This window comes from Papio anubis, chromosome 20 (genome assembly GCF_008728515.1).
Source record: "Papio anubis isolate 15944 chromosome 20, Panubis1.0, whole genome shotgun sequence".
In the NCBI taxonomy this organism is placed as follows: domain Eukaryota; kingdom Metazoa; phylum Chordata; class Mammalia; order Primates; family Cercopithecidae; genus Papio; species Papio anubis.
The window spans coordinates 1,351,533-1,492,897 of record NC_044995.1 but is presented as its reverse complement, the minus strand read 5'-3'; the positions used below and the strand labels follow the sequence as shown (position 1 = coordinate 1,492,897).

The 141,365-nt window shown below is 48.6% G+C and overlaps 3 protein-coding genes and 1 long non-coding RNA gene across 14 annotated transcripts in view; 2 read left to right on the top strand and 2 right to left on the bottom strand.

The window, feature by feature from the left end:
* The window catches only part of LOC103880136, a 6,410-nt gene extending 893 nt beyond the window's left edge, over positions 1-5,517 (top strand). The window contains exons 2-3 of the long non-coding RNA XR_001897770.3: positions 5,223-5,314; positions 5,429-5,517. This is a non-coding gene — a long non-coding RNA (uncharacterized LOC103880136). The remainder of the gene's footprint in view (positions 1-5,222; positions 5,315-5,428) is intronic.
* The window catches only part of ZC3H4 (zinc finger CCCH-type containing 4), a 53,762-nt gene extending 40,264 nt beyond the window's left edge, over positions 1-13,498 (bottom strand). For 2 of the 6 annotated variants that reach the window (XM_009194813.4, XM_031659124.1), the window contains exons 1-2: positions 12,422-12,539; positions 12,132-12,297 (exon numbers count right to left, since the gene is read on the bottom strand). In XM_009194813.4, coding sequence (XP_009193077.1) covers positions 12,132-12,292 — 161 coding nt within the window. In that variant the 5' untranslated portion in view covers positions 12,293-12,297; positions 12,422-12,539. Of the gene's footprint in view, positions 1-10,602; positions 10,665-10,875; positions 11,682-11,857; positions 12,011-12,131; positions 12,298-12,421; positions 12,540-13,446 lie in introns of those variants that run through there. The other 4 variants (XM_021931232.2, XM_009194814.4, XM_009194811.4 and 1 more) reach the window with 4 other exon arrangements.
* Positions 13,499-30,482: 16,984 nt separating this feature from the next.
* Positions 30,483-117,261, top strand: SAE1 (SUMO1 activating enzyme subunit 1). Of its 4 annotated transcripts, XM_031659122.1 has the most exons (10): positions 30,567-30,681; positions 42,786-42,909; positions 43,796-43,907; positions 51,348-51,521; positions 54,376-54,518; positions 57,821-57,920; positions 74,012-74,117; positions 107,034-107,178; positions 110,666-110,735; positions 116,226-117,261. In XM_031659122.1, the coding sequence occupies exons 3-10, from the start codon at positions 43,827-43,829 to the stop codon at positions 116,316-116,318; spliced, it is 912 nt and encodes a 303-aa protein (XP_031514982.1). In that variant the 5' UTR covers positions 30,567-30,681; positions 42,786-42,909; positions 43,796-43,826; the 3' UTR covers positions 116,319-117,261. The 4 variants fall into 4 exon arrangements, with proteins under 4 accessions (XP_031514980.1, XP_031514981.1, XP_031514983.1 ...); XM_031659120.1 differs by lacking the exon at positions 42,786-42,909 and having other exon boundaries at positions 30,483-30,681; XM_031659123.1 differs by lacking the exon at positions 42,786-42,909 and having other exon boundaries at positions 30,493-30,765.
* A 10,487-nt stretch (positions 117,262-127,748) lies between these two features.
* Positions 127,749-138,493, bottom strand: BBC3 (BCL2 binding component 3). 3 transcript variants are annotated; one of them, XM_031659118.1, is made up of 4 exons: positions 138,204-138,493; positions 135,376-135,664; positions 133,776-133,966; positions 127,749-128,839 (listed from the first exon to the last, which is right to left on the bottom strand). In XM_031659118.1, the coding sequence occupies exons 2-4, from the start codon at positions 135,647-135,649 to the stop codon at positions 128,723-128,725; spliced, it is 582 nt and encodes a 193-aa protein (XP_031514978.1). In that variant the 5' UTR covers positions 135,650-135,664; positions 138,204-138,493; the 3' UTR covers positions 127,749-128,722. The 3 variants fall into 3 exon arrangements, with proteins under 3 accessions (XP_031514978.1, XP_031514977.1, XP_031514979.1); XM_031659117.1 differs by lacking the exon at positions 138,204-138,493 and adding an exon at positions 137,495-137,663; XM_031659119.1 differs by lacking the exon at positions 138,204-138,493 and adding an exon at positions 137,597-137,657.
* Positions 138,494-141,365: the final 2,872 nt, after the last annotated feature.

The following is a 141,365-nucleotide window of genomic DNA, read 5'->3' as shown; positions in this document are numbered from 1 at the left end:
AGGCTGGAGGGTGGCAGTGGCAGTCTTAGCTCCCTGCACCCCACCTCCTGGCTCAATTCCACTTGACTAAAGCCTGCCTTGGCCTTCTCCTGCTTTGGCCTCCCAAAGTTCTGGGATTAGAGGCAGTGTCACTGCACCTCAGCCTCTATGACACACATGGCACTTTTTTTCTGGTCAAGGGCAGGGTTTCACGCCTGCAATCCCTGCACTTTAGGAGGCCCCAGGCAGGCGGATCAATGAGGTCAGAGGACGAGACCTTCCTGGTTAACACGGTGAAACCCCGCCCCTACTAAAATACAAAAAATTAGCCAGGCGGTGGCGGGATGCCTTGTGTCCCAGAAGCACTGGGAGGCTGAGGCAGGAGAATGGCGAACCCGGGAGGTGGAGCTTCTGTAGTGAGCTGACACTGCCACCACCCATAGCCTGGGCTGACAGAGTAAAAGACTTTGCCTCAAAAAAAAGTACTCACAATAAAGGTTAAGAAAGAAAAAAGAAGTTCCAGCCAGGCGCAGTGGCTCATGCATGTAATCCCAGCACTTTGGGAAGCCAAGGCAGGCAGATCACCTGAGGTCAGGAGTTTGAGACCAGCCTGACCAACATGGTGAAACCCCATCTTTACTAAAAATACAAAAATTAGCTGGGCATGGTGACACGTGCCTATAGTTCCAGCTACTAGGGAGGCTGAAGCAGGAGAATCACTTGATCCCGGGGAGGCAGAGGTTGCAATGAGCCGAGATCGCACCACTGCACCACAGCCCAGGCAACAGAGCGAGACTCCGTCTCAAAAAAAAAAAAAAAATTAGCCAGGCATGGTGGCACACACCTGTAGTCCCAGCTATTTGGGAGACTGAGGCAGGAGAATCACTTGAACCCGGGAGGTCAAGGTTGCAGTGAGCTGAGACTGCACCATTACACTCCAGCCTGGGTGACAGAGTGAGACTTCATCTCAAAAAAAAAAAAAAGGGAAAAGAAAACAAAAAAGAATTTCCAAGTGGGACAACTGAGCAACGTGGGGAGAGGCTGCAAGGTCCCCAAGCAGTCATTTAATAATTTCCCAGCAGAAAGCTGGAATCTAGGCTTGGGGGCCTCCACACTCCTCACCAAGGCCTAAACTGAGGCTCAGAGACAGGAAGGAATTTGCCCGTGGGGTCACAGCAAGAAGAAGCAGAACTAGAAACTAAGTCCAGTACCGTCGGATGCAAAGACCAGCTCTTAACTTCTACAAATTATCTGACAACTACAAATTATGTCAAAAAGAGTACTTTGCTAAACACATCAACTGACAAAACAATGCCCATCCTGAAATGTATAATCGAGTGGGGAAAAATAAGATATACATACATAAAACAGACTTCATGAATCAGTATTCCAAGAAATGCCAGAATGAGGCACCAAGACTTTGGGCAAATTCCTTAAACACTCTGTACCCCAGTCTCCTTAACTGTGCAGCACAGGCAACCATGGAGTCCCCAGGATGGTGTCATGCGAGAATCCCATGAGGCCATGTAACGCAAGCACTTAGCAGGAACCTCCCTCAGAATAAACACTTAGGAGTAAAATCGACCCAAACGCAAAGACACAAGGTCGACACAGTCCTTCCAATATCAAATGAAGGAAATGGTAGCATTTCAAAAACCTAACCAAAGACATCTAGATAGAGAATAAGGGCTCATGGAAAGACTGAAGGAATTCTGGCAAAAAAAAAAAAAAAAAAAAGGACTCATCCCAACACTAAGAGAAAACAATATAAATCCCAGGGAGTGAAATTCCAAAGTCCCCTAACATGAAAGGAATGCCTTCGCCCCCAAGTGTGCAGCATCCACTCTGGGGTTTGTACAAGCAGGCAAACCTCTCAGAACAGTTCTGCAAAGCTCCAAACAGGCTGACCACGAAAAAACCCAGCCTGCTAGAGGAAGCTTGTGGAGACAAAGATGCCATTTTCTTTGCCTTAGTATCTATTCTTCCACTCCCACAAGCTCTGAAAATTTGCATTCTTGAGCAAAGGTATCTATCCCTCAGAACCAAGTTACTCTTGGCGGAACCTCTGGAATTTGCTTCTCAGCAATGAAGAGTTTTCTAACCACCTTCTCATGCCAATGAAGCTTCAGATGGTTTAAAGCTGCAAAGATCATGGTTTTCATCGGAGGACCGATTTCTATTACTCCAGAGGAGAAAGTCTAACAATTTAACTTATGAACTAAGAGTTCTCCTTGTTTATAGCTTTTTATTTATTTACTTTTACACAGGGTCTTGCTCTGTCACTCAGGCTGGAGTGCAGTGGCGTGATCATGGCTCAATGCAGCCTTGACCTCCTGAGCTCAAGCAATCCTCCCACCTCAGCCTCCCAAGTAGATGGGACTACAAGAATGCACCACCATGCCCAGCTAATTTTTGTAGAGATGGGGTTTCATGCCGGGCACAGTGGCTCATGCCTATAATCTCAGCACTTCAGGAGGACAAGGCAGGCAGATCACTTGAGATCAGGAGTTCAAGACCATCCTGGCCAAAATGGTAAAAACACCATCTCCACTAAAAATACAAAAATTAGCCCAGTGTGATGGCATGCGCCTGTGGTCCCAGCTACTCAGGAGGCTGAGGTACGAGAATCACTTGAACCCAGGAGGCGGAGGCTGCAGTGGGCCAAGACTGTGCCACTGCACTCCAGCCTGGGCATCAGAGCAAGATTTCGTCTTAAAAAATACATAAAAATAAAAATAAACATGGCCAGGCGCGGTGGCTCAAGCCTGTAATCCCAGCACTTTTGGGAGGTCGAGCGGATCAATGAGGTCAGGAGATCGAGACTATCCTACAATAACATGGTGAAACCCCGCTCTACTAAAATACAAAAACCAGCCGGGCGCTGCGGCGGCGCCTGTAGTCCCAGCGCCACTCGGGAGGCTGAGGCAGGAGAATGGCCTGGAACCTGGGGAGGCGGAGGCCAGCAGTGAGTCGAGATCAAGGCCATACTGCACTCCAGCCTGGGTGAGACATTGAAGCAACAGATCTGGCCTCAAAAAAAAAATAAATAAATAAAATAAAAATAAAAATAAAAATAAAAATAAACAAATAAGAGATCTGGGCCTCAAGACCTTCAGGACTTGTTCATGCATCACCTAAAAGAGTTTTTGGCTTGGTGTGCAGTGGTCATAATCCTAGTGACTGGGAGGAGACGGTGGATCACCTGAGGTCAGAGTTCAAGACCAGCCTGGCCAACATGGTAAAATCCCATCTCTACTAAAAATACAAAATTAGCTGGGGTGGTGGCGACCACCCAAAGCATCCCAACTACACTCAGAGGCTGAGGCAGGAGAATCGCTGAACCCAGAGGCTGAGGCTGCAGTGAGCTGAGATCGGCTTGCACTCCACCTGGGTGATGGAGAAGACTCATTCAAAAATAATAATAATATTTTTTTTTTTTTTTTTTTTTGAGACGGAGTCTGGCTGTCGCCCAGGTTGGAGTGCAAGGGCTTCAGATCTCAGCTCACTGCAAGCTCCTCGGCCCCGGCTTGGCTACACCATATTCTCCTGCCTCAGCCTCTCCTGAGGTAGCTGGGACTACAGGCGCCAAATCTGCCCCGGGCTAGTTTTTGTATTTTAGTAGAGACAAGCCACCCCGGTTAGCTAGATGGCTACCTCCCACCTCGCGATCCTACCTGCCTCGCCTCCCAAAGTGCTGGGATTACAGGCTTGAGCCACCCCACCCGGCCAATAATAACAATTTCTTAACTACAATTATATACATACAACCTATTTGTTAATTTCTAGTCACCTGTGGGTTCCTTAAGGGCAGACAAGAATGAGGTTCACAGTAACCCCATGTTCCCAAGGGCCCAGCATAGGGCCAGGTACAGATTGGGTACATGCTCAGTGCATATTCTACATGATGTATCAATCTCAGCTTTCATACCCTTTTGGTCAATTTCATCAATAGAAACAGTAACAAATTTCCAAGAAACCTTTTTCAGCAACCTGTATCACTTAAAACTTTGACACAAACTCATTTGAGTGTTTATCAAGGGTTTCCAAATAAGCTTGAAAGTGATGGATGCACAGACGGAACAGAGGAGACAGGCCCTGCCTTGGATGCAGCCCACCTTGTGTGGCACACAGGCTTCAGTTACTGTGATTGCTCTCGTTCCCTGCGGAGTGGCAGGGCCTGCCTGGAATCCCAAGGAAACCTAAGCCCTGGTGTCTGTTAGGAAAATGAGGAGGGCAACAATCCAAGCCACCTGCAACAGACTTTTGGCCAAGTGACACTAGTGTCTGGGCCCAGCTCCCTCAGTTAGGCCATAGCAGGGATGTGATGGCCGTGATCCACTTCCACATGGGGACTCAAGAAGTCTCCAGTTACTTCTAATGAATGAAAATCCCTTCCATTTAAGAGGGTTTAAAAGCCTAGGCTTGGGCCTCTACATTCACTGGAAGGAGTGGAACGTAGGGAAGATGGAGCCACAGTAGACTGAGAAAGGAGTAACACCCCCACCCTCTCGAGGGCCAACTTTAATGGAATATCTATATTCCCTCCTCATTCCCTCCCACCACAAAAATAATGACAATGCCTGCCGTGCTGGCATACCAGACAGTGCATACCATACCGCTAGGTGGGCAGCAACTTTCTACTCTACTCTGCTGCTGTAGCGTAGAAGCAGCCACTGATGATATAAATGAATGAGTATGGCTGTGTGCCTATAAACTTTACCTACTGGCCAGGTGTGGTGGCTCACACCTGTAATCCCAGAAGTTTGGGAGGTCAAGGAGGGTGGATCACTTGAGGTCACGAGTTCAAGACCAGCCTGCCCAACATGGTGAAACCCCGTCTCTCCTAAAAACACAAAAATTAGCCAGGCGTGGTGGTGCGCACCTGTAATGCCAGCCTCAGGAGGCTGAAGCAGGAGAATCCCTTGAACCAAGAGGCAAAGGTTGCAGTGAGCCGAGATTGTGCCACCGCACTCCAGCCTGGGTGACAAAGCAAGACTCTTGTCTCAAAACAACACAAACAAACAAAAAAAAACTTTACCTACAAAAACAGGCTGGGTGGGCTGGCTTTGGCCCAAGAATCATAGTTTGCCGACCCCTAGCCTGGATGCAACGGCTTTCATACTTTTTGACACTTAACCACATCTGCTTCTTTGCATTTCTCCCAAACAAAAGTGTCCAGAAGCCACACTTAAATGCATTATGCTTTTCCTTTCCTCTTCCATTTCCTTGCTTTTCCAACGCAGGAGAAAAAAATCAATAATTGGACTTCATACCCCACTAGTGGCTATACCCTGCAGTCTGAAGAATACCACACCAGATCCACCACAGTATAATGGTATGTATAGTATAGAGATGGGGTTTGAGTACCAGCCGCCCAGGGTTCTAACTCTGCCTGCAGCACGCACTTGCTTCGTGACCTGGGACAACTGACTTCGCCTCTCTGTTTCAGTTTCTCCTCAAAGGGCAGGGGTAAAGGTTAAATGAGCTAACGCATGAGAAGCACTCAGAAGGGCCCTGGCAGGTAATCTTTGACCTTCAGGTCAATTGCGCACAAATGGTACTGTCACCCCTTTGGAAAGACAAAGACACTGACTTAGGAGATGAACTCAAGAATCACATCCAGGCCGGGCGCGGTGGCTCAAGCCTGTAATCCCAGCACTTTGGGAGGCCGAGGCGGGTGGATCACGAGGTCAGGAGATCGAGACCATCCTGGCTAACACGGTGAAACCCCGTCTCTACTAAAAATACAAAAAACTAGCCGGGCGAGGTGGCGGGCGCCTGTAGTCTCAGCTACTCGGAGGCTGAGGCGGGAGAATGGCGTGAACCCGGGAGGCGGAGCTTGCAGTGACCCGAGATCGCGCCACCGCACTCCAGCCTGGGCGACACAGCGAGACTCCGTCTCAAAAAAAAAAAAAAAAAAAAAAGAAGAATCACATCCAGTTTGCCTGACTTCCCCAACCATAGCTGTCCATCACCCATCACTGTCAGCAGATGGCCAATCCCGTGTGGAGAGAACACAGCAGCACCCAGGCAGACATGGTGGCTTATACCTGTAATCCCAGCACTCTGGGAGGCTGAGGTGGAAGGATCATTGAAGCTAACAGTTCCAGGCTGCAGTGAGCTATTAATACTATGAGGTGCCACTGCATTTCATTTCAGCCTGGGTGACAGCAAAACCCTGTCTCAATAAAAGTGAAAAAACAAAGCTTTTGGCTCTGGACTTCACTCTATCCTTTCTGGGACGACTGACAGGCATGACCGGGAACCTGATGGGCCTGCCTGTGATCTAGCCACTGAGCCTAACCTGCAAATTAATTGTTAAGGCATCTGCTTTGCAAGTGGGTATTAGTGAGCTGCAACAGCAGCAGCAACCCTTTATTGTGGTCAGAAGCTGTAGAAGGTAGGCCAGACACACGAGAAGGGAATACGAGGTCTGGTAAAGGCAGTAACAACCCTTGCCTGACTTTAAACAAAGTCTTCAGGATAGAAGGGTTCTTTGCACAGTCAGAAAACTTTTCTGCTCCAAGAAAAGCCGGGGAGGAGCTTAGTTACTGAATGAACAAAACTTTATCTGACTCAGCCAGATCCCAAAGGAGTGAAAAATCCTGGAGCTAGATGAGACCTTGTTCATTCCTCTCTGGAGAAAGTAAAGGACTTGCGTGGGGAAACTGACTAGTTTGCAGTGGTGTGAGATTCTAGATCCCTGGCTTCCCAGTTCTCAGAAGCCCTACCAAGACTGCAGCACTAACTCGGATTCTAATTAATTGCAAAAGGATGAACACAGGAGGTACAGTCAGCATAAGCTCCAGACAGTATGACCATTTGAGCATCTATAAAAAGACACTGAGCAAGCAAGCAATGTCTTAAGATGGCTTCCACTTAGTGTCAACCCCAATCGGCTCCCTGTGATTAAACAAGCTGACCAGAACCCTAAGAGGTGAAAGATAAATGCACTTCCTTCAAAAACAGATGCTCTTACTTCTGTTTACACACTGACTGTAACAGTTCTGTTTCAAATTCTTCTCTAGTAGGGAAAGCAGAAAGATTCACTAAATGCTGGCATTGTGTGGGTGTCCCCAAATGCACCCATTCGACCACAAAGACCCTGAGAAGTGGGCATTTTATCCTTGATGCCTACTGCACACTGCCGGGGAGGAGCCAGGCCTGAACAGTTTTATCTGGCTCCAAAGTCCACAGTCTTCCTCCACATCCTGTTGCCACCTCCGACATTCAAAAAGATGTTACCACTTGCCTGACAAACAGGGCACTGAGTCACCTATTCACACAGATGCGAAATGGCAAAAAAATACACATGAGAAAGATTCTTTATACAGACCAGTTTGGTCAGAAGCAGCAAACTATGCTCTCAGCAAATAATCCTGTGTTCTGTTAAGAAAAACAACAGAAAAAGTGACAGGACACAACTAAATCTAGCACCAACCAAGAGACCATATCGTAATTTTTGTCAACAACTACTAAGAGTCAACCCAACGGATGATGTGCCAGAAATCTATTTAAAAACTGTCCATCTCACCTCATTACATCACCAGCGAAACCACACACAACGTCTTCAAAACTGCATCTGCATTAACTCCTAAAATCAAAAGTGTCCACGCAGCAAAGACTAGGCCAAGAAACTGGGAAAGTCAAACCCATGAAGTTTGGCTCCCCCTAAACGATTTTTACCTTAACTTATCCCCATGAACTTGACATGCAACCCAGACAAACTGGCAGCTTTTCCATCCTATTAGGTTTTAATTATGAAACTGGCTTCAAACCATGTATTCGGAAAGGAGTCCCTCCACCAATGAGGCTGCTCCTACAGTCCCTGATCTGCTGAATAAATACCAATTGCCAGAAATCTCAGGAGTCATCCTTTTTTCTCAGCTGTGCTGCCAAAGTACAGGTTAAGCGCCTTGCTCAATTCAGCTACTTTGCTTGCTATTCGCTCTGTCACTCAACCTCCTGGCGTGAATCAGACTCAGTTGCTCTGGCACTAGAATTACTGTTTGTGGGGACCAAAATTAGGTTCTCTAGAATCTGGTTTGACTTGATAGCTATCCACGGAGACTTGGAAATAGTTCCATTAGCAATTTTCACCACAGAATATTTACTGTAACTGGATCTGACCTCTATGGAGAGATGTTTCTAGAGGCCTGATAGTCATAAGCCATAAAAATATAACAAAAGGAAGTGGACCCTCAGACAGCCATTTGTCTCCCATCATGGAAGAAGGTAAAAGATCTAAGAGCAAGAAGCAGAGGTGGAAGCACCGTTAAATAAATTACTAAGCAAGTCCAACATGCAACAGCTCTACATTCAACTATATAGAAACACAAGAGTCAAAACCGTTCATCTTAAATTTGCCAGGCAGTTGAACAGCCAGGTCCACAGGTACAAAACAATTTTCCCTTGGGATCAGCCTTCCTGGCTGTGGAAAAACCACAGTAGTGGCTAAAATAGCTGCCTCTACTTAGAGAAAACTATGGCTTAAAAAGAAATCAAAAATTTAAACCTTCAGAGCACAACAAAATTGTACCGGGGGGAGAGGACAGGCTGTGAATTACTCCTTTTGGGGAATCACATTATTTTTTTTCTTTTAAAGAGCAAATTTGAGAGGAATTAAAAAAATAAAGGGGCTTTATGACCAGAACATCCATATTTCCATGGTCAAAATCGACTTTTTTTCTACTAGGAGACTTTGATTTGCTTTTAAGTTAAATCTCTCACCCAGAGAAAATAAAAATGTAAAAGGTTGTAAGGGTATAATAAGTTTGGTTGTTAAATCAGGGATTCTGAGTAACACCCTTTTCTTTCTTTTTTTTTTTGCAACATCCATTAATTTGATTTTTAACTAATACTGGTACATCAGTTTGGGGGGAAAAAAAGGCAGTACTGTGACATTTCAAAAACAAAGATTAACCAAATAGTTTTTGACTTAATTACTGGGGCTTCTCGGGATGAGATTCCTTTGAGAACAGAAAACAATAAACCCTTGTGTTGATATGCCTGTGAGTTTTTTAAATGCTTGGGGAAATAGTTTCAAATTCACTGAATGATTGCTAAAAATTTCACTTACAAAAAAAAATCTCATTTCCTTAACGTTTCTTTTTAAAAGTCAATTTAAATAAGCAACTTAGTAGCCTTTGGAACTTGGGTTCATCAGTCATCCAATTTCTGTTCTCAGCTCCTGGAGAAGGAATTTTATAAAGGATGGGAAACTTCAAATAAATGCAATTCATTTCGGGCTGACCCAGTGCCCTGGATAATGTGTTTGTTCGGTTTGTGCTTCAGACATTTTTTGCAGGATACTGTAGAGTTTGGAGATTTCTTCCTCCCATAACTGCTTTTACATACTAAGGATCACCACTCCATGGCAGTTGTGAACATATTAAGAGGAAGAAAACAAGTGGCCTACTGAATTGCAGTTTCCTCATCTACATGTGCGTGACCTTTTTTCCTTTTAAGAAGGAAAAAAAGGAAACGGTTCTTTTGGAGAGGGCCAGAGTTCTCTCTCAAAGTATGTCAGGGATCAAAAGTGGGAAAGAGGGAAAATGCAACTTCAACGTGTTTTGTCTTTTAACGGAACTTATGCTTGTAAAACACATCAGAAGTACGGTGTTTGGTTCTGCAAGTCATTTCTGTTTGTTTTTTCCTTGTTACGTGTAGGCCGGGGGGACTGGGGGCTGGAGGAGGTGTTCCCTCCAACATGACTGGGCGTGTAACACGTTTGCATCAACTTTTCACAGTCAGACATGTGCTTTCGAACAAAGGAGCAGTGGAGACGGGCAGAGATGGGGGCTTGACACAGTTTACAGATTTTGTGCTTCAACAGTACTTTACAAATGACTTGCTCAATTTTAACGTCCATCACCACAAGAGACATTGGAGTAAAATGAGAAAATTGGAGCTACTTGAACCAATCTTTTCTGGGGGGCAGGGAGGGAGGGAAACCATTAACTTGAATACATGTATCATAAATCAAATTCAGTAAGCTTGTCTCCTACAAATGGACTTGAAGTATCCACTCTTTTCAGAGATGAAGGCTGGAGACAAAGCAATGGATTGAAATGGAAAGAGGGATGCCAAGAGTCCGAAAACATACAGGCCTTTTATATCGATTTTTGTCATGTTACAGTAACACACTTTTTTTTTTTTTTTTGGCGAAAACTGTGTACGTAAAATTTTAAAAATTAAACATCGAAAGGATGTGCAAGTCTAAAAGGGCTCAACAGGGTTAGAATCCTGATTCGAACATATCAACTCACTCTCTCAAGCATCACTTTGGTCTAAAGGCGAGGAGGAAGGCAGGCAGGAAAGGGAGAAAAAGAGGGAGATCATTGAATTACTCAATAAAAGAGGCTACTTACCATCCCAACCCATTGTAAGACATACACTTCTGACATAAGAGAACTCCTTAGAGGTCGAATAAAGCGTGTAAGCACCTTTGAGTAATGCACCTGCCCCCGGAGAGGGGGCCCGGAAGCCCAACGAGGGCTTTGCGAACAGACCTTTGCTAATCTGTTTATTTTCTTGGAGTCGGGCTGCGATGGGCTGCGATTCCCAGGACGATACATTTAATTAGAACAAAACAGAAAAAAACAAATGTTGTAAAAAGCTCACCAAACTGCTGCACTTGTGTCTCTGAATGTGGGTGGCATTTCTTTTAAAAGGCAAAGTATGGTCTGTGAAGGAGAAAGGGGAAAGGGGAGGTGGGAGTAGGGAGAAGGGGCCGTAGACCCTGGCAGGGGAAGCCCTGGCTGAGACCCCCGGCTAAGGGAGGGTCCTTAGCGGCTCCCCAGCCAGGGCTGCGGCGGGGTAGCCATCTGTCCAGCGCGTTCTTTTCCCCTCTCCACCCCCACTCCAAGACTCGCTTTCCTGCCGGCTGAAACCCACCGTCCGTGTCCAAATCTACTCTCCAGCCGCCTCTTCTGCCCCACCAGGAAACAGTGGGCGAACCCTGCACCCCAACTCCTTCTGCTCCAGCAGGGGAAGGAAACGGGGCCCCAACCTCGCCCTGAAACGCGCCGGGCTGACCCCATTATCACCCGCCAGCCAGAGAAGGGCGTGGGGGGGGGGGGGCGCCGCGTTTCGCACTTAATAAAGGGAAGGGGGCGCTTCCTTTAACGCCCTGCCAAAGCACAAGGAAATCTCCTTTTCTCTCTCCCGGAAGAGACGGTGCCCCATTTTACCCCGACAGAGGGGGGAACCCCACGAGAAAGCGCGGGACCAACTTCCTCTCCCTACAAGGCAGGGAAACCAAACCTTACCCCCACAAAACAAGGCTGCTAGTCCTCCCTCACGTCACCTACCTACGAAAAGCGAGAGAACCCCTGCCCTTTAACAAAAACACGGGTAAAAATCTTCTCTAAATAAATAGGCAGGGGTTTTCATCAAAAGGGCTGGAGATGCATCTCCCCCACTCCCCAATTCGGCCTTCTAGAGAATAGCTACAAAACACCTCCCGCCAAAAAATAAAAGTGCTATAAAGCACCCACCCAAATGACCCCCCATTACAAGGATGGAGAACGGACTTGAATGAACCCCCACTTTCTGCCTCCTAAGCTAAGGTACCTATCATCCAAGTAGGGTAGGGTGTGCCTCCCCCAGGAGAAAGGATACTGCCAGGGGCTGGGAGACCCCCAACCCCAAACCCCTAAGAGCGGGGCAGTTGCTCGAGATCCCCCCAAAAAGGGTCCGGAGCCCCTCCCCCATCCCCTTCCCCGAAGCCAGGCGACGAGCAGGCGGGCCCGTGGCTGCCAGCTCCGGGCGTAGGGGCAGCCAAGGACCCCCGTGGGCCTCCGCAGCACCCCCCCCCCGGCGCCCCCTCCCCAGGGCGGGCGGGCGGGCGCGGGGGGTCCGAGGGGCGCCTCCTCACCTTCCCCTCAGCATGGCGCCCAAAAAAGACAGAGCGAGAGCGAGGGAGAGCGGGCGAACGCCGCGAGGGGGGGGGAAACGCATGAGGCCAGGAGAGAAAGCAAGCGAGAAAGAGCGAGCGAGCAAGCGATCGAGAGACACCCACCGACCCCGCCCTTCCTCCTCCTCCTCCTCCTCCTCCTCCGCGGCCCGGCCCAACATGGCGGCCGCCCCCCTTCCTCCTCCTCCTCTTCCTCCCCCCGGGGACGCAGCCCCGGCCCGGCCGGGGGCCTGACCTGTCGTCAGGGAGCGGGAGGCGGTGGTGGAGGAGGTGCGGGGTGGCCGGGCGGGCGTCGGGGGAACACGGAGGAGGCGAAGGCGTTGATGGCGGCGGCGGCGATGGCGACGGCGGCGACTCTGATGGCGGCGGCGGGGGGGTCCCGGGCGCGGCCTCCATAGTTCCTTTGGGGGGGAGGGGATGTTAATGCACGAAAAAGGACTGCTTGGGCGTGGCGGGAGGGGCACACTTAAGCTCGGAGGGCTCCTGATGGGAATGGGGTATATATTTTTTCGGTTTCGGAATCACCTCTGCGCTGACCTCCGCGTAGGCCGCGCGGCCTAGGCCTCGGAGGGCCGCTCGCCGCCTGCTTTCTCCGCAGCCCACCCCTGCGGTCACTCGCTTACTGGCGCGGGGCCCTCATAGGGGCGAGAGCCCCCCCCCACGCACCCCCGCGGGCCCGGGGGCGGGAGACCCGGGAGACTCGGACACTGGTGGGTGGTTGGGTGTAATTAGCGCGGGCCGCGCGCGATGGAGCAAGCGAAGGGTAAGGGGAGAAGAGGAGAGCCAGCGAAGGGGGTGGAAGGGTTAAAAAGAAAAAAAGGATTGAAGGGAGAGAGGGAACGGGCCGCGGAGACGGGCCGACTGTCTCCCTTGTCTGCCCGCCACTGGTCTCCCGGCTGCCCGGCCCCCGCCGCAATCAGGAATTGACACAAAATGGCGGCTCGGCCCGGACCAGCCTAGAGGCTGAGGCGGGAGGAAGGGTGAGGTGGGAGGGGGAACTGAGAGGCGGAGGCGGAGGCCGCGTCACGTGCGGGAGAGGGGTAGAGACCGCTTGCCTGAGGGCCGGCGGAAAGAACCGAAGGCAAAGAGTGAGTCCGAGGGGAGGCGGAAATAGCCGAAAAGAGCTGAGCAGGAGACAGGAGGCGACGGGGGAGAGCCGAAAAGACCCGAAGGTGGTGATGGGGTGGGGCTAGAGAGAGCATGAGAAACCTAGGGGAGCCAGAAATAGCCTAAGCCGATTGGGACCGGGGAAGGAGGAGAAATTGAGATGGTCCGGAAAGAGCCGAAGGCGGTGTCTGGGTGGGTGGCAGGAGGTGGAAACAGCCGAAAGAAAAGCAGCCAGGGTAATGCGATTAAGAGAATGAGCTGAACGGGCGGGGCTGGAGCGGCGATTAATTAAGAGAATAAACGACTTTCAGGAATTCGCCCGAGAGCAAGAGGGAAGAACCGAAAATTGCTAGTTTGAAGGAAGGCGGGAAGAGCCGATAGTTTTAGGTGGGAGGATGGGAGGGAAGGAATTCAAGCTACAGAGAGAAAAAAAAAAAAATAACCGAAAGCTGGAGGCCAGGTGCCGAGAGTCGGAGGTTTCCGGAGAAGCGATGAAGCCCAGCCAGCCCGGAGGTGACGTCACTCGACAACTCAGTCGATGACGTCATCCTTGCAGGAGAGAGGGGCGGGGCTTGGTAGTCCATCAGGGGAGTTTAAGGACCTGGGGTGTAGGAGGACCCAGAGAAGGCTCACAAATAGCGGAGATAGAAACACTGGCCGGTGTTGGCCGGACACGGTGGCTCAAGCCTGTAATCCCAGCACTTTGGAAGGCCGAGACGGGCGGATCACAAGGTCAGGAGATCGAGACCATCCTGGCTAACATGGTGAAACCCCGTCTCTACTAAAAAATACAAAAAAATAGCCGGGCGTGGCCGGGCGCGGTGGCTCAACCTGAATTCCAGCACTTTGGGGAGGCGAGCCGGTGGATCCGCGAGGTTAAGTCGAGACCATCTGGCGAACACGGTGAAACCCGTCTCACTAAAATACAAAAACTGCCGGGCGAGATGGCGAGCCTGTAGTCAGTTACTTGGGAGGCTGAGGCAGGAGAATGGCGGCGTAAACCCGGAGGCCCGGGCTTGCAGTGAGCTGAGATCCGGCCACTGCACTCCCAGCAGGCTGACAGAAAGCGGGGAACTCCGTCTCAAAAAAAAATAGCCCGAGAGGCGTGGCGAGAGCCTGTAGTCCCAGCTACTTTCGGGAGGCTGAGGCAGGAGAATGGGGCATTAAGCCGGGAGGGTGAGGCTTGCAGTGAGCTGAGATCGGCCACTGCACTCCAGCCTGGGCGACAGAAGCGAGACTCCGTCTCAAAAAAAGAAAAAAGCACTGGCGGTGTCATGGGCTGTGCCACAAACAAAATCTTTTGACTCTCATAACCGTCCTAAGATAGGCTGCTGCAATTCCCATTTGCAGACTGAAGTTCGGTGTTTTAAGTAATTGGTTCAACGTCATAGGATTGAGTGCTGAAACTTTTAGCAAGACTTTTTGTTGTTTTGTTGTTTTAAGGTCCGGCTTTATGCTTCTAAGAGAATATTAATTAACGCGATCTGGCTCACTGCTCCTCTCAATTCGCAGCCATTCTCCCCTACCTCCTTCCGAGAGATGAGACCACAGGCTCCCTCCCCAAACTAATTTTATTGATATTGATGATGATATTGTGTGTGTGTTTTAGTAGAACGGGGTTTCACCGTGTTAGCCAGGATGGTTCTCGATTTCTTGACCTCATGACCTTCCCTCCTCGGCGTCCCAAAGTGCTGGGATTACAGTAGCCACGCACCCGGCCTTTTTTAAGAGACAGAGTCTTGCTCTGTCGCCCAGACTGCAGTGCTGTGACACGATCATACGTCCCTGTAACCTCGAATCCAGGGATCTTCCTTAAATACTTTTGTTAGCTCTTTCTACAGTGCCAGTCCCTGTGATGGACTATGGGAACAGTTTCTGTCTTCATGGAACTTAACCGACAATGCCCGAGAGAGAAACAGTTAAAGAATAAAGGGGGTAGGTGGAGTGTTAGAGGAGAGTCTTGAAATTGCTCTTTAGGCTGGTATATGAAAAAGAAGAGCTGGTTCCAAGCAGAAGAAATACCTTATTTCAGGCGGGGCGATGTTGCTCACGCCTGTACTCCTAGCATTTTGGGAGGCCGAGGCGGGCGGATCGCTCGCTTGAGCTCGGGAGTTGGAGGCTAGCCTGACCAACATAGTAAAATCCCTTCTCTCCTAAAAATACAAAAATTAGCAATACATGATGGCTCACACCTGTAGTCCCAGCTACTCGGGATGTTGAAAAGGGAGAATCACCCGAGCCGGGGAGGTCGTGAGGCTGCAGTGAGCTGAGATTATACCACTGCACTCCAGCCGGGACGACAGAGTGAGACTCTCGTTTCAAAAAACAAAAAAAAGAAAAGAAAAAGAAAAAAATACCTTATTTCAGGCCCTGACAAAGCAAAGACCACTTAGATTCCAGGAAGAGAGAAAAACCCCATCAAGATTGATAAAGCTGGAGACAGAGGCACCATGTGACTTCCTGGTATATTGATCCTACTATTTTTTTTTTTTTTTTTTTTTTTTGAGACGGAGTCTCGCTCTGTCGCCCAGGCTGGAGTGCAGTGGCCGGATCTCAGCTCACTGCAAGCTCCGCCTCCCGGGTTCCCGCCATTCTCCTGCCTCAGCCTCCCGAGTAGCTGGGACTACAGGCGCCCACAACCGCGCCCGGCTAATTTTTTGTATTTTTAGTAGAGACGAGGTTTCACCGTGGTCTCGATCTCCTGACCTTGTGATCCGCCCGCCTCGGCCTCCCAAAGTGCTGGGATTACAGGCGTGAGCCACCGCGCCCGGCCGATCCTACTATTTTTTAAATGTCCCAGCTGGCAGCAGGGCGTGGTGGCACATACCCATAATCCCAACACTTTGGGAGGCCGAGGCTGGCAGATCACTTGAGGTCAGGAGTTTGAGACAGCCTGGCCAACGGGACGAAACCCATACAAAAAATTAGCCAGGCATGGTGTGGCGCGCCTGTAATCCCAGCTACTCGGGAGACTGAGGCAGGAGAATTGCTTGAACCTAGGGGGTAAAGGCTGCAGTGAGCCAAGATGGCACCACTCTGCACTCCAACCTGTGTGACAGAGCGACACTCCATATCAATAAAAAAATAAATAAATAGAGCCAGGCATGGCGGCTCACGCCTGTAATCCCAGCACTTTGGGAGGCCAAGGTGGGTGCATCACCTGGGGTTGGGAGTTCAAGACCAGCCTGACCAAACCCAGTTTCTACTAAAAAATACAAAATTAGCCCAGCGTGGTGGCGGACGCCTGTAATCCCAGCTAATTGGGAGGCTGAGGCAGGAGAATCGCTTGAACCTGGGAGGCAGAGGTTGCGGTGAGCAGAGATCTCACCATTGCACTCCAGCCTGGGCAACAAAGAGCGAAACTCCATCTCAAAAAAAATAATAGGCCGGGCACGGTGGCTTATGCCTGTAATCCCAGCACTTTGGGGGACCGAGGCGGGCAGATCACAAAGTCAGGAGATCAAGACCATTCTGGCTAACACGGTGAAACTCCGTCTCTACTTAAAATACAAAAAATTAGCCAGGCGTGGTGGCGGGTGCCTGTAGTCCCAGCTACTCAGGAGGCTGAGGCAGGAGAATGGTGTGAACCCAGGAGGCGGAGCTTGCCGTGAGCTGAGCTGGCACTACTGCACTCCAGCCTGGGCGACAGAGCAAGACTCCGTCTCAATAATAATAATAATAATAATATTAATAAAGTAGGCTCACAACCGTAATCTCAGTACTTTGGGAGGCAGAGGCGGGTGGATCATGAGGTCAGGAGATCAAGACCTTCCTGGCTAACACAGTGAAACCCTGTCTCTACTAAAAATACAAAAAATTAGCCGAGTGTGGTGGCAGTTACCTGCAGTCGCAGCTACTCAGGAGGCTGAGGCAAGAGAATCGCTTGAACCCAGGAAACAGACATTGCAGTGAGCCAAGATCGTGGTGCCACTACACTAGAGCCTGGGTGACAGAGTGAGACTCCGTCTCAAAAAAAAAAAAAAAGAAAAGAAAAGAAAATTCCTGATAAAATGCTTAAAATAAATTATCAGTGGATGAAACTTGTTTTGAGAAGCTGGTGCTCCCCCTACCATCCCACCTGGTACCCCAGTTGATAGTCAGCTGACTGCCAGCCAAGAACTGTGTTACCTTTACCCTGACTATCATCTTTCTGGATCCAGTCTCAGATCTAATGGTTAGATAATGATTCTCTTCTCCTATAAAATGTCCCTACTAGAGTGAATCTTAATTGGCCTACAAGGGACCTTTTTTCCTTGCATGTAAGATTGTAATAAAGTGTTCACTCATGCTCATAGCTATGTTGTCCAAAAAAGTTTTCTTTAATACACCAAGAACTAATACTGCAGGTTTGTAGGAATGGAAAGGAAGGACACCAAAGTAGCTCACTGTGCGATTGTGGATGGTGCCATTCCTTCCTTTACACCTTGATATTTGGACTTCATGTATTGTGTTATGGACAAAAACCACTGATAGAGAACATAGACCACATCTAAGAGGACCGCTATTGTCTTTTCAAGGTACGGTCCTGAAGGGGCCCCATCTCTGAAGTTTCAACAGGGCCATTCTACCATTCTAGATGGCCATCTGCTTTTAAGTAATGGGGAAAACGAAAATTCCACCAAGCAGGAATTCCCTGTACTTCTTCAGTTTTATACTGGAACATTGTGGAACATTGTCTACCAAGCCCTTCTGACACTTCATCTGATTTTTTTATTTTTATTTTTATTTTTATTTATTTTTTTGAGACAGAGTCTCATACTGTCACCCGGGCTGGAGTGCAGTGGTACAATCTCGGCTCACTGCAACCTCTGCCTCCCGGGTTCAAGTGATTCTCCTGCCTCAGCCTCCCGAGTAGCTGGGATTACAGGCGTGTGCCACCATGCCCAACTAATTTTTTATGTTTTTAGTAGAGACAGGGTTTCACCATGTTGGCCAGGCTGGTCTAACACTCATGACCTCATGATTCGCTTGCCTCGGCCTCCCAAAGTGCTGGGATTACAGGTGTGAGCCACCATGCCCTACCTATTTATTTAGTTTTTGAGATAGAGTCTCACTTGTCTCCCGGGCTGGAGTGCAGTGGCGCAATCTCGGCTCACTGTAACCTCTGCCTTCCAGGTTCAAGCGATTCTGCTGCCTCAGCCTCCCGAGTAGCTGGGACCACAGGCACGCACAACACCTGGCTAATTTTTTTTTTTTTTTTTTTTTGAGACTGAGTTTTGCTGTTGTTTTCCAGGCTGGGAGTGCAATGGCTCAATCTCAGCTCACTGCAACCTCCGCCTCCCCCGCCCAGGTTCAAGTGATTTTCCTGCCTCAGCCTCCCCAGTAACTGGGATTACAGGTGCCCGCCACCAAACCCAGCTAATTTTTTTTTAAATTATTTTTAGTACAGATGAGGTTTCACCATGTTGGCCAGGCTAATTTTGAACTCCTGACCTCAGGTGATCCAACCACCTCGGCCTCCCAAAGTGCCAGGATTACAGGTATGAGCCACAATGCCCGGCCTATTTATTTATTTATTTATTTTGAGACGGAGTCTTGCTGTGTCTCCCAGGCTGGAGTGCAATGGTGCAATCTCGGCTCACTGCCACCTCTGCCTCCCTGGTTCCAGCGATTCTCCTGCTTCAGCCTCCCATGACTTTTTTTTTGGTTTTTTAATTTTATTTATTTATTTTTGAGACAGAGCCTCGCTCTGTCATCCAGGCTGGAGTGCAGTGGTGCAATCGTGGCTCACTACAGCCTCGACCTCCCTGGCTCAAGTGATCCTCCTACCTCAGTCCCCTGAGTAGCTGAGACTACATATGTGGGCAACCAGATCCAGCTAATTTGTGTGTGTGTGTGTTGTCTGTTTTTCTGTTTTTTAAACAGGGTCTCACCATGTTGCCCAGACTGGTCTTGAACTACTCCTGAGCTCAAGTGATCCTCCCACTTGACCCTCACAAAGTCTTAGGATTACCAGTGTGAGCCACTGTGCCTGGCCCATTGTTTTGACTTTAGCTACTTTCTTTTTTTTTTTTTTTTTCCTTTTGACACAGAGTCTTGCTCTTGTTGCCCAGGCTAAAATGCAATGGCACGGTCTTGGCTCACTGCAACTTCTGCCTCCCAGATTCAAGCGATTTTCCTGCCTCAGCCTCCTTAGTAGCTAGGATTACAGGCACTTGCCACCACATCCGGCTAATTTTTATACTTTTAGTAGAGACAGAGTTTCACCATGTTGGCCAGGCTGGTCTCGAACTCCTGACCTCAGGTGATCCACCCACCTTGGCCTCCCAAAGTGCTGGGATTATAGGTGTTAGCCACTGCGCCTGGCAACTTTCGCTACTTTCTGTCAATTTCCTGTTCCTTTCCCTGTCTCCTACTTTTTGGATGCTCTTGTAACTGTTTATTTTCTTTCTTTTTTTTTCCAAGACTGAGTCTTGCTCTGTGGCCCAGGCTGGAGTGCAGTGGCCCGATCTCACCTCACTGCAAGCTCCGCCTCCTGGGTTTACGCCATTCTCCTGCCTCAGCCTCCCGAGTAGCTGGGACTACAGACGCCCACTACCACACCCGGCTATTTTTTTTTATTTTTAGTAGAGACGGGGTTTCACCATGTTAGCCAGGATGGTCTCCATCTCCTGACCTCGTGATCCACCCGCCTCGGCCTCCCAAAGTGCTGGGATTACAGGTGTGAGCCACCGTGCCCAGCCAACTATTTATTTTCAAGTAGAGTCTTGCTCTGTGCCTCAGGCTATCATGCAGTGGCACTATCATAGCTCACTGCAACCTTGACCTCCTGGGCTCAAACAGTCCTCCTGCCTCAGCTGCCTGAGTAGCTGGGACTACAGGTGTGCACCACCATGCTAATTTTTTTTGCGTTGTAGTAGAGGTGAGATCTCCCTATATTGCCCAGGTTGGTCTCAAACATCTGACCTCAAGTGATCCTCCCACTTCAGTCTCCCAAAATGTTGGGATTACAAGTGTCAGCCACTGCACCCAGCTAACTTACTATTTAGCTGTTGATTAGTGTCTAGACTCAGTAAAGTTAGATAGTAATTTGCATAAGATTCTCCTTTGGAATAACTGCTCTGGCATAACAGACAAGCCTGAAAGAAGTTTACCAGTTTTGTATCCAATTTCCCAACATAATTGCAACATCCTTACTGCCCCCAACACGCTCTAGAATATCCATTGCTCCTTCTTTCGACCGTCTCTATTTTTCTGCTGCTTTCATCATTAATGAGTTCAATAACATCTTTGACATCTGCTCACCCTGTTTTTTTTTTTTTTGAGACGGAGTCTTTGCTCTGTAGCCCGGGCTGGAGTGCAGTGGCCGGATCTCAGCTCACTGCAAGCTCCGCCTCCCGGGTTTGTGCCATTCTCCCGCCTCAGCCTCCCGAGTAGCTGGGACTACAAGCGCCCGCCACCTCGCCCGGCTAGTTTTTTGTATTTTTAGTAGAGACGGGGTTTCACCGTGTTAGCCAGGATGGTCTCGATCTCCTGACCTCGTGATCCGCCCGTCTCGGCCTCCCAAAGTGCTGGGATTACAGGCTTGAGCCACCGCGCCCGGCCTGCTCACCCTGTTTTTGTATGAGAGTCATGTGTGTGTGTTTGTTCTTTGAGACAGGGTCTCATTCTGTCACCCAGGCTGGAGGACAGTGGCACTATCATGGCTCACTACATCATGGACCTCCTAGGCTCAAGCAGGCCTCCTGCCTCAGCGTCCTGAGTAGCTGAGACCACAGGTCGTGCCACCACGTCCAGCTAATTTTTTGAATTTTTGGTAGAGATGGGGTTTCACTATATTGCCCAGGCTGGTCTTGGGCAATATCACTGAGCTCAAGTGATCTGCCTTCATCAGCCTCTAAAGTGCTGGGATTGCTGGCATGAGCCACCATGCCCAGCCTGGGGACATTTTTTTTTTTTTTTTTTGAGACAGAGTCTTGTTCTGTCGCCCAGGCTGGAGTGCAGTGGTGGGATCTCGGCTCACTGCAACCTCCGCCTCCCAGGTCCAAGCGATTCTCCTGCCTCAGCCTCCTGAGTAGCTGGGATTACAGGCGCCCATCACCCGCCTGACTAACTTTTGTAATTTAAGTAGAGACGGGGTTTCACCATATTGGCCAGGATGGTCTCAATTTCCTGACCTCGTGATCTGCCTGCCTCGGCCTCCCAAAGTGTTGGGATTATAGGCATGAGCCACTGTGACCGACCAGGGACACATTTTAAAAGTTAAAAACATGACTCTTAGCCAGGTGCGGTGGCTTATGCTTGTAATCCCAGCTATTTGGGAGGCTGAGGCACAAGAATCACTTGAACCCTGGAAGTAGAGGTTTCAATGAGCCGAGATGGTACCACTGCACTCCACGCCTGAGTGACAGAGCAAGACTCTGTATCAAAAAACAGAAAATGTATATATATGTAGATAGATAGATACACATACACACATATATATCCCTATTTTATTTCATTTTTATTGTGGATTTTTTTTTTTTTTTGAGACAGTCTTGCTCTGTGGCCCAGGCTGGAGTGCAGTGACACATCTCGGCTCACTGCAACCTCCACCTCCCAAGTTCAAGTGATTCTCCTACCTCAACCTCCTGAGTAGCTGGGACTATAGGCGCCCGCTGCCACACCCGGCTAATTTTTGTATTTCTAGTAGAGATAGGGTTTCAACATGTTGGCCGGGCTGGTCTTGAACTCCTGACCTCAGGTGATCCGCCCGCATCAGCCTTGGGCTATTTTTTATTGAAGAATAACATATGTACAGAAAAAGTATATAATCACAGGTATGCAGCTTGACACATTTACGCAAAGTGAATGTTCTATATAACCAGCAGCTAAATCAAGAAACAGAAAATTAGAAGGCGAGCAGAGTCCCCATCCTGTTCCCATATAGTCACTGCTCCTTCTAAAGCAATCACCATTCTAACTTCTAGCCACATACATAAATATTCTCTTAATTTGTCTTAATTTTCTCATAAAAATTGAATGTATAATATGTACTCTTTTGTATCTGGCTTTTCATTCCACATTATATTTATAGCATATAGTTATAGTTCATTCATTCTCATTTCTGGATAGTATTCCACGGTGTGACTAAAGCAAGTATTACATGATTATGTGGAATGATTGGAACGCTCTTACACTGCTGTGACTTGAAATAACCATTTTGGGGCCAGGCGCAGTGGCTCACGCCTGTAATCCCAGCACTTTGGGAGGCCGAGGCAAGCGGATCACGAGGTCAGGAGATCGAGACCATCCTGGCTAACACGGTGAAACCCCATCTCTACTAAAAATGCAAAAAATTAGCCAGGCGTGGCGGCGGGTGCCTGTAGTCCCAGCTACTCGGGAGGCTGAGGCAGGAGAATGGTGTGAACCCAGGAGGCGGAGCTTGCAGTGAGGTGCGATCCGGCCACTGCACTCCAGCCTGGGCGACAGAGTAAGACTCCGTCTAATAAAAAAATAAATAAATAAATAAAACAACTAACCACTTTGGGCTGGGTACAGTGGCTCATGCTTGTAACCCCAGCACTTTGGGAGGCCGAGGCAGAAAGATTGCTTGAGCCTAGAGGTTTGAGACCAGTAGGGCAACATACCGAGTCCCTGTCTCTACAAAAAATACAAAAATTAACAAAGCATGGTGGTTTATGCCTGCAGTCATAGCTACTTGGGAGGTTGAAGGAGAAGGATCACTTGAGTCCAGGAGACGGAGGTTGCAGTGAGCCAGAAAACAAAACAAAACAAAACAAAAAACAGAAAAGAAAAGAAATAGTCCCTAAATGGCCAGGCATGGTGGCTCTCACCTGTAATCCCAGCACTTTGGGAGGCCTAGGAGGGCAGATCATTTGAGTTCAGGAGTTCGAGACCAGCTTGACCTACATGTGAAACCTTGTCTCTACTAAAATACAAAAATTAGCTGGACATGGTGGTGGGCACCTATAACCCCAGCTCCTCGGGAGGCTGAGCCAGGAGAATCGCTTGAATCCAGGAGGCAGAGGTTGCAGTGAGCCAAGATCATGCCACTGCATTCCTGCCTGGGTGACAGAGCAAGATTCCTTCTCAAAAACAAACAAACAAAAAATGTCCCTAACTGGGAACTGCTTAAATGTCCATAATAGAAGAAAAGACAGGGCCAGGCGAGGTGGCTCGTGCCTGTAATCCCAGCACTTTGGGATTCCAAGGTGGGCAGATCACTTGAGGTCAGGAGTTCGAGACCAGCGTGACCAACATGACGAAACTCCATTTCTACTAAAAATACAAGAAATTCAGCTGGGCGTCATGGTGCACGCCTGTAATCCCAGCCACTCGGGAGGCTGAGGCGTGAGAATCACTTGAACCTGGGAGGTGGAGATTGCAGTGAGCTGAAATTGTGCCACTGCACTCCAGCCTGGGTAATAGAGTGAGACTCTGTCTAAAAAAAAAAAAAAAAAGAAGAAAGAAAAAGAACACTGTATTGTACTGCACGCACATATTTTGTGCATATGCTTGGTTATAAAACCTAAATGGTAGAGTTGATTGCACCACATCCTGGACAGACTAGAGAATCTCCCCTTGCACTGGGCTCCACCAGCCTTACAGTTTTCTTTGCTGAAGAGTGAGAGGAGCAGGTCTCCCGGCCATGATACAAGCTGCCCCCAAAATTTCTTTCTTTTTTTTTCTTTTTTTTTTTGGAGACAGAGTCTCGCTCTGTTGCCCCAGGCTGGAGTGCAGTGGCACGATCTCGGCTCACTGCAAGCTCTGCCTCCCGGGTTGACGTCATTCTGTTGCCTCAGCCTCCCGAGTAGCTGCGACTACAGGCGCCCGCCACGACACCCAGCTAATTTTTTGTATTTTTTAGTAGAGACAGGGTTTCACTGTGTTAGCCAGGATGGTATCGATCTCCTGACCTCGTGATCCGCCCACCTCGGCCTCCCAGAGTGCTGGGATTATAGGCGTGAGCCACCGCGCCTGGCCCCCAACATTTCAAAGGGCTTTTTCTTACCACCTTTTCCATTAAAGGATGGGTGGGTAGGGGATGAAAGTTTCAGCAGCTTGCCCTGTATTTAGGGAAAAATAAAATTCTAACATAACTCTTCTCTGGGACCTCCAAAATATCTCTGGGCTGGCAGGTCCCTGTAGTTTTTTTTAATTGAATTTCCTCAAATGCACGTAAGTCAGCTAATACTTCCATGGTACTTGTTTCTTTCTGCTCTTGGTACATCGATATTATTATTATTATAATAATTATTTAATTATTATGAAACAGGGTCTTGCTCTGTCGTCCAGGCTAAGGTACAGTGGCACAATCACAGATCACTGCAGCCTCCACCTCATTGGCTCAAGTGATCCTCCAGTGTTAGCCTCTCGAGTAGCTGAGACCACAGGTGCACACCACCATGCCTAATAAATTTTTTTTTTTGAGATGGAGTCTCACTCTGTTGCCCAGGCTGGAGTGCAGTGGCACGATCTCTGCTCACTTCAAGCTCCACCTTCTGGGTTCACGCCATTCTCCTGCCTCAACATCCCGAGTAGCTAGGACTACAGGCGTCTGCCACCATGCCAGGCTAATTTTTTTTTTTTTTTTTGGTATTTTTAGTAGAGACGAGGTTTCACCGTGTTAGCCAGGATGGTCTCAATTTCCTGACCTCGTGATCCGCCTGCCTCAGCCTCCCAAAGTGTTGGGATTACAGGCGTGAGCCACCGCACCTGGCCAATTTTTGTATTTTTAGTAGAGATGGGGTTTCACCATGTTGGCCAGGCTGGTCTCAAACTCCTGACCTCATGATCTGCCTGCCTCGGGCTCCCAAAGTGCTGGGATTACAGGCGTGAGCTACCACGGCCGGATAGAATTTTTTCTTTTTTGTAGAGAAGGGGGTCTCCCTATGTTGGCCAGGCTGGTCTTGTACACCTGACCTTAAGTGATTTTCCTACCTCGGTCTCCCAAAGTGGTGGGATTACAGGTGTGAGTCACTGCAAACGGCCAGTACATTATTATGCTGATGAAAGACCTGTTTTTTTCTCTAGTTTCTGGGATGGCTGTTGGGAGGGTTATTCACACTGTGAATGAGGAGGCATTCTCACAGAAGTTCCTCCAGAGTGTGGAAGAAGTACTACCATTTGGCACCAACCCCTGGAGACACCTGGAGAACAAAGGAGGAGACCATTGGCCAAAGAGAGGCATTCCATTGTGTTGGAGCCTCCCTACCAGCAAGGTATAGCTTTTTTCCCTTTCTTCCTTGCTAATCCAATGGCAGAGTCCTTGAGGAGGTGAGAGGTACTGAGATCCAGGCTGGAAGAGGAGTGATTCATCTACCTGGTTCTGAAGGGATAATGTTGCCCCCTAGAGGACATTTTGGAAATTATTAAGGAAAATTAAGGACTTGTTTTTGGTTGTCGTCTGGTTCTCAAGGGAACAGTGGTGCTTCCTTGGGATCGTTTTTGGGAACTTACCTTTTTTCATCATCATAATGGTGAGGGGTTTGTTACTGGGACTAGAGGACAAGGACCAGACATGCCAAGATGTTCTGCAATATAGCATTCCTAGTTAATAATCAACTAATGAATAAAGTTAATGGTAGCTCTTAAAAAGTGGGGAAAAGACAGTTTATACTAAATTATGCTAAGCTGTAACACTGAACTGTACAGTTCTTTTGAAATTGTTTACATAGCAAGGTCATAGTTGACTCCTGGCCATTTGAAAGATTTAAGCCACCACTCTTGGGATTATGAAATTTTTTTTTTTTTTGAGATGGAGTCTTGCTCTGTTGCTTCAGGCTGGAGTGCAGTAGTGCGATCTCAGCTCACTGCAAGCTCTGCCTCTTGGGTTCACGCCATTCTCCTGCCTCAGCTTCCCCAGTAGCTGGAACCACAGGCGCCTGCCACCACGCCTAGCTAATTTTTTTTTTTTTTTTTTTTTGAGACGGAGTCTCGCTGTGTCGCCCAGGCTAGAGTGCAGTGGCCGGATCTCAGCTCACTGCAAGCTCTGCCTCCCGGGTTTTTACGCCATTCTCCTGCCTCAGCCTCCCGAGTAGCCGGGACTACAGGCGCCTGTCACCTCGCCTGGCTAGTTTTTCGTATTTTTTAGTAGAGACGGGGTTTCACCGTGTTAGCCAGGATGGTCTCGAACTCCTGACCTCGTGATCCGCCCGTCTCGGCCTCCCAAAGTGCTGGGATTACAGGCTTGAGCCACCGCGCCCGGCCAGCCTAGCTAATTTTTTGCGTTTTTAGTGGAGACAGGGTTTCACCGTGTTAGCCAGGATGGTCTTGATCTCCTGACCTCATGATCTGCCTGCCTTAGCCTCCCAAAGTGCTGGGATTACAGACGTGAGCCACCGCGCCCGGCTGAAAGTATTTTGGAACTAGATTGAGGTGGTGGTTGTATAGTATGGTGAAAGTACTAAAGGCCACTGAATTGTGCACTTCAAAATGCTGCCTAATTTTATATTATGTGAATTTCACCTCAATAAAAATGTCTCTCTCTTTTTTTTTTTTTTTTTTTGAGAAGGATTCTTGACCTGTAGCCAGATTGGAGTGCACTGGCACAATCTCAGCTCACTACAACCTCTGCCTCCCAGATTCAACCTGTTCTCCTGCCTCAGATTTGCGCCACCACGCCCAGCTAAATTTTTTTTTGCTTTTTCTTTTTAGTGGAGACGGGGTTTCACCATGTTAGCCAGGATGGTCGTGATCTCCTGACCTTGTGATCCGCCTGCCTCGGCCTCCCAAAGTGCTGGGATTACAGGCGTAAGCCACTGCGCCTGACCAATAAAAATGTTTTTTTAAAAAAGGATGTATGTTTCCAAACATGAGACTATACCATCACATTTAATTTTTCCCAGAAATTATAAAAAAGTAGAAGTGAGGAGAGGAAAGGGAGACACTTTTAGACCTTTAATGAGTCTACAATTACAGGAGAAAATAATTTGCGCAGCAATTAGCTTTATTTCCAGGGCTCTTTTTCACAAAGTGATCATTTTACAAGAGTTACGGCATAGGCACGGGTAAGAACCCGGGTCACTCCCTAACCAATTACGAATTACTATATGCCGTAGACCTTCAGGATTACTTTCTTTCTTTCTTTTTTTTCTTTGAGACAGAGTTTTGCTCTTGTTGCCCAGGCTGGCGTGCAATGGCACAATCTTGGCTCACTGCAACCTCCACCTCCCAGGTTCAAGCGATTCTCCTGCCTCAGCCTCCCGAGTAGCTAGGATTATAGGCATGTGCCACCATGCCTGGCTAATTTTTTTTTTTTTTCCTGAGACAGTGTCTCACTCTGTCGCCCAGGTTGGAGTGCAGTGGCAGGATCTCGGCTCACTGCAAGCTCTGCCTCCCGGGTTCACGCCATTGTCCTGCCTCAGCCTCCTGAGTAGCTGGGATTACAAGCGCCCGCCACCATGTCCAGCTAATTTTTTTTTTGTATTTTTAGTAGAAAGGAGGTTTCATGTGTTAGCCAGGATGGTCTCAATCTCCTGACCTCGTGATCCGCCCGCCTCAGCCTCCCAAAGTGCTGGGATTACAGGCGTGAGCCACCGAGCCCAGCCTAATTTTTAGTAGAGATAGGGTTTCTCCACTTTGGTCAGGATGGTCTTGAACTCCCAACCCTCCCAGGTTCCAGTGATTCTCTCCCCTCAGCCTCCTGGGTAGCTGGGATTACAGGCGCACACCACCACAGGTGGCTAATTTTTGTATTTTTAGTAGAAACGGGGTTTCACCATGTTGGCCAGGCTGGTCTCGAACTCCTGACCTCGGGTGATCCTCCTGTCACTGCCTCACAAAGTGCTGGGATTACAGGCATGAGTCACTGTGCCCGGCCTAATTTTTATATATTTTTTTGTAGATATGGGGTCTGGCTGTGTCTCAAACTGCTGGCCTCAAGTGATCCTCTCAAAGTGTTGGGATAACAGACATGAGCCACTGTGCCTGGCCTGTTGAAAGTTTTTCAACCATTATAGGTCCTTTGCCCCATACTTGCAGCAAGTCAATAGTGGGAGACACCAGGTTGCAGCAGAGAAAGAGGTTTAATCATAGGGCCACTGAAAACCAAGGGAGGAGATGGAAGGAAACCACGAATCCACCTCCCCAGGGAGTTCAGGGGTTTTTTAAGGGTTTTGGAGTGGGTTGAAGTGTGGGGATCGTTGGTTGGTTGAGTGCAGGGTGAAGTAATGAAACAGGGAGTTGAAGAAACTCTATTCTCCTGTCAATTTGGTTCCTCTCTGGGGTCTTCACACTGGTTGGCATCAGCTGTTCTGCTGGAATTCAGGATCTGAAAAACATCCTAGGCACCTTTTGTTTTTTTTTTGAGACAAGGTCTGTTGTCCAGGCTGGAGTGCAGTGGTGCCATCATATCTCATTGCAGCCTCCAACGCCTGGGCTCAAGGATTCTTCCACCTTAGCCTCCGAAGTAGCTGGGACTACAGGCATGCGCCACCACACCCAGCTAATAAAATTTTTTTTTTTTGTAGAGACAGGGATCTTGTCATGTTGCCCAGGCTGGTCTTGAACTCCTGGTCTCAAGTGATTCTCCTACCTCAGTCTTCTAAAGTGCTTAGGTGGGATTACAGGCGTGAGCCACCACGCCAGGTGCCAATTCTTAAATAAAAATACATGATTCCGCCAGGTGTGGTGGCTCACGCCTGTAATCCCAGCACTTTGGGAGGCCAAGGTGGGTGGATCACTTGATGTCAGGAGTTCGAGATCAGCCTGGCCACCATGGTGAAACCCTGTCTCTACTAAAAATACAAAAATTAGGCCCGGTACAGTGGCTCAAGCCTGTAATCCCAGCACTTTGGGAGGCGGAGACGGGCGGATCATGAGGTCAGGAGATCGAGACCATCCTGGCTAACACGGTGAAACCTGGTCTTCACTAAAAAATTAGCCTGGCGTGGTGGCAGGCGCCTGTAGTCCCAGCTACACAGGAGGCTGAGGCAGGAGAATGGCGTGAACCTGGGAGGTGGAGCTTGCAGTGAGTGGAGATTGCGCCACTGCACTTCAGTGTCGGCGACAGAGGCTCTCGTCTCAAAAAAAAAAAAAAAAAAAAGATGGGCGTGGTGGCTTTTTTTTTTTTTTTTTGAGATGAGAGTCTCTGTCACCCACACTGAAGTGCAGTAGCAGGATCTTGGTTCACTGCAACCTCTGCCTCCCAGTTCAAACAATTCTCCGGCCTGGGCCTGGCAATTGGCTGAGACTATGGGCATGCCACCACACCTGGCTAATTTTTGTATTGTTAGTAGAGAGGGGGTTTCACCATCTTGGCCAGGCTGGTCTCAAACTCCTGACCTCGTGATCTGCCCTCCTCAGCCTCCGAAAGTGCTGGGATTACAGGCATGAGCCACTGTGCCCTGCTAAAAAGCCTATGATTCTAACATCAGAAATCCTCCCACCTCAGCCTCCCACGTGGCTGGGACTATAGGCTCAGTGCCACCACACCAAGCTAATTTTTGCATTTTGAATAGAGATGGCGTTTCACTATATTGTCCACCTGGGGCCATCCGTGTTTTCTTTTCTGTTATTTTTATTTTATTTATTTATTTTTTTGAGACCGAGTCTCGCTCTATCTCAGGCTGGAGTGCAGAGACATGATCTTGGCTCACTACAAGCTCCAACTCCTGGGTTCAAGCGATTCTCCTGCTTCAGCCCCCCAAGTAGCTGGGACTACAGGTGTGAGCCACCATGCTCTGCTTTTTTTTAATTTTTAGTACAGACGGGATTTCGCCATGTTAGCTAGGCTGCTCTCGAACTCCTGATCTCAACTAATCTGCCTGCCTCGGCCCTCCGAAGTGCTGAGATTACACGCGTGAGTCACCACGCCTGGCCTATTCCTGTTTTCTTAATGCTTCTCTCTCCCACTGGGCCGTGACTGCCTCCGAAGCAGAGATGTGTCCATTTTTATTATTATTGTATGTCCAGGGCTGGGCACAAAGTGCAACGCATAGTAGGGACATGAAAGCCTGGGAACAGTGGCTGATGCCTGTAATCCCAGCACTTTGGGAGGCAGAGGCGGGAGGATAGCTTGAGACCAGGAGTTCGAGACCAGCCTTGGCAACACAGCGGGACCTCATCTGTATGAAAAAAAAAAGAAAATTGACAGTTCAATGTCACCTCTGATAAGCCTTCCCTGACCACCCCTGTTACTCTGTAGCCCCATGTCCTGCTTTATTTTTCTCCAAAGCATTTGTCATCGCTGGGTTTATATTTATTTCTCTTTGGGTTTTTCTCACTGGATCGTAAACTCCATGAGGACAGGGCTTTGTCGATTTTACTCAATACCCTATTTTACAACATCCCTATTGCTGGGATCTCAGTATGCACTCCTTAAATATTTGCAGAATTTAAGCGCCTCATAAGTGACCACGTGGGCAACGCCCTCGGGGCCTTAACCCGCGCCATTTTTGGGGCTAGGATTGGTTGGACCCTCCGTCACGTGACATGCAGTCGCCGGACCGCCTTTGAGTCTCGTGAGGTACTTTTGGTCCCAGGCTCCGCGGACGAGGTACTGCGCAGGCGTGGGGGAGGGGTCTGCGCACGCGCAGAAGCACCCCGGGTGTGCTGCCGGCGGAGGTTGGTGGCGCGCGGGGCTGGCGGGCGGTTGGCGTGAGCGGGACGTGAGCTGAGGCAGGAAGAGCCGGCGCCATGGTGGAGAAGGAGGAGGCTGGCGGCGGCATCAGCGAGGAGGAGGCGGCGCAGTATGACCGGCAGATCCGCCTGTGGGGACTGGAGGCCCAGAAACGGTCAGCGCCGGCGCGGCTTGAGGCGCCGAGGGTCTGGAGGGGGCGTCTAGTCTGAGGCGTTTGCGGCCCGGAAGGAGCGGGAAGGTGTGATTTGAAGGGAGGAGGCGGGAATTATGTGCCCCGGGATCGTCTCGCTCCTGAGGGAACTAGAGGGGTTGATTGGGGATGTTTCTGGAAGGTCTGGGAAGTGGTTGGGAGAGCCGTACCGAAGGATGGGAGCTCTGAAGGGGGCTCTGATTGGGGAGTCCTGAGGGAGCGGGAGAATTCAAACTCAGGAAATCCGAGGCCCGAAAGCGGTGACTGTGGGATTTAGGTCGCGGTTAGGGGATAAGAGGGGCTGGGGTACGTGGAAGGGGTGAGGTGAGGGACATAGTTCATTCATTCGATGGTGTGGGACCCGGTTCCGTGCTGGATACGGGGGAGACTGGACTGGCCAACCGGGCCGACGGGAGCTTACATTCTTGTGGGTGCTCAGGGGCGGGCCAGGCTGAAAGAATGCGGGTTTTGAGGAGTTTTGGAGCAAGTTATGTCAAATGGAACTCTTGAGAGGCTCGGAGAATCTGGAGGGGGACAGCAGTAGGCTCCCGAAAAGGTTGCTTGTGTCTGGTATGGGGCTGTGCCTTGGTAAGAGTGGAGACATAGTTTGGGCATTGTGGAGTAGCTTAGGGATGGAGTTTTCTTTTCTTTTCTTTTTTTTTTTTTTTTTGAGACGGAGTCTCGCTCTGTCGCCCAGGCTGGAGTGCAGTGGCCGGATCTCAGCTCACTGCAAGCTCCGCCTCCCGGGTTCACGCCATTCTCCTGCCTCAGCCTTCCGAGTAGCTGGGACTACAGGCACCCGCCACCTCGCCCGGCTAGTTTTTTTTTGTATTTTTTAGTAGAGACGGGGTTTCACCGTGTTAGCCAGGATGGTCTCGATTTCCTGACCTCGTGATCCGCCCATCTCGGCCTCCCAAAGTGCTGGGATTACAGGCTTGAGCCACCGCGCCCGGCCCCGACTAATATTTATATATATATTTTTGTAAGATGGGGTTTTGCCACGTTGCCCAGACTGGTCTTGAACTTCCAAGCTCAAGCGATCCTTGGCCTCAAGAGATCTCCCCCCAACTCAGACTCCTAAAATGCTGGGACTACAGGCCTGAGTCACCATGCCTGGCCTCACCGATCAATATTTTTACTTAGCCGGGACGCAGTGGCTCACACCTGTAATCCCAGCACTTTGGGAGGCTGAGTTGGGGGGAGGGGATCTCTTGAGTCCAGGAGTTTGAGACCAGCCTGGGTAACATTGCCAAACCCAGTCTCTACAAAAATACAAAAATTAGTCAGGCATGGCGGCATGAGTTTATAGCCCCAGCTAGTCTGGAGGTTGAGGTGGGAGCATCACCTGAGCCCCCAGGAGGCGGAGGTTGCAGTAAGCCGTGGTCGCGCCACTACACCCCAGCCTGGGTGACAGAGTGAGGAGGCCCTGTCTCAAAAAAAAAAAAAAAAAAATTCCACAAATGTGTACATACGTGTCAGTCATTAAAGGATGGTGAAGTGGGAGGGTTGTTTTGATAGGTTGGCTGGGAAAGGGCTCTGAAGAGGTAACATTGAGCCTCTTAAGAAGGGAAAAAGCCTTGTGATCATCTAGGAGAACTTTCCTAGCAGAGAGAACAGCAAGTGCACATTCCCAGAGGCCCAGGCATGATCGTCAAATTAGAGAAATAAGGTGGCAAGAACCAAATGAGTTGAGTAGCTTTTATTCTAAGTGTGTGGGGAAAACCTGTTGGAGTGTTTTGAGTGTGGGAGTAACATGATCTGTGGGTTTTTTTGTTTTGTTTTGTTTTGTTTGTTTTGTTTTGTTTTGAGATGGAGTCTCGCTCTGTCGCCCAGGCTGGAGTGCAATGGCTCAGTCTTGGCTCACTGCAACCACCGCCTGCCAGGTTCAAGCGATTCTCCTGCCTCAACCTCCTGAGTGGCTGGGACTATAGGCACCTGCCACCACACCCGGCTAATCTTGTGTATTTTTAGTAGAGACAGGGTTTCACTGTGTTAGCGAGGATGGTGTCCATCTCCTGACCTCGTGATCTGCCTGCGTTGGCCTCCTAAAGTGCTGGCATTACAGGCGTGAGCCACTGCGCCTGGCCTGGTTTGTGTTTCCATTCCTGGCAGAAATGGAAGTAAAGATTCTGGCTGGACTGTTGCAGTAATCTAGTTGAGACAAAAATATTGGTGGCTTGAAACTCAAGAGAAGAGGTCAAATATATATATATTCTGGATATATATATGTTTTACAGGTAGAAGAGGGAACAGGATTTGGGACAGAAATCCAGTATGACACCACTGTTTTTGGCTTGAGCACCTGGAATGATGGAATTGCCATTTTGAAAGATATGGGGAGCTGTAGGTTTGGTGGGGTCAGGGAAAAGTCAGTTCTCTCTTAGCTTTCAGATTTTTTTTTTTTTTGAGACGGAGTCTCGCTCTGGCCCAGGCTGGAGTGCAGTGGCATGATCTTAGCTCACTGCAAGCTCCGCCTCCCAGGTTCACACCATTCTTCTGCCTCAGCCTCCCGAGTAGCCGGGACTACAGGCGCCCGCCACCGTGCTTGGCTTTTTTGTTTTTTTGTTTTTTTTTTTGTTTTTTTTTTTTTTTTTTTTGAGACGGAGTCTCGCTCTGTCGCCCAGGCTGGAGTGCAGTGGCCAGATCTCTGCTCACTGCAAGCTCCGCCTCCCGGGTTTACGCCATTCTCCTGCCTCAGCCTCCCGAGTAGCTGGGACTACAGGCGCCCACCACCTCGCCCGGCTAGTTTTTTGTATTTTTTAGTAGAGAGGGGGTTTCACCATGTTAGCCAGGATGGTCTCCATCCCCTGACCTCGTGATCCGCCCGTCTCGGCCTCCCAAAGTGCTGGGATTACAGGCTTGAGCCACCGCGCCCAGCCTATGTTTGTTTGTATTTTTAGTAGAGACGGGGTTTCACTGTGTTAGCCAGGATGGTCTCGATCTCCTGACCTTGTGATCCACCTGCCTCGATCTCCCAAAGTGCTGGGATTACAGGCGTGAGCCACCATGCCCTGCCCAGATTTGTTTTTTTATACAACTAAGTAGAAATATGTGAGGGGTTGAGTTCAGAGGTAAAATTTGGGTGATGGTGGGCATTGTGTGAGTACAGTGTTTAGAATTAATGGAGGGGTTGGGGAAGCAGACATGTCAGGAGAATTTAGTTTGAGGGGGTGGGAGCTTTCAGGAGGTTTTGGAGTGTGCAGTGGTGGGATGGGAATTACCTCAGGCTCATTTCAGATCTGTGGGGTCTTTGATGGGGTCGGGGATGTCATCATGAGGCATTAACATTGGTGGGAAGGTTGAAGCCACCTGGAATAGATTGGGAATTAAGTGATGCGAATATGCCTCTGGACATAGGTGGGCTGCATTGATTTTAGGGACTGCTATTTTCTGGATGGAGTGGAAAGAGGTTTTATGTGAGTTGGAGGAAACTTTGAGGAAGCTTGGGGTGTTATGAGGTCCTAAAGGGTTGACTAGGGGATTCTAAAGTCCTGGAAGGGTTAATCGAAGGGGTTTGTGGCAGTAGATAGTTTTGTTTGAAGTGGGGCAAAGTTGGTGAGATTTAAACTGGAATGTAGTTAGGGAACTTTCACAGGGATAGGGATGATTTTTCTGAGAAGCAGTGAAGAATGGATGGGGGGCCTCTGAGTGGTAGATGACCTAAGGGACAAGTCAAGGTCAGGGCATGGAATTTGTGGGAGGTGGGAATTATTCTGAGGGAGTGGAGCTGTACTGAATTTGATGGAGAACATGAAAAGGACTGGCTGGGGGTTGTAGGAGGGACGGAAGAGGTTATTTGTAATTTGTACTCTATTTTTAGACAGTCTTAGGAGTTTATTACAGTGTTTTTATGTCCATTTTCAGCGAAGTCTTTAAGAAATTAAACATTTTTTGTGTGTGAGTACATAGTAGGTGTATATATTTTGGGGGTATGTGAGATACTTTGATACAGGCATACAATGGGTAATAATCACATGAGGGTAAATGGGGTATCCACCACCTTAAGCACTTATCCTTTGTGTTACAAACAATCCAATTATATTATTTTAGTTACTTTGAAATGTACAACAAATTATTGTGAACTAGTCACCCTGTTATGCTATCAAACACCAGATCTTATTCATTGTATTTAATTATATTTTTGTACCCCTCTACCCCCCACTATCCTTCCTAGCCTCTGGTAACCATCAGTCTACTATCTGCATAAGTTCAATTGTTTTAATTTTTTTTTAGTTCCCATAAATAAGTGAGAGCGTGCAAAGTTTGTCTTTCTATGCCTGACTTATTTCACTTAACATGATAACCTCCAGTTCCTTCCATGTCGTTGTAAATGACAGGATCTCATTCCTTTTTTTTTTTTTTGTAGGCAGGGTCTCCTTCTGTTGCCCAGACTAGAGTGCAGTGGTGTGATCACAGCTCACTTCAGCCTTGACCACTTGGGCGCAGGTGATCCTCCCACCTCAGCCTCCCAGTAGTTGTGACTACACCATGTGCCACAAGCCCAGCCAATATTTTAGTAGAGGTGGGGTTGCACCAGGCTAGTCTCGGGCTCCTGGGCTCAAATAATCCTCCTGCCTCCCTTCAAAGTGCTGGGATTAGAGGTGTGAACTGCCATGCCCAGCCTTTGTACCAGGATTTCTTTCTTTCTTTCTTTTTTTTTTTGTTGAGACAGACACTCTGTCACCCAGGCTGGAGTGCTGTGGCGTGATCTCACTGCAAGCTCCGCCTCCCAGGTTCCTGCAGTTCTCCTGCCTCAGCCTCCCAAGTAGCTGGGACTACAGGCGCCTGCCACCACACCCGGCTACTTTTTGTATTTTTAGTAGAGAGGGGGTTTCACCGTGTTAGCCAGGATGGTCTCCATCTCCTGACCTCGGGATCTGCCCGCCTTGGCCTCCCAAAGTATTGGGATTACAGGTGTGAGCCACCGCGCCTGGCCTTTTTTTTTTTTTTTTTCTTTTTTGAGACAGAGTCTCCCCCTGCCGCCCAGGCTGGAGTGCAGTGGCCAGTCACGCCTCACTGCGAGCTCCGCCTCCTGGGTTCACCCCATTCTCCCACCTCAGGCTTTGGAGTAGCTGGGACTACAAGCGCCCGCCACCACGCCCGGCTAATTTTTGTATTTTTAGTAGAGATGGGGTTTCACCTTGTTAGCCAGGTTGGTCTTGATCTCCTGACCTCGTGTACCACAATTTTGCTCGGCTTGCGCCCCAGGTTGAGTGCAGTGGCGCAGATCTTGGCTTACTGCAAGCTCCGCCTCCTGCTCCATGCCATTCTCTGGCCTCAGCCTCCCGAGTAGCTGGGACTACAGGGCGCCAGCCACCGCCTGGCCAATTTTTTAGCTTTAGTAGAGATCGGGTTTCCCAGGTCTTGATCTTCTGACCTCATTATCCGGCCGCCTCGGCCTCCCAAGTGTACTACAATTTATTTATCCATTTGTCTTTTGATAGACACATGGGTTGCTTTCAAATCTTGGCTATTGTGAAGAGTGCTGTAATAAACATGGGAGTGCAGATACCTTTTTTTTTTTTTAGACCAAGTCTCGCTCTGTCGCCCAGGCTAGAGGGCAGTGGCATGATCTCAGCCCAGTACAACCTCCGCCTCCCAGGTTCAAGCGATTTTCCTGCCTCAGCCTCTGGAATAGCTGGGATTACAGGCACCTGCCACCACGCCCAGCTAATTTTTGTATTTTTAGTAGAGATGGGGTTTACTATGTTGGCCAGGCTGGTCTCAAACTCTTGGCCTCAGGTGATTGGCCCTCCTTGGCCTCCCAAAGTGTTGGGATTACAGGCGTGAGCCACCACACCAGGCCTGATTGATTTTCATTTGGGTATATACTTAGCAGTGGGATGGCATTTTCACCTGACTCTTTTCTTTTTTTTTTTTTTTTTGAGATGGAGTTTCGCTTTTGTTGCCCAGGCTGGAGTGCAATGGTGCAATCTCAGCTGACCACAACCCCTGCCTCCTGAGTTCAAGCAATTCTCCTCTTTCAGCCTCCCGAGTAGCTGGGATTACAGGCATGTGCCACCACGCCTGGTGTAAAATTTTGTATTTTAGTAGAGACGGAATTCCTCCATGTTGGTCAGGCTGTGAACTCCTGATCTCAGGTGATCCACCCACCTTGGCCTCCCAAACTTCTGGGATTACAGGCGTGAGCCACAGCCCCCAGCCTTCACCTGAGTCTTATAGCAGCTCTCTGGAGTAGGAAGGGCAGTGATTTCCTTCTCTGTTCAGATGAGGAAGGAGGCTCCACAGAGCAAATTGACTTGCCTCTAAGAGGGCTCTAAGTGGGATAGGAGAACTCTGGAGACTGGAGTTCCTTTATGAAATGGAAGCCCTGAAAATATGCAGACTGATAAGATGTACAAATTGTGGGGCATTGTATAAGACAGTTGTCCTAGTTTTCTTCCAGAAGTCAGTTTCATGGGAAAAACAAGTGAAGGGACTGTTGTGGATTAAAAGAGAGTAAAGGCCATCACGGTAACTCAGCCTGTAATCCCAGGACTTTGAAGGGCTGAGGTGGGTGGATCACCTGAGGTCAGGAATTCGAGACTAGCCTGGCCAACATGGTGAAACCCCATCTCTACTAAAAATACAAAAAAAAATTAGCCAAGTGTGGTGGTGGGAGCCTGTAACCCCAGTTACTTGGGAGGCAGAGGCAGGAGAATCACTTGAACCCAGGAGGCGGAGGTTGCAGTGAGCTGAGGTCGCGCCATGGCACTCCAGCCTGGGTGACAAGAGCGAAACTCCATCTCAAAAATAAATAAATAATAAATAAACTAAAATGGAGTAAAGAAGCAGCTTCCTAGAGCAGATTTGGTTGCTTAAATTGAGGCCAAGTTTCTGGAGTTTTTATCGATATTTGACAATTACAACTAAAATTTTTTTTTTTTTTTTTTTTTTTTTTGAGACGGAGTCTCGCTCTGCCGCCCAGGCTGGAGTGCAGTGGCCGGATCTCAGCTCACTGCAAGCTCCGCCTCCCGGGTTCACGCCATTCTCCTGCCTCAGCCTTCCGAGTAGCTGGGACTACAGGCGCCCGCCACCGCGCCCGGCTAGTTTTTTGTATTTTTTAGTAGAGACGGGGTTTCACCGTGTTAGCCAGGATGGTCTCGATCTCCTGACCTCGTGATCCACCCGTCTCAGCCTCCCAAAGTGCTGGGATTACAGGCTTGAGCCACCACGCCTAGCCAACTAAAATTTTTTTTTCTCACTCTGTCACCCAGGCTGGAGTGCAGTGGTGCAGTGATGTGATCTTCAGCTCACTGCAACCTCCCCCTCCCCCCCACCAGGTTCAAGGGATTCTCCCACCTCAGCCCCACAAGTAGCTGGGACCATATGCCATAACACTCAGTTAATTGTGTGTGTGTATGTGTGTGTGTATGTGTGTGTGACGGAGTCTTATGGGAATTAACTGACATAATACATACAAAGAGCCCACAGTGCTTGGCACATAGTAAATGTTAGATAAATGTTGGCTATTATTATTTTATTATGTACCAGATTTCTATAATTCTGCTGATGGACACAGGTTTGTTTTGGTGTGTATATTAATTCACAGCCATTTGAGTAACAGTATGTCCTAAATGCCAAGGAAGTTATTGGTTCTAGGGATACAGTGGTTTCTGGAGTTTACATTCTAATGGGGGGGTCAGTAAACATATAAACAAGTAGTGTAGCTTAGCACAGTGATGTGTGCCTGTGATCCCAGCTACTGGGGAGGCTGAGGTTGGACGATCACTTGAGCCAGGAGATTGAGACTAGCTTGGGCAACATAGTGAGGCCCTATGTCAATCAAAACAATGGGCAACATAGGCCCCATCTCAATAAAAACAAAAACAAATAGCATAATTTGAGATAGAGGATGTGGATCTATTTTAAATTAGGTGGCCAGTATGGACTTCTCTTGAGGAGGTGACAGTTGAGCTGAGACCTAAAGAATGTGTCCCTCAAGAAGTTGAGGGAAGAAGCAGCGGGAAGCACTAATGCCAAGGTCCTAACGTGGGAGCAAGGATGATGTTCTCTAGGATCAGCCTCCCGAGTAGCTGGGCCTACAGGCATGTGCCACCATGCCTGGCTGATTTTTTTCGTTTGTTTGTTTGTTTTGAGGTGGAGTCTCGCTCTCTAGCCCAAGCTGGAGTGCAGTGGCGCGATCTCAGCTCACCTCAAGCTCTGCCTCCTGGGTTCACGCCATTCTCCTGCCTCAGCCTCCCGAGTAGCGAGGACTACAGGCACCCACCACCACGCCCAGCTAATTTTTTGTATTTTTAGTAGAGACGGGGTTTCACCATGTTAACCAGGATGGTCTCAATCTCCTGACCTTGTGATCTCCCTGCCTCAGCCTCCCAAAGTGCTGGGATTACAGACGTGAGCCACCACGCCCGGCCTAATTTTTGTATATATTTTGTATATTTTGTAAATTTTGTATACAGGTTTTCCCCATATTGGCCAGGCTGGTCTCAAACTCCTGACCTCAAGTGATCCGCCCGCCTCAGCTAATTTTATGTATTTTTAGTAGAGACGGGGTTTCACCATGTTAGCCTGGATGGTCTCCATCCCCTGACCTCGTGATGCTCCTGCCTTGGCCTCCCAAAGTGCTGGGATTACAGGCATAAGTCACTGTGCCTGGCACACCCAGCTAATTTTTATTTTTTTTTGTACAGATGGAGTCTTACTTTGTTGCCCAGGCTGGTTTCCAACTCATGGGCTCAAGTGATCCTCATGCCTTGCCTTCCCAAAGTGCTGGGATTACAGGTGTGACCCACTGCATCCAGCCTGTTGTAGTTTTGTAGGACAGAAATGATGGTGGCTCAAACTAGAGTGGTGGATGTGGAAGTCGAGGGAAGTAGATGGATGATGCTACCGTGAATGTGTATATTTTCTTTTCTTTTTTTTTTTTCTCCAGACGGAGTCTCGCTCTGTTGTCCAGGCTGGAGTGCAGTGGCGCGATCTCCGCTCACTGCAAGCTCCACCTCCCGAGTTTACGCCATTCTCCTGCCTCAGCCTCCCGAGTACCTGGGACTATAGGCGCCCGCCACCACTCCCGGCTAATTTTTTTTTTTTTGTATTTTTAGTAGAGATGGGGTTTTTACGTGTTAGCTAGGATGGTCTCCGTCTCCTGACCTGTGATCTGCCCGCCTCGGCCTCCCAAGATGCTGGGATTACAGGTGTGAGCCACTGCGGCCGGCCGAATGTGTATCATTTTTGTGCCCACTTGGGTTTTTTTTTTTTTTTTTTGAGAAGGAGTCTTGCTCTTTCACCCAGGCTGAAGTGCAGTGGTGCGGTCTCGGCTCACTGCAGCCTCCGCCTCCTGGGTTCAAGTGATTCTCCTGTTTCAGCCTCCCAAGTAGCTGCGATTACAGGTGCCTGCCACCACTGGCTAATTTTTTTGTTTTGAGAGGGAGCCTCGCCTCAGGTCTAGGGTGGGAGTGTGCAGTGGCACCATCTTGCTCACTGCAAGCCTCGGCCCGGTTCACGCCATTCTCCTGCCAGCCTCCTCAGTGGCTGGGACCACAGGCCACCAGCGCGTCTCGGCTAATTTTTGTAAGCTTTTAGAGACAGGGTTTCTTTTTTTTTTTTTTTTTTTTTTTTTTTTGACATAGAGTCTCACAGTCACCCAGGCTGGAGTGCAGTGGGCGCTGACCTCGCTCACTGCAAGCTCCGGCCCCAGGTTCAGGCCATATTCCTCCTGCCTCAGCCTCCGAAAGGCTGGGACTAGGCTACCACCACTGCCAGTTTTTTGTATTTTTAGTAGAGACGGGTTTCACCCATGTTAGCCAGGATGGTCTCATTCTGACCCTGATTCACTGCCTCCCAAAGTGCTGGGATTACAGGCTTGAGCCACCACTCGTGCCAAGACAGGGTTTCACCGTAGTTAGCTAGGATGGCCTCAATCTCCTGACCTCAAAGGATCCTACCGCCTCCCAAAGTACTGGGATTACAGGTGTGAGCCGCTGTGCCACACCTGACTAATTTTTGTAATTGTAGTAGAGATGGGGTTTCACCGTGTTGGCCAGGCTGGTCTCTAACTCCTGACCGCAAGTGATCTACCCACCTCGGCCTCCCAAAGTGATGGGATTTGTAAACCCAGCACTTTGCGGGAGGCAGAAGCAGGAAGATTGCTTGAGCCCAGGAGTTAGAGATCAGCCTGGGCAACATAGTGAGACCCTGTGTCTACAAGAAAAAAACCAAATCCATAAATTAGCCAGGTGCAGTGGTGTGCACCTGTAGTCCCAGGACTCAGTAGACTGAGGTGGCATATCACTTGAACCTAGGAGGTTGAGGCTGCAGTGAGCCCATCTTGCCACTGCCCTTCAGTCTGGTTTCACAGAATGAGACCCTGTTTCAATAAAACAAAACAAAACGTAAGCATGATATTTGGTGTCGATGGCAGTTGAGTAATGAATTTTATTTTATTGTATTTTTTTGAGATAGAGTCCGTCACCCAGGATGGAGTGCAGTGGTGCAGTCTTGGCTCATTGACACCTCTGCCTCCCGGGTTCAAGTACTTCTTCTGCCTCAGCCTCCCAAATAGCTGGGATTACAGGTGCCTGCCATTAACACGCCCAGCTAATTTTTTGTTTTTTTTTTTAAACAGGCTATTTTTTTTTTTTTTTAAATAGTCTCGCTGTGTCGCCCAGACTGGCATGATCTCAGCTTACTGCAAAACCGCCTCCCAGGTTCAAGTGATTCTCCTGCCTCAGTGTCCCGAGTAACTGGGATTACAGGCACCCGCCACCACTCCTGGCTAATTTTTGTATTTTCAATAGAGACGTAGTTTTGCCATGTTGGCCAGGCTGGTCTCGAACCCCTGTACTCAAGTGATCTATCTGCCCGTCTCGACCTCCCAAAGTGCTTGGATTACAGGTGTGAATCACCACACCTGGCCATAATTTTTTTTTTTATTTTTAGTAGAGAGGGGGTTTCACCAGGTTGGACAGGCTGGTCTCAAACTCCTGACCTCAGGTAATCCACCCATCTCAGCCTCCCAAAATGCTGGGATTACAGGCGTGAGTCACTGGGCCCAGCTGAGTAATGAATTTTAAAAAACTGCAGAGCAGAGTCTGTAGAGCTATGTAGAAATGTAGGTCGTGGAGAGGAGATTTATTGTCAGGGACTTTTTATATGTAGCTGTTGCTGGAAGAGTTCGGGGAGGGGGAGTGCTTGCTGGTGTCGACTCAGCCATGATAAAAAAGGCTTTTTTGAGGAAATGGCATTGGAGTTGGGTTTTGAAGAGGAAAGGCTTAGCTAGGCATTGAGAGGAAGAAATGGTGCATTTTGTGAGGGTGGAATGTTGTGATTAAATTTTATTTAGTTTTTAATTAAATTAATAGCAAACTTATTAGCCAGCAGAACTTGAATTGTGTGAAACTATTCTTAGTTATTACTAAATCCTTTTCAGTATGAATAATACATTTGCTGCAGAATTATTAATGAGTTTGGTTACATGATGCAGCCCAAGATCTTGATGAGTTGGTTCATAATATATGATGTAAAGTCTATATTTCCTTTTTGAAATCTGAAAAATTGTGATTCTGAAATACTTCTGGTTCAAGAAATTTCAGATAAGATATAGTGGATCTGTTCTGCTTCTTATTGACCTCAGATAAGCCTTGGGATGGCCTGACCTCTGATTGCCTTTTTTCAGCCTCATCTTCTGTCACTTTACAGATTTAAAAAGCTAAAAACAAGGCCGGGCGCGGTGGCTTATGCCTGTAATCCCAGCACTTTGGGAGGCTGAAGTGGGTGGATCACTTGAGGTCAGGATTCGAGACCAGCCTGAACAACATGGTGAAACCCTGTCTCAACCAAAAATACAAAAACTAGCTGGGCATGATGGCAGGTGCCTATAATCCCAGCTATTCAGGAGGCTGAGGCAGGAGAATTGCTTGAACCTGGGAGGTGGAAGTTGCAGTGAGCTGAGATCAGCCGCTGTACTCCAACCTGGGTGACAGAGCGAGACTCCGTCTTTAAAAAAAAAAAAAAAAAAGGGTTAAAACAATTCCCTGTGTACATCCTCTTTTCGTGCCACTGTGTGTTTTGCTTGTGTATTATACTTAACTAGCGCCTCTTCTCAGGACCTCTTCTGCTGTCATACTAGTTTGAGCCACCATCATCCTCCCTCACCTTAACTGTGACATCTTCCTACCCCCGTGGCTTTCCATCATGCTTAGAAGAAAATCCAGAATCCTTCTATTGCACGTAAGAGCCTTCATGATGTGGCCCCTGGTTCCAACTTTTCAGCCTGTCTGTCGTTCCTATCCCTGGAACATGCCAAGCGCTCCTGCTTCAGGGCTTTTGCATTTGCTGTTTTCTCTATCTGGAATTTTCTGCTCCCAAATATCTGTGTGTTTGTCCTTTATTTCATTTTGATTTTTGCTCATATGGCATTTCCTCAGAAAGGCTTGTATGATTTCTCTGTCTCAAATAGTGTTCTTCATCATTCTTGATTCCTGTCACATTTGATTTTTATCACTTTTTCACATAATATGTATCTATTTGTTTATCTGCTCCTACTTTTTCATGAGGGCAGGGACTGTGTCTTTCTGATTCACTGCCTTATTTCCATACCATAGAAGGATGCCTGGCATAGTAGGTACTCAATAAATATTTGTGGAATGAATTATTATGTGCATTATGGATTGGAGCCTGTCTCTTTCCTAGATTTGAGGCGTGATGGCTCAATGCAGTTAGAACCAAAATGATTTTTTTTTTTTTTTGAGACAGAGTCGCAATCTTGTTGCCCAGGCTGGAGAGCAGTGGCGTGATCTCGGCTCACTGCAACCTTCGCTTCATGGTTTCAAGTGATTCTCCTGCCTCAGACTCCCAAGTAGCTGAGATTACAGGCGTCTGCCACTACACCCAGCTAAGTTTTGTATTTTAGTAGAGATGGGGTTTCACCACGTTGGTCAGGCTGGTCCCAAACTGCTGACCTCAGGTGATCCGCCCATCTCAGCCTCACAAAGTGCTGGAATTACAGGTGTGAGCCACCGTGCCTGGCAAACCAAAATAATTTGTGTATTTTTTGTTCTGTGATTCTGCAAGCTTACTGTTCTGTATCATTAGGTTAACAATGTTTGTCTTACAGGCTGCGGGCCTCCCGGGTGCTTCTTGTCGGCATGAAAGGACTTGGGGCTGAAATTGCCAAGAATCTCATCTTGGCAGGAGTGAAAGGACTGACCATGCTGGATCACGAACAGGTGCGCTGTTGTCAGCTCATTCCTCCCCTGCTCTGGCTCCCCTTTCCAGTATGAAGACCTGCAGGTTTTGTGAGTTCCTACTTGTGCCTTAAGGGCTGTGAAAAGAGGGCTAACATTAATGAACCGTTGCCTCTGGAGACTGAAGGTGCTATTGTTGGGTTTGAATTCCAGCTCCACCACATCTAGCTGGATGAGCAGTGGAGACTCACATCCCCTCATTGAGCTTGCCTGTCTGTAAAATGGGGTTAATAATATCTCCCTTGGTGGTTGCTTGTGAGGCATAGAGACGTGTTTTTCCAATTTGTGCCTGAAAATGACCTGAGTGACTAACTGAAAATGCAGAGTGGCCTGGAGGCTTTGTGGTGCCCTAGCTTTCACCCCTAGTGATTCTCATTTAGGTCCGAGATGAGCTCAGGAGTATGTGCATTTAAAAGGTATTTTAGGGCCGGACGCAGTGGCTCATGCCTGTAATCTCAACACTTTGGGAGGCTGAGGCAGGTGGATCATATGAGGTCAGGAGTTTAAGACTAGCCTGGCCAACATGGTGAAACCCTGTCTCTACTAAATATACAAAAATTAGCCAGGCATGTTGGTGTGCACCTGTAATCCCAACTACTCGAGAGGCTGAGGCACAAAAATCGCTTGAATTTGGGAGGTGGAGTTTGCAGTGAGTTGAGATGGCACCACTGCACTCCAGCCTGGGCAACAGAGCGAGACTCTGCCTTAAAAAAATAAATAAAAGGTGTTTCAGGAGATTGTGATTTAGGTGGTCCACAGTCATCACTTTAAAAAACACTGGATCAGAGAGAATGTGTACAGACTGCTTTGTATAGTGCCTGAACCTAACAAGTATCCAGTAATTAGGAATAATGATCTGATATGCTGTTTGTTTGTTTGTTTGTTTTTGTGAGACGGAGTCTCGCTGTGATGCCCAGACTGGAGTGCAATGGCGCAATCTCGGCACACTGCAACCTCCACTTCCCAGACTCAAGCAATTCTCCTGCCTCAGCCTCCCAAGTAGCTGGGATTATAGGCACGCGCCACCACGCCTGGCTAATTTTTTTTTTTTTTTTTGAGACGGAGTTTAGCTCTCGTTGCCCAGGCTGGAGTGCAATGGCACGATCTTGGCTCACTGCAACCTCAGCCTCCCAGGTTCAAGCAATTCTCCTGCCTCAGCCTCCTGAGTAGCTGGGATTACAGGCATGCAACACCATGCCCTCCTAATTTAGCATTTTTAGTAGAGATGAGGTTTCTACATGTTTGTCAAGCTGGTCTTGAACTTCCCAACCTCAGGTGATCTGCCCGCCTCGGTCTTCCAAAGTGCTGGGATTATAGGCGTGAGCCACCACGCCCGGCCATGCCTGTCTAATTTTTGTATTTTTAGTAGAAACGGTGTTTCACTATGTTGGCCAGGCTGGTCTCGAACTCCTGACCTCAAGTGATCCACTGGCCTCAGCCTCCCAAAGTGCTGGAATTACAGGTGTGAGCTACCACGCCCTGCTGACATAATGCTGCTTGATTAATATGATGGTAGAGCCCAACTCCAGTGTAGCTTTCTCTGACCAGGCTCATCTTCTTTTTTTTTTTTTTTTTTGAGACGGAGTCTTGCCCTGTGCCCCAGGCTGGAGTGCAGTGGCGCGATCTCGGCTCACTGCAAGCTCCGCCTCCCCGGGTTCACGCCATTCTCCTGCCTCAGCCTTCCAAGTAGCTGGGACTACAGGCACCCGCCACCTCGCCCGGCTAATTTTTTGTATTTTTTAGTAGAGACGGGGTTTCACCGTGTTCGCCAGGATGGTCTCGATCTCCTGACCTCGTGATCCGCCCGTCTCGGCCTCCCAAAGTGCTGGGATTACAGGCTTGAGCCACCGCGCCCGGCCCAGGCTCATCTTCAAGGTGAAAATAAGTGCTTCTCTCTCTACATTCCCATGTCTCAGTGACATTTTATTTATTTTATTTATTTATTTTGAGACAGAGTCTTACTCTGTTGCCCAGGCTGGAGTAGAGTGATGCAACTTCAGCTCACTGCAACCTCTGCCTCCCGGGTTCAAGCACTTCTCATGCCTCAACCTCCCTAGTAGCTGGGATTACATAACTACTTCATCTGGTTGCAAGAATCCAGCATTGGAGGCCAATCACAGAACAGTGATTCTGACACCACAGGTGTGAGCCACTGCACCCATCTTAGAACATATTATTTAGTTTATGTTCAAAAAGCATCTGATAGTACCTACTGGGTGCCCTGAAATCTGCTAGATGCTGGTGATAGAAAGATGCTCACGGTTTGGTTCCCATTCTCAAGTTGTTTTTTTTCTCCCCGCCAGAAACCAGAGCAGGCTACCTGACTCAGGTTGCGAGACATGAAAGATTTCCTGGAGTACTGATCTAAGTCTTAAAGAACAAGGAGGATTTGTCAAGATAAAGGCCTGTGTTTAGGCAGGGGACATAGCAGTGTTACAAAGGCACCCAACAGTGTGGTAGAAATGGAAGATAAAAGTAGTTTGGTGTTTTTAGAGTGTGAGACCCAAAGTGATGGGTAGGGACAGGTTGCTGGTGAAGTCCAAGTCAGGAGGGGCTCCTAGGATGCCCCACTGTAAGCTTTTACTTAATCCTCTGGGTGGTGCAGATTCACTGAAGAGTTTCAAATGACAGGAAGGGTGACATGGTTAGCTTTGGGCTTTATGTGTAGATCACTAATTACTGTATTAACTATGGTTGGCACAAAATACAGGGCAGAAGACCACTTAGACGGCAGTTTTTAGTAGTTTAGGTAAGAGGCGAAAGTGGCCTTGCTGATAGGGATGGCAGGAAGCACACAGATGTGAGAAATAGATTTAGGTGGTAGAATCAGGAGGTCTGTGTATGGGAGCTTAAAGAAAGCCAGGAATAACCAGAGCAGCCGACACTAAAGGGGCTAGGCACTGTTCTCAGAGCTGCAGTTGTATTATCTCATAGAGTCCTCATGACACATCTGAGATCAAGGACCCATTATCATCCCTGTTTTACAGATAGAAAAACAGAGAAAAAGGAAGAAAAGTATTGGCCCATCCAAGGCCCCAGTGGTATGGCCGAGACCCAGGCATCTTGACTCCAGAGCCCATGTTCTCAGCCACCTCACTATGGAACACTCTTGTGGAAATAGCAAGGATATGAAGACCAGGCTTCTGGCTCGAGTGACTGGGTGGGTGGTTGGTGGACTCCGGAGACAGCACACAGAAGCAGACAGACACGTAGGGTCTATGGATATCTGAGAGGAAATGGCTGATGGGCAGTACAGTAGAGAAGACTCAGGTGGATCAGGAAGAAATCTTTACCAGAAAGAGTGATTTGAAAAATAATGGCAGATTTTGGTAGAAACTAAAGAGGCGTTGAGTTGGTTTATGGAGCTATACAGAGTGAAAAGATGAGTAGTTCTGAGATGGAATCTTGGGGACAACCACACCTAAGAGGGCCCAAATTGAGACTAGAATGTGTAGCAGAGGAGGAGAGCATAGCAAGGAAGGTGTGATCTGTGGACTGATATTGATGAAGTGATAATTGTATGTGTATTTTTATTTTTTTTGAGACAGTCTTACTGTCACCCTTGCTGGAATGCAGTGGGCATGATCATGGCTCACTGTAGCCTTAACTTCCTGGGCTCAGGGTATTCTCCCACTTAAGCCTCCCAGTAGCTGAGACTACAGGTGCACACCACCACACCTGACTAATTTTTCGTATTTTTTATAGACACTGGGTTTCGTGATGTTGCTCAGGCTGGTCTTGAACTTTCTGGGCTCAACCATATTTTTGTTGTTGTTGTCTGTCTTTTTGAGATGGAGTCTTACTTGTCACCCAGGCTGGAGTGCAGTGGTGAGATCTTGGCTCACTGCAACCTCCGCCTCCTGGGTTCAAGTGATTCTCCTGCCTCAGCCTCACAAGTAGCTAGTATTACAGGTGTGTGCCACCACACCTGGCTAATTTTTGTATTTTTAGTAGAGATGCGGTTTTACCATGTTGGCCAGGCTGGTCTCGAACTTCTGACCTCAAGTGATCCTCCCACCTCAGCCACCCACACTGCAGGGATTACAGGCATGAGCCACCGTGCCCGACCTCAACTGTATGTTTTTATCCGTGTCCTCGTTTTATATGGGATTCCCACATTCTTGCTCAAGGTCACACAGTTGTTGAGCCAGGATTTGAATCAAAGATTGAATTCAGCCTGAATTATTTCAGAGCCTTACTGTTAACCATTGTGTGGTGCAGCTTCTCAGCACATAATGAGATCCCTGAAGAAGCAGGATGGGATGGGTCAAGGATACAGGGTTAGCCTGGAATGAGAAGTGGGCCAGCTCATTTTCTTGGAGGAAAAGGTAGTAAGATAGAGAGTGTGCTGTGGATGGTTGGTAGGAGGTGATGAGGGGAGATTACTTTTGTTGAATCTAGTCTTGGTGAAGGTGGCAAGGTTATTTGCAGAGAATAATGGTTCAATTAGTTGTTTGATTTGTGAAGAAATCCTTTGAGAGCAGTATGGAATCTGTAATCTTACTGGTGGCTGTTAGGGGATTATATTATTCTTTGAGGCTCTGCTCTGCTGATGTTCAGCCTTAGGAGTGAAATAATTCCCCTGTTTCAGTCCCCATTCATCTCTCCTCCTCTCTGAGTTTTTTATTTTATTTTATTTTTTTGAGACAGAGTCTTCTTACTCTGTTGCCCAGGCTGGAGTGCAGTTACGTGACTTCGGCTCACTGCAGCGTCTGCCTCCCAGGTTCAAGCAATTCTCCTGCCTCAGTTTCCTGAGCAGCTGGGATTATAGGCGTGCCCCACCATGCCTGACTAATTTTTGTATTTTTAGTAGAGACGGGGTTTCACCATGTTGGCCAGGTTGGTCTTGGACTCCTGACTTTGTGATCTGCCCGCCTTGACCTCCCAAAGTGCTGGAATTACAGGCCTGAGCCACCCTGCCCAGCCTCCTCTCTGTGTTTTTTTTTTTTTTTTTTTTTTTTTTTTTGAGACGGAGTCTGGCTTGGTTACCCAGGCTGGAGTTCAGTGGCCGGATCTCAGCTCACTGCAAGCTCCGCCTCCCGGGTTTACGCCATTCTCCTGCCTAACCCTGCCGAGTAGCTGGGACTACAGAGTAGCTGGGACTACAGATGTCCGCCACCTCGCCCGGCTAGTTTTTTTGTATTTTTAGTAGAGATGGGGTTTCACCGTGTTAGCCAGGATGGTCTCGATCTCCTGACCTCATGATCCGCCCGTCTCAGCCTCCCAAAGTGCTGGGATTACAGGCTTGAGCCACCGCGCCCGGCCTCTCTCTGAGTTTTAATCGAATTTAAGAGTTCATTAAGAAACTGGATGTGAGGCCGAGCGCGGTGGCCTGGGAGACACCAAGACTCCGCCTCAAAAAGAAATAAAATAAAATAAACAAGGCCGGGCGCGGTGGCTCATGTCTGTAATCCCAGCACTTTGGAAGGCCAAAGCGGACAGATCACGAGGAGATCAAGACCATACTGGCTAAAACGGTGAAACCCCGTCTCTACTAAAAAAAACAAAAACAAAAACAAAAACAGAAAAATTAGTCGGGTGTGGTGGCGGGCACCTGTAGTCTCAGCTACTCGGGAGGGTGAGGCAGGAGAATGGCGTGAACCCAGGAGGCAGAGCTTGCAGTGAGCGGAGATCGCACCACTGCACTCCAGCCTGGGAGACAGAGCGACTCTGTCTCAAGAAAGAAACTGGATGTGGTGGCTCACACCTGGCAGCCCAGCTAATTGGGAAGCTGAGGTGGGAAGATCACTTGCGCCCAGGAGTTTGAGGCTGCAATGTGCTATGATCGTGCCTGCGAATAGCCACTGCACTCTAGCCTGGATGACATAGCCTGTCTATATATATATATTTTTTATTATTATTATTATTTTGAGATGGAGTTTTGCTCTTGTTGCTCAGGCTGGAGTACAAATGGCACAATCTCGGCTTACTGCAACCTCTGGCTCCCCGGTTCAAGTGATTCTCCTGCCTCAGCCTCTGGAGTAGCTGGGATTACAGGCATGCGCCACCATGCCTGGCTAATTTTGAGGTTTCACCATGTTGGTCAGACTGGTCTTGAACTCTGAACCTCAGGTGATCCGCCTGCCTCGGCCTTCCAAACTGCTGGGATTACAAGCGTGAGCCACCGTGCCTGGCCTTAGTCTGTCTATATTTTTTAAAAGTTCATTTCAAGCATTGTTAATTTTGTCTGATTTTTGAACTGGTTTGATTTTTTTTTTTTTTTTTTAATAAGTTTTCTCATGAGGTTGCAGTTTTTTGTTGTTTTTTGAGAGAGGGCCTTTCTGTGTTGTTCAGGCTAGTCTTGAGCTCCTGACCTCAAGCAGTGATCCTCCTGCTTTGGCATCCCAAATTGCTGGGATTACAGATGTGAGCCACTGTGCCAGGCCACACTCCACATTGGTCTAGTTTTTTTCTTTGAGACGGAGTCTTGCTCTGTTGCCCAGGCTGGAGTGCAGTGGTATGATCTCAGCTCACTGCAGCTTCCACCTCCCGAGTTCAAGTGATTCTCCTGCCTCAGCCTCCCAAGTAGCTGGGATTACAGGCACACACCACCATACCTGGCTTATTTTTGAATTTTTAGTAGAGACGGCATTTCACCATGTTGACCAGGTTGGTCTCGAACTCCTGACCTCAGGTATCCACCTGCCTCGGCCTCCCAAAGTGCTGGGATTACAGGCGTGAGCCACCATGCCCTGCCCACACTGGTCTACTTTTAAACCACTGGAAGACAGAGACTTAATCCTGTAAACTACTGGTGTATTTCCCCAAATACTTATAGTTAGGCACATGCTAAGTATTTAGTCAATTCTTACCACTGGTCATCAGTCATTTGTTAGCAGTTACAAATTTGCATAGAAGAAGAAAGCATGGATTTTTTTGTTGAGAGTGAATTTTCTTTATAAACACAAGGGGGTGCTCTTTAACCATCAATGACCAGTTTAAAAAAAGTTTAAAGTCATTTTAAAGCCTTGGAAGGAAGCCTGCATAAGGAAAATTGCTACAGGAACAATAATACATTTTAGGGCCGTGCTCTGTGTTTCATGCCTGTAATCTCAGCACTTTGGGAGGCTGAGGCGGACGGATCACAAGGTCAACAGATCAAGACTATCCTGGCAAACGTGGTGAAACCCCGTCTCTACTAAAAATACAAAAATTAGCTGGGCGTGGTGGTGCGCTCCTGTAGTTCCAGCTACTTGGGTGGCCGAGGCAGGAGAAGAATCGTTTCAACCCGGGAGGCGGAGGTTGTAGTGAGCCGAGATCACGCCACTGCACTCCAGCCTGGCGACAGAGCAAGACTCTGTCTCAAAAAAAAAAAATTTAAGTGGTAGGTATTTTAGCTATGCTTTAAAATTTAAAGATTGTCTTTCAGATTTATTTTCCCTAAAAATTCAATAATTAAAAAAATACATATATTATTCCTAGGTATCTCCCGAAGATCCTGGAGCTCAGTTCTTGATTCGTACTGGGTCTGTTGGCCGAAATAGGGCTGAAGCCTCTTTGGAGCGAGCTCAGAATCTCAACCCCATGGTGGATGTGAAGGTGGACACTGAGGATATAGAGAAGAAACCAGAGTCATTTTTTACTCAATTTGATGCTGTAAGTTTCTTAATGTAAAATCTGCTGTGGGAAGTAAACAAATTAAGGTGCTAGTTGTGTACTTTCAAATCCCAAAGCAATCTGAGAGCATTCAAATATCAAATTCTGAGCTTTTTCCCAATAAAATGTATAAGCTGTTCTGTTGTTTAGGCTTAGTATGTTGTGTGAATGTGTTGCTAGAGAGGTCCAGTCTGTTGGATCTGCTGTAGTTATTGGTGACTTGCTGTCTGCTGGCTTCTTCTCTGGGCATATGTTCCCTCAGCCAGGTTTCGTCTTTGGTGTTTTGTCTTCCTTCCAGAATCTTTGCACATAACTTTAATCCATGTTATTGCAAATGTTTTCTTCCGAAAACTTAACAAGTTGGTGATTAATTTCTGTGGCAGAGGCATTTTTTTGTTGGAAATATCAAACTACAGCTTGTGTTTTGTCTTAAAGAAAAAGCACACCTGATCTTGGTCTATCTATGTCTGTCTGTCTGTTTCTCACAGTCACGTTGACCATGTTGCCATGGATAACTAGAGAAAAATCACTGTAGTCATAAACTAAATGAGGCATATCCAGCCTCATTTGGTTTCACTGCCAAATCTATGCGGAGGTGAAAGGATAAATTAAATTCTTTGTCAATGTCTGCAACCTTTCAGACATAGTTCCCTGCGTTCTGGAAACGCTTAACAAATCTTGAGAACTGTGAAATAGTCATAGATGAGCTACTAGTTTTTCAAATGAAAGGTCCCAGTATGTTATATGAGAGATTAGAATTTGGGTTAGGTAGTTTGTTTTTTAACGCTTTTTTTTTTTTTTTGAGATGGAGTTTTGTTCTTGTTGCCCAGACTGGAGTGCAATTGTGCGATCTTGGCTCATTGCAACCTCCGCCTCCTGGGTTCAAGTGATTCTCCTGCCTCAGCCTCCCAAGTAACTGGGATTACAGGCATTGACCACCATGCTTGGCTAATTTTTTGTATTTTTAGTAGAGTTGGGGTTTCACCATGTTGGTCAGGCTAGTCTTGAACTCCTAACCTCAGGTGATCCACCTGCCTCGGCCTCCCAAAGTGATGGGATTACAGGTGTGAGCCACTGCACCCAGCCTGTTTTTTACACTTTTCTTTCTTTCTTTTTTTTTTTTTTTTTTTTGAGATGGAGTCTCACTCTGTCGCCCAGGCTGGAGTGCAGTGGCATGATCTCAGCTCACTGCAACCTCCACCTCCCTGGTTTAAGCAGTTCTCTGCCTTAGCCTCCCGTTTTTACACTTTTCTATTTCATATGTGCATCTGTTCAAATATGGGCTTGGAAAGATGGATCATCTGTGCATTTGTCCTGTTTTCTTTTTCCTAGTCCTTTCTATTTTTTAACTTCAGGTATTGGGACACTTTCCATTTGGGCATAAGTCTTCATTTTCTTATCTGCAGTAACCACATTTATTTTATGCCAGGTGTCCCTCGAACTTGTAGAAGTAGAGAGAGGGTTTGTTAAAACTGAAGTGTGGGCCGGGCGCGGTGGCTCAAGCCTGTAATCCCAGCACTTTGGGAGGCCGAGACGGGCGGATCACGAGGTCAGGAGATCGAGACCATCCTGGCTAACACGGTGAAACCCCGTCTCTACTAAAAATACAAAAAACTAGCCGGGCAAGGTGGCGGGCGCCTGTAGTCCCAGCTACTCGGGAGGCTGAGAAAGGAGAATGGCGTAAACCCGGGAGGCGGAGCTTGCAGTGAGCTAAGATCCGGCCACTGCACTCCAGCCTGGGCGACAGAGTGAGACTCCGTCTCAAAAAAAAAAAAAAAACTGAAGTGTGAGGCCAGTTGATTGTGTAATCTGTGTGCATGGGACTATGTTGTCTGCCTTGCAGGCCGTGTTTGGCTGGTCCTTGCAGGTTTGATAGTTACTTTAGACTCTGCAAGGTTCCATTTGATCAATTGGTTGCATGTTCACCTGTGGATTTCTTACCTTTTAGATGGGATTTTTCCTTGGGTGGCTGCATCCTTTGAAACACCAAAGGAACACATTTCTCTGTGAGTGTTATTTCGGTATTCAGGCTACTAGACAACGGCAAATAGGGTCTATCAAGTGAAAATGCCCTTTTGTTCAGGAGAAAGCACGTGCAATTTGGAAGTTGTCTTTTGACCATGATCACAAAGCTTCTCCCAGAAAGACGGTATTTTGTGCAGTAGAACTTAGCCATTTCCAATACCTCAACTTACTGGAATACAACCTGGAGGCCCCAGAGCAACACTGATAATTCCACTGAGTGAATCACCAGTTCATTGTCTAAGCCCGAATGGAAGGTCACTTGGTCTATAACCTTTTCTTTTGTCCTTAAATTCAGATAAAGTTTCACACCGCAATCTGTGGAAAAATGATCTCAACAGGACTTGTTTATCTTCTTTATCTTAACATATCAATCAAAAGGAGGGGGAAAAAAAGCGCTTGTATTTAAACATGACCTTTGGGTCAGTTTAAAAAACTGGTTTTACTTCTCACTGTAGCTTATTTGGATTTTAATAGATTTAACGGTTTAGAAACAACTTGCTAAGTTATTTTTTTTTTTCATGAAAACTATGAGATGTGTATATGTTCATGGATTACAGAAAACATTTGTTGAATGGCTTTTACTTTTTAGCCAAACACATTTTATTTTGGCTGCAGAACATGACAGTCTCATAACTTATATTTTCTACACATTGAAACCTGCAACTTTTCTTTTGTCTTCTAGCCATAGGACGCAAAGAACCTGTTGTACCAGTTTGAAACGTGTTTTAAACATGCCCAGAGAGACTGTTCATTAAGATTTATTTAGACATCAGGGCAGTGATTCACAGTATGCAAAACTCACACCCAGCCAATTTCTTTCTTTCTGCAGGTGTGTCTGACTTGCTGCTCCAGGGATGTCATAGTTAAAGTTGACCAGATCTGTCACAAAAATAGCATCAAGTTCTTTACAGGAGATGTTTTTGGCTACCATGGATACACATTTGCCAATCTAGGAGAGCATGAGTTTGTAGAGTAAGTGTTGGGAGAGGCGGGGAGAATGTAACATTTTCTCCTTTTTATACTTTTTTTTTAAAATTATGTATGTATGTATTTATGTGTAGAGACAGGATCTCAGCTATGTTGTTCAAGCTGGTCTTGAACTCCTGGTCTCAAGTGAGCCTCCCACCTTGGCTTCCCAAAGTTCTGGGATTACAGGCATGAGCCATTGCGCCTAGATGACAACATAAGACTTTTCAAAATTTAGTCTTATTTACTGGTAGAAAACAACCATCTAAGGAAATAATTTGATTATAATACTTAGAACATTCTGAAACCAAGTCATTAACAACTTGCCACATACAATAGATTGTGGGTTCAGAATTTTAGGAGGTATGCCCCTGCTTTCCAAAATGATGGACTAAATCTAAAGCCTAAAGCAAGCAGAGTTTTACAGCAGTAAAAGTACACCACATGGGTATTTGTTTGATCAGTCTGGGCTTCAGGTGGTAAAGTCACTTTTTCTGCATAGGGAAGGCTTGCTCTGATTGTAAACATTTGTTCCCCAGCCTGGGCTTACATGTTTTCTTTTTTTTTTTTTTTTTGAGACAGAGTTTTGCTCTTGTTGCCCAGGCTGGAGTGCAATGGCGCAATCTCGGCTCACCTCAACCTCCATCTCCCACATTCAAGCGATTCTCCTGCCTTAGCCTTCCCAAGTAGCTGGAATTATAGGCATGCACCACCAAGCCTGGCTAATTTTGTATTTTTAGTAGAGATGGGGTTTCTCCGTATGGGTCAGGCTGGTCTCGAACTCCCGACCTCAGGTGATCCGCCCACCTCGGCCTCCCAAAGTGCTGGGATTACAGGCATGAGCCACCACATCTGGCCTACTTACATGTTTTCAAGTTGAGAGATAGTAAAATGAGTACAAAATAGTTGAGTGACTCTGGAGGCACATTCAGCCAAAGTCTACCTTGGAAAAGCTATCCAATATCCAGAGAGACGACTCTGGTAGAACAAACAGACCTCATCCTCTCATGTTGAACATTGAGGCTGCAGAATTTGGTAATTCTCACATGACAGGACTTGTAGTGTTTTGACTTTGTAGTCTCTGGGTGAAAGATGGCAGATGATCTGTTATTGTAAAACTATACGAGTTAGGTATTTTGGCTGCAGTTTCTGACCACCCCCTCCAAAAAGAAAGACAGGCTCTGTGAGGTAGGAGCTTCCTACCAGGAGACTGAGAACTGTTCTCTTGTTCAGCCTCTCAGGCAAATCACTGAAATTTCTCTGGTCTCTAAGTTTCTTGCCTGTAAAATCAAGATGGGGGAAGGACAGTCATGTTACAGACATGTCCTAACTCTAGTGTTTTATGGCTTTAGGATAATCTAGTTCTTTGGGCATATTATTATTATTTATTTATTTTTTAGGGATGGAGTTTTTTTTTTTTTTTTTTTGAGGCGGAGTCTCGCTCTGTCACCCAGGTTGGAGTGCAGTGGCGCGATCTCGGCTCACTGCAAGCTCCGCCTCCCGGGTTCCCGCCATTCTCCTGCCTCAGCCTCCCGAGTAGCTGGGACTACAGGCGCCGCCACCACGCCCGGCTAATTTTTTGTATTTTTAGTAGAGACGGGGTTTCACTGTGTTAGCCAGGATGGTCTCGATCTCCTGACCTCGTGATCCGCCCGTCTCGGCCTCCCAAAGTGCTGGGATTACAGGCTTGAGCCACCGCGCCCGGCCAGGGATGGAGTTTTGCTTTTGTTGCCCAGGCTGGAGCGCAGTGGCGCGATCTCGGCTCACAACAACCTCCGCCTCCCAGGTTCAAGCCATTCTCCTGCCTCAGCCTCTGGAGTAGCTGGGATTACAGGCATGTGCCACCATGCCGGGCTAATTTTGTATTTTTAGTAGTGACAGGGTTTCTCCATGTTGGTCAGGCTGGCCTCAAACTCCGGACCTCCGGTGATCCACCCACCTCGGCCTCCCTGAGTGCTGGGATTACAGGCATGAGCCACCGCGCCCGGCTATTATTTTTGAGATGGAGTTTTGCTCTTTTCACCCAGCTGGAGTACAATGGCACGATCTTGACTCACTGCAACCTCCACCTCCCGGATTCAAGTTATTCTCCTACTTCAGCCTCCCAAGCAGCTGGGACTGCAGGCGCCCACCACCATGCCCGGCTAATTTTTGTATTTTTAGTAGAGATGGGATTTCACTATGTTGGCCAGGCTGGTCTCGAACTCCTGACCTCAGGTGGTCCACCCACCTCAGCCTCCCAAAGTGCTGGGATTACAAACGTGAGCCACTGTGCCTGGCTTCTTTGGGCATATTTTAAAGAAGTCATAGTAGTGGAAAGCAGTCCAGATTATTTTAACATAAGATGCCCACAGCAGAGGGGCAGAATTAAGTTTGGCGCCGGGCGCGGTGGCTCAAGCCTGTAATCCCAGCACTTTGGGAGGCCGAGACGGGCGGATCACAAGGTCAGGAGATCGAGACCATCCTGGCTAACACGGTGAAACCCCGTCTCTACTAAAAAATACAAAAAACTAGCCGGGCGCAGTGGCGGGCGCCTGTAGTCCCAGCTACTCGGGAGGCTGAGGCAGGAGAATGGCGTGAACCCGGGAGGCGGAGCTTGCAGTGAGCTGAGATCCGGCCACTGCACTCCAGCCTGGGCGGCAGAGCAAGACTCCGTCAAAAAAAAAAAAAAAAGAATTAAGTTTGGCAATTTTTTTTTTTTCTGAGACGGAGTTTCACCCAGCTGCCCAGGCTGGAGTGCAGTTGTGTGATCTCAGCTCATTGCAACCTCTGCCTCCTGGGTTCAAGCAATTTTCCTGCCTTAGCCTCACTAGTAGCTGGGATTACAGGCACACGCCACGACGCCCGGCTAATTTTTTGTACTATTAGTAGAGATGGGGGTTTTGCCATGTTGGCCAGGCTGGTCTCAAACACTTGACCTCAAGTGATCTGCCCGCCTTGGCCTCCCAAAGTGCTGGGATTACAGGCGTGAGCCACTGCACCCTGCCAAGTTTGGCTATTTATTTCATGATTCAAGTAGTCTTTACAAAGTAATCACTTTGATTTATTGAGAGCAGCTGTGTGCCTGGCAGTGTGCTGAGCAACGTATGCTGCTCTGTTTTTCCCACGGTAATTTCCTGAGTGCCCAACAGTGTGAGTACCAGACTCATCATGTTATCAATGGCAGAGCTGGGATTTGAACCGAGATCTGACTCCAAAGCTTTTGCCCTTAACCACCATCCCAATCTGTGACCTGGAGAGGCTTTTTTTGATTCCAGTAGCATGATTCCTAGGATAAAATTACATTCCCTCCCCTTGTCACCCTCTAGGGAGAAAACTAAAATTGCCAAAGTTAGCCAAGGAGTAGAAGATGGGCCCGATACCAAGAGAGCAAAACTTGATTCTTCTGAGACAACGATGGTCAAAAAGGTATGTGTAATGTGGGAGCAGAGGTCAGAAACCCTAGGGCCTTGGAGGGGACGGGCAATGATGATTGAAAAGGAGAAGAGAAAGCACTTCTTGAAGGGGTGGGGCGAGTGCTTGTCCTGTCTAAAGGGAGACTGCCACAGCTTAGTGTCAGCCAGCTGTTGCTGTGAGGGAATGTGGGCCCAGTGATTCCAGATGGGATTTTTCAAGACAATGAGAAATGCAAACTTTTGTAGGCTCTGTCCCAAACTTTTTTTTTTTTTTTGTGAGACGGAATTTTTGTCTTGTCGCTCAGGCTAGAGTGCAGTGGCATGATCTCGGCTCACTATAGCCTCCACCTCCTGGGTTCAAGCAGTTCTCCTGCCTCATCCTCCCAAGTAGCACGCCTGGCTAATTTTTTTTGTATTTTTAGTAGAGACAGGGTTTCGCCATGTTGGCCAGGCTGGTCTTGAACTCCTGACCTCAGGTGATCCACCCGCCTTGGCCTCCCAAAGTGCTGGGATTACAGGCGTGAGCCACTGTGCCCGGCTCCAAACTTCTTATTTTTATTTTTTGAGGTGAAGTCTCGCTGTGTCCAGGCTGAAGTGGTGCAATCTCAGCTCACTGCAACCTCCACCTCCCAGGTTCAGGAGGTTCTCTTGCCTCAGCCTCCTGAGTAGCTGGGACTACAGGCATGTGCCACCACACCCAGCTAATTTTTGTATTTTTAGTAGATATGGAATTCCACCATGTTGGCCAGGATGGTCTTTATCTCTTGACCTCGTGATCCACCTGCCTCAGCCCCCGTCAAAGTGCTGGGATTATAGGCATGAGCCACCATGCCCGACCAGAAAACTTTTTTTTTTTTTTTTAAGTGGCAAAACACCAGCCCTGGTTACAATAGCAAGACCCTGTGTCTACAAAAAAAAAAAAAAAGTAAAAATGTGTCTGGTGTGGTGAGCACCTGTAGGCCCAGCTACTCAGAGGCTAAGCGTGGAGGATTGCTTGAGCCTGGGAGGTGGAGTCTGCAGTGAGCCATGGTCACACCACTGCACCCCAGCCTGGGCAACAAAGCAAGATCCTGTCTAAAACAAAAAAAAAAAGCAAAACAAAAAATTTTTTGTATTTTCTCTGCTAAAAATATAAAAATTAGCTGGGCAAGGTGGTGCATGCCTGTAGTCCCAGCTACTCAGGAGGCTGAGGCAGGAGAATAGCTTGAACCCGGGAGGCAGAGGTTGCAGTGAGCCGAGACGGCAGCACTGAACTCCAGTCTGGTGACAGAGCGAGACTGTCTCAAAAAAAAAAAAAAGTTTTCTTTGCCTGTTTTTTCCTTTTGCCAAACAACCTTTAATAAGAAAAGTCTTGCAATGTTGACAGGTGTTATCAGATTCATATTTGTTAATGTAGTTTATATTAGGGTGCTCAGCCTCTATTTGGATCAGGTGCAATAATTACATTTATAGAAAGGAGTGGAGAAGGGGTCAGAAGACGATGGTTTCTGTTGCTAGTGCTGGAATCTGAGATGGGAACCATGCGATGGGGAAAGCAAGATGAAGGGGCCAGAACTGGTTTCATTGAACTGAGAGGAAAGACATGACCAAGCCCATATTTACTCTTTGCTTTGTAGATTTAAATGTTGAGAAAGAAAAACAGTTGGTCAGAATGTTGAGTTAAATTACGCTAACGAGGGGATTCTAAAGAGTTCAGAAACCACAAAAGAGACTGCAGAAAACCACAAAAGTGGAACTCTCAGACTCTCCAGCAAGGCGGCGTTGGAGATTTTCTTTCTCTTTTTGTGTTTGTGTTGGAGTAGTTTGGTGCTGTAAGTGTGATACAGAGGAATTAAGCCCTAATTTTAGTGTCTATTCACAGAACCGTAATTATCCAGAGTGAACCTTGGTGTTTTGGCCAAAACTTGGGTCCCTTTCTTTCTGCCTTTCTTTCTTTTTGAGGCCCAGTCAAGATTTATCTGAATAGCTCCATGAATTTGGTGGGGGGAGATAAATTGTTAACAAACGGAGGAGTACAAAAGCTGCTTTGTGGGTGCTGTCAGTTTATAAATCACACCCTCTTACAAGTGTGACACTTGGCCTTGGTGTGAAGGGTTTTATGGCTTAAGGGCCTTCTCTGATTGAGGCGGGTCTTTCACATTCAAATGGAGAGAGTGCCTAGCTTTGTTAGCCATTCACAGCTGGAAGTTTCCCTGGAGTCAGTTCTGATGGTGCCCACTGGGGTGGATCTGGAAACCTTTTGGGAACCACTTTATGTCGCTATGAGGAGAATGTAGGCAGCCCAGGCCTTTGCCTACCATTACGGAGGGCCCTACAGGCACAGAGGTTTTTGTGCAGCCTCTTCCTATGTGGAGCTGAGCTGGAAGGTATCAAAATATGCCCCAGCTGACATTGTTAGTCAGCTGTTACACTTGAACAATTCAGGCTCAGATTCCAACCCCAAGCCCTTAAGGTTACGAGGCATTCAGTGCATTCCTGCTGACAATCCCCGGGATTCCAAACCTTGCCTTTGTGTGGCCTCCCAAGGGCCCTGCGGACAGAGTGGGCTGGACTGGGTTTTGGCCATGGCTTTGTCACCTTGCAATAACATGCCTCCTTCCGTTTTGGTACAGATGGCCCTGTGATTTCAAGGTTCTCTTCCAACACCAAAGATTCCTTGATTCTGATGCTGCCGTTCTGCCTAATTGTACAGAATAACTAGTTGGGTTGTGCTCAGAGAGTGCAGGGTAGGGGTGGGGAAGCAGCCGCTTCCTGTTTCCTGTGAAAGGTTTTCTGGTTAGGGTTCCCTTCCCCTCCCCCTTTTCCCTAGGTTTAATCAAAGGTTGTAAAGCCACTTTTGCTTCAAGGTACACTTTGTGCTCCTAAATTAGTAACGTTAAAAAACAAAAAGGAAAAACAGCCTGTGGTTTTCACACCCTCTAGGAAGCTGGTGGGCCTTTCTAGCACCTGTGCCATTCTAATAAATAAGGCCTTAAGAAAATGCCTTTTCCAGAAATAGGTGCTCAGTAGTTTGTTTGCTTTCTTTGGTGCCCAGGAGAAGATTTGAGACAGATTTCGTCACAATCAGGTCTCGGGCACAAGCCTCACATGGACACTGACGTTCAGGAGACAGGAGAGAGCAATGAGGTGGTGGTGAGGAAGTGCCCACAAAGGTTTCCCAGAGGAAGAGTTGTTTGTGTTGGCATGTGAGGGACAAACTTTCCAGGCACCAGAGCCCGGAGCAGTGCTCCGTCCGAGGAAGTAGTTTAAACTGAAAGACTGATGTAGGGGCAGAGTTGCTCTGGCTGCCCTCACTGCCACAGCCAGCTCTTTCTGTGAGTTGCAGAATGCCTACTGTGTGCAAGGCAGTGTTGAGCGCAGGGAATCACATCCAGTCTTGTTGTCCACACCTACAGCTGATAAAGAAGCTACGAGAAATTAAGTGACCTGACCAAGGTCACACAGCTGTGGAAGAAGGCGAGAGCGTAGACAGTGGGTACGGGCATAGGCTCACCCTATGATTTACAAAGAAGGATCCCCCTGAAGTTTCTAGGGTAATGTGACATATTAGGAGGATGGTAGGATAAAATGTGTGAACATCGGGATCATTCTGGAAAACCTTTAGGGTAAAAGGCCACTGTCATGCTCCCATGTTTACGTTTCTTTATCGTGAGTTATTTGTGTCAGGTGCTGCCAGAGATGATGAGATGCCTGACAGTGGTTACTCTCTAATAGCTCTTTAAAAATTAAAGACAAAGTAGGATTTGTTCCTGACTGCACCAGAAATACAGATTTAATTTTACTTCTGCTCCTGAAATAGGTGACTAATTTGGAGTACTATTAATACACTTTTCATGAATTAGTTGAGAAATTCCACAGTTGAGGAGTGATTCATTCTTTTGACTCCCTCTTTCTGAGCAATTTGTTGACAACCTTCTCATCCTCTCCCACACCCGTCATTAAAGAAACAGTCGAGTTCTTTTTCTTTCATGTGGTACCTTGGTTACCACTGCTGATGGCCCTTGAGATTGATTGTCTCTGTCTCCCCCCTTTCCATTTGAAGCTCCATAGGGGAAAGGCAGTCTTGTTCACTGCTAGACTCCTAGTCCAGTGTCTAGCACAGTCATATCCAGGGAATATTTGTTCAGTGTACTGGTGGCTGTTAACTGCAGCATAATCCAACAACCCTGGAGGAAATTATTTTCTTCCTTTTTTTTTCTTTGAAGCAAGGTCTCACTACTCTGTCACCCAGGCTGAAGTGCAGTGGTTCAAACACTGCTCACTGCAACCTCCCAAGTAGCTGGAATTACAGACATCCACTACACCTGGCTAATTTTTAATTTTTTTTTTTTTTTTTTTTTTTTTTTTTTTGAGGCCCAGTCTCATCTGTGTCACCCAGGCTGGAGTGCAGTGGTAGCGATCTCGGCTCACTGCAAGCCTCCGCCTCCCAGGTTCAGGCCATTCTCCTGCCTCCCAGCCTCCGAGTAGCTGGGACTACAGGCCACGCCACCCGCGCCCGGCTAGTTTTGTATTTTTTTTTTTTTTTTTTTTTTTTTTTGGGGGCAGGAGTCTTGCTCTGCCAGGCTGGAGTGCAGTGGCGGGATCTCCAGCTCACTGCAAGCTCCACCTCGGGTTCCATGCATTTCTCCTGCCTCAGCCTCCCGAGTAGCTGGGACTACGAAGCGTCCGCCACATTGCCCGGCTGGTTGCTGATATTTTAGTAGAGGTAGCGGGGAGGGTTTCAGGGGTTAGCCAGGATGGTCTCGATCTCCTGACCTCGTGATCCACCGTCCTCGGCCTCAAAGAGATGCTGGGATTACAGGCTTGAGCCACAGCGCCCGGCCCTGGATTTTTTGTATTTTTAGTAGAGGCAGGGGTTTCACCATGTTAGCAGGATGGTCTCGATCTCCTGACCTCGTGATGATCCATGCCTCGGCCTCCCAAAGTGCTGGGATTACAGGCTTGAGCCACCGCGCCCGGCCGCTAATTTTTAATTTTTAAAAATTGTTATTATTTCTGCGATGGAGTCTTGCTCTGTTAACCACGCTGGAGTGCACTGGCACAGTCTCAGCTCACTGCAGCATGTGCCTCCCGGGATCAAGCAATTCTCCTGTCTCAGCCTCCAGAGTAGCTGAGACTGCAGGTGTGCGCCACCACACTTGGCTAATTCTTGTGTTTTTAGTAGAGACGGTATTTCTCTATATTGGCCAGGCTGGTCTCAAACTCCTGACCTCAAGTGATTCACCCACCTCGGCCTCCCAAAGTACTGGGATGATAGGCATGAGCCACAACTTCCAGCCTGATTATTTCCGTTTTAAAAAAGAGTAATTGAAGTGACCTTCTTTGTTACCTATGAAATGAATTAACCTTCTAGTATATTAATTCTCATGGTTTAGGTTATTTGAGCTAAGCTGAGAGAACAGAATATCAAAGAAGACAATAGACTTGCCCAGAAATATTTAGAAGTCATTGAGTTGCCTGGACTGGAACCCTCGGGCCAGAGAGGTCCAAAATCCTGGCCTTTTGTTTTTTGTTTGTTTCTTTGTTTCTCTTTTTCTTTTTGAGATGGAGTCATCTCTGTCATCAGGCTGGAGTGCAGTGGCATGAACTCAGCTCACTGCAACTTCCGCCTCCCGGGTTTAAGTGATTCTCCTGCCTCAGCCTTCGGAGTAACTGGGACTACAGGTGTGCGCCACCATGCCCAGCTAATTTTTGTATTTTTGTTTTTGTTTTTTGAGGTGGAGTCTCACTCTGTCGCCCAGGCTGGAGTGTAGTGACGCAATCTCGGCTCACTGCAAGCTCCACCTCCCAGGTTTACGCCATTCTCCTACCTCAGCCTCCCGAGTAGCTGGGACTACAGGCACCCGCCACCTCGCTGGGCTAGTTTTTTTGTGTTTTTTTTTTAGTAGAGACGGGGTTTCACCGTGTTAGCCAGGATGGTCTCAATCTCCTGACCTCGTGATCTGCCCGCCTCGGCCTCCCAAAGTGCTGGGATTATAAGCGTGAGCCACCACTCCTGGCCAATCCTGCTAATTATTAATCAGAACTACTTGGTTCAAAGGAATGAAAATAGGGCAACGAGGGTTGTAAATTTGCAGTTAGGTGGAATGCTGATAGCAAGTTTTCCAGGTCGGAGAGTTAGTTGGGGTGGGGGATACTAATGTTAGCTTATCTGTCTATATTTAATTTTATATATTATTTATTTTTGAGATAGGATGTAACTCTGTAGCCCAGGCTGGAGTGCGGTGGCACGAACACAGCTCACTGCAGCCTTGAAATCCTGGGCTAAAGGATCCTCCCACCCACCTCAAGGTAGCTGGGACTGCAGGCGTGTGCCACCATGCCCTGCTAAGTTTTTTGGGGTTTTTTTTTGTTGTTGTTTTGTTTTTTTAGATGAATTATCTTCCTGTGTTGCCCAGGCTGATCTCAAACTCCTGGCCTGAAGCGATCCTTTTGCCTTGACCTCCCAAAGTGCTGAGATTATAGGCGTGAGTTACCGTACCTGGCCTATATATTTTTTTATTGTGATATTTCATGCACAAAAGAAGATATGCAACATCCATACAGATAACGGAACAAAACAAACACTATCCACTTTAAAAACACAAACATTTTTAGTACTTTTGTACCAATCTGTGTGCTGCTTCTCTATCTTCTATTTCTTCTCCCTGTGCCCTCACCAGGTAAGTAACCCCAGAGCTACTGGTACATTTGTGTGAATTAAAAAAGACACCTGGAAGGGGCAGATACAGCCCTGCTTGACTTCCTGTTTTATCACATGTTTATAAATCTAAGCAATGACATGGAACTTATTATACAATATTTTAGGCATAAATTAAGAATGATTTAGCTTACCATCATAGACCTGCCACTCAGTTTGAAGCACCAAACATTACTGGTACGGTGAGGCCCTCTGGCTTTCCCTCCAACAGAAGTTACCACCCTCCTCAGTTGGGTTTCTCATTCCCATGCATTTCTTCTTACTACTTATGTATTTCCAAGCAATACATAGAATTGTTTTGGATGCTTTTTAGCTTCTTAAAAACTGGTTTTATGTTGTATGCATGCTGCCACCTGCTTTTAAGGAGCAACAACATGTTTATGAGGCCATCTGTTTATATGTTGTTCTAGGGCTTTGCTGTCCATTTTGGTAGCCACTAGCCACAGGTGGCTATTTAAATTAATTAAAATCAAATAAAATAAAAGATTTAGTTCCTCAGTCTCACTGGTCACATTTCAAGTGTCCAGTAAGTACATGTGGCCATTGGCATCTGTATTGCATAGCACAGATTACATTCTGTTCCATCATCACAGCTAGTTCTCTTGGATAGCCCTGCAGGGCATTTCTTTTTGTTTTTTGTTTTGTTTTTTGCTAGAGTCTTTGTTGCATGAATGCATTACTATTTATATATCTATTTTTCTATTAGCATTTGAGTGTGCAAGTTTTTGCTGTTACAAATTGTGCTGCATAAGCATTTTGTTTGTGTGTGTATAGATGATCTCCTTGGTCTATTGTGTTAATTTCTCTTGGGTATGTACCTGGGAGTAAAATTAAGATAAGGGCATTTTCAGCTTTACCAGACCCTGTTAAGTTACTCTAAAGTGGTTTTATCAATTTATATTCTAGAACCAAGAGTATGTATCAGTAACATTTGGTAACTTCAGGCGTTTTTTTTCCATTCTGCTGAGTGTGAAAAATGTGTTTTGATTGTGGTTGTCATTTGTTAGAATACTTTTTTAAAGCTTTTTAAAGATTCTTGGCCCCTCTAATCCTCCACCCCCCCACCCCAGGAATTTTGATTGGGTAGGACCTGGGGATTATATTCATCTTTATATGCAGAATTATATTACCTGTTACTAATGTTCGGCCTGATTTAAGAAGTAAAATAAGGCTGGGTGCAGTGGCTCATGCCTGTAATCTCAGCACTTTGGGAGGTCAAGGTGGGCAGATCACTTGAGCCCAGGAGTTCGAGACCAGCCTGGGCAACATGGCCCCCTGCCTTACTTAAAAATACAAATAGCTTGCATGCAGTAGCACAAGCTGTGTGTCTCAGCTACTGGAGAAGCTGAGGCAGGAGGATTGCTTGAGCCTGGGAAGTGGAGGCAGCAGTGAGCTGAGACTGTGCCACTGTACTACATCCTGGGTGACAGAGCAACAAACACACTGTCTCAAAAAAAAATTTTTTTTTTTTTTTTGAGACGGGAGTTCTCGCTTCAAATTAGGCCGGAGTGCAGTGGCCGGATTCAGCTCACTGCAAGCTCCTCGGCCTCCCTCGGTTCACGCCATTCTCCGCCTCAGCCTCCCGACTACAGGCTCGGCCCACCGGCCCGGCTATTTTTGTATTTTATAGAGACGGGTTTCACTGCAGCTAGCTAGGATGGTCTCTCATCTCCTGACCTCTGGATCACCCATCTCGCCTCCCAAAAGACTCATAATTCCAAATGTGGAAAATACAGAAGAAGTTAACGAAATGTTAATCCTACTACCAAATAACTGTAACCTTCCTTTCAGTATTTTTCTATGTATATACAACAACATTAAAGAATTGTTTAATACATATAATATAAGATTAGCCTATTAATAATGGTTTTTTTTTTTGAGACGAGTCTCGCCAGGTGGCCCAGGCTGGAGTGCAGTGGCGGATCTCAGCTCACTGCAAGCTCCGCCTCCCCGGTTCACGCCTATCTGGCCTCCTTCAGCCTCCCGGTAGCTGGGACTACAGGCACCCGGCCCACTACCGGGTTTTTGTATTTCTAATAGAGACGGGTTTCACCGTTAGCCATGATGGTCTGGATCTCCTGACCTGATCCGTCCGCTTCCTCGGCCTCCCAAAGTGCTGGGATTACAGGCTTGAGCCACCACGCCCGGCCTATTAATGGGTTTTGCATTCATGGATTCAACCAACTGTGGATCACAAATATTTGGTGTGCTTGGAGTACATCCAAAAAAAATATTAAAATCATATTAATAAAATATTTGGGAAAAAACATTGTGTCTATCTGTTCCAAACATGTACAGACTTTTTTTTTGTCATTCTCCAGCAATACAATATAACAACTGTTTATGTAGCAATACATTAGGTATTATAAGTAATCTAGAGATGATTTAAAGTATATGGGAGGCTGGGCACAGTGCCTCACTCCTGAAATCCCAGCACTTTGGGCCAAGGTGGGCTTGACCAGCCTGGCCAACATGGTGAAACCCCGTCTCTAATGGAAATACAAAATTAGCCGGGCGTGGTGGGGCACACCCGTAAACCCAGCTACTCAGGAGGCTGAGGCAAGAGAATCACTTGAACTTGGGAGGCAGAGGTTGCAGTGAGCCAAGATCGCCCCATTGCTCTCCAGCCTAGGTGACAGAGCAAGACTCTGTCTCAAAAATAAATAAATAAGCAAATAAAGTATATGGAAGGATGTGCATAAAGTATATGCAAGTACTACACCATTTATTTATTTATTTAGAGACAGAGTCTTGCTTTATTGCCCAGGCTAGAGCGCAGTGGCGCGATCTCCTCCACCGCCGAGGTTCAAGTGATCCTCTGGCCTCAGCCTCCTGAGTAGCTGGGATTACAGGCTCGTGCTACCACACCCGGCTAAGTTTTGTGTTTTTAATAGAGGGCATTCCACCTTGTTTGCCAGGCTGGTCTCAAACTCCTGACCTCAGGTGATCCACCCACATCAGCCTGCCAAAGTTTTGCGATTACAGGCGTGAGCCATTGCGCCTGTCTTGTATATGTGTGTGTATATATATATGTACATGGTTTTGTCTTTTGCTTTTTTCACTCAATAAGCACTCCCCAAATCTGCTTTGGGGCGCGTGATTTTATTTTATTTTATTTTATTTTTGTTTTTTTGAGACGTGAGTCTCTCTTCTACCTCTGGCTGGAGTGCAGTGCATGATCTCGCTCACTGGTAAAGCTCCTCAAATCGGGTTCCTGCCATTCTCTGCCTCAGCTCCCTCCCAAGTAGCTGGGACTACAGGCACCCGCTAACGCACCCGCCAAGGCTGGGATTTTTGTATTTTTAGTAGAGACGGGTTTCACCGTGGTCTTGATCTCCTGACTCCAGGATCCTCGCCTCCCAAAGGCTGGGATTACATGGAGCCATCACACACTGCCGGGCGTAGACTTAAACAAATGTCTATGTCATTTTTCCTCTTCTTGCCTAGCTGTAATCTATTTTATCAGTCTCCTATTGTATCGAGGTTATTGAGGTTATTGCCATTTCCTACTATTCTAAATGGCTCCCAACAAGAACGATTTGATGGTTGGTGGGCTATGTGGAGAACTCATCTTTTATTATTTTTTTTGAGACAGAGTCTTTCTCTGTCGCCCAGGCTGGAGTGCAGTGCACTGCAACCTCTGCCTCCCAGCTTCAAGCGATTCTCCTGCTTCAGCCTCCCAAGTAGCTGGGACTACAGGTGCCCGCCACCACGCCAGGCTAATTTTTTGTACTTTTAGTAGGGACGGGTTTCACCTTGTTAGCCAGGATGGTCTCGATCTCCTGACCTCGTGATCCTCCCACTTCAGCCTCCCAAACTGCTGGGATTATAGGCTTGAGCCACCGCATCAGGTGAGGATTCATCTTTTATATTTACTCATAGGTTTTTAGCAAATGAAAAGCAGGTCGGATTCTGTCAGCTCATGCGTATTTATTGAAAGTCTAGTCTGTTCAGTGCTGTGCCTTTTCCTACCTCAGGAAACTGATGCCCATTTGAAGAGAGGAGGTGAGTTAATGCTGTAAGAAGGCTTGTTATTAGTTTTTTTTTTTTTTTTGAAATGGATTCTTGATCTGTCGCCCTGACTGGAGTGCAGTGGCGCAATCTAGGCTCACTGCAACCTCCACCTCCCGGGTTCAAGTGATTCTCTTGCATCTGTAGTACCTGAGTAGCTGGTACTACAGATAGTAGGTGGAACCTGCCACCACACCCGGCTGATTTTTGTGGGGTTTTTTTTTTGAGACAGAGTCTCGCTCTGTCACCCAGGCTGGAGTGCAGTGGTGCGATCTTGGCTTACTGCAAGCCCTGCCTCCCAGGTTCACGCCATTCTCCTGCCTCAGCCTCCCCAGTAGCTGGGACTACAGGTGCCCGCCACTACGCCCGGCTAATTTTTTATATTTTTAGTAGAGATGGGGTTTCACCGTGTTAGCCAGGATGGTCTCGATCTCCTGACCTCGTGATCCGCCCTCCTCAGCCTCCCAAAGTGCTGGGATTACAGGCGTGAGCCACCGTGCCCAGCTAATTTTTGTATTTTTAGTAGAGAAGGGGTTTCACCGTATTGGCCAGGCTGGTCTTGAACTCCTGACCTTGTGATCCACTTGCCTCAACCTCCCAAAGTGCTGGGATTACAGGCATGAGCCAAGTCTTATATATTTATTTATTTATTTATTTATGAGACGGAGTCTTGCTTTGTTGCCCAGGCTGGAGTACAGTGGCATGATCGTGATCTCGACTCACTGCAACCTCTGCCTCCTGGATTCAAGTGATTCTCCTGTCTCAGCCTCCCAAGCATCTGGGACTACAGGCATGTGCCACCATGTCCAGCTAATTTTTATATTTTTAGTGGAGACAGGGTTTCACTATGTTGGCCAGGCCGGTCTCAAACTTCTGACCTCAGGCGATCCACGGCTTTCCTGATGTGCCTGGGCTTCCCAAAGTGCTGGGATTATAGGTGTGAGCCACCGCACCCCACCTTGTTATTAGTCTTAACTAGATTGTTGATTAAAATCCTTAAGCCCAGAATTGTATGTGAAGGATGGTGGAGAGTGGCTCAGGCATTCTAGGCAGAGGCATTCTTGAGCTGAGGAAATGGAGAAGAGGAGGCATGTAAGTTACCTGTTTTCGGGTGTTCATTCCAGTGGATAGTGGATGCCACTCCCTGGCAGACACTGGTGGGCGCCTCACCTGAAAGACTCCTGATTCCCTGAAGGCATTGTGAGGTATATTTTTTCTTTAGAAACCTAATGCCAGTGGAGTGGGTAAGGCAGGTGTACCGCCTTTTGCATCTGCTGGTACAGGTTAAGCAGCTTGGTTAAGTTTTGTTTTGTTTTTAATTATTATGAGTTAGTTTGAACCAAAAGGGATGTTAAGTAGACTGCAAGAAGCACTGAATATTGTTATCTGAGAGGAGTAATAAAAACCAGGGCCACTGGGGAGTCCCAGAGGCATTAGGAATTTGTGGCCTTTCCCTTTAGAGCATTGTCATTATGTGTCTCTGCATTCCAACTTTCACATTTTCCGTTCCCAGGAGAGAAAATCTGATTGGCCTGGTTGGGGCCCTGTGCCCACTTCTGGCTGTCACCTGTGGCTTTCTCCCCCAGTTGTAGAGCACAGTATGGATACCTAGGACCCCAGAAATCTCCTGCCCAGACAACCCCAAGCTTCTTGTGAGCTGCTTCCCTGTTTTGCCTGTGCAGTGCAGGCCTTGTCACAATGTCTGAATGCTTAGGCCAGAGGCATGGGGGTTTGGTGAGAAAGGATGAGCTGGGTAGCCACACTCAAGTGCAGACCCACCAGTATTGTGGGACAGAGCCAGGCATGGGAAGACAAGTGGGCACGGATGGGGGCCAGCTTTCCCGATGTGCCTTATTCTGGCATAGAACTCCTAAGGAGTGTGAAAATTTCAAATTTGATCCAGGCCTTCCAGGTGGTTATGAAGAAGGCGTATTTGTCAAGACAGAATAATACAATATACTTCACTTAATAGTTTGTTAGTGTGATTTATAACTAAATATGTAGACATGATATATGGGTGTTCATTCATACTCTTGCCCAGGCCCTGAAAGTGTTAGCTCACAGGCAAGACCTGCCTGGGACTGAAATTCTAAAACACCACACCCACCCCCTACTCCGTTTCATCATATAGTAGCCTAACATATTAGTTGGTTCATTGCTTATAGTCAGGCAAACAACAGAGACTCCAAATTGAACTCTTGATAATTTTTGAAACCTGCCTGGTAATACTGTGTTTCCTCATTCTGATGGCATTCCCAGACCATATTGCAAATGACTTGATGTGTATTTCAAACTTGTTGAGAAGGGCCTGGTGGTCTATATAGCAGGCATTAAATGTCACCAGGCCGACTTCATGACTTATTTCTTGAGGTCAAACAGACCCATTGACAAAAAGATTTGAGGGCAGTGAAAACATCTTGTATACTATCTTTAACAATGGATTTAACTCCTGAAGGAAAGCCACCTAAAAATGACTGTTTTAATCTTCACTAGCAAATTGAACTTTTTTTTTTTTTTTGAGGCGGTGTCTCACCCTGTTGCCCAGGCTGGAGTGCAGTGGCATGACTTTGGTTCGCTGCAACCTCCACTTCTCAGGTACAAGTGATTCTCCTGCCTCAGCTTCCCGAGCAGCTGGGATTACAGGCACCTGCCACCGTACTAGGCTAATTTTTTTGTATTTTTAGTAGAGACGGGATTTCACCATGTTGTCCAGGCTGGTCTCGAATTCCTGACCTCTAGTGATCCACCCACCTTGGCCTCCCAAAATGCTAGGATTACAGGTGTGAGCAGCTGCGCCAGGTCAACATTTTGAACTTTTAAAAATTTATATATATATATTTTTTGAGACGTAGTCTTGCTCTGTCGCCTGGGCTGGAGTGCAGTGGAACTCAGCTTACTGCAAGCTCTGCCTCCCAGGTTCACACCATTCTTCTGCCTCAGCCTCCCGAGTAGCTGGGACTACAGGCGCCTGCCACCACGCTGGGCTGATTTTTTTGTTTTTAGTAGAGACGGGGTTTTACCATGTTAGCCAGGATGGTCTTGATCTCCTGACCTCGTGATCCGCCCACCTCAGCTTCCCAAAGTGGCAGGATTACAGGCCCTGCGCCCAGCAACAATTTGAACTTTTATCTGTCAAATCTGTTTGCATCCTTAGCAAGCTTTGTAAATGGCCTGGTAACTGATAGATCTTGGTTCACTTAGCTTCCCAAATTACGCTGTTATCGTCTTGTCTCTCTGTTCTTTAAATATCTGGTTGGGAGGGCATGGAGAGAGAGAGGGAGGAAGAAAGACACCTCTGTAAGTTTGAAATTATTTGCATCCCCCGCTCGCCATCGCCCACCACCAACCTTTTAAAAATATACAGAGTCTATACCACGCGTGGCCTAAAATAATTTTTTTTAGAGATGGGATCTAACAGTGTTCCCCCAGCTGGGCTATCTTAAACTTCTGAGGAGTAGCTAATTCTAAAAACTGCTTTTTTCTGGCTAGTCACAGTGGCTCACGCCTATAACCCCAACATTTTGGGAGGCCGAGGCAGGCAGATCACCTGAGGTCAGGCGTTCGAGACCAGCCTGGGCAATGTAGTGAAATCCTGTCTCTACTAAAAGTACAAAAATTAGTCAGGCATGGTGGTGTGCACCTGTAGTCCCAGCTACTGGGGAGGCTGAGGCCTGAGAATTACTTGAACCCAGGAGGCAGAGGTTGCAGCGAGCTGAGATCATGCACTGCACTCCAACCTGGGTGACAGGGGGGGAGACTCTGTCTGGAAAAAAAAACAATAAACAAAACCAAAACTATTTTTGTGTGTGTGTGTTTATGTGTGAACCATTTGTGAAAGTGGTCCCAGCATGATGCCACATGTGTCATTTCCAAATATTTCAGTCTTTTTTTTTCTTTTTTTTCTGTCACTCAGGCTGGATTGCAGCAGTACAATCTGGCTCACTGTTGCCTCTACCTCCTGTGCTAAAGCAATTCTCTCTTGCCTCAACCTCCTGTGAAGCTGGGACCACAGGTGCATGCCACTGCACCCAGCTAACTTGTAGAGATCGGGGTCTCACTTTGTTGCCTAGGCTGGTCTTTGACTCCTAGACTCAGGTGATTGTGCCACTTTGGCCTCCCAGGGTGCTGAGATTACAAAAGTGAGCCACCACACTCAACCGTAAATGTGTGGTGGTGATGGTGGTGGTGGTGGTTGTTTTTGAGACAGAGTTTCGCTCTCGTTGCCCAGGCTGGAGTGCAATGGTGCAATCTCGGCTCACTGCAACCTCCCCCTCCTAGGTTCAAGCTATTCTCCTGCCTCAGCCTCCCAAGTAGCTGGAATTACAGGTGCCCGCCACCACGTCCAACTGATTTTTGTATTTTTAGTAGAGACGGGGTTTCACTATGTTGGTCAGGCTGGTCTTAAACTCCTGACCTCAGGCAGTCCACCCACTTCAGCCTCCCAAAGTGCTGGGATTACAGGTGTGAGCCACCATGCCTGGCCTTGTAAATGGTATTTCAAAGTAAAAATATATTTCATTGCATTTATCAAGATAATTTGAGCTTTATAGGTCCTAGCCATCCTTCTGCCTACCACTGGGCTTTTGCAAATGCTGTTCCTGTTTCCACAACCTGGAGCTTTGTCCCATCTCCTTTATTGTTTATCTTGCTGTTATTTATTACTGTCATGTATCATCATTAAACCATTCCTCTGCCAGGAAACATTTAATTTTTGTTTTAGTTTACTATTACAAAAACGTTTTATAGAATATTGTTAGATTTACATTCTTGCCCCTCATCGTGGAAGTATTCCTGTAGTGTGAATACAGCCAGGGGTTTTTTGTTTTGTTTTGGTTTTTTTGAGGAGTTTCACTCCTTCATCAAGGCTGGAGTGCAGTGACACGAGCTCAGCTTACTGCAAACTCCACCTCCTGGATTCAAGCAATTCTCCTGCCTCAGCCTCCCAAGTATCTGGGAGTACAGGCAGCCGCCACCACACCTAGCTAATTTTTGTATTTTTGTAGAGATGGGGGTTTCACCATGTTGGCCAGGCTGGTCTCCCAACTTCTGACCTCATGTGATCCGCCTGCCTTGGTCTCCCAAAGTGTTGGAATTACAGGCGTGACCCCCCGCTCCTGGCCTAGCCAGAGTTAAAGAGCCAGAATGGAAGCAGGTCTTTGGGAGCTTGGCTCTGTCTTCCTTCAGTGCAGGGAGTTTGTGTTATCCATCCCCAGCCTCAAGGTAAGCACATAGTGAGTGTTCAATAAGCATTTCTTGGATCAAATGGCCCCTGCTTCTTTTAATGTTCAGTAAACTTTAAATAATGAGATTTTTCTACGATAGAGAAGAGCCACTGCCTTGTGATTGAAAATCAGCGTATGTTATTCCTAAGCAGTTCTGCCTTTTTTCCACAGAAGGTGGTCTTCTGTCCTGTTAAAGAAGCCCTGGAGGTGGACTGGAGCAGTGAGAAAGCAAAGGCTGCTCTGAAGCGCACAACCTCCGACTACTTTCTTCTTCAAGGTGAGGCCTCAAAGCACAACTTACCCAGGGAGGGCTTTTGGCTCAGATTTCTGCAGATGTGGTTGCAAGGTCCAGATGGTTTTGTGATGTTTGCCTTGGGTGACATTCTTCATTGGCTAGTTCTCAGTGATCACTTGAGAAAGGCATGTGAAGAGGATGAGGTCCACCATTGAACTCTGGATTCTGATGACTTTTGCTTTTTTTACTTGTTGAAATGACCTCCATAAGTTGACCCTATGGTAATAGTGTTACAGGTCACAGATTGAGCAGCCTCAGCCTCTTTTTTTTTTTTTTTTTTTTTAAACAGAGTCTTGCTCTGTCACCCAGGCTGGAGTGCAGTGGGGTGCAATGTCAGCTCACTGCAACCTCCACCTCCTGGGTTGAAGCGATTCTGGTGTCGAAGTGTCGCCAGTAGCTAGGATGACAGGCATGCACCACTGCGCCCGGCTAATTTTTGTATTTTGAGTACAGATGGGGTTTCACCATGATGCCCAAGCCCTGAAGTACTGGATTATAGGCATGAGCCACCATGCCAAGCCTGATCGACCAATTTCTCTTCACCCTTGTTTTTTTTTTTTTTTTTTTTTAAAGACGGAGTCTCGCTCTGTTGCCCAGGCTGGAGTGCAGTGGCCGGATCTCAGCTCACTGCAAGCTCCGCCTCCTAGGTTTACACCATTCTCCTGCCTCAGCCTCTCGAGTAGCTGGGACTACAGACGCCCGCCACCACACCCAGCTAATTTTTTTGTATTTTTAGTAGAGATGGGGTTTCACCGTGGTAGCCAGAATGGTCTTGATCTCCTGACCTCGTGATCCGCCCATCTCGGCCTCCCAAAGTGCTGGGATTACAGGCGTGAGCCACCGCGCCCAGCTTTTTTTTTTTGAGACAAAGTCTTGCTCTGTTACCCAGGCTGGAATGCAGTAGCGCGATCATGGCTCATTATAGCCTCTACTTCTGGGCTTAAGTGCTCCCCATGCCTCAGCCTCCTGAGTAGCTGGTACTACAGGCACACACCACTGTGCCCAGCTAATTTTTGTATACCTTTTGTAGAAGCGAAGTTTCTCCATGTAGCCCAAGCTGGTATTGAATTCCTGGACTCTAGTGAAATCCCCGCCTTGGCCTTCCAAAGTGCTGGAGTTAAAGGCGTAAGCCACCAGCGCTTAGTCCCCTCTTCAGAATTCTTTCACTGCCTCAAAACCAGCCTCAGGCTCATGAAAGGTGGGGTTGTTTTTCCTCTTACTATTAATGAACTACTTATCAGTCCATCTTTGCTGGTGCTCAGGAGACTATTAGTAAGTATTGGTTGGCTTTTCAGTGTTCTTCCTGTGCCTAGCACTGTTTTGTTTGTTTTTGAGATGGAGTTTCGCTCTGTCCCCAGGCTGAAGTGCAGTGGTGCGATCTCGGCTCACTGCAACCTCTGCCTTCTGGGTTCAAGCGATTCTCCTGCCTCAGCCTCCTGAGTAGCTGGGACTACAGGCGTGTGCCACCACACCCAGCTAATTTTTGTATTTTTAGAAGAGACAGGGTTTCACCATGTTGGCCAGGTTGGTCTTGCTCTCTTGACCTCGTGATCTGCCCACCTTGGTGTCCCAAAGTGCTGGGATTATAGGTGTGAGCCACTGCGCCTGGCAAACCTGGCACTTTTATTTTTATTTTAATTTTTTTTTGAGATGGAGTCTAGCTCTATTGCCCAGGCTGGAGTGCAGTGGCACGATCTCGGCACACTGCAACCTCTGCCTCCCAGGTTCAAGCAATTCTCCTATCTCAGCCTCCCGAGTAGCTGGGATTACAGGCGGGCGCCACCATGCCCAGCTAATTTTTTTTTTTTGAGATGGAGTCACAGCTCTATTGCCCAGGCTGGAGTGCAGTGGCCGCGATCTCGGCACACTGCAACCTCTGCCTCCCAGGTTCAAGCAATTCTCCTATCTCAGCCTCGGTAGCTGGGATTACAGGCGGGCGCCACCATGCCCAGCTAATTTTTTTTGAGATGGAGTCTGACTCCGTTGCTCAGGAGTGCAGTGGTATGATCTTGGCTCACTGCAGCCTCCACCTCCCGGGTTCAACCGATTCTTCTGCCTCAGCGTCCGGAGTAGTTGGGATCACAGGCACCTGCCACCACACATGGCTAATTTTTTGTATTTTGAGTATTTTTGTATTTTTTCGTATTTTCACCATCTTGGCCAGGCTGGTCTCAAACTCCTGACCTCAGGTGATCTGCCCACCTCAGTCTCCCAAAGTGTTGGTATTACAGGTGTGAGCCTCTGCGCCCGGCTGCAACTAATTTTTGTATTTTAGTAGAGATAGGGTTTCACTATGTTAGTAAGGCTGGTCTTGAACTCCTGACCTCAGGTGATCCGCCCGCCTCAGCCTCCCAAAGTGCTGGGATTACAGGCATGATAATTCTTTTTTAAGAGCCGGAGTCTTGCTCATATTACCCAGGCTGGAGTGCGGTGGCGGATCTCCAGCTCACTGCAAGCTCGCCTCCGGGTTCCGCGCCGTTCTCCGGCCTCAGCCTCCCGAGTAGCTGGGACTACAGGGGCCCGCCACCTCGCCCGGCTTCAGTTTTGTATTTCTTAATAGAGGCCGGGGGTTCACCGTGTTATGTAAGGATGGTGCCAGATATACGACGCCGTGATCCGCCGTCCAGGCTCCCCGAATGCGCGCGGGACCCGCGGTAGAGCCACAGCCCGACCAAACATGATAATTCTTAAAATAGTATTTTTTTGTTGTTTATTTATGCATTTTATTTTTTTTTTTTTTTTTTGAGACAGGAGTCTCACTCCTGTTGCCAGGCTGGAGTGCAGTAGGCAATCTTGGCTCACTGCAGCCTGATTGAGCAGGACAGCAGCCTCCAGCCTCCTGAGTAGCTGGGATTACAGGTGCCATACACCACACCCAGCTCATTTGTATTACAGAAGTGAGATGGGCTTTTCCACCACAAAGGGTGACCCGGGCTGGTCTCAAACTCCCAACCTCAGATGATCCACCTGCCTCGGCCTCCCAAAGTGCTGGGATTACAGGTGTGAGCCACCGTGCCCAGCAGGATGAACTATCTGAAAGTCCCAAATATCCATTTGTATGGAAATAATTAAATGGGTTGAGCAGGAATGAGTCTTGCATGTGAGTGGGCTGCACTCAGAAAATGCCTCCTCTTGATAGTGGGACCAGGTGTGGAAGAGGCGCCAGCAGTCAGAGCAGAGTCTTCTCCAGTCTGGGGTTCCGTGTGGGAGCAGCATCTGGGTCCTTTGGGAGAAGCATGTTGCTGACTGCCTCACACATAGAAAGCCCTCAGGGAACAGTGGCTGCTAATTTGCCAAGGTTTGGGTCTGACTTGAGCATCTCTAACTGCTGCTTATGAAAGGAGGCAACGGCTGGGCGCGGTGGCTCAAGCCTGTAATCCCAGCACTTTGGGAGGCCGAGACGGGCGGATCACGAGGTCAGGAGATCGAGACCATCCTGGCTAACACGGTGAAACCCCATCTCTACTAAAAAATACAAAAAACTAGCCGGGCGAGGTGGTGGGCGCCTGTAGTCCCAGCTACTGGGGAGGCTGAGGCAGGAGAATGGCGTGAACCCGGGAGGCGGAGCTTGCAGTGAGCCGAGATCCAGCCACTGCACTCCAGCCTGGTCAACAGAGCGAGACTCCGTCTCAAAAAAAGAAAAAAAAAAAAAGAAAGGAGTCAACTGGCCTTTGAGTTTACCGTTATCCAGTGGCTCTCAACTGGGGACATTTGGCACTGATGTCTGGAAACATTTTTTGTTGTTAGAGCTGGGTGGGGAGATGTTACTGGCATCTAGTGAGTAGAGGATAGGGGTGTTACTAAATATCCCACAGTGCACAGGACAGGTTCCCCATGACAGAGAGTTATCCAGCACAGAATGTCAGTAGTGTGCTGAGGTGAAGAAATCCTGATTTAACCCTCTGCAGTTTCCAGAATATTTTCTCATTCATCTCAACATCACAGGGGTCATTGAACTGAGGGGACAAAACTGTTATCTATGAGCAAAGTGGATATTCAATGCAGGTGCCACTGGCCATCAGCATCAGAAGTTACGGGGCTGGAGGGGTGGGCAGGTGGTTGAGGAAGAAACAGTAGCTTTATGACTTCTGTGGCAGGCAGTGGCGCATGATTGTTCCGAACAAGGCCTTTGGGCCAGGCGCGGTGGCTTACACCTGTAATCCCAGCACTTTGGGAGGCTGAGGCGGGCAGATCACGAGGTCAAGAGTTGGAGACCAGCCTGGCCAACATGGTGAAACCCACCTCTACTAAGAATACAAAAATTACCTAGGCATGGTGGCGCGTGCCTGTAGAATCGCTTGAACCCAGGAGGCGGAGGTTGCAGTGAGCCAAGATCACCCCACTGCACTCCAGCCTGGGTGACAGAGACTCTGTCTCGGGGGAAAAAAAAGAACAAGACCTCTGGAATCAAAACAGACCTGGCTTCCAGTGGGCCACTACCATGTTCTTTTAGATGGGTGATCTTCAGCCACTGGCTTCAAATTCCCTGAGCCTCAGCCTCAGATTTCCCTCTGCAGCTGGTGGTGTTAATAGCAGTTGCCTGAGGGCCTTTGTGAGATTAAGGTGATATACATGCAAAACACCTGGCACAGAGCAAGTCCTAGAGAACTCTGTCATCTGTGAAGATATGTGCTTTTTTTCTTTTCTCTCCTTTTTTTTTTTTTTTTTTTTTTGGCGTGTACACTTTTCAACTCCGGAGTAGATGATTTGTGATTGGCTCTGTTTTTCCCTTTTTTTTTTTTTTTGGAGACGGACTTCAGCTCTGTCACCTAGGCTGGAGTGCTTTGGCACAATCTCGGATTACTGCAATTTCTGCCTCCTAGGTTTAAGTGATTCTGCCTCAGCCTCCCGAGTAGCCAGGATTACAGGCGCATACCACCTCATCTGACTAATTTTTGTATTTTTAGTAGAGATGGGTCATGTTGGCCAGGCTGGTCTTGAACTCCTGATCTCAGGTGATCCACCCGCCTTGGCCTCCCAAAGTGCTGGGATTCCAGACGTGAGCCACTGCGCCCAGCCTGTTTACCCTTAATTCCATCCCTCAGTGGGAATTATGGCAACAGTCTTGTGAGAGCCTATGACACTTTGCCGGATGATATATCCTATCATGTTTACCGCTCTCTCCAAGATGGCATTATCTGTCATTTTCAGTTTTGAGTTCCAGGGCTTTGGATATGGTGATCAAAACATTCAGTTCAGTTGTTAACAGTCAGAAATTTCTTTTTTTGTTGTTGTTGTGGTAAAAAGCACATAACATAAAATTTATCATTATAACTTAAGTGTATAGGTCAGTAATAATCATACAATGTTTTACTTTATTTTATTTTTTTCTTTTTTTTTTCCTTTTTTTTTTTTTTTTTTGAGATAGAGTCTCGCTCTGTGGCCCAGGCTGGAGTGCAGTGGCCCGATCTCAGCTCACTGCAAGCTCCCACTTCCGGGTTTCGCCGATCTCCTGCCTCAGCCTCCCGGTAGCTAGGACTGAAGCCGCCACCACACTTTCGGGTAGTTTTTTTGTATTTTTTTTTAGTAAGAGCGGGTTTCGCCCGTCAGGATGACAGTGGTCGATCTCCCTGACCTCATGATCTGCCCGTCACGGCCTCCCAAAGTATTGGGATTACAGGCTTGAGCCACTATTACTTGACTCATTTTTGTATTTTTAGTAGAGGCGGGGACTTACCGTGTTATGCAGGATAGTCTCGGCCTCCCAAAGTGCGGGGATTACAGGCTTGAGCCACCGCGCCCGGCCTATTTTTTTTTTATTTTTTTCTAAGACGGAGTTTCGTTCTTGTTGACCAGGCTGGAGTGCAATGGCGCGATCTCGGTTCACCACAACCTCCACCTCCCAGGTTTAAGCAATTCTCCTGCGTCAGCCTCCTGAGTAGCTGGGATTACAGGCATGCACCACCACGCTCGCAAATTTTGTATTTTTGGTAGAGACAAATTTTTGTATTTTTGGTTTCTCCATGTTGGCCCGGCTCTCTCAAACTCCTGACCTCAGGTGATCCTCCTGCCTCAGTCTCCCAAAGTGCTGGGATTACAGGCGTGAGCCATTGTGCCCAGTCAATCATACAGTGTTAAAAGGAAGCAACCCCAAGTATCGTCTAGGCCAAGAATGGCAAATACGTATTTCCCATTCCCTCCATCCCTCACCTATGAAAGACATGGCTAAGGAAGCCCTCCACGTTGGCCAGCACATCTAAACCATCAAGCCACCTTCCCTATAGCTTCAGAATTCTTCATACAGTACTGCTTGCAGTCATTCTCTGTCCTGGCACACAAAATGAACCACTTTTCAATTCTACTTAGTCCAACTCTCTTTTCATGATAAAAATGAGGCCTAGGCCAGGTGAGGTGGCTCATACCTGTAATCCCAGCACTTTGGGAGGCCGAGGCGGGTGAGTCACCTGAGGTCAGGAGTTCGAGACCAGCCTGGCCAACGTGGTAAAACCCCATCTCTACTAAAAATACAAAAAATTAACTGGGCATGGTGGTGGGTGCCTGTAATTCCCACTACTAGGGAGGCTAGGGCAGAAGAATCACTTGAACCTGGGAGGTGGAGGTTGCAGTAAGCTGAGATAGCACCATTGTGCTCCAGCTTGGGAAACGAACGAAACTCCGTCTCAAAAAAAAAAAAAAAAAATAGACTGGGCGTGGTGGCTCACGCCTGTAATCCCAGTACTTCGGGAGGCCGAGACGGGCAGATCACGAGGTCGGGAGATGGAGACCATCCTGGCTAACGCAATGAAACCCCATCTCTACTTAAAATACAGAAAAATTAGCCGAGCGTGGTGGTAGGTACCTGTAGTCCCAGCTACTCGGGAGGCTGAAGCAAGAGAATGGCATGAACTCGGGAGGCGGAGCTTGCAGTGAGCTGAGATTGCACCACTGCACTCCAGCCTGTACCACAGAGCGAGATTCTGTCTCAGAAAGAAAAAAGAAAAAAAATTAGCCAGGCATGGTGGCGCATTCCTGTGGTTCCAGCTACTCAGGAGACTGAGGCTGGAGAATTTCTTGAACCCAGGAGGTAGAGGCTGCAGTGAGCCAAGATCCTGTCATTGCACTCCAGCCTGGGTGACAGAGCAAGACTCTGTCTCAAAAAAATCAAAAAAAATAATGAGGTCTAGAAAGGAAAGGACTCTATGTTCATATGAGCTGTGGTCCGATATTACTATGTCTCAACCCAAGTCTCCCAACTCTTCCAGGGTCCAGTTCTTTTACACCACACACAGGGCCCTTCCCAATATTTTGGATATCCAATATAACCTTTCCTCGGCTTTTCTCTTTGTAGCAGATGACAAGTCCTAACTTTTATTGTATGTATTGTACATTTCTGAAAATGTTTTTATTCCCTCTTGGTCCTCCTGAGCTGTTGTGTCTCTACAGGAGTGCTAAACCTGATACTATAAGGAGTGTTCGAAATGCAGTGGGCACAAGGATGTGATTTACTTTCTTTTTTCTTTTTCTTTTATTTTTTTGAGAGGAGTCGCCCTCTGTCACCAGGCTGGAGTGCAGTGGCGTGATTTTGGCTCACTGCAAGCTCTGCCTCCCGGGTTCACACCATTCTCCTGTCTCAGCCTCCCGAGTAGCTGGGACTATAGACGCCCGCCTAATTTTTTGTATTTTCTTTTTTTAGTAGAGACAGGGTTTCACCAGTTAGCCAGGATGGTCTTGATCTCCTGACCTCGTGATCCATCCGCCTCAGCCTCCCAAAGTGCTGGGATTACAGGCGTGAGCCACCACACCCAGCCCTGACCTCATATTGAGAAATACTTCTTTCAATATTTTGCTTGGTTATTCATAGAAATGAGATTCTCCAGTAATTTGACCTCATTGAATTTTTCCAGGAGAGCATGGCAGCTTCCCCAGGTGAGGTTACCTTCTGCCAAATATACTTCCCATTAAGTGTCTTTATGACCTGGGGCAAACAAGTCAACTTATATCTTTAGGGTTTTGTTTACTGAATTATAAAATGATAGGATTAAGTTAGCCAGCCAATCTCAAGTTTCTACATTCTGAGTAGTCAGTGAGAATGTAATAAAATAACGTTCCTTCCTGTGTGTTGTCTTTCAGCCTTTTAAAATTTTATACTTTCAACACCATTTGTGTATTTCTTTCTCCCCCCCGCCCCAGTAGGAGTCTCACTTTCTTTGCCCAGGCTGGAGCGCAGTGGTGCAATCTCGGCTCACTGCAACCTCAGCCTCTCAAGTAGCTGGGATTATAGGCATGTGCCACCAAGCCCAGCTAATTTTGTATTTTTAGTAGAGACGAGTTTTCTCCATGTTGGTCAGGCTGGTCTCCAACTCCTGACCTCAGGTGATCCGCCCACCTCGGCCTCCCAAAGTGCTGGGATTACAGGCATGAGCCACCGGGCCTGTCCTGTGTATTTATTTTATTTTATTTATTTATTTATTTATTTTGAGACTGAGTCTCTCTGTTGCCCAGGCTGGAGTGCAATAGCGCCATCTCAGCTCACTGCAACCTCCACCTCCCAGGTTGAAGCGATTCTCCTGCTTTAGCCTCCCAAGTAGCCGGGATTACAGGCGCCTGCCAACATGCCCAGCTCATTTTTGTGTTTGTAGTAGAGATGGAGTTTCACCATGTTGGCTAGGCTGGTCTCCAACTCCTGATCTCAGGTGATCCACCTGCCTCAGCCTCCCAAAGTGGGATTATAGGTGTGAGCCACTGTGCCCAGCCGGGTTTTTGTTTTTTTGTTTGTTTTAGTATTTGGGCAATGGAGTCTCTCATCATTGCTGGGGCTGGAGTGCAGTGGCGCAATCTGCAACCTTTGCCTCCAGGGTTCAAGCAATTCTCCTGCCTCAGCCTCCGGAGTAGCTGGGACTACAGGTATGTGCCACCACACCCAGCTAATTTTTTGTATTTTTAGTAGAGACAGGGTTTCACCCTGTTAGCCAGGATGGTCTCGATCTCCTGACCTCGTGATCCACCCACCTCGGCCTTCCAAAATGCTGGGATTATAGGTGTGAGCTACCACGCCCGGCCGTATTTCTTTTTTTTTTTATTTTTATTTTTTTTTTTGAGACGGAGTCTCGCTCTGTCACCCAGGCTGGAGTTCAGTGGCCGGATCTCTGCTCACTGCAAGCTCCGCCTCCCGGGTTTACGCCATTCTCCTGGCTCAGCCTCCCGAGTAGCTGGGACTACAGGCGCTCGCCACCTCGCCCGGCTAGTTTTTTGTACTTTTTAGTAGAGACGGGGTTTCACCGTGTTAGCCAGGATGGTCTCGATCTCCTGACCTCGTGATCCGCCCGTCTCGGCCTCCCAAAGTGCTAGGATTACAGGCTTGAGCCACCGCGCCCGGCCCGTATTTCTTTTAAATTATTATTTAATTAATGTAGTAGACATTATTTCATTAATTTAAATAGAAGATTCTCCAGTTAATCCCAAAGTTTTATTATAGTTAGAATCGTATTTTTGCTGTAGCCTGTTTTGCTTGCCACCCATAGCATTAAAGGTGAAGTCCATATCGAGTGGTAAGCAGTGTTTTGTCAGGGAAAAAGCACAGACTTTGGAGACCAATAGACCTGAGCTCAGCTCACAGCTCCCGCCCCCATCTCAGCTAGGATAAGCTTCAGTGTGTAAATTTTAGATCTCGCCTCCTGACCTGTAAAGTGGGCTGAGGGGGAAAATTCTTCTTTCTCCCAGCTGTAAGGAAGGTAGTGAGATGGTGGATGTGAAAGGTTGCAGGGACACAGCTTTTGTTGTTGTTTTGTGAGATGGAATCTCACTCACTCTGTTTACCAGCCTGGAGTGCAGTGGCATAATCTCTGCTCCCTGAAACCTCCTCCTCCCAGGTTCAAGCAATTCTCCTGCCTCGGCCTCCTGGGTAGGTAGGATTACAGCCATGCGCCACCATGCTCGGCTCATTTTTGTACTTTTATCAGAGACAGGATTTTGGCATGTCAGTCAGGCTAGTCTCGAACTACTGACCTCAAGTGATCCACCCACCTTGGCCTCCCAAAGTGCTGGGATTGCAAGCATGAGCCACCGTGCTGGGCAACCCAACTTTTATACCATTCTGATTTTTCTCTTTGGCTCTTACGGGAACATTTTACAATCACATACTGTGTAGCACCAGGAAGGAGTTTTTACGATCAAAGTTAGCACATTAGAAGTAGAAATAATTTAAAAGTGGCCTTGTTTTTTTTTTTTTTTTGGCCTACTGTAAAGTCTCAGTAACATTCTGACTTCAGAATGTAGAGTGGCTTTGGGGGATATCCAAGTTGAGTGGTAAACTTTGTAAGCACTACTCTTGTTTCCATGTTCCTGGCACGTAAGTTGATATATTTTCTCACAGTCTTTTGACAATCTTTAAAGTATAGTTGTTATCTCTCATTTTCCTTTAAGGAGACCAAGGTTGAGCATGGTTGTGACTGCTGAAAATCATATCCATGGTTTTATAGACAGTCAGAATTTAGACTTTACCTGTGGAATTTAGGTTGTTTTACCTGTGGACTTAGTTTTCAACATATTTAAGATAGATCTGTAGGTTGGGTGCGATGGCTTATGCCTGTAATCCCAGCATGTTGGAAGGCTGAGGTGGGCGGATCATTTGAGGCTAGGAGTTCGAGGGCAGCCTCACCGAGGATAAGCTGAGAAATCCCGTCTCTACTAAAATACAAAATTAGCCAGGGCAGCACCTCTAGTCCCTAGCTACTTGGGAGGAGGCTGAGGTGAGAGAATCTCTTTTTTTTTTGGGGGCGAGGTCTGCAGCTCTCTGTCGCCGGGCTGGAGTGCAGCTGGGATCTCGCTCACTGCAAGCTCCGCCTCCCGGAGTTCCACGCCATTCTCCTGCCTCCAGCCTCGAGTAGCTGGGACTACAGGCGCCATGCCTGCGCCCGGCTAATTTTTTTTTATTATTTTTTTGGTAGAGTAAGGGTTTCACCGTGTTAGCCGGGATGGTCTCGATCTCCTGACCTGCGTGATCCAGCCCATCACCGTGCCTCTGATCCTGGGATTTAGGCTTGAGCCACGTGCCCGGCCGAGGAAGAATCTTGAACCTAGGAGGTTGCAGTGAGCCAAAATTGTGCCACTGCACTCCAACCCTGGGCGACAAAACGAGACTCTATCTCGAAATAAAATAAATTAAATTAAATATCTCTAAACTAATACATCTCATTAAATTTCAAATCTGGAGTTCTGAGTTAGGGAAACAAGATCACCACGATACTAGAAAAAACTGGTGCAGATAGTATTAGACACAAAGATTATCTGAATTTAGGCCCAGATAATTGTCTTCTTTTTCCCCAAGAAACATTTGAATTGTATTTCTGTTAGATAAGCATCATAGTAAAAAGTCTTCAAACTTTTTGAAGGCATAAAAAGTTTTCTTTGTTAAACCCTCCCCATTTTTCTGTCTTCTAAATTTCTAGGGGAACTAGTGTTAAGTTTTTTAGTATCTTGTTGAAAAATGGTTAACAATTATCATTTGTATTTGTGTAATCAAACTGTGAAACACTGGTTGGGAACTTGCTTGTTTACACTTGATGGTGTAAATTACAGGGAAAGAGCATATATAGAGTGGCTTCTTTTGCTTTCTTGGCAGCATAATGTTGTATCCTTTGGATGTACCATCATCTATGACCAGTCTCACCTTGAAAGGCATGCATGTTTTCCATTTTTCCCAGTGCTTGGAATTTGTTTCCAAAATTGTTTCTAGGAACATGACTAATGTGACTGACGATGCCTTAGGAATTCCTAGTGGGGACAAGGTGCTTGGCTGGGATGCATACCTAAGAATACCTCACAAAGAAACCTGATTTTGTTTCACCATTGCCTAATGGCGCACATAGTAGGTGCTCAATAAATAAATATTTTTTGCATGAGTGGTTTTTGCTTGTCTGGTCATTTGCCCTATAGAGGGAGAGCAGTGTGCCCACTGGGGTCCCCACAGGGTCATTTTGACTTCATGTCTGCCTCTGTGGCACCAATTAGGCTTTTGATTCCAGTGTTGCGCTGGGCTCTCACTCACAGGTAGATGTTTTTTATTGCCCCATTCACAATTCAGCCACCCGCTGTCCACATGCATGTGCTTGCGATGTTTAGGTATTGGGTGTTTTTCCAGTTTACTTAATAAGTTAGTGGCCAGACTGAATGCTTCCTGCTGCATTTTTCCACTGTCTTGAGAGTTGGCCTCGCCATCTATGAGCAAAAGGTCTCATCTTTTTATTATTCTCCCTTGGCATGTTGCAAAACAATAAGCGTGAGCTGGTTTCCTGTGGCAAAAAGTTGACTTTGATTTGTTCTTTTTGAGGTTACTGTGAGTTTATCATAACAGGAGTGCTAAAAATATCAAGTCTGGTATGGAAACAGCATTCACTTACCAGCATGAACAATAACATACAGGTTTAGCCTAGAGCAGGAAGAAATGGACTTCATCTCAAGAGGAGAATACTTATCAGAGAATTCTTGGCAATCTTAACTTGCTCAGTCTCTGTTCTGATGAGTTATGGAAAAGTACTTAGACCATCTTTGAGCCACAGAATTGAAGCTGAAAATATTCTTAGACCAAACATTTTGTGAGCACCTGCTATGTACCAGATCTCATGGCTGGGACTCGTCAGAGGAAGAGGAATAGAATAAGTCTCCTTGCCGATGTAAAATGCAAATAAATAATTCTACTCCTTGTGAGGACAGCCATAACAGAGGGCTATAGAAGCTATCATGTGTTGTTCTCGGTTTTTGTTTGTTTTTCCCCCCAAAACAGGGTCTTGCTCTGCTTTCCAGGCCGGAGTGCAGTGGCACAGTCATAGCTCACTATAACCTTGAACTCCTGGGCTCAGGTTATCCTTTCATCTCGACCTGCAAAGTAGCTGGGACTACAGGCGTGTGCCACCATGCCCAGCTATTTTTAAAAATTTGTTTGTACAGATTGGGACCGGGGGGGGGGGTCTTGCTATGTTGCCCAGTCTGATCTTGAACTCCTGGCCTCAAGAAATCTCTCACCTCAGTTTCCCAAAGAGGGGCTATAGGAAAGCACCACCATGCCTGGCTCATTGTTCTGTTTTTAAATACATTTGCATTATTCCATAATAATCAAAAGTATTTTATTATTTGAGCTTAGGAAACTGAAGGTCTGGCCATCTCTGGGGAGTTGTGAAGTCTTGACAGAGGAGGGGAGATCTGAGCTATATTTTGCAGAACAGGTATTTGCCAGGTGGGAAAGAGGGAAGAATATTGCGGAGCAACACATGCCCAGGGCCAGCAGGACAGAGGCTGAGCCTCAGAGGGACTGGAGCTTAGAGAGAGCGGACCAGTGGTTTCCCTATTGATAGAATATCAGAATCTGGCCGGGCGCAGTGGCTCATGCCTGTAATCCCAGCACTTTGGGAGACTGAGGCGGGCAGATCATGAGGACAAGAGATCAAGACCATCCTGGCCAACACAGTGAAACCCCGTCTCTACTAAAAATACAAAAATTAGCTGGGCATGGTGGTATGCACCTGTAGTCCCAGCTACTTGGCAGGAGGAGGGAGGAGAATCACTTGAACCTGGGAGGCAGAGGTTGCAGTGAGCTGAGGTAGCGCCACTGCACTCCAGCCTGATGACAGGGCAAGACTCTGTCTCCAAAAAAAAAATCTATCTATCTGCCTGTCTATCTATCTGTCTGTCTATCTATCTATCTATCTATGATAATCACCTAGGAAACAGTTGAAAAATGCAGAGTCCCTGCTTCTAGCTCATGTTACTGAATCCAGATAACCAGGAGTGACTTGCATGTCTGCATTTTTTCTGTACCACCCAGGTTTCTCAGAAAACAGCCAAGTTAAGGGAAAGTACTACCATAGGAAAGGGAAACCCATTTCCCAGGCCAAAGCCTTTGCTTACTTGTTTATGTTTATGTTTATTTTATTTTATTTTTATTTTATTTTTTATTTTTGAGACGGAGTCTTGCTCTGTCACCCAGGCTGGAGTGCAGTGGCGCGATCTCGGCCACCGCGCCCAGCCTTATTGTATTTTATGTTTGAGACAGAGTCTAGCTTTATTGCCCAGGCTGGAGTTGCAGGTGCAATCTCAACTCATTGCACCCTCCGCCTTTTAGATTCATGTGATTCTTCTGCCTCAGCCTCCAAGTAGCGGGGATCACAGGCACACGCCACCATGCCTGGCTAATTTTTGTATTTTTAGTAGAGATGGAGTTTTTCACCACGTTGGCCAGGCTGGTCTTGAAGTCTTGACCTCAAGTGATCCATGCACCTCGGCTTCGCAAAGTACTGAGTTTATAGGCATGAGCTGTGGCGGCCAGCCTGTGGTTTTCTTTTTCCTTTTTCTTTTTCTTTTTTTTTTGAGACGGAGTCTCGCTCTGTTGCCCAGGCTGAAGTGCAGTGGCATGATCTCGGCTCACTGCAAGCTCCTCCTCCTGAGTTCGCACCATTCTTCTGCCTCAGCCTCCCGAGTAGCTGGGACTACAGGCATCTGCCACCATGCCCAACTGATTTTTTGTATTTTTAGTAGAGACGGGGTTTCATCGTGTTAGCCAGGATGGTCTCGATCTCCTGACCTCGTGATCTGCCCGCCTCGGCCTCCCAGAGTGCTGGGATTACAGGCGTGAACCACCACGCCCAACGTGTTTTTCTCTTAAAATGTATTAATTACTGTATTTTAAATTACATTTGTGCACTGAAGCAGGGAGGAAAAAGGAGCTAACCCAAGTAGCTGTTGAATATAGTATTTTGACTGTATACCCTCAAAGTAAAGGAAAAAATCTAGCCAATCACGATGGCTCATAACTGTAATCCTAGCACTTTGAGAGGCTGAGGCAGGTGGATTGCCTGAGCTCAGGAGTTTGAGACCAGCCTGGGCAACACGGTGAAACCCCATCTCTACTAAAATACAAAAAAATTAGCCAGGCGTGGTGGCACGCTCCTGTAATCCCAGCTACTGGGGAGGCTGAGGCAGGAGAATTGCTTGAACCCTGTAAGCAGAGGTTGCGGTGAACTGAGGTCCTGCCATTGCACTCCAGCCTGGGCGACAGAGTATCTTAAAAAAAAAAAAAAAAAAAAAAAAGACCGGGTGCAGTGGCTCACGCCTGTAATCCCAACACTTTGGGAGGCGGAGATGGGCGGAATACAAAGTCAGGATGGAGACCATCCTGGCTAACATGGTGAAACCCCGTCTCTACTAAAAATACAAAAAATTAGCCGGGCGTGTTGGTGAGCGCCTGTATTCCCAGCTACTCGGGAGGGTGAGGCAGGAGAATGATGTGAACCCAGGAAACGGAGCTTGCAGTGAGCTGAGATCGCACCACTGCACTCCAGCCTGGGGGAAAGAGTGAGACTGTGTCTCAAAAAAAGAGAAAAACTCTAAATAAATATTGAACTCTATTTAGTAGGGTTTTTGTTTTGAAATGAGGTCTTGCTCTGTACCCCAGGCTGGAGTGCAGTGGCATGATCATAACTCATTGCAGCTTCTCCCTCCCAGCTCAAGTGATCCTCACGTCACAGCCTCCCAAGTAACTGGGATTATAGGCAAGTAGTAGGGATTACAGGCATGCAATACCACACCCAGGTGATTTTGGTATTACTTGTAGAGACGGGTCTGACTGTGTTGCCCAGGGATAGTCTCTGTCTCCTGGGCTGAAGTGAGCCTCCTGCCCAAAGTGTTGGGATTACACGTGTGCGCCACTTTGCCTGGCCTAGTAGGTTTTTCACAGTGGTATGGGTTAGCAGTTCTGAAACTACTTACTGTTTCTTCTAAGATTGAGCAGATAGATAAATGTAGTGTAGATAATGAGAATCAAGTTTTCTTATTGTCAGAAAGGAATGTTCCTATGAATATGGACAGTGAGAAAGGCTAGAAGGAAACATGTGGTATTGGATTGGAATTGAAGTTATCTAGATGAACTCATGGTTTCTTATATGTAGATGTAGCAATATGTATGTGTGTATGCATATCCACTTTTACACGTGTTTATTTCCTAGAACTATTTGTTGAGAGGGTTTATGCCCAGAGACATCCCAGAAGCACTGAATGCACTCATGCCAAGATGTTAATACCTTTCCCCACTAAACAGAAACCAGGGTTCCTTGAAGAAATGGCTGATTCCAGTGCTGGGGTAGGAAAATTACAGGTGATTTCTGCTATGCCAGAAAGTAAGGAAGTGCTCTAAGAATGATAAGGGGCTGGGCGCGGTGGCTCAAGCCTGTAATCCTAGCACTTTGGGAGGCCGAGACGGGCGGATCACGAGGTCAGGAGATCGAGACCATCCTGGCTAACACGGTGAAACCCCGTCTCTACTAAAAATACAAAAAAACTAGCAGGGCAAGGTGGCGGACGTCTGTAGTCCCAGCTACTCGGCAGGGTTAGGCAGGAGAATGGTGTAAACCCGGGAGGCGGAGCTTGCAGTGAGCTGAGATCCGGCCACTGCACTCCAGCCTGGGCAACAGAGCGAGACTCCATCTCAAAAAAAAAAAAAAAAAAAAAGGGTGAAGAGAAATTGGTCGATCAGGCTTGGCATGGTGGCTCATGCCTATAATCCAGTACTTCAGGGCCTGGGCATCATGGTGAAACCCCATCTGTACTCAAAATACAAAAATTAGCTGGGTGTGGTAGCATGTCAGAAGAACAAGAAAAATAATCAATTAATATAAACAAGGAATTATGAAGATAACAAAATCTATCTTTGACTGTCACCATAGTAGTAACAATTCTTTCAAGAATCAAGATGCTAAAATCAATGGGGAACAGTTTGTGGTGAAACAGTGGAGATGCTTCCTTATCACATGCTTTTATGCTATGCCTGGTGGTGCACCCCTATAAATGCCAATATTTTGGGAAGCTGAGGCAAATTGATCACTTGCGCCCAGGAGTTTCAAGACCAGCCTGGAAAACAAAGCGAGACCGCATCTCTACAAAAAATACAAAAGTTAGCCAGATACGGTGGTGCATGCCTGTAGTCCTAGCTACTCGAGAGGATGAGATGGGAGGATCCATTGAGCCCAGGAGGTTGAAGCTGCAGTGAGTTGTGATTGCACAGCCGCACAACTGCCGAGGCGGGCAGATTACCTGAGGCCAGGAGTTTCAAACTGGCCTGGCCCACCGGGTGAAACCCCCTCTCTACTAAAATACAAAAGTTATCTGGGCGTGGTGGCGTGTGCCTGTAATCCCAGCTACTTTGGAGCCTGAGGCGGAAGAATTGGTTGAACCCAGGAGGCAGAGGTTGTAGTGAACCAAGGTCACGCCACTGCACTGTCACCTAGGTGACAAAGCCAGACACCGTCCCAAAAAAAGAATGTGGGAGATGATGATAACCTTTTACTCTCAGTGATCATGTATAGGAGAGCTTTAGAAATAGTTCTGTTTTCTCCTTTTTAATTTATTTTTATTTTTGAGACAGTCTCGCTGTGGCACCCAGGCTGGAGTGCAGTGGCGCGATCTCGGCTCACTGCAACCTCTGAGTCCCGGGTTCCAGCGATTCGCTCACCTCAGCCTCCTGAGTAGCTGGGATTATAGGGGTGCGCCACCACGCCTGGCTTATTTTTGTATTTTAAGTAGAGATGGGGTTTCGCAGGCTGGTCTCGAACTACTAGCCTCAGGTGATCCTCCCACCTCAGCATCCCAAAGTGCTGGGATTATAAGTGTGAGCCACTGCGCCTGGCCACTTTTTAATTTTACATAATTTTTTTTTAAAGACAGAGTCTTGCTCTAAGGCTATAGTGTAGTGGTATGATCACAGCTCATTGCAGCCTCAACTTCCTGGACTCAAGTGATCCTCCCACATCACCCTTCTGAGTAGTTGGGATTCTTGTAGGCAAATTTTTAAATTTTTTTTTTTTTTTGAGACGGAGTCTCACGCTGTCGCCCAGGTTGGAGTGCAGTGGCGTGATCTCGGCTCACTGCAAGCTCCGCCTCCTGGGTTCACGCCATTCTCCTGCCTCAGCCTCCTGAGTAGCTGGGACTACAGGCGCCCGCCACCGTGCCCGGCTAATTTTTTGTATTTTTAGTAGAGACAGGGTTTCACTGTGGTCTCGATCTCCTGACCTTGTGATCCGCCCTCCTCGGCCTCCCAAAGTGCTGGGATTACATTAAATTTTTTTTGTAAAGAGGCCTCACTTCGTGGCCTAGGCTGGTCTTGAACTCCTGGGCTCAAGTGATCCTCTCACTTCTGCCTCCCAAAGCATTGGGATTACAGACGTGAGCCACTGCACCCAGCCTGTTAGATAATTTAGAAAACTTTCTTTCCTCATTCTTCAATTTCCCCTCATTCACACTCCCAACTTTCCTGTTTTGTGATTTTTAAATGACTTTGTCTTTGGATGCTGGCTTGATTTGGTGATTAGTTCTCTTCAGAAGAAACTTCTTATTTTAGAACTTGTAACCTTTGCAAAGCAGGCCATAGGCAGCCATCGCTATTTGGGTATGACGTTTCCCCAGTGGGTTTTTGGTGTCCAGTAATGACAAAAACTGCTGAGAAGGAGACAGCCACAGGGAAATGGGTTCCGATAATGGGGCAGCAGCTGAGTGCTTGTTGATTTGCTGTTGTCATGACCACAGATGTTTAAAAATAATTTGTAAGGAAAAGGAAAAAAAAGCATAGTTGTGTGTGTGTGTGTGTGGTGTGTGCGTGTGTGCACACCACTGCCTTATCAGTGGTAGAGAATGCAGACCACAGTCATTCAGAAAGGAAGAAGGCACCACCCTGCAAACAGGAGAGGTGAGGGGAAGGGCAGAGGTGACCCACAAATGCGACTCCGTGCCTTACAGCAGAGAGCTCATGAGAGAACAGAACTGGTTAGTCACCGACTCTGCTCCTCAGTCTGCAAGAGAGGTTCAGCAGCAAGTCTATGCCACACAGTACTGGAAGGATTAGATGAAGGCCTGGCACACATTGTAAATTAATAGCTCTTGGTTACAGGTGGGGTGCCGTGGCTCATGCTTATAATCCCAGCCCTTTGGGAGGCCAAAGTGGGAGGATTGCTTGAGGCCAGTAGTCCAAGACCAACATGGGCAACACAGCAATACCCTGTCTCTCTCTCTTTTTTTGGGGGGAGGGGGGAACAGTCTCATTCTGTCACCCAGGCTGGAGTGCAGTGGTGCGATCTTGGCTCACTGCAACCTCCGCCTCCCAGGTTCAAGCAATTCTCCTGCCTCAGCCTCCTGAGTAGCTGGGATTACAGGTGCCCACCACCATGTCTGGCTAATTTTTGTATTTTAGTAAAGATGGGGTTTCACCATGTTGGCCAGGCTGGTCTCGAACTCTTGACCTCAGGTGATCTACCCACCTTGGCCTCCCAAAGTGCTGGGATTACAGGCGTGAGCCACTGTGCCTGGCCGGTTCATGTACTTTACATGCATTGTGATCATATTAAATCTTCATTACATCCTTAATAGATCAGGTCTTGTCCTGTTTTGACATGAGGAAATTGAATCTTGGAAGGGCTAAGTCATTTGTCCAGGGTCACCACACTCTGTAAGTGTTACAGAGTCTAGACTTGAGCCAGAGCTGTCACACTGTCATCCCCAGGGCCTTGTGTTTAAGCATTGCCTGACAAAGTGCTCAGATTTTAATTATTAGCATTAGTAATAATACCATTACGATGATTATTTTGTCTGAACTTCACAGACGCCTCGTGACATTTTCTTATTCCACTTTTGCAGATGGGAAACTGAGGTCCACCAAGATCAGATTACAATAATGGGCAACATTGTCAGCAACCTGCCTTGCTGTTTTTCTTTGCAGGCCCACATCTCCCCCACTCCCCCACCCCCTTGGCAGTAGCCTGTGTTTGAGCTGCTCACAGGCCCCAAGGCCCAGCTGCAATTCTTGTTTAAAGCCTCACATCTTTTCTCTGACTGTCAGACAACAGTCACGGGAATGTCCTGTGCCATGTTCCCTCGGCAAGAGGGGTTGGCAGAGAGCAGCAGATGCCTAGAGTCAAGGTCATGTGCTGCTCAAGTGCTGGGCTGGAGACAAGACCCTCTCTCCCTGCTGCTTGTGACCAGGCAGGGTGGCTCTGAATGTAGAGGGCTCTGTCAGAACAGTTCTGTGACCAGAGGGTGTGGTTGGCAAAGCAATGCATTAGGGGCCCGTGGAAGTTTATACTTGTTTTCCACATTATTTCCCTGTGACTTTTAGATTTTTTTTTTTTCCTTTTTCTTTTTGTAAACTAGTTTTTTCATACTAGTTAGAATGTTTCAGTTTAAAGGTGAGAGTCAAGCTCTGGAATCACCTGACTTTTTTTTTTTTTTTGAGACGGAGTCTCGCTCTGTCACCCAGGCTGGAGTGCAGTGGTGCAATCTCAGCTCACTGCAAGCTCTGCCTCCCAGGTTCATGCCATTCTCCTGCCTCAGCCTCCCGAGTAGCTGGGACTAACTACAGGCGCCCGCCACCACGCCTGGCTAATTTTTTTTGTATTTTAGTAGAGACGGGATTTCACCGTGTTAGCCAGGATGGTCTTGATCTCCTGACCTTGTGATCCGCCCGTCTCGGCCTCCCAAAGTGCTTACAGGTGTGAGCCACCACGCCCAGCAGAATTGCCTGACATTTTTAAGGAAAGGAATCGAATATTGGGCTGGGGCTAATCTGAAATGGTGGTTTACATTATTCTAAATTGATGGGCTCTAGGTTAGGGGCACCAAATCCATTTTCAAGTGATTTTTGTAAAAATTGGCATGTCTTCTATTTTGTCTCTGTTCCAGAGGTGACACTATAACATAGAGGTTAAGAATGTGGTGACTTTTAAATCCGTCATGACCATAAACCTCTCCTAAGCCTCAGTTTTCCTACCACTAAAATGGGGGTGGTAACAGTTGTACCTACCTTGTTCAGTCTTTTTTGTTTCTGTTTTTTTGTTTTTCGAGACGGAGTCTGGCTCTGTTTCCCAGGCTGGAGTGCGGTGGCCGGATCTCAGCTCACTGCAAGCTCCACCTCCAGGGTTCACGCCATTCTCCTGCCTCAGCCTCCGGAGTAGCTGGGAGTACAGGCGCTCGCCACCTCGCCTGGCTAATTTTTTTTTTGTATTTTAGTAGAGACGGGGTTTCACCGTGTTAGCCAGGATGGTCTCGATCTCCTGAACTCGTGATCCGCCCGTCTCGGCCTCCCAAAGTGCTGGGATTACAGGCTTGAGCCACCGCGCCCGGCCCTGTTTTTTTGTTTTTCAGACAGAGTCTTGCTCTTGTCGCCCAAGCTGGAGTGCAATGGCGTGATTTCGGCTCACTGCAGCCTCCACCTCCTGGGTTCAAGTGATTCTCCTGCCTCAGCTTCCCAAGTAGCTGGGATTACAGGTGCCCGCCACCATGCCCATATAGTTTTTGTATTTTTAGTAGAGGCGGGGTTTCACCACGTTGGTCAGGCTGCTCTTGAATTCCTGACCGCAGTTGATCCACTCGCCTCGGCCTCCCAAAGTGCTGAGATTACAGGCATGAGCCACCGCATTCCGCCCCCAAAATCTGAAATGTTTTGAGTGCTGACATAACACTCAAAAAAATGCTTATTGGCCCCGGGCGCGGTGGCTCATGCCTGTAATCCCAGCACTTTGGGAGGCCGAGGTGGGTGGATCACCAGAGGTCAGGAGTTCAAGACGAGCCTGACCAACATGGTGAAACCCTGTCTCTATTAAAAATACAAAAATTGACCAGGTGTAGTGGTGGGTGCCTGTAGTCCCAGCTACTAGGGAGGCTGAAGCAGGAGAATCACTTGAACCCAGGAGGTGGAGCTTGCGGTGAGCTGAGATCCTGCCACTGCACTCCAGCCTGGGCAACTGGAGGTTTTTTTTGAGACTCTGTCTCAAAAAAAAAAAAAAAAAGGCTCATTGGAGCATTTTGGTTTTGAGATTCTTAGATTTGGGGTGCTCTATCAGTAAGCACATTGCAAATATTTCAAAGTCTGAAAATACCCAAAATTCAAACACTTCTGCTCCCTGTCATTTTGGATAAGGGGGGCTCATCCTGTGTAAACAACACTGCAGTGAACATTTATAGGTAATTCATTCAGTGGGTAAAGGTCAGGACCTTTTATAGGGATCCTTAATACCACATTTTTACATGGTTCACTGAGCGTTCGTGCTCCCCTCCGCTCGAGGTCCCTCAGCCTTGCTTGGGTTGAGTCATCTTGGTCTTTAATTTGGTAGGCAAAAAATGGCATCTTGTTTTTGAGCTTGTTTCTGAGAAAGTGCACGCTCCTTTTCCCCATCAACAACTTTCATCCGGCACCTCGGAATCTCTTCAGTAGAGTGAGATGCAAATAACGAGGCACAGCTTCTTTCCCTTTTCTGAGCTGATGCCTGGTGAGGCCATAGACTGGGTTTCACTGCAAAGACGAAAGCGTGGGCAGGACTTGGAGCACAAAAAGGGGGCATTTCAGAGTGAGTCTTCAGGGGCGGCTGCTCCAGAGGTGAAGTTTTCTAGAGAAAGAGATGAAAGCACCATGTGGCTTTGGCAACAGACAGAGGCTTATGAGCCTGCCCTCTGGAGATTGTGAGCTCCACATGTGAGGGCAAGGCCTGGGGCTGTCTGGGTCGCTTCTGGGTCCCCAGCACAGCTAGCATAGGGTAGCGGTGGAGAGCAGGTGCTCAGGAAGTGATTTTTGAAGAATGGATGAATGAATATACATGCACACACATACTTTTAAGTTTCTGGGTTAAAGAGAAAAACAGAATGAGGTAAACAAAGGAAAGTAATGTGGAGGTAAACTGAGCAGATGGCAAGATGCCATGAATGGTAAGAGGCCAGGAGATCCAGAATCAGGGTGGCTTCTATGAAGTATCCCTGCCTCCTCCCCCAGCCCAGCTATGTCCCTCCTCTGAGCTTCACACCTATAGACTGTTCTGCACCCTAGCCCTCAGATGCAGTGGTGAAAGTGGGACTCCTATTGTGTTTCCCTATTAAGGGCAGACATGGTGCCCTGTGTACCTGCTGCTGCTGTTTCCTTTTTTTCTTGCTGAGTATTCCGTGTGTAGCATGTTTGTAACACTTGCTAAGAGACAGAACCATCCCAGATAGCTCGAACACTTTTCAATTCAGTCAGTAACAGACCAGGTCTGCTTTGGATTTCCAGGAGCTCTTGTCACTTTATTTTTTTTCTGAGCCAGGATCTCGCTTTGTCACCCAGCTGGAGTGCAGTGGCACAATCTCAGCTCACCGTAGCCTCTGCCTCCAGGGTTCAAGCAGTTGTTGTATCTCAGCCTCCCAAGTAGCTGGGACTACAGGTGCCTGCCACAATACCTGGCTCGTTTTTGTGTTTTTAGCAGAGACAGGGTTTCACCATGTTGTCCAGGCTGATCTCAAACTCCTGACCTCAGTTGATCTGCTTGCCTTGGCCTCTCAAAGTGCTGGGATTACAGGCGTGAGCCACCGCACCTGGCCTCTGGATTGCCCGGCCTGTGTCACTTTGTCATGAGCCCTTCTCCCCTAGTTATCCTTTATTCTTCAAACAGGCTTCCTGTGTAACATATTTTTTCAGTGCCAGCTATGGAGCAAGCCCTGTGCCAGGTGTCAAATATATAGTAGTAGTGAACAAACAGACATGGCCTCTGCCCCACAGAGCATAAAAATCTAATGGAGGAGACAAGCCAATCCTTGTACTAATTCATTTCCACAGGTGAATATAAAACCACAAACTGGGCTGGGTGTGGTGGCTCATGCTTGTAATCCCAGCACTTTCAGAGACTAAGGCAGGTAGACAACTTGAGCTCAGGAGTTTGAGACCAGCCTGGGCAACATGGTGAGACCCCGTCTCTACAAAAAATAAAAAACGAGCCAGGTGTGGTGGTGCATGCCTGTAGTCCCAGCTATTTGGGAGGCTGAGGCAGGAGGATCACTTGAGTTCAGGAGGTCCAGGCTGCAATTAGCTGAGATTGTGCCGCTCACTCTAGCCTGGGTGACAGACTGAAGCCGTGTCTCAAAAAAAAAAAAAAAAGAAAAAAAAATCACAAACTGTGCGTAAGAGTGTCTGAGGGAAAAACAGGGTGCTGGGAGTGAATGTCAGGAGACAGGGAGGTCTGAGGCAGTGTTGTGTCCAGAGCTCACAGCTGAATTAATGGTAATGCAGCTAAATGAGCTACTGTGTGGCACAGGTCACCACAGCAAGTGTCAGCTTTTCTAGGGCGAGTGTGAGCTGGGTTTCTGCACTTTGCTTAAGAGCAGTGACAGACCTGGAAGATATTGCCCCAGGCACTCTTGGGTGCTTTACATGTATTGGTTCATTTAATCTTCAAACCCCATAAGTGCCCTTGGGATTCCCATTTTGCAGAGGAGGCTCAGGGTCCTTGTCACTTGCCCAAGGTCACAGTAAGTGAAAGAATAGGGAGTCTAGAGCTGTGCTCTTCCCTGCTGCCCTCCAGTTGGAAAGCTCTCCAGGCCAGGGACAGGCTTTGCAGAGAGAAGGTGCAGAGGACAGGACAGACAGATATTCAGGGACTGTGAGGACCGAGGTGGTTCTGCCAACTGTGGAGGGCCTGGTCACTTGACAAGGCACCTCTTTGCACTCCCCTGAGGCTCTCTCAAAGCCCCTTTTCCAGTTAGGACATTTTGTTATCTCCTGTGTAGTTTTTGTTGATTGCCCTCTGAAATGCTGTGAGAGGACAGATCATTCTGCCCTTGCCTGCCCAGCCCAGCACCTGGCACAGTCATTGCTCAGTGTATATTTATTGAATGAACAATTGACTGAATGTCAGGCCCAGGGCTTTGCCTTAGGAAGTAGGCTGTTGGATAAGAGGACTACCATACTGTGCATTTTTTTTTCTGGAAATTTATGTCACCTGGGAGTGGAGCAGATTACCAGGCTGTTTCCAGAGATAGCAACTCTCCATAAAGTGAGCCAACCCTGGAGCCGGGCACAGTGGCTCACGCCTGTAATCCCAGCACTTTGGGAGGCTGAGACAGGTAGATCACGAGGTCAGGAGTTTGAGACCAGCCTGGCCAACATGGTGAAACCCCATCTCTAGTAAAAAAATATATATATATACAAAAATTAGCCAGGCGTGGTGGTGGGCACCTGTAATCCCAGCTACTCAGGAGGCTGAGGCAGTAGAATCGCTGGGACCCGGGAGGCAGAGGTTGCAGTGAGCAAAGATTGCGCCACTGCACTCCAGCCTGGGTGACAGAGCAAGAGACTCTGTCTTAAAAAAAAAAAAAAAAGCCAACCCTGAGGAGGAGTCTGTGTTCAGCCGCAGGGAGCCAGAGAATTGGGGCTGAGGTATCTGGCACCGAAAAACTTTAGGCCTTTCTCAGGTAAATGAAGTTTTGATATAGATTCAGCTCCCCTACCCCCCACAATTGAAACTGTGTTGGGGGCCAGCAATTAGGGGCTAATTTGTGACAGTGACTTCATTGTCTTCCTATTAAAATAGTGGTTTATTCAGTAGCCTTGGTGAATAAATTTAGGCATAATAGTTAAATGTAATAGTTTATGTAACAAACAGTGATTGGCCGGGCGCGGTGGCTCAAGCCTATAATCCCAGCACTTTGGGAGGCCGAGACGGGTGGATCACGAGGTCAGGAGATCGAGACCATCCTGGCTAACACGGTGAAACACCGCCTCCCAAAAAAAAAAAAAAAAAACAGTGATTAATAATGTTGCTGTCCAGATTCCTGTTATAGCTCTAACCTGATGTTATGAACTGAGATTAAATTTGAATTTGAGTGCTTACATTATTTTGTAAAGGTGGTAGTATATCCACATATCCACAGTTTTTTCTTTTAAATATGTGAAACTGTGCTTGGTTTCTCTTTTCCAAAGTTGGCCTTTTCCATTACATGGGCAAGTCCTGAACCTAAGCCCAGACACTAGCCCATCATCTCCAGCGATGAATGTCATCCCCCCAGACTTCAGCAACCTGAGTTAATTAAAAGGTTCAGATGAAGTTAATCAAGTTTGGAACTCTAATTTTGTGCAGTGTTTTGATACGATTTGATGAGTCATCTTTTGGTGAAGCAGCTCTTTATCCCTGACAGTGTTTGATCTTAACGGAACAGTTTTATAATGTGTAAACTGGTGGGAGGTGCTCTTCAGAAATGCAGAGTCAACAGTGGTATGTGTGTGCGCTGGCTCTTCGGGCGGGGCATAAAGCAGAACAAAGAGGAGAATTTAATAAGCAAGAACTTGTCAGGGGCTAGGGTCAGTTCTGAGGCTGCTGCCTGTCAAAAACAAGGGTTTCTTCCTGCCCCCCTCCACTGCTGCTAACTGGAGTCTGACCTTCGAGAAAGAGTGAAAAAAGACAGCTTCTGTTTGTTTTGCTGCAAATAAGTGGCTGGACTGATTGGCCCCCTTCCCAGAGGCCCTGCAAGGACTTCAGATGTGGTCAGCGAGGTATGTGGACGGTGCCAGCCTGCCGGCCCTCGTCCAGCCGAACTGCACCAGGAACAGGCAAGGGGCCCAGAGAAACAGCAGGGCCAGCTGCCGCTGCCTTTGCTCCTGCTCTTAATGCCATCCTATTTATTCCTGGTCTTACTCTCTCAAGATTGATGGGCAAGGTTTTGTATGACCTCCATCCCCACTTCTCACCCACTGAACTTACAGCTTGAAATTAACAGAGGCAAGACCCATCTGGAAAAATGCATTTGACAAAAACATGATCAAATGGGGGATCCCCTGAGGTGGGTAGCAAAGAACCAGACCACTTGGAATCCTAGGTGCTGTGTCCCCGTATGGACCTGCAGTTTCTTTTGGATTCCATTAGGGTTAAGAAGTACAATTTCTGAAGCTAGATTTGAGTTTACATTTCTGCTCCAGTACTTGGGAGTTACAGTGACCAAGTCGTTTAATGTTTCTGAACTTCAGTTTCCTGATCTGCAAAGTGGGAAGGGTAGGCCGGGCGTAGTGGGTCATGCCTATAATCCTAGCACTTTGGGAGGCTGAGGCAGAAGGATCACTTAAAGTCAGAAGTTTAACATAGTGAAGCCCTGTCACTACTAAAAATACAGAAGTTATCTGGCCATGGCTGTGGGTGCCTATAGTCCCAGCTACTGGGGAGCCCGAGGCAGGAGAGTCACTCGAACCCAGGAGACAGAGGTTGCAGTGAGCTGAGATCATGCCACTGCAATCTAGCCTAGGCGACAGAGCGAGACTCTGTCTCAAAACAACAACAATAAAACCAGTAGGAAGGGTGATAATAATTACCCCAGGTTATTGTGAAGATTCCATGAGTGCTAATGCATGTGAAATGTTTAGTATGGTGTCTGGCACATAGTAGGCACTATAACGCTTTGGGCTTTGGTACTCCCACAGCTATGTTTTCAAACCAAAAGATGAAAAGCTTTGTGGTAACAGCTGAAAAAAAATCACCTCTTGTTGGTCCCATGTGACAGTTGGTGCTTCTGTCCCAGTGACACAGAAATAAGAAGAGCCATCTAGCACAGGACTCCTGCCACTGTCCACCACCTTGCACCTGGAAAGCAGGCAGCCTCAGTTGCCACGTGACTGCTGCAGGGCCTCAGACTATGCCCTATGAGCAACCCGTGCTCAGCATCGCCTCCATCTGCTCAGGCAGTGTTGATACCCATTCTGGGTCTTGTTGCCCTGTTCTCTCAAGAGTGATTGACAGGACTAGCATTCGACGTTTGATGTAATATCCTCTGCTTTGGCTATACTAACAGATGGCTGGATTCTTTATTTTTATTCATTTATTTACTTAATTTGGTTTTTTTTGTTTGTTTTTTTTGTTTTTTGTTTTTTGTTTTTTTGAGACAAGAGTCTCACTCCGTCACCCAGGTTGGAGTGCAGTGGCACGATATCGGCTCACCATAAACTCTGCCACCTAGGTTCAAGCAATTCTCTTGCCTCAGCCTCCCCAGTAGCTGGGATTACAAGCGCCTGCTACCACACCCAGCTAATTTTTGTATTTTTAATAGAGATAGGGTTTTACCATCTTGGCTAGGCTGGTCTTGAACTCCTGACTTTGTGATCCACCCGCCTTGGTCTCCTTTATTTTATGGGACATTTTTGGAAAAGAGGCTTGGTCCAAACAGGCAGTACTTTCCACTTCTGCAGTCATTTCTCTACCCTGCCCCCAAATGGTTACTCAGTTGCATTTATTTATTTACTACAATCGGAGTACCAGCAGCACATCTACAAAATTAGAAGTCTTGGGTGGTAGCAGATCAGTGCTCTCTGGCATCCAGATGGTCACAGCCTTACAGCTTTTTTTTGAGACAGAGTTTCGCTCTTGTCACTCAGGCAGTGGCACAATATCGGCTCACTGCAACCTCCACCTCCTGGGTTCGAGAGATTCTCCTGCCTTAGCCTCCCGAGTAATAGATTTCAGGCACCCGCCACCATGCCCGACTAATTGTTTTGGTATTTTTAGTAGAGATGGGGTTTCACCATGTTGGTCAGGCTGGTCTTGAACTCCTGACCTCAGGTGATCCACCTGCCTCAGCCTCCCAAAGTGCTGGGATTACAGGCATGAGCCACTGTGCCTGGCCAATTGTCATAGCTTTCAGTTGGCTACCAAGTGTTGAGGTAGCATTGAGGGTTGCAGAAGCTGTGTTCTTGAAAAAGAGAAGAGAGTAACATTCTCAGAAAGTAAACAGTATTCAGAGTCCATGGGTTTTCTGGAGCTTTTTTCTTTTCTTTCCCAGGATGAAGTGCAGTGGTGCAATCTTGGCTCACTGCAAGCTCCGCCTCCTGGATTCACACCATTCTCCTGCCTCAGCCTCCCGAGTAGCTGGGACTACAGGCATCCACCACCACACCCGGCTAATTTTTTTTTTTTTTTTTTTTTTTTGTATTTTCAGTAGAGACGGCATTTCACCATGTTGTCCAGGATGGTCTCGATCTCCTGACCTTGTGATCCGCCTGCCTCGGCCCCCCAAAGTGCTGGGATTACAAGCGTGAGCCACCGCGCCTGGCTTCTTTCCTTTTTTTAAAAAGAAATTACCAGCCGGGTGCAGTGGCTCATGCCTGTAGTTCCAGCACTTTGGGAGGCCAAGGCAGGAGGATCACCTGAGGTCAGGAGTTTGAGACCAGGAATTTATGTATTTTTAGTGAAACCCCGTCTCTACCAAAAATACAAAAAATTAGCTGGGTGGGGCTGCAGGCATCTGTAATCCCAGCTACTCGGGAGGTTGAGGCAGGAGAATGGCTTGAACCCGGGAGGCAGAGGTTGCAGTGAGCCAAGATCGTGCCATTGCACTCCAGTCTGGGCAACAGACTGGAGTGCAACAGACAATGAGACTGTCTCAAAAAACAAAAAAAAGAAAAAAAGAAATTACTTCTGCTCTGATGTGCAGAGCCCCATCTATACTGGACACCTGAAAGTTACCAGAGAAATACAGGCCAGGGGCCTTTGACATTGGCACTGAGAAAAGCATAGTGCAGAAGCAGGGTGTGTCTTTTTTTTTTAACCTGGGCATCTGTGATTTGAGGTCTTCTTGGAACACTTTATAACCCATTTCTGAACTTCTCCCAGGCTTCAGTGGAGCCACCTGTTGTAGCTTCTAAAACTCTGTCCTCCTCAGTTGTTCTCCCACCCATTGCCTTCACAGTTGCAGAGACCAAGATTCACTCACTCGACATTGGACCTTTAGCACCCAGGTCTCTCTGGCACAAAGTAAATGTTTGGCCAGGCTGGTGGAGTGACTTCTACTTAGAGAATGGTCCTCAACATAGGCTGCTCATTATCAAAACTATTTGGTCTTTAAAAAGTGTGACTCTGATGCTTCAGTCTGGGGTGGGTACCCAATACTTGCTTTTTTTTTATTTTTTATTTTTTTGAGACAGTGTCTCGCTCTGTCACCCAGTTGATCTCGGCTCACTGCAAGCTCCGCCTTCTGGGTTCACGCCATTCTCCTGCCTCAGCCTCCCGAGTAGCTGGGACTACAGGCGCCCGCCACCACGCCCGGCTAATTTTTTTGTGTTTTCAGTAGAGACGGGGTTTCACCGTGTTAGCCAGGATGGTCTCAATCTCCGACCTCGTGATCTGCCTGTCTCGGCCTCCCAAAGTGCTGGGATTACAGGTGTGAGCCACCGTGCCTGGCCCAAATACTTGCATTTTTAAAGAGCCTCACAGCAACTCCTGGTAGTTTTCAATTTACCTTAACTTTTATGTAGGAACCCCTTGTCCTGGTAGAGAGTATAATTTGCTGAATAAGTCTACTTTTTCAGTCAACATATACGGAAGAGACATCAATGAAAGAACTGGCAAACTGTAAAGCCCCGTCTCCAGGTGTGAAATATGGTCCCAGCGCACTCAGGGCGTGGGCCTAGAAGCTGATCCATGTCTCTATGTCTGTTCTGAAATATCCTGTGTGATGTGGGAGGAGTATTGTCCTTAGAGATAAAGCTTGAGACTGGCTGTGCCCTTTCCTTGGGCAGCATGTAGGGAGAAAGAATGCCTGCCCACCCACAGGCACGTTACCTGTGGACAAGGTGTAGTGGGCAGTTAGAAGGTGTTGGTATGTTAATCAGTCTTTTTTTGTCTTTTTTTTTGAGATGGAGTTTTGCTCTATCACACAGGCAGAGTGCAGTGGCACGATCTCGGCTCATTGCAACCTCCTTCCAGGTTCAAGTGATTTTACTGCCTCATCCTCCCAAGTACCTGGGACTATAGGTGTGCGCCACCATGCCCGGCTAATTTATGTATTTTTTTAGTAGAGACAGTATTTCACCATGTTGGCCAGGCTGGTCTCGAACCTCTGACCTCATGATCTGCCCGCCTCAGCCTCCGAAAGTGCTGGGATTGCAGACGTGAGCCACCATACCTGGCCAGTGTTTTTTTGTTTGTTTTTTTGTTTTTTTTTTTTCTGAGATGAGATCTCACTCTGTCGCTCAGGCTGGAGTGCAGTGGCGTGATCTTGGCTCACTACAACCTCTGCCTCCTGGGTTCAAGCGATTCTCCTGCCTCAGTCTCCTGAGTAGCTGAGATTACAGGTGCCTGCCACCACGCCTGGCTAATTTGTTGTATTTTTAGTAGAGACAGGGTTTCACCATGTTGACCAGGCTGGTCTCAAACTCTTGACCTCAGAAGATCCACCCGCCTCGGCCTCCCAAAATGCTTGAATTACAGGCATGAGCCACTGCACCCAGCCTAATCAGTCTTTTGCTCCTATTTGTCTTTGTTTGGGATAAAAGTTCTAGCCTTACTGGGGTCTTCCTACACAATAGTTCTGACTCACAGCCATCATCTGAACCTTTCCTCTGGTTCACAACCAAAATTAAACATCTGTTTATGGGGATTGAGGTAGTTTTCATAGTAAAGGAGGTTTTGTTTGTAATGACGTGCCTGTTTGATGGGTCTAAGTATTTGTCTGGCCTTTCTGGCTAAAGCAGCCTTTGAACTGGTCCTGCCTAGAATGCATACCTCCCACTCCTTATCATCTCTCTTCTGGGTCCCTTCCCCTTTCCCTTCCCCTTCCCCTTCCCCTTCCCCTTCCCCTTCCTCTTCCCCTTCCCCTTTCCCTTTCCCTTCCCCTTTCCTTTCCCCTTCCCCTTCCCTTCTCCCTTCCCTTTTTCCTTTTCTTTTCCTTTTTTTCTTTCTTTTTTTTTTTTTGATAGGGTCTCATTCTGTCACCCAGGCTGGAGTGCAGTGATGAGATCTCTGCTCATACAGCCTTGACCTTCTGGGCTCAAGTGATCTTCTGCCTTGGCCTCCTGAGTAACTGGTACTATAGGCACCACCATACCTGGCTAAATTTTTTTTTTTTTTTTTTTTTTTTTAGTAGCAGTGAGGTCTCACTATGTTGCCCAGGGTGGTCTCAAACTCCTGGGCTCAAGCGATCCTCACGCCTCGGCCCCCCAAAGTGTTGGGATTGCAGATGTGTGCCACCACACTCGGCCTCTTCTGGGCCTTTTTTTGTTTGAGATGGAGTCTCACTCTGTTGCTCAGGCTGGAGTGCAGTGGCACGATCTCGGCTCACTGCAACCTCTGCCTCCTGGGTTCAAGTGATTCTCCTGCCTCAGCCTCCCAAGTAGCTGGGATTACAGGTGCCTGGCTAATTTTTGTATTTTTGGTAGAGACAGGGTTTCACCATGTTGACTAGGCTGGTCTTGAACTCCTGATCTCAGGTAATCCTCCCACCTCAGCCTCCCAAAGTGCTGGGATTACAGGCGTGAGCCACCGCGCCCAGCTTTTTTTTTTTTTAATTTTACTTTTTTGAGACAGAGTCTTACTCTCACCGGGCTGGAGTGCAGTGGCACAATCTTGGTTCACAGCAACTTCTGCCTCCTGGGTTCAAGTGATTCTCTTGCCTCAGTCTCCCGAGTAGCTGGGAGTACAGGTGTGTGCCACCACGCCTGGCTAATTTTTGTATTTTTAGTAGAGATGGGGTTTCACTATGTTGACCAGGCTGGTCTCAAACTCCTGACCTCGTGATCCACCTGCCTCAGCCTCCCACAGTGCTGGGATTACAGCTGTGAGCCACCACACCTGGCTCTTCCAGGTGTTAATAGAGCCTTTTTCCTCTACTGGAAGCTTCCACTGCTTTCTGCCCCTTTCAAACTCATACATCATTGAATTGTTGTTTCCTCAGGGAAGCCTTCCTAATACCACTCTACAGAGGGTGTCAGACCCCCTATTATACTATCACAGCACTTTTCACAGTAAGGTAAATTGCGTTTACAATTGTTGGATTGCCTCTCTGACTATGTTTGTTGAATAAATTAAAAAGGTGGCCAGGTGCAGTGGCTCACGCCTATAATCCCAGCACTTTGGGAGGCTGAGGCGGGCAGATCACGAGGTCAGGAGTTTGAGACTAGCCTGACCAACATGGTGAAACCCCATCTCTGCTAAATATGCAAAAATTAGCGGGGCATGGTGGTATGTGCCTGTAGTCCCAGCTACTCAGGAGGCTGAGGCAGAAGAATCGCTTGAACCCGGGAGGCAGAGGTTGCAGTGAGCCAAGATCGTGCTATTGCGCTCCAGCCTGGGCGACAGTGTGAGCCTCCATCTCCAAAAAAAAAAAAAAAAAAAAAAACGACTTTATAACCTGCCTTCTTTTTCTTTTTCCCAGTGCTCCTAAAGTTCCGTACAGATAAAGGACGAGATCCCAGTTCTGATACATATGAGGAAGATTCCGAGTTGTTGCTCCAGATACGAAATGATGTGCTTGACTCACTGGGTATTAGTCCTGACCTGCTTCCTGAGGACTTTGTCAGGTTGGTCTCAGTATTTATCACTGTTTAGTCTGGACAGATGAAGTTTGTTTTCAGGATTTGCCTTAATTTGAGGAGCTCTTTTATTAGACCCAAAGCCCTGCAGAGAGCCCCCTGCCACATTCTGCTAGCTCCTGTCGACTTCTGCCTCTTCACTAGAATAGCAATATATAAAAAAAAAGAGGGGGCAGATTCTGATTTTTACAATAAGTATCTTATATGCACATTCAAAATTCAAGGCAATATAAGATCTGTAAACACTATTCTCTACCTTTTTTCACTTTACGTGATCTTGTTATTTCTTGATGACATCTCCAGATCAGTATATAGTTTGCTCCCTCCTTTCCACAGCTCCTCAGTATTCCAGTGTGTGAAGCGATGGAGTTTATTAAACCAGTTGCCTGCTCACTCACGTTGTGTTTTGGCTTTTCTGTTTTGTTTTGTTTTGTTTTGAGACAGAGTCTTGCTCTGTCGCCCAGGCTGGAGTACAGTGGCGCAATCTCCGTTCACTGCAAGCTCTGGCTCCCGGGTTCACACCATTCTCCTGCCTCAGCCTCCCGAGTAGCTGGGACTACAGGAGCCCGCCACCACGCCCGGCTAATATTTTGTATTTTTAGTAGAGACGGGGTTTCACCATGTTAGCCAGGATGGTCTCGATCTCCTGACCTCGTGATCTGCCCGCCTCGGCCTCCAAAGTGCTGGGATTACAGGCGTGAGCCACCGCGCCTGACCCGTGGCAAAGATTACAGGCTTTTCTAACTGTGTAACACTGTAGTGTGTGACCTTGTGTTGTACGTGTGCAGGTATAACTGCAGGATAATTAGGAGGAAGGGAGTTGATGGGTCAGAAGGATGTAATTTATCATTTGGTCGGCATTGCCACTTTGCCCCCATTGGTATCCTATCAATTTATACCCCCAGCAGCACAACCACCCATGTTCCCAGCATCCTCTCACTTGGACACTGCATGCTTTCACCTTATGTGACCGCCTCTTTGCTCTCATAAACAGGCTTAGGATTTGATTGGAGAAGACCAGATGGTGACTAGGTCACAATCTCCTTTTTTTTTTTTTTTTTCTTCGAGACAGTTTGACTCTTGTCGCCCAGGCTGGCGTGCAATGACACAATCTCGGCTCACTGTAACCTCTGCCTCTCAGGTCCAAGCAATTTTCCTGACTCAGCCTTTTGAGTAGCTGGGATTACAGGTGCCCGCCACCATGCCCAGCTAATTTTTTTTGTATTTTTAGTAGAGATGGGGTTTTCCATGTTGGCCATGCAGGTCTCGAACTCCTGACCTCAGATGATCCGCCCACCTTGGTGTCCCAAAGTGCTGAGATTACAGGCGTGAGCCACCACACGCTCCATCCATAATCTCCTTCAAGCAGCTCTGGGATCATGCATTCACCCTAATTCCCTTTCCATGTCTTGAAGGGCTTCCTAAACTCGGCTTTGCAGTGCCTCCAGCTTGTAGCAGTAATGATGGCTACAGTTTACTGAGCAGCTATTATGTACTAGGCATCAGGTAGTAAGTAGCCAACCCACATCCCACCCCAGGTATCATCACAGTGCTTGCTCTAGCAACAACATGCTACCTTGATTTCTTATCAACAGTAAGGTCTGCCAGAGTCCCTAGTCCCTCCTTTCTTCCCTTCCTGCTGGGAACTTCAGGTAGGCAACAGCAAACCCCACTCCATTTAGGGCCAGCAGTGGTCTTTGAAGCACCTGCGGTTCCCTGACCCAATAAGCCATGATTGTCCTGGTGCAGTGGCTCAAACCTATAATCCCAGCATTTTGGGAGGCTGAGGCTGGCAAATTGCTTTGAGCTTAGGAGTTTGAGGCCAACCTTGAGGATGTGGTGAAACCCTGTCTCTACAAAAAATAGAAAAATTAACTGGGTATTGATGACTGGTGCTTGTAGTCTATATATATATACACACACACACACACATATACACACACATATTTAGAAATTTGCCTTAAGGAATTATTTCAACACCTGTGTTGTTGTCAAGACGTATGATTACAGTGTTGAACAGCTTAAATGTCCCTCAATAGGTTATGGAACAGAACAAGTAATAGTTGATAATATTTGGGTTTAAAATTATACCTATTTATTTATTTTTTGAGACAGTCTTGCTCTGTCACCAGGCTGGAGTGTAGTTGTGCAATCTCAGCTCACTGCAACCTACGCCTCCCAGGTTCAAGCAATTCCCCTGCCTCAACCTCCTGAGTAGCTGGGACTACAGGCGCACCCCACCACGTCAACATAATTTTTGTATTTTTATTAGAGACGGGGTTTCACCATGTGGGCCAGGATGGTCTCGATCTCTTGACCTTGTGATCCACCTGCCTCGACCTCCCAAAGTGCTGGGATTACAGGCATCAGCCACCAAGCCTGGCCTAATTATATCCATTTAGATTGTGCACTTTTTAAAACGTCTAGAAGGGGCTGGGTGTGGTGGCTCACACCTGTCATCCCAGCACTTTGGGAGGTTGAGGCAGGCGGATCATGAGGTCAAGAGATCGAGACCAGCCTGGCCAACATGGTGAAACCCCGTCTCTACTAAAAATTCAAAAATTAGCCGGGTGTGGTAGCAGGCGCCTGTAGTCCCAGCTACTCGGGAGGCTGAGTCTGGAGAGTGGCATGAACCCGGGAGGCGGTGCTTGCAGTGAGCTGAGATTGCACCACTGCACTCCAGCCTGCGTGACAGAGCGAGACTCCGTCTCCAAAAAAAAAATGTCTAGAAGGATATGCACCAAACTGGGGAGACTGGAGGTAGTGTTCTGTAGGGAGGCTTTCCCTTTCACTTGTCTGTGTTCCAGTTTGCTTGGTGAGCACACGCCATTGTGTTCAGGAGTAGGAGCTGGCAGAGCACACTTCCTTTGGGGAAGTGGTGGAATAAAGTGATTTGCTCACTAGGATGGGTGACTTGGAGGGGCAGGTGACTGTGTCATCTAAAATTTGTCCTCTGGATGCCCCATCCTGGCCCAGAAGGGCTGGTTTCTATGTGGGTTGTGAAGACTCTTTCTGCCCTCATACTTTAATTTCAGGCCTCAAATTTCCCTTGCCTCCTACATGTTAACACAGGCCTGCTCCCTGACATTTGTCTGGGAATAGCATATAGAACCCACTGCCCATTATGGGTAAGAAGAGAATTGCGAGAATGTGACCAGGGGCTGAAACATCTGATATCTCTAGGACAGATATAGGAAGCACAGATATAGTCTTTCCTTTAACTTATAAAGGTAAAAATAAAAGTATTGTGAAAGAATTTCTGGTTGCCAAAGTTCAAAGGTCTTTTCCAACCACTTATGAACCCCTGGCTCAGATTTCGTTTTCATGCCTAGATGCCAGCATTAACACTGCTGTCTGAATCTGGCCCTCCTGCTAGAAGTTGTTTTTATTCAGGAGAGTTGTTTTTATTCTCCAGATGTCATGGTCACAGTTCTGTTCCCAGTGCTCCATTTTCCTTGTCTTCCTTCTCTTTTAGTTACTGCTTCTCCGAGATGGCCCCAGTGTGTGCGGTGGTTGGAGGGATTTTGGCACAGGAAATTGTGAAGGTAAAACATCACTATGGAGCAGAAAATAGTTAACCATGACTTTGTATATGTGCTGACAGAGAGAATGGAAACTGTCTTAGACAGCTGCCTGGTTTCTCTTACCCCATTCATCTTTGTTTCATGCCCTACCCATTTCCACCTCATCCCATTTTCTCTGGCCCATCCAGGTGGCCGTTCAGCAAATGACCTTGGAGTGCCAGCTCTGTGCTCAGCGCACAGTTGGCCATAGTGCCTCGAAGGTGTGATCTGCTCTCCCCTAACTGTGTTAGTTATCCAGTGCCTGTTGTTTTGGTCAGGGATTCTGCTTCTCATGGCTCTTATAGTGAGTACTATCATGATCCCCACTTAAGAGGAAGACACTGGGGCCCATGAAAGGGGCTCCAGAACCTGTGCTTTTTTTTTTAAACGGAGTCTCCGCCTGTCAGCCTAGGACTGAGTGCAGTGGCCGGATTCAGCTCACTGCAAGCTCCACCTCCCGGTTTACTTTATCTCCTGCCTCAGCCTCTCCCGAAAGAAGCTGGGACTACAGGCACTCCGCCACCACCCGGCTAAGTTTTTGTATTTTTAGTAGAGACGGGTTTCACTGTGTTAGCCAGGATAGTCTCGGACTCTGACCTCGGGTGGAGCCTCACCAGCCTCCCAAAGTGCTGGGATTACTGCTTGCTTCACCTGCACTGCAGCCTAACCTGTGCTCTTAACCTCTGTACAGTTTATCTCCATTCATCACCATGGCACTGTGCCTCCCTTTTTTTTTTTTTGAGACAGAGGTCTCTCACTGTCACCAGGCTGGAGTGAAGTAGCATGATCTCAGCTCACTGCAAGCTCTGGCTCCGGTTCATGCCATTCTCCTGCCTTTTAGCCCTCCTGAGTAGCTGGGACTACAGTCTCACCACCCCAGCCTATTTTTGTATTTTTAGTAGAGATGGGAATATCGTTAGCCAGGATGGTCTCACCCTGACTGGATCCGCCCCACCTTGGCCTCCCAAAGTGCTGGGAATACAGGTGTGAGCCACCACACCCGGCCAAGCCTCCCTCTTTTTAATCCACACACTGTAGGTATTTGCAGAGAAATCGATGTCTGTGTCCCCATGAACACACCAGGAGCCCCTCAAGGCTCTGTACAGGATGACCCGTGACCCTGTTAGGTAGGTGTTAGTGTCTCTCTCAGAAGGGAAGCATTTCATACAGGGTCACATAGCCAGTAACTAGCACAGCCTTTTGAGGGTCTTCTGGAACATTTGGGTGCTAAAACTATCCCATACCCCCAAACATATTGTACATTCTTTGCGGACTTTCCTAGTTGCCCAAAGATGTTAAGTTTGCCTTCTGCAGGTTCTTGGCTGCCTTAGTGGACTCCAGTGAGGCTTTTTCCTTCTTTCTTGTGGAGCAGAGTCATGCCTGGTTAAATAATTGGCCATGTCCATGTACATGTCAAGTTTGAACTTAGGAGGACAATTTGGAGACCCAGCCCTTAACACTTTGTCGTGGGGTCTGTAAATTCTGGAGACATTTGACTCAATTTGTTAGTCACACCATTTTCCTATGGCTTTTTTTTTTTTTTTTTTTTGGTCTATTCTTTTCTGATCCTTCTCTCTGGTCTAAATTCTTCCTTTGATCAATCTAACTTTCTTCTATGATGGGCACTGAGGAGATATTTGAAGGGGGAAGAAAAGTGTGCAATGGCCATACCTCTTTCCTTGCTCAGTTTTATACGTAACCCAGAGTGATGTGAAAATTACAGTTTATATGCCCAATCTGAGAAGAGGGTAATGGCCACCCAGAGAACTATTTGAGCAGTATTCTGAGGCTCCCTGTAGACAAACTGCAGGAAAGAGTGCAGCAATGGGAACGTTCTAAGTGGTGAATGGGAATGTACATATTTTTGTAGCCTAAAGTGATGACACCACCAATAATAATAGACAAGACTTGCTGAAAGCCCACTGTCTGCCACACAAAGACAGTGTTTTTTACGTGGGTACTCATTTCATCTCCCACTGGCCCTATGAGGTAGGAACTCCTGTGATCCCTGGTTTATAAAAGAGGAACTAAAGTGCAGGAAAGAAGTTGCTTGCCCAGGCTAGTGTGGTGCCAGGATTTGGGCCCAGGCACTCTGGTTGCTGAGCCTGTCCTCTTCACCACGTGGCAGTCATGTGTCAGGTGTTGCCTTCAACGGCACCGTCATGTAGAGACTGCATGGACCCCTGGGCAGCTGCCCTCGCACCATCAGCCTCACTTCTGTACATCCCGTTGGGGGGCTCCCCCTAAATTTTTCATGTGGGATGGAGACTGGAGGTTGGGGCAGGTAGCCTTGACCCCATTGTTAGTGGTAGCTTCTCACATCCCCATCCTCACACAGCCCCCTCCTTCCTGCCTGCTGGAGACAGCTGGTGCCCAGCATCTTGTTTCTGTTTATCCCAGATAGCCAGAGTACTCTGCATTCTTGGTTGCTGGGTGTGTTTGGAATCTCCTCCTACCCCATCTTGCTTGGGAAGCACTTTACCTTTTGCCCCATGTTCACCCCATACCCTGCTCTCATCCCCAGTACTCCTTCATACTTATCACAGGTCAGCCTTCAGCCAGCTGGCAGGCAGGGCCTACAGTCCAAGGGCCTCAGACTCGCCTTTCTCTCCTGAGACACTGTCTGAGCACCTATGGAAAGCTTACACTAGGAGATGGGGGCAAGCGCAAGTCTACTCCCTTGGAATCATCTTTTGCGTCTTTCCTTATATCCTTCTAGATACCCTATTTTATATCCATGTCTACTTCCTTAGCTTTATAGCAGTTTTCCTTTCTCTCCATCCCCACCGTCCACGGCAGGTCTCCCTGTCTATGGTAAGAGAGGTGATAGTGAAAGCAGCAGCCATCCCAGGCTCCTGGTAAAACACATACCATCTCCTGTATCTTGGGTTTGAGGGTCTAAGAGTTCCAGCTGTGGACTGTTGGACCCTTCCACCTGGCTGGGTTGGTGGCATGCCCAGTATTGGTAAAGGACTCCTGGCCTCTACTAATAGCAGCTCCTGCTTACTGAGAATTTACTATATGCTAGGCACTTTACAAGCCTGGTCACATTTCATTCTCACCAAAAGCTCTAGCAGGCAGGTGCTTTTTATTTGCCTATTTTATACGTGAGCCCAGAGAAGCAAACTTCTTTCTGATCCAAGCTCCATGTGGACAGAGACCTTCTCAGAATCCTTAATGTCTAGCCAAATACCTGGCATAAAGTAGATGCTGAATAAATTTTCCCTTGACTGGGTGCAGTAGCTCAAGCCTGTAATTCCAGCACTTTGGGAGGATTACTTGAACCTAGGAGTTCAAGACCAGCTTGGGCAACATGGGGAGACCTCATGTCTACAAAAGTCCCAGCTACTTGGGAGGTGGTAGGAGGGTCTGTGTGGGAGCTGGGGAGATGGAGGTTGCAGTAAGCCGAGAATGTGCCTCCCACCTGGGCAGCAGAACAAGATCCTGTCTCAAAAAATTAAAATTAAAAACATCTTTTTTTTTTTTTTTTTTTTTTGAGATGGAGTCTCGCGCTGTCGCCCAGGCTGGAGTGCAGTGGCCGGATCTCAGCTCACTGCAAGCTCCGCCTCCCGGGTTTACGCCATTCTCCTGCCTCAGCCTCCCGAGTAGCTGGGACTACAGGCGCTCGCCACCTCGCCTGGCTATGTTTTTGTATTTTTTAGTAGAGACGGGGTTTCACTGTGTTAGCCAGGATGGTCTCGATCTCCTGACCTCGTGATCCGCCCGTCTCGGCCTCCCAAAGTGCTGGGATTATAGGCTTGAGCCACCGCGCCCGGCCAAAACATTTTTAAATAAATAAAATTTCCCTGGAAAAATGGCTGGATAACACTATTTGTATATAGTAGATGTGATTGTCCCCATTTTATGGATGAGGAAATGAAAAGGGTTTGGTGCTGAGTTTGAGGAGGAGCAGTTCAGGATGTGTAGCGCCACCTTCCTCATGAATGATGGGACGGTGCTCCTGGCAGCTTGCCTAGGTGATGTCCTTCTCTTTAAATGGTGGCTTGTGGTGAAATTTCAGTCCTTTCCAGATTAAGCACCTGTTTGAAAATTTGTGGACAATTGTAAACCCTTTCTCATAAGAGTCAGTATGTTGTTTCAGGGGCTGACCCTACCTCAAAAGACAGGTCTTTTGTAGATACTGGGTTTTGCCATGTTGCCCAGGCTGGTCTCGAACTCCTGGGCTCAAGTGATTCTCCTGCCTCGGCCTCCCAAAGTGCTGGGATTACAGGTGTGAGCCATTAAGCCCAGCCCTGTTCTTGTCTTTTAAAGTGCTCTGTCTGGTAACCCCACAAGATAATCACCATTCTAAATAGCATTGTCCAGACCCTCTGGATCCCAGCCCTGACCCCCTTTGGAAGCCTAGCGATTTTATGTCCTCATGGAAGATCCTCCTTCTGGATCAGTGTGCTCCTTGATTAAATGTGTCCCCTTAGGTGATCAAGGCCACAGCCTAAGAACTGCCACCTTTCTGAGTTGAATAGTCATGAATAATTATTTCTGCTGTTGCCCAGTGGTGGTACAACACAGTGTTAGTCATTGCTTTAGTCTTAAGGTGTTTTGTGTGTGTGTGTGTGGTTTTGTTTTTTTTTTGGAGACAGGGTCTCACTCTGTTACCCAGGCTGGAGTATAGTGACTCTATTACAGCTCACTGCAGCCTCAATCTCCCAGGCTCAAGCGATCCTCCCACCTCAGCCTCCCGAATAGCTGGCACCTTGGGCACGCATCATCATACCTGGCTAATTTATTTCAGTTTTCTTTTCCTTTTTCTTTTCTTTTTGAGACAGAGTCTTACTCTGTTGCCCTGGCTGAGTGCAGTGACGCAATCTCAGTTTACTGCAACCTCTGCCTCCCGGGTGCGAGCGATTCTCCTACCTCAGCCTCCCAAGTAGCGCGCCACCACACCCGGCTAATTTTTGCATTTTTAGTAGAGACAAGTTTCACCATGTTGGCCAGGGTGGTCTTGAACTCCCAACCTCAGGTGATCTGCCCACTTCAGCCTCCCAGAGTGCTGGGATTACAGGTGTGAGCCACCGCACCCAACCTATTTCAGTTTTCATGTAGACGGGGTCTCACCATGTTGCACAGGGTGGTCTTGAATTCCTGGGCTCAAGTGATTCTCCCACCTCGGCCTCCCAAAGTGCTGGGATTACAGGTGTGAGTGTGCCTGGCCCTGGCCTGCTTTAAATTTTTGAGATACATAGTTTAACCCAAGCTAATACATTTCTTATTCTCATGTTAGGTAGAGAAGGTAATGTTTGGAGGTTAAATAATCTCCTCATGGACACAGCTTGTAAGGGACAGAGCAGAGATAGGACAATCAAAATTGTCTCCAGACATTGCCAAATAGCCCTTTGGGATCTAAATCAACCCCAGTTGAGAACCACTGCCCTAGACTGGTTTTAGAATTTTTTTTCCCTCTATTCCTCTTAAAGCACTTGAGATAAACCCTCTTTTCATTTTTCTCCCTAGGCCCTGTCTCAGCGGGACCCTCCTCACAACAACTTCTTCTTCTTCGATGGCATGAAGGGGAATGGGATTGTAGAGTGCCTTGGCCCCAAGTGAACTCAAGACTTGGCAGCCCCGGAGATGCCAATTGCAGCATTCCCGCCTGTATTCCCTGTCCCCTTCCTTCAGAAGGCATCTCCAGGCAAGGAAAACTGAAGTCATTGGCCCAGTACAAAACATTTCCTGCGACGAAGGAGGTGGTGCCGACGTGCTGCTTCCCATCACAAGCAGCTGCTTGACAAGGGGCGCAGGGTGGCTGTCTTTGTTCCAGCACTGTTCAGGCTGCCTGTCATCCCGGGCCTGCCAGCTCCCCTGAGTGATGAGCACTTCCAAGCACCCCTCTGCCCTTTGTTTGTCCTTATGCAGTCACAGCCTCGCCAGCCCTCTGGGGCGTTGTGGGAGATGCCTGCCAGGAACGAGCATGCTCTGTTGCTTGGGAGCCTCTTGCCACCTTCTTGGACTTACTCCCCACCTGATGTCTTACAGAGAAAAGTGTGACTTCAGGTTGAGAGTAGGCCCAGGCCCCATGAGGCACCAGTGGAAGCACAGCTCCAAGTTCAGACAGGTGCCCTTAGAGAGGAAAACCATGACAGGCAAATGCATTTCCTCTGGAGTTTGAGACCCTGACAAACAACAGGTGGCATCTGGTGTGCTGTTCTTGAGTTTTCATTTAGGATTAGTTGAGTTCCAGCTGGGTGTTGGGAGAAAGGAGATGTTACCAAGTCTTGGATGTTAGGGCAAGACCCTGCAATTTGAGTATTAGTAGGAGAGCTTGTCTTTCAATGCAGGTTCCTGGGGCTTCAGGGCTGGGAGGGAGGAGCCTGCCCTTTTAACAGAACCCCAGTCACATGCGGCCCAAGCCACTCAGAGGCTGTTGCATTTCAGGGTTGTGTTGGTCCTTTGTTTACCTCCTAAACCACAGCTGTTTGTGTTTCACATATGTTGTGAATTTTCCTTGGTTCTTTTTAAAGGAATGATAATAAAGTTACTTGCTTTAGGATTTGCTTGTTTTTCTTCCACTTCAGAAGCTTCTGTGAGAGAATGGGATGATCCTACCAGTTGCCTTTTCAGATCTGAAGAAATCTCCCTTGAGACTCTTAACTCAGAGATTCCTCCTCTCTCTCACCATTCCTGCCACCATTTTTTCTGGGTGATGCAGCAAGAGTTAAATTGTTCACATTCTAGAGTGTGTAGAAGCTTCTGGCTCCAGTTGTCTAATGGGTAATTCAGCTAAATAGTGGCTATTTTCAGTGACAAGAATTATAATAATAAAAGGAAGTCAAAAGTGATGCTTAATATGCCCCAAGTCCCACAGCCGCTACGGGTCAGAGCTTTTATTGGAAGACCAGGTTTGCCTTGATGCAGCCAAAGCACGTTCCAGTTCACCCCACTCTTGCTCCTGTTTCTTCTTTATGTAAATTGTGTGATGTTTCAATAAATCAGTCTTTCCTATTCCAATCCCACAGCAGTCAGTTGGGGAGAAAACTGGTCTCCACTATAGGAGGGCTTCCGTTCCTCAACCCTGCATCACCTGCTCCCACCAGAGGTGAGTCGGGCTGCATTTCGGAAGGGATCCATGTCTGGCCACCTTTAGTGCAATCAGTGGTGTCAGGGTCAGCAGTTACATTGCTGCATGAATTTCACATGGTCTTTAAATTTTGAGCTAATTACACTCTTGACTGTAATGTGCAGCCTGGGTCACAAGGGGGAGCAGGTGGGTCTGGATTGATAAAAACAAAACTGTAGAATCCCCAAAAGCTTCAAACTTTTCCACCCTGTACCTCTAATGGCAGAGACTAAGTTACCCAGAGGACCCCTCAGGAATCGAGGGGAAAGCTGCCAGCCCCAGGCAAGAAATACCTAGTTTCTACAAATTTCGTAAACTCCCACATGATGTTTGTATTGATCATTAAAAAAAAAAAAAAGGCCAGGCGTGCTGGCTCACACCTGTAATCCCAGCATTTTGGGAGGCTGAGATGGGCAGATCATGAGGTCAGAAGTTGGAGACCAGCCTGGCCAACATGGTGAAACCCCATTTCTACTAAAAATACAAAAAAATTAGCCGGGCATGGTGGCGGGTGCCTGTAATCTCAGCTACTGGGGAGGCTGAGGCTGAGAAGAAAATCACTGGAACCCGGGAGGTGGAGGTTACAATGAGCCGAGATCGCATCACTGCACTCCAGCCCAGGTGACAGTGCAATCCTCCATCTCAAAAAAAAAAATCTTCAGTTGGTCAGGCGTGGTAGGAGGCTGAGGTGGGAGAATCATTTCAGCCCAAGAGTTCGAGACTAACTTGGGAAACAAAGCAAGACCCCATCTCCACAAAAAAAGAAATAGCTGAGTATGGTGGCTTGTGCCTATGGTCACAGCTGCTTGGGAGACTGGGGCAGGAAGATCACTTGAGCCCAAGAGTTTGAGGCTGAAATGACCTGCATTTCGCCACTGCACTGAAGCCTAGGTGACAATGCGAGATACTGTCTCAAAAAAGAAAAAAAATCTCAGCACTTTGGGAGGCCGAGGCAGGCAGATCACAAGGGCAGGAGTTCAACACCAGCCTGACCAACACAGTGATACCCCATCTCTACTAAAAAAAATACAAAAATTAGCTAGGCATGGTGGTGTGCGACTATAATCCAGTTACTCAGGAGGCTGAGGCAGGAGAATTGCTTGAGCCCGATGGGAGGTGGAGGTTGCAGTGAGCTGAGACTGCGCCACTGCACTCCAGCCTGGGCAACAGAGCGAGACTCTAAAAAAAAAAGTTATCTTGGCATATGTTCTATTAGCTCGTTACAGGTGTGGAAGAGATGGCTTAGGTTGCAGGTGACAAGTTTAATGATAACAGTTAACGGTCATTATACCCATGCAACCTGCCTGGTACTTTTTCAGAGTCCTTGTTCTTTGAGTTGGAATCCCCACAGCAACCCCATGGGGGTAGATGCTGTTCTCTGCCTGTGCTGGAGATAAGGAAACAGCCTTATGTCACAAGCAAGGGAGAGATGGAAATGGCGTTGATTGGGAAGGCCATGATGCAGGGTACTCAGTAGAGATTCATGTAGTGGCACGGCTTGTTCGCTCAGTGGGAATAAGATTTTGGACTTTCCCCTCACAAGTCCCTGAGACCCAGTAGTCACTGAAAAGCATCATGTCGGCCTTCATGAAAGAGGGCCTTCAACTAGGTCCAGAAGGGTGGGTGGATTTGGTTTCTAAGCTTGTAAAATATTCAAGCAATATACAAGTATAAAGAGAAGATTCCTCTCCGCTGCAGGGCACAGCCTGTCAGCACAATGTTGGCCACATAATAGTAGCAGCTGACTTCACAGCTAAACTGTATTTTGGAGAGAAATATGAGATGCTTTTTGGACATGTTAGCTGTATCCTTTTTTTTTTTTTTTTTTGAGACAAGTCTCGCTCTGTCACCCAGGCTAGAGTGCAATGGTGCGATCTTGGCTCACTGCAACCTCCGCCTCCTGGGTTCAAGCGATTCTCCTATCTCAGCCTCCCAAGTAGCTGGGATTACAGGCCCCCGCCAACATGCCCAGCTAATTTTTATACTTTTAGTAGACAGGGTTTCACCATGTTGCCCTGGCTGGTCTTGAACTCCTGACCTAAAGTAATCCACCTGCCTCAGCACCCAAAATGCTGGGATTATAGGTGTGAGCCACCACGCCCAGCCTAGCTGTACTGCATCCACTTTTTTTTTTTTTTGAGATGGAGTCTTACTCTGTCACCCAGGCTGGAGTGCAGTGGCACAATCACCAGCTCACTGCAACCTCTGCCTCCCAGGTCCAAACAATTGTCTTGCCTCAGCCTCCCGAGTAGCTGGGGTTACAGGCACCCGCCACCACACCCAGCTAATTTTTTTTTTTTTTTTTTGTATTTTTAGTAGAGATGGCGTTTCACCGTGTTAGCCAGGATGGTCTCGATCTTCTGACCTCATGATCCGCCTGTCTCGGCCTCCCAAAGTGCTGGGATTACAGGCATGAGCCACTGCGCCCAGCTAGCTGTATCCACTTTCATATCCACTCCCTGAAGGTCACCCCAGGTAACTGTTGAGAGTGAATCTTTCCAGACTGCCATGTTCAAACCTAGATTCTACCACTTAACCATGTGACCCTCGCCACACTACTTTCTGTTGCCCCATCTCTAAAATAGGTAGAATAATGGTACATTCCTCAGATATGTGAGGATTAAAAAATAAATTCATTCTTTGAGTCAAAATTGCTCAATGTTAGCTGCTATTTTACGTATTCAGAAATAACTATTTTTATCCAATGTACTTTTTTCTCAGTATGTCTCAGAGATCCTTGTATCTCATGCATCAAATTCCAAAACCAAAACGGGTGAACCATTAACTATTGAATCAGTCTGCTGCTGAGTGACGTTGAGCTTGTTTTCTTTGTGCACACTTAGGAAAGACTTCCCAAAGCCAAGTTCCAGGGTTAGCGAGTATATAAATGCATTTTAGAAGTTGGTTTTTGTTGGTTTTTGTTTTGTTTTGTTTTTTGAGATAGAGTCTCGTTCTGTTGCGCAGGCTGGAGTGCAATGGCGTGATCTCGGCTCACCGAAACCTCCACCTCCCAGGTTCAAGCAGCTCCTCCTGAGCAGCTGGGACCATAGGCATCCACCACCATGCCTGGCTAATTTTTGTATTTTTAGTAGAGATGGGGTTTCACCATATTGGCCAGTCTGGTCTCAAACTCCCAACCTCATGATCCACCCTCCTCAGCCTCCCAAAGTGCTGGGATTACAGGCATGAGACACCGTGCCTGGCCAGTTTTGTTTTGTTTTGTTTTAGTGACAGGGTCGTACTCGGTCGCCCAGGCTGGAGTGCAGGGGTGTCCAATCATGGCTCACTGAAATCTTGATCTTCAGGGCTCAAAGTGAGTCTCCCACCTCAGTCTCTTGAGTAACTGGGACCACAAGCAGGCACCACCATACCTGGCTAATTTTTTCCCCCTGGCTAACTTTTTAAAAATTATTGGCTGGGTGCAGTGGTTGACACCTGTAATCCCAACACTTTGGGAGGTCAAGGTGGCTGGATCACCTGAGGTCAGCAGTCACCAGACCAGCCTGACCAACACGGTGAAACCTCATCTCTACTGAAAATACAAAAATTAGCCAGGTGTGGTCCACATGCGTGTAATCCTAGCTACTCTGGAGGCTGAGGCAGGAAAATCGCTTGAACCTTGGAGGTGGAGGTTGCAGTGAGCCGAGATCGTGCAATTGCACTCTGGCCTAGGCAACAAGAGTGAAACTCCATCTCAAAAAAGTTATATACATATTTTTAGTAGCCATGAGATCTCACTGTGTTGCCCAGGCTTAACCTCTGGCCTCAAGTGACCCTCTTACCTCAGCCTCCTAAAGTACTGTGATTACAGATGTGAGCTACTGCATCTGGCTGGTACTTTTCTTTCTTTCTTTCTTTTTTTTTTTTTTTTTGAGATGGAGTCTCACTCTATCGCCCAGGCTGTAGTGCAGTGGCATGATCTCGGCTCACTGCAACCTCCACCTCCTGGGATCAAGCAATTCTCCCACCTCAGCCTCCCAAGTACCTGGGATTATAGGTGCACACTGCCACACCCGGCTAATTTTTTAATTTACAATTTATTTACTTTTTATTTATTTATTTTGAGATGGAGTTTCACTCTTTTTTTGTTTTTTTTTTTTTTGAGATGGCGTCTCGCTGTGTTGCCCAGGCTGGAGTGCAGTGGCGCATCTCAGCTCACTGCAAGCTCCGCCTCCTGGGTTCACGCCATTCTTCTTCAGTTCTCCTGCCTCAGCCTCCTGAGTAGCTGGGACTACAGGCGCCTGCCACCACGCCCGGCTAATTTTTTTTGGTATTTTTAGTAGAGACGGAATTTCACCATGTTAGCCAGGATGGTGTCAATCTCCTGACGCTGTGATCCGCCCGCCTCGGCCTCCCAAAGTGCTGGGATTACAGGCGTGAGCCACCATGACCGGCCGGAGTTTCACTCTTGACACCCAGGCTGGAGTGCAGTGGTGTGATCTCAGCTCACTGCAACCTCCACCTCCTGGGTTCAAGTGATTCTCCTGCCTCACCCTCCCAAGTAGCTGGGATTACAGGTGCCCACCACCACACCCAACTAATTTTTATATTTTTAGTATAGATGGGATTTCACCATGTTGACCAGGCTGGTCCCGAACTGCTGACCTCAAGTGATCCACCCGCTTTGGCTTCCCGAAGTGCTGGGATTACAGGTGTGAGCCAACAGGCCCAGCCAAAAATCTACAGATGTTAAAGGCTCAGTGAATCCCAAACAGGATAAATATGAAGAATATCATGTTTAGAAAAAACATCTAGGTGGCTGGGCGCAGTAGCTCATGCCTGTAATCCCAACTACTCGAGAGGCTGAGGCAGGAGAACTGCTTGAACTTGGGAGGCAGAGGTTGCAGTGAGAATCACGCCACTGCAGTCCACCCTGGGCGACACAGCAAGACTCAGTCTCAAAGAAAAAACAAAAAAACAAAAAAAAGGAGGCTGGGCGCAGTGGCTCATGCCTGTAATCCCAGCATTTTGGGAGGCCAAGGTGGGCAGATCACCTGAGGTTGGGAGTTTGAGACTATCTTGACTAACATGGAGAAACCCCGTCTCTACTAAAAATACAAAATTAGCCGGGCAAGGTGGCGCATGCCTGTAATCCCAGCTACTTGAGAGGCTGAAGCAGAAGAATCACTTGAACCCAGGAGGCGGAGGTTGTGGTGAGCCAAAATTGTGCCACTGCACTCCATCCTGGGCAAAATGCGTGAAGTTCTGTCACAAAAAAAATAAATAAATAAAAGAACCTCTATTTGTCTCCATGCTTAAATATTTGTGAGCAGGGCAAAGGCCATGCAGAGAGTGTTCACACCCAGGCCAAAGCCCTGCTTTGCCTTCACTGTAGTGCATGGCCATCCCTTTGGTAGAGGATGCGACGTCTTCCCATAACTGGCTCCCCTTTCTCATAATATGTCTTAGAATTATTAACATGGTTGAATTTAGGTCTACCATTTGTTTCCCATTTGTCCCACTTTTGTTCCCCTGTTTCTCTTTTCCTGCCTTCTTTTGGAGTATTTATTTGATTACTTTTTGTTTGTTTGTTTGAGACAGAGTCTTACTCTGTCACCCAGGCTAGAGTGCAATAGTGTGATCTCGGCTCACTGCAACCTCCACCTCCCAGGTTCCAACAATTTTCCTGCCTCAGTCTCCCAAGTAGCTGGGTTTATAGGCTCCCACCACCATGCCAGCTAATTTCTGTATTTTTGGTAGAGACGAAGTTTCACTTGGTCAGACTGGTCAGACTGGTCTTGAACTCCTGACCTTAAGTGATCCACCCACCTCAACCTCCCAAAGTGCTGGGATTACAAGCAGGAGCCTCCTCACTCAGCTAAATGTTCTAATAAATACCCACATACCCACTATTTTGCCACTGCAGTTTTTGTTCATCATTATCTGTCATTTTTTTTAATGTTGGTAAAGCTCTAGTTCATTCCCGCTAATGGATGTATACTGTTCTGTTGTATGATTACATCAGACTTTGTTTTGTTTTGTTTTGTTTTTTGTTTTTTTTTTGTTTTGAGACAGAGTCTGGCTCTGTCGCCCAGGCTGGAGCACAGTGGCATGGTCTTGGCTCACTGCTACCTCCACTTCCCAGGTTCAAGAAATTCTCCTGCTTTACCCTCCCAAGTAGCTGGGGTTACAGGTGCCTGCCACCACACCGGCCAATTTTTGTATGTATATATGTATGTATTTATTTATTTATATTCTTTTTGAGACGGAGTCACACTCTGTCACCCAGGCTAGAGTGCAGTGGCCAGATCTCAGCTCACTGCAAGCTCCACCTTCCGGGTTCACGCCATTCTCCTGCCTCAGCATCCCGAGTAGCTGGGACTACAGGCGCCCGCCACCACGCCTGGCTGATTTTTTGAATTTTTAGTGGAGATGGGGTTTCACCGTGTTAGCCAGGATGGTGTCGATCTCCTGACCTCGTGATCCACCTGCCTTGGCCTCCCAAAGTGCTGGGATTACAGGTATGAGTCACCGTGCCTGACCCTATTTATTTATTTATTTATTTATTTATTTATTTTGAGACGGTGTCTCACTTTGTCACCCAGGCTGGAGTGCAGTGGCATGATCTCGGCTCACTGCAAGCTCCGCCTCCCAGGTTCATGTCATTCTCCTGCCCCAGCTTCCCGAGTAGCTGGGACTACAGGTGCCTGACACCACGCCTGGCTAATTTTTTTTTGTATTTTTAGTAGAGACGGGGTTTCACCGTGTTAGCCAGGATGGTCTCGATCGCCTGACCTCGTGATCTGCCTGCCTCGGCCTCCCAAAGTGCTGGGATTACAGGCGTGAGCCACCACACCTGGCCAACCCTATTTATTTTTAAGACGAAATTTTGCTCTTGTTGCTCAGGCTGGAGTGCAATGTCACAATCTCGGCTCACTGCAACCTCCTCCTCCTGGGTTCCAGCGATTCTTCTGCCTCAGACTCCCAAGTAGCTAGGATTACAGGTGCTTGCCACCATGCCTGGCTAATTTTTGTGTTTTTAATAGATACAAACTTTCACCATGTTGGCCAAGCTGGTCTCAAACTCCTGACCTCGGCTTACCAAAGTGTTGGGATTACAGGTGTGAGCCACCTGGCCTGGCCACTACATGAGACTATTTACCCTTCCACCTGCTGTTGGATACTTAGATGGTTTTGTGCATTGCCAGTACTTGGATACTTGTATGCACCCGTGTTCTTCTAAGGGGGATGCCCACAAAACCTATTGCTTGCCACAAGGTTATATGCATTCTCATCTTGACACCATGTCTGAATCTGTTTTGTCTTGCTTTGACAGAACTGCACAGACTAGGAAATGTGTAATGAACAGAAATCTGGTTGGGCGCACTGACTCACATCTGTAATCCTAGCCCTTTGAGAGGCCAAAATAGGTGGATCACTTGAGATCAGTAGTTCAAGACCAGCTTGGCCAACATGGTGAAACCCCATCTCTACAAAAAATCAGCCTGGCATGATGGGGCACGCTTGTAATCCCAGCTACTAGAGAGGCTGAGGCAGGAGAATCGCTTGAACCCAGGATGCAGAGGAGGCAGTGAACTGAGATTGTGCCACTGCACTCCAGCTTGAGAGACAGAGTGAAATTCTGTAGGAGACAGAGCGAGACTCCCTCTCAAAAAAAGAAAAAAAAGAAATCTATTGGCTCACAAATCTGAAGGTTGAGAAGTCCCAAATGGTGGGGCCGGTATTTGGTGAGGGCCTTCTGACTTCGTTGTAACATGGAGGAAGGCATCTCATCTGAGAGACAGAGGGGTGAACTCGTTCTTTAATAAGGAACCCATTCCTGTGAAAACTCACTTCCGTGGTCATGGCATTAGTGCATTTCTGAGAGCAGAGCTCTGGTGACCTAATTACCTCTTGAATGTCTCACTTCTAAAATCTGTAGCACTGCGGATTAAATTTCCAACCCAAGAACTTCCGGGAACTCATTCATATCACAGCACACGGTTTTATCAAATACCTCTCCAAAGCGATTGTTCCCAGTTACCACACCCTGGCCATCCAGATGGGCCATTTCCCCTAGCGTCCCTTTAGCAGCAAGGATAGTTGGGAAGGGGTGGATCTGGGACTGACCCTGTGTCTGTAAATATTATATAATTATATACCCTGCTTCAGAGTCCCCCTTTGTTGCCCTGGAATGCAATGGTATGATCATAACTCACTATAGCCTCCAACTCCTGGGCTCAAGCTATGATCCTCCTGCCTCAGCCCCCTGAGTAGTGGGTACTATAGGCTTGTGCCACTATGCCCAGCGAATTAAAAAAAGTATTTGTGTGTGTGTGGAGATGAAGTCTTGCTATGTTTCCAGGCTGTTCTTGAACTCTGCAAGTGATCCTCCCACCTCAGCCTCCCAAAGTGCTGGGATTACAGGTGTGAGCCACCACACCTGGCCTATACCTTGCTTCTCTTTCTTTCTTTTCTTTCTTTCTTTTTTTTTTTTTTTTCTTTTTCTTTTCTGGAGACAGAGTCTCCCTCTGTCACCCAGGCTGGAAGTACAGTGGCATAATCTTGGCTCACTTGCAACCTCCACTTCCTGAGTTCAAGGGATTCTGCTGTCTCAGCCTCTTGAGTAGCTGGGATTACAGGCATGCACCGCCACGCCTGGCTAATTTTTGTATTTTTAGTAGAGACGAGGTTTCACCATGTTGGCCAGGCTGGTCTAGAACTCCTGATCTTCGCCCACCTTGGCCTCCCAAAGTGTTGGGATTATGCCCCCCCTTCCTCCCTCTCTCCCTCCCTCCCTCCCTCCCTTCCTTCCTTCCTTCCTTCCTTCCAGACAGGGCCTTGCTCTGTCACCTAGGCTGGAATGCAATGGCACAATCTTGGCTCGCTGCAACCTCCACCTCCCAGGTTCAAGCAATTCTCCTGCTTCAGTCTCTTGAGTAGTTGGGATTACAGACACTCACCCCTACGCTTAGCTGATTTTTGTCTCGATCTCCTGACCTCAGGTGATCTGCCCACCTCCCTGCTTCTCATTGAGGTCTCTGTCACTCAGTTATCAGTACAGGGAAAGGGCTCAAGGGCAGTGTGTGGCCATGGCCATTTGCAGAAGATGGCAGTAGGAGCGACCCTTTCTACTTTTACTCAACACAGCTGCTTATGCCCAGCCTGGTTAGGCCTCAGGGCAGTGTGCGGGGACTCACTGTGATCTTAGCTCCAGGTGCTCCTCCAGCTGGAGAGGCAGCCTGCGGCTGATCACAGTGCAAGGCCAGATGTCCCTTTCTGTCTCTGTGAGGGCAGAGATGAGGTCTGTCTCATGACTCTATCCCCAGCACTTTTCACAGTGGTGCCTCTGAATATGTTATAGGTCATTCACTCATCCATTAAATATCAAGTACCCTTACAACGTACTTTATCCACTGGGGACAAAGTGAGGATAAAGCAACAAAGAACCCCTACCCTTTTGGGGACTTCACTTTTTATTTTGTTTTTGAGACAGGGTCTCACCCTGTCACCCAGGCTTGAATGCAGTGGCTTGATCATAGCTCACTGCAGCCTCCAACTCCTGGGCTCAAGTGATCCTCCTGCCTCAGTCTCCTGAGTAGCTGGGACTACAGACCCACACCACTATGCCTGGCTAATTTTTTTTTTTTTTTTTGTAGAGATGGGGTTTCACTGTGTTGCCCAGGCTGGTCTTAAACTCCTGGGTTCAAAAGATCCATCCATCTCAGCCTCTCAAGGTGCTGGGATTACAGGCATGACCCATGGCACCAGGCCGAGCTTCACTTTTACCAGGAATGGGGATGATGAAGGCTGGGAGTGTCCCAGTCTGGTGGAGCTCAGGCCCCTTAGCCTTTTTTCTGATGGAGCCACAACTGCCAGGGCCCGCCTCTCCCACCCACTCACAAGTAGGGCTCACAGAGCCTCTGATTAGAAGACCTCTCCAAGGCCACGCTGCAGGGAAGGCAAGCAGAAAGAGTATCCACTGTTCCAATCTGATTTTATTGAAAAGGAAACATACAAAAATCATGTACAAAAAAAATTAACCAAACATGTACAGAAAATTCATTCCGGTATCTACAGCAGCGCATATACAGTATCTTACAGGCTGGGCCATCCCTCCCCACTCCCAGACTCCTCCCTCTTCCGAGATTTCCCCCCCTCCCTGACTCCCCATCTTCCCCCCAGCGCTTGGCCCTGGGGACTAAGGCTGGGGCGGCTTCAGCCAAAATCTCCCACCCCCCAAATGAATGCCAGTGGTCACACGTGCTCTCTCTAAACCTATGCAATGGGATTGATGGGGCGGGGTCGGTCGTGGGCAGAGCACAGGATTCACAGTCTGGGCCCCTCCTGGCCACCCCCGCATGAAGGTGAGGCAGGCACGCCCACCACCCGCCGGCTGGCTCAGGGAAGATGGCTGGGCACCTGGCTGGAGCAACCGGCAGACGCGCCCCACTCTCTGGCTCCAGGAGGCTAGTGGTCACGTTTGGCTCATTTGCTCTTCACGGGCCCCCTCCCAGGAGGAGGGGGGGAAGCACCAGGGGCCTGAGGCCAGGCCCAGAGTGAAGGAGCACCGAGAGGAGAGCCCCCCCTCAGTGTCACCCCTGCAGCTGGAACGGACACCAGTACAACAGCCTTTCCTGAGATGGTGGTGGGCGGCAGAGGCGGGCGGCTCAGTCCCCACCCCCTTGGTCACCGCCGCCTTCCGATGCTGAGTCCATCAGCCCTCCCTCCCCTGGCTTCTTGGCCAGGGACCCAGGAGTCCGCATCTCTGTCAGTGCACCCCAGGCTGGGCTGGGGCTGGAGTGGCTGCCCCGGCCTGCCCCCGGGATAGGCAGGGCTGGGAGTCCAGTATGCTACATGGTGCAGAGAAAGTCCCCCGCGCTGGCCAGGGTGTCAGGAGGTGGGAGGGGCCTGCCCCCCAAGTCCCTGACGTCCACCGGGCGGGTGCAGGCACCTAATTGGGCTCCATTTCGGGGGCTCTGTGGCCCCTGGGTAAGGGCAGGAGTCCCATGATGAGATTGTACAGGACCCTCCAGGGCGAGGGGCGGTGTCGCTGCTGCTCCTCTTGTCTCTGGGGAAGAGAGACCGGGCAGTTAGCAGGGGACTGAGTATGGTGAGGGGAGAGGGGATGGTCAGCTCCAGCAGTGAGGCGACCGTCTCGCCCACCCCTATTCCGGCTCCTCCCCACACCTGGGCTAATGTCCATGTCTTGGAGGTCACATCCTCATCCAGGACCTGAGACCAGGAGGCAGAGGACAAACACGGAATGTCTTCAGCAGAGAGCTAGGCACCCAGCGAGTGTGTGGCACATGTTAGGTGCGGCGGCCCCAGCCCTGCTGTACACTTAGGAAAGATCCCACAAGGGGCTGAAGGATGGACTGCAACCTATCCTACCCCTCCCTGCAGGGCCGGCAAGATGAGGAGAAAGGAGCAGGGTGCCCACAGTCTTGGCAGTTCTAGAACACTCTGTGGAAGGAGGAGAACTGGGAAGAGTTCACCCCCCATTGCAAAGGCTTCAAAAGAAGCACCTCTAGGCAATGCTGAGTGAAACCCCTGCCCTCTCTCCAGTGGCAGGGTGAAAACAACGTGGTCTCTAGGGCCCTCTCAGCTCCAACATGCTAGGAAGTGGGAAGGCGGGAGGCTAAGTCCTAGGAAAGGCTCCCGACTGGTAAAAATTAAAGGCAATACTAAAAAGTGTACGGAGGCCCAGCGCGGTGACTTATACCTGTAATCCCAGCACTTTGAGAGGCCAAGGTGGGAGATCACCTAAGGCCAGGAGTTTGAGACCAGCATGGCCAACATAATGGAACCCCGTCTCTATTAAAAATACAGGTCGGGGCCGGGCGCGGTGGCTTAAGCCTGTAATCCCAGCACTTTGGGAGGCCAAGGCGGGTGGATCACGAGGTCAGGAGATCGAGACTATCCTGGCTAACATGGTGAAACCCCGTTTCTTTTTTCTTTTTTTTTTGAGACGGAGTCTCGCGTTGTGTCACCCAGGCTGGAGTACAGTGGCGCAATCTCGGCTCACTGCAAGCTCCGCCTCCCAGGTTCACGCCATTCTCCTGCCTCAGCCTCCGAGTAGCTGGGACTACAGGCGCCCGCCACCTCGCCCGGCTAGTTTTTTGTATTTTTAGTAGAGACGGGGTTTCACTATGTTAGCCAGGATGGTCTCGATCTCCTGACCTCGTGATCCACCCGCCTCAGCCTCCCAAAGTGCTGGGATTACAGGCTTGAGCCACCGCGCCCGGCCCGAAACCCCGTTTCTACTAAAAATACAAAATACTAGCCGGGCGTGGTGGCGGGCTCCTGTAGTCCCAGCTACTTGGGAGGCTGAGGCGGGAGAATGGCGTGAACCCGGGAGGCGGAGCTTGCAGTGAGCCGAGATCACGCCACTGCACTCCAGCCTGGGAGACACAGCGAGAAAAAAACAGGCCGGGCGCGGTGGCTCATGCCTGTAATTGCAGCACTTTGGGAGGCTGAGGCGGGCAGATCACGAGGTCAGGAAATTGAGACCATCCTGGCTAACACAGTGAAACCCCGTCTCTACTAAAAATACAAAAAAATTAGCCAGGCGTGGTGGCGGGCGCCTGTAGTCCCAGCTACTCGAGAGACTGAGGCAGGAGAATGGCGTGAACCCAGGAGGCGGAGCTTGCAGTGAGCCAAGATCGCGCCACTGCACTCCAGCCTAGGTGACATAGCGAGACTACGTCTCAAAAAAAAAAAATGGCTGGGCAAGGTGGCTCATGTCTGTAATCCCAGCACTTTGGGAGGCCAAGGCAGGTGGATCACCTGAGGTCAGGAGTTCAAGACCAGCCTGGCCAACAGGGGGAAACCCCATCTCCACTAAAACAACAAAAATTAGCCGGGCATGGTGGCATGCACCTGTAGTCCCAGTTACTTGGGAGGCCAAGGCAGGAGAATCGCTTGAATCCGGGAGGCGGAGGTTGCAGTGAGCTGAGATTGCACCACTGCACTCCAGCCTGGGTGACAGAGCAAGACTATCTCAAAAAACAAAACAAAGAAGCGTACAGAGAGCTGCAGTTCTCTGCCACTCCCTGTAGCTCCACAGGCAGGCTCTATGCTAAGTGGGGACCACCTAACCTCCTCCCCTTCAGGTGCTGGGGAAGGAGAAACTCACTTTACAGAAGGTTAAATGATCCTCATCTTCCTCCTGTTACCTGGCAGTGAGTCGCCTGGTACCAGCCCAGTCTCCTCAACACTCCCTAGCAACTCTTGGGGCCAGGAGATGGTGGCAAAGGGGGCACATCGGATTGGCGTAAGTTATAAAACCCACCACTGTCAAACTGCTGTGGGTGCCACCTGGTGAGCAAGCTAGCAATCACCTAGTAAGGTGGATGGTGGGCAGACCACCCAGGTACCTACTCTAGAAACACAAGAGCACACCTGGAAACATGCATGTGTAGGAGAAGAAAAAAGGCAATAAATAATGGCCGGGCACAGTGGCTCACACCTGTAATCCCAGCACTTTGTGAGGCCAAGGTGGGTGGATCACCTGAGGTCGGGAGTTCAAGATCAGCCTGGTCAACACAGTGAAACCCCATCTCTACTAAAAATACAAAAATTAGCCAGGCATGGTGGAGGGCATCTATAACCTCAGCTACTTGGGAGGCTGAGGCAGGAGAATCGCTTGAACCCGGGAGGTGGAGGTTTCAATGGGCCAAGATCGTGCCATTGCACTCCATCCTGGGCAACAAGAGCGAAGCTCTGTCTCAAAAAAAAAAAAAAAAAAAAAAGGAAAGCCAATAAATAAAATCTGAAATATATTTTAAAATAGGCTGAGTGAGGTAGCTCAGGCCCATAATTCCAGCACTTTGGGAGGCTGAGGCAGGAGGATCACTTGAGGCCAGGAGTTTGAGACCAGCCTGGGTAACGCAGAAAGACCTGATCTCTATAAAAATAAAAATAAAATAAAAATTAGCCAGGCATGGTGGACCTGCCTGTGGTCCCAGCTAGTTGGGAGGCTGAGATGGGAGGATCCCTTAAACCCAGGAGTTGGAGGCTGCAGGGAGCTGTGATTGAACCACTGCACTCCAGCCTGGGAGACAGAGTGAGACCCTGTCTCTAAACATAAAATAAAAATACATATCTATCCATCAATGAGAAAATGAATAAGGATACTATGTTTATCCAACAGAATGCTATGTAGCAGTGAAAATGGCTTTTTTTTTTTTTTTTTTTTTGAGACAGAGTCTCATTCTGTCCTTCAGGATGGAGTGCAGTGGCTTGATCTCCTGATCTCGGCTCACTGCAACCTCTACACCGCCACCTCCTGGGTTCAAGAGATTCTCCTGCCTCAGTCTCCCAAGTAGCTGGGATTACTGGTGTGCCACCATGCTCAGCTAATTTTTCTTTTTTTTTTTTTGAGACGGATTTTTGCTCCTGTTGCCCAGGCTGGAGTGCAATGGCGCTATCTCGGTTCACGGTAACCCCTGCCTCCCAGTTTCAAGCAATTATCCTGCCTCAGCCTCCCGAGTAGCTGAGATTATAGGCCTGCGCCACCACACCCAGCTAATTTTGTATTTTTAGTAGAGAGGGGGTTTCTTCATGTTGGTCAGGCTCCCCTCAAACTCCCGACCTCAGGTGATCCGCCCTCCTCAACCTCCCAAAGTGCTGGGATTACAGGTGTGAGCCACCGTGCCCGGGCTTCATTTTTGTATTGTTAGTAAAGACAAGGTTTCACCATGTTGGTGAGACTGGTCTCGAACTCCCAACCTCAAGTGATCCGCTTGCCTCCGCCTCCCAAAGGGCTGGGATTACAGGAGTGGGCCACTGCATCCGGCCGAAAATGGCTGTATTTGTTGTTTCTTTCTTGCGATGGTCTTGTTCTGTCCCCCAGGCTGGAGTTAAGTGGCCCTTCATGGCTCACTGCAGCCTCGACTTCCCTGGCTCAAGGGACCCTTTCACCCCAGCCTCCCGAGTAGCTGGGACTGCGGGCTGGCACCACCACACCCGGCTAATTTTTATATTTTTTGTAGCAATAGGGGTCTCATTATGTGGCCCAGACTGGTCTAGAACTCCTGGACTAAAGCGTCCTTCCAACTCCGCCTCCCAAAGTGCTGGGATTACAGGCGTGAGCCACCGAGCCTGGCTGAACATATGGTGAATCTGAAGCCTAATATTAAGGGAAAAACGAATTCTGGGGAGGAACAAAAACTATGTCATGTAGGCTAAGCTAAGACTGCCCCATGATCCTAAGCCCTGGTTCTGGCCTGGTAAATATGGAGTAAAAGCAACACCTGCAGGGATTGAGACAGGCCAACTTGAGATATTTCCTTTGGATGCAGGGAGGGGGAAGGGATGGGGAGAGTGAGGAGCTTCACCACATGCGTTTCTGCGGTTTTGTTTGGTTTGTTAATAAGCAATGCGGGTGTAATGTTCAGACCGAACAGAGCTGGCTAGTGGGCGCACGATGTTTGTGATTTCCCATTCTCTGCTGTGGGCTTCGAATATCTGTTTTAAAAAATCGGGGCCGTGCCAGGGGTTGGGGGCGGGGCCTCCCGCGGGGCGGGGCTCCGAGCCCTCCCCTTCAGTCCTCAGCCCGCCCCGGCTGTCCCCGGCACGCCCCGGCGCCCGGGAAGCTGTGTGGCGCTGCGGGCCGCGCGAGAGGGACGGCAGGGGGCGGGCGCGGCGCGGCTGCTGACTCACCAGCTATAAATAGCCCGGGATATATGAGCCGCGCCGCCCAGCGCCGCCCTCAGTCCCCGCGGCCGCGGGCCACGGGCGCGCCGCTGGTCTCCGCGGCGGCCTAGTCCCCGGCCCTGGCCCTGGCCCGGGCTCTGGCTCCGGCTATGTCAGCCGCGGCGCGGAGTCCCTGGGCGGCTCTGCGGGCGCGCGATACCCCCCACCCACTCACCCCCCACCTGCCTGTCCGCGGAGCGACCCAGCCGCGCAGGGCAGCAGCTGCCGCACATCTGGCGGGGGCCGCCTGCCGCCCCCTCCTCCGGCGGGAAGTCCCACCTGCCGTCTACCCCACCCCCAGCACTCACCCGCCGCTCGTACTGCGCGTTGAGGTCGTCCGCCATCCGCCGCAGCTGGGCCCCGATCTCCCGGGCCCACTGTTCCTCCTCCCCACGGACTCCCGGGGCCGCCTGGGTGGGACCGCCCGCCAGGGCCCCCGGGGCGCTGGGCACGGGCGACTCCAGGTGCTGCTCCGCCAGCAAGAGCGAGGGCTGAGGACCTTGGAGAAGCAGAGGGGCGCGGTCAGCACCCACTACCCCTCCAGGCCTCGAAGTGTACGGGCCCATTTCCCTCTTTCCCAGCTACTGCTCCCCGACTCATTTCTAGTGATCCCTTCGCCCCGTCTTAGGGTTAATTTCTCAGCTTTTCCTCCCCAGGCACCAGAAAGCAAAAAGGACCTGGGGACGCCGCTCTGGGGTCACCTGTCTGGCCAGCTACGTCCCCACGGCCCTTGTCAGTGTGGAAGGTAGACGGCCAGACAGGTGACCCCGGGGGTGGTCAGGCTTAACGACCTCTATTTCCCAATGGGGACACATCTTGCTTGTTCCATGTGACAGGCAGGGAAACTGAGGCCCGCCCGTAGGGAGTATCCCAAGGTCACACAGGGATACAGCGACTGAACCCCACCCAGATCACAAGCCTCAGGTCTCCTGCCCTCTCGTGTCCAACCACAGGGAAGCCACACCTCCGGATGTGGCAGAGGCCTAGAGACCAGAAGGCCAGAGACTGTGGCAGCTTCAGAGCGCGGGCCTGGGGGCTGGGACGCGGGAGATGCCTTCCTGCCCCACCCCCTTCTGAGAGCCCTGGGAGGCTCCTGCCCTCCCGTCCCACCAGATCCTGGTCTGAGGGTTCCCTAAGGCCTACAACCAGGGCCTCAGTTTCCACATCTATGACCTTGGCTTGAAATCGGTGTCCCCTTCCAGGGCTTCCAGGAACTGAGCTAGGGAAGTTTTCTCTTTCCTTGCTCCCCTTGGGCTGCCGGGACAGGATGGGGGATGGGAAACCAGGACTCACTTTCCCGGGCTACAGTGCCTGCTGGCAGGGATGGGGCTCCCCGGGCACCACAGGGTTAACAGCCCATCAGGCAGGGGACCTTTAACCCTTCCCTCCCCAAGACTCCCCCCTCCCCGAGGGGACTTTCCCAACACAATGGCCCCTCCCCCTCTCCTTCCTCCGCCGGGACTGCGGAGAGGGCCAACCCTGGCCAAAGAGATGCAAATAAAGGCAAAGGCCCCTCGACCCCTCCCCAGAGCCCAGAGTTGACAGTCCTCCCGCTCGGCCCACACTCCCTGCAACAAGAATCCTCCAGGGGGTCTAGGGGACCCAGACTGGGGGAGGGCAGCTCGGATGCAGCTGTTGCCCCAGGCCCGGAAGAGACAGTGGGCTGCAATTCGGGGACTGCAGTCAGATTCCAGGAGGGACTTCCCACTTGACCTCCCCCTCCACCCCCAGCCTCCGTCTTCCTGCTTCTTTCAACACAAAGACCACATTGGCCACACCCTCCCAGTGGCCCGGCCGGGCTCGCCACTTCCCCCCTACCCCGTCCTCTCCCACTTCTCCAGTTCCTCCGAGTCTCAGGTCCTCTCTCTTCCCGACTCCTATCACCCCGGGGGCGGGGCGGGCACTCACCGTCCGGGCGTGGGCCTCGGGGCCGGCTGCGGGGACCCCCAGGCCAGCGGGGGCCCCCCAGGGCGGCGGTGACGGCGGGTGGGGCGGTGGGGGCGCAGAGGTAGGCAGCGGGCAGCAGGGCGGGGGCGGCGGGGGCGGCAGCCAGGCCGGGCTCGCAGAGGCCGCAGGACACTGCCGAGGGCACCAGGCGGCCGAGCGGGAAGGGGCGCGGGCCGTCGCGGGCCAGGCCCTCTACGGGCTCCGGGGAGCTGCCCTCCTGGCGTGCGCGGGCCATGGCGCTCCCTGGGGCCTGCGGGACACGGGAGGAGGAGCAGGTCAGCAGGGAAGTACCAGGACCCACTGTACCTCCAGTCTACCCGGGGTCAGGACCCAGATGGAGAAGAGTGGAGGTGTGTGTGCATGCGGAGGGGGTGATGGCCCCACAGAGACACGCCCAACCAGGGGATGACACCACCGGGTCCTGGCTGGTCTGGAGAGCCTCCCCTGCATAGGGTGATGGGCACACAGGAGGGACAGGGAGCACAGAATGGCTCTCACAGCAAAGACAGGGCTCACACAGGACGGATGGAGGGGTCTAGCAGGTGTGTGTACGTGGGCTGTGACAGTCCCACAACACAAACTCACTCCACTTGGGACTCACAGCATGGGCTGGTGGGGACAACTTTCCCAACACAGCGACGGGCACACAGGGAGGGCAGCGAGGCACAGTGAGGCCCCCACAGCACACACACAAGGACTCACACGGGACTGGCCAGCCTGACCACCCACCCCACCTCCCACTTGCACACAAACACTGAGATGGCCCCAGTCTCAGACATCACTACTCGGTACACACAACATACACACACACATACACCCCGACCAAAGCAGGAGCATCCATACAGACCATCACAAGCACTCTACATACTGCGCACACTGGCTGGCACAACCCATCCCCACACACACATCCAAACTGTCAAAGTCTCACACACTGACCCACTGTTGATATGCCCAGGGGCACATGCAAACACAATGCAGCCATTGCAAACACAAACACACACACACCAGCTAGGCACTGCCTCAGTTCCCAAACATGCCCCTCTCCCCACACACACACACACACACACACACACTCACTCCAGAGATAAGACCGGCACACCTCTGGACTCACATATCAACACAAAACAGACACCCACGGACACACATACATCAACACCCCCAAAACACACCCACATGTCACCAACTCTCAGGACACACGTAAATCAGGCACACACAGACACATGCCATCAGACCTCAACACACCACCAGACACGCAGGCTACGACCAGCAGACACCAACCCACCCTCCTCACGCAGCCCTCAAACACCATCACCAACTGTCAGCAACACACACACACACCCTACAGCTAACTCTAATCCCACACAGCCCAGCAGCGCACACACCTAGCGCACCCACAGAAAACACTGGTCTCACGTGACTGACATAAACACTACACACACGCAGCCCACATGACACACATGAGCCAGCCGATCACAGTGACAAGCCCCTCAGACCCAACACACACACGCATACACTACACACACACACAGAGGCTCAGAAACAACCCCATCCAGAGGCTGCGAGCAACACCCACCGTCTACACTGTATAGACCCCACAGATCCTGGGCCCTCAAATCCCAGACGCTGATGCCAGACACACAAGCCAAACCCAGACTGAAACAATCCCCCACCACACACACACACACACACACACACACACCTGAGAACTCACACAGACACCTGGACAGAAAACAAGACATTTGCATTTAGCAGGCGCAGCATCACAAACGCTGGGCAAAGACACACATGCCCCGGAGATACAGAGACAGCCTCAGCCAAGACAGAAACACACAGGCAAGACACAAGCGCACACATCGCACGCTCGGGCAAGACACACACAGAAACACACAAACAGCTCACTCCAGCAACACACACACACACTACAACCTCCACACCCCAGCACACGCAGGCAACAGACCCCCAGTATCACCCCAAAACAGCACACACAGACAACTCTCACCGAGAACACACGCAGGTCCACCCACCCCACAGGCAGGGCACCCACAGACAGAACCCCACACAAACAGGCGCGGGGACTCACGCAGACACCCCGACGGGTCAGAAACCCCAACATTCCTCCGGATCGACACCACCACTCGCTGCAGAACCCAGCACAAACTCAGAGCCAGACACGCGCACACACCCAGGCGAGACACCTGCAGATCCACAACCCCGCACACGCGCGCTCCCACGGCGGTCCCAGACGCCCCCCTCCGCTGTCACAGCCCCCCCCACCGCCGCCACGTGCGCCCGCCCCGCCCGCCAGGCGAGCGCGGGGCCAATAACCGGCTGTTGCTGGGGCGCAGCCCCCGCCCGCAGGAGCCGCAGACTCCACGGCCCGCGAGCCGCCCCCCGTCGCCGCCCCCAGCGGGCGCGCGCCCTGGGTGTGGCCGCCCCTCCGTGCCGCCCCCCCGCCCCTCCCGGACTTTGGGGGCTGGGGCACCCCGGGGTCGACCCTCTTCCCCGGGGCCGCACTGGCCGCCAGGGGGCGCTGCCGAGCCCGCACCCCATTGTTTGTAAACAAACCCGCCAGACCGCCGAGGCACCTGTGCGCCCAGACCGGCGCCCCAACGCCGAGCCGCCTCTCACCCGGCGACCTCGGCCCAGGGTCCCTCGCGGGGTTTTGGAGGGGAGGGCGCGGTGGGAGGCGGGGCGCCTAACTCTCCGCCTGCACTCCCGTCACCTCCTCCAGGGAGTCCACCCGGCCTGGCCGATCGCCGCCGGCGAGGAGTCAGGGCGCGCACACTCACCCCGGGGGCATGAACACGCCGGAGGGGGCGGCGGTGGGGGGCGGGCGGCTTCCTTCAGGAGGGCGCGCCCGCCAAGCGCCGCTCTCCGCGGCGGCTGTTGCTGGGGCTGTCGCTGCTGCTGCCGCTCTAACTGCAGTGGCGGCTGCTGTGGCTGTGGCTGCTGCCGTTCCCCGGGCCGCAGGCGCGTCCGCGTAGTGGCCGCCGCTGCTGGGATCGCTGGTGCCGCCGCCACCGCCAGGCGCCCGCTCGCATGTGGCTCGCGCCGCGTCTCAGGCCGCCCGGCGGATCCCGGGCCAGCTCCAAAGCCGCCCCGCCCCGCCCCGCCCCGCCCCCGCCCGGCGGGTCCCACGCCCCGCCCCCGCGTGACGCTACGGCCCCGCCCGCCAGCCGCGGACAAGTCGGGACTTGCAGGCGCGCGCCGCGCCCCCCCTACCTCCGCGCCGGGGGTTTCCCTGCAGCCGGGGACGGGGCAGGGCCTGGCCCAAGGCGAGGAGGACCCAGGCGCTGTGCAGCGGGGTCCAGGGAGATCGCCCAGACACCGGGACAGTCGGACACACACACTGACTGGGACCCACAGATCCACACCCCCAGGGATGCGTACACAGACCGACCGACGGGCGTTCCAGGGTCCACCAAGTCACGTGCAGGCAGAGCCCAGAGGATGTACTCATGGACACAAGGCCACAGTCTCACAAATCCACACCATGGACAGGGGCACGAACACACACACTCACTTACTGATGGGGCTAACACACACACCCAGACGCAAATGCACAGACCCACTAACAGGGCCCCCCGGACAGGCAGACGGACACAATGGCAGGGCCACACACAGTTGCACAAACACCAACACTGATGATCACACCTGGGCCCACGAACTGTGTTCACAAACAACCCTACCGAACAGGCACCCACACCACATACACGGTGGTGCAACCACAACAGACACAGGCGGAATGCTTGTCTGGAAACACAAACTTGCTGATAGGCACAGGGGACACACACACACCCCCAGACACACACAGACACCTGTTACAGGGATACCTGGACACACAGCCAAATCCAAATCACACTCCAACAGGGACATACACAAATGCACTCACGCAATTTCACAGCTAACACATTAAAACTATCAGAAACTGACATTTGCCCCCCACGATGGCTCACATTTGTAATCCCAGTACTTTGGGAGACCAAGGTGCACGGATCTCGCCTGAGGTCAGGAGTTCGAGACCAGCCTGACCAACATGGTGAAACCCCGTCTCTACTAAAAATACAAAATTAGCCGGGTGTGGTGACACATGCCTGTAATCCCAGCTACTAGGGAGGCTGAGGCAGGAGAATTGCTTGAACCCGGGAGGTGGAGGTTGCAGTGAGCCGAGATCCTGCCACTGCACTCCGGCCTGGACAACAAGAGCAAACTCCATCTAAAAAAAAAAAAAAAGAAAAGAAAAAAGAAAAAAGGAAGGAAACTGACATTCAGAGACACAGACCAAATCAGACATAGACATAGAAGAAACTGACCACCGACACATGTCATGAAGTCACACCTGTGACAGCTTCTTGCTAACTGGTCCACTGACTGCACACACACTGGAGCATGCACACCTGGCCACACTCACCACAAATCTGGCAGGGGACCCACGTCGCAGAAGAAGCCCTGGGCACCTGGCATGGACATGCCCGGGCAGACCCCACGCCAAATTTTATCCTGTCTCATAGTTTTCTATTCCCTTTCCTTTTTCAGTTTCTCATTGTTACTTCCTTCTCTGCTCTGGTTCAGGGAGTTTTGAGTTTTGTCCTTCCTTCTTCCAAAGCTGTGGACACTTGTCTCCTCCTCTACACTTTCCATCCCTACCGGGTCTCACCCAATCACAATCGCCTCATCAGAGTGAGTCACCTTCCAGTGCCTAGCATGGGGCTGGCTGAGAAAAGATGTCAGACTTCTCAAACTTGACTGCCTCCAAGTACACACTCTTAGCTTCCCCAAGAAAAGCAGTTAATCTGCATCTCACATGAAATTTCCCCATTTGAAACATTGGGAACGCCTCAGCTTTCCTCTCTCTTTCCCTTTCCCTGATTATTCATTCTCCCTTCCTTCTTCCTGGTGTTTTCCAAACTGTGGTTCATGAGTAAACCATGGATTATGACATATGACATCACTTACATGGATCTTACTTTTTTTTGAACCAGAGTCTTGCTCTTGCCCAGGCTGGGTGCGGGTGGCATCAGCTCCACCTCGCTCATGGGTTCTCAGACGTTTCTGCATTGCCTCAGCCTCCCCAAATTCTTTTGGGACTGCAGTGCCCCAGCTAATTTTGTATTATTGGTAGAGAGCCGGTTTCACCATATTGGCCAGGCTAGTGCAGATCCTGACCTCAGGATCCTCCCGTCTTGGCCTCCCAAAGTGCTGGGATTACAGGCATGAGCCTCCACACTCAGCTTTTTTTTATTTATTTTTTGGATAAAAGATTCACTCTGTGGCCCAGACTGGAGTGTAGTGGCACAATAGATAGTCTTGTGGTACAATAGCCTTGCAGCTATTTCCCTGGGCTACAGAGAGACCTCCTACCTCCAGCCTCCTAGTAATTTTTATTTTTTATTTTTTATTAAAATTTTTAAATTTTAAATTTAAAAAAGTAAATTATTTATTTATTTATTTATTTTTTTTTTTTTTGAGGCGGTCTGCGGCTCTGTGCCCAGGCTGGAGTGCAGTGGCGGATCTCAGCTCACTGCAAGCTCCACCTCCCAGGTTCACGCCATTCTCCTGCCTCAGCCTCTCAGTAGCTGGGACTACAGGCCCGCCACCTTGCCAGTTTTGTATTTTTTATTGAGAGCCCGGGGTTTCACGTGTTAGCCAGGATGGTCTCGATCTCCTGACCTCGTGATCAGCCTGTCTAGGCCTCCCAAAGTGCTGCAATTACAGGCTTGAGCCACGGCCCGACCCAAAAAATTTAAAATTTTTTTTAATGCCCAGCTAATTTTTTTTTTTTTTTTTGAGGCGAGGTCTCGGCTCTATCACCAGGCTGGAGTGCAGTGGCCCGATCTCAGCTCACTGGCTCAGCCTCCCGAGGTCCGCTCGTCTCCTGCCTCAGCCTCCCGGAGTAGCTGGGACTACAGAAGCCACGCCACCTCGCCCGGCTAGCTTTTGTATTTTAGTAG

Excerpts from the sequence above, each read along its gene's own strand:
- SAE1 (XM_031659120.1), top strand. The coding sequence starts at position 30,584 with ATGGTGGAGAAGGAGGAGGCTGGCGGCGGCATCAGCGAGGAGGAGGCG. Across the intron at positions 107,179-110,665 it reads CTTCCTGAGGACTTTGTCAG|TTACTGCTTCTCCGAGATGG; the intron begins GTTGGTCTCAGT and ends CTTCTCTTTTAG. Across the intron at positions 110,736-116,225 it reads TGGCACAGGAAATTGTGAAG|GCCCTGTCTCAGCGGGACCC; the intron begins GTAAAACATCAC and ends TTTTCTCCCTAG.
- BBC3 (XM_031659117.1), bottom strand. The coding sequence starts at position 137,527 with ATGTTGGGGTTTCTGACCCGTCGGGGTGTCTGC. Across the intron at positions 135,665-137,494 it reads TGACCCGTCGGGGTGTCTGC|GCCCCAGGGAGCGCCATGGC; the intron begins GTGAGTCCCCGC and ends CGTGTCCCGCAG. Across the intron at positions 128,840-133,775 it reads ACGCGCAGTACGAGCGGCGG|AGACAAGAGGAGCAGCAGCG; the intron begins GTGAGTGCTGGG and ends TCTCTTCCCCAG.